Source organism: Eretmochelys imbricata, chromosome 4 (genome assembly GCF_965152235.1).
Source record: "Eretmochelys imbricata isolate rEreImb1 chromosome 4, rEreImb1.hap1, whole genome shotgun sequence".
NCBI lineage: Eukaryota > Metazoa > Chordata > Testudines > Cheloniidae > Eretmochelys > Eretmochelys imbricata.
In genome coordinates this window covers 115,147,810-115,291,988 of record NC_135575.1, presented here as the reverse complement: position 1 = coordinate 115,291,988, position 144,179 = coordinate 115,147,810, and the positions used below count along the sequence as shown (strand labels likewise).

The 144,179-nt window shown below is 41.5% G+C and overlaps 1 protein-coding gene across 2 annotated transcripts; it reads right to left on the bottom strand.

Annotated features, from left to right (window-relative positions):
• Positions 1-26,893: 26,893 nt before the first annotated feature.
• TAPT1 (transmembrane anterior posterior transformation 1) lies at positions 26,894-125,419 on the bottom strand. Of its 2 annotated transcripts, none has more exons than XM_077815823.1 (14): positions 125,149-125,419; positions 105,069-105,199; positions 91,136-91,254; positions 79,183-79,345; positions 73,229-73,364; positions 71,433-71,530; positions 71,073-71,142; positions 60,602-60,682; positions 59,522-59,631; positions 50,229-50,288; positions 48,034-48,102; positions 45,095-45,171; positions 38,168-38,328; positions 26,894-33,261 (listed from the first exon to the last, which is right to left on the bottom strand). In XM_077815823.1, exons 1-14 carry the CDS (start codon positions 125,387-125,389, stop codon positions 33,032-33,034), a joined length of 1,746 nt encoding a protein of 581 aa, XP_077671949.1. In that variant the 5' UTR covers positions 125,390-125,419; the 3' UTR covers positions 26,894-33,031. The 2 variants fall into 2 exon arrangements, with proteins under 2 accessions (XP_077671949.1, XP_077671950.1); XM_077815824.1 differs by lacking the exon at positions 125,149-125,419 and adding an exon at positions 106,476-106,578.
• Positions 125,420-144,179: the final 18,760 nt, after the last annotated feature.

The window sequence follows — 144,179 nt, the reverse complement described above, 5'->3', positions numbered from 1 at the left end:
TGTTGGAGTGTATGTGCTGTCATTGTATGCGAAAAGTTATGAAGTTTTGCTGTGTGTGTGTTACTGAAAGATGTTGTGAAGTTGGAAACACCCACAACTGGCCTTTCAAGTACAACAATGAAGGAGCCAGACAATGCTAATGGCTCATTAACTAAAACAATGGGCCATATAAAAAGCTTATCCCGACCTGATGGGTCTTCCTGTGAACGCTTCAGTCAGCCTATGGATAATGGCTGCCATGAAAGCGTGCAAGGGCAGGTGACCTGATCACATGATACTGAACTCCATTTTGGTACCTGTATTTTTCCACAAACTGGGCTGGGAACTTGGCTTGGAACAAAGGGTTCCCGCTATATGGAAGAAACTATAAAAGGTGGAAGTGACATCACCAATGGTCTCACTTTCCCCACAACTCAACACCTGGAAATACCTCTGGAAGAACAAAGACTTTGAACTGGGGAAGTGTTGGTCCCAGGTAGGAAAGGAAACCTTGCCTGTGTATGAAACAGCTACAGACTGCTTGTACTAGCTAACAGTGTGAGAGACTGATAAATCCTGCATAATATAGTAGGCTTAGATTGCATTTTTGTTTATTTCTTAGGTAACTATCTTTGATCTGTTTACTATCACTTATAATCACTTGAAATCTATCTTTCTATGGTTCATAAAATCTATTTTATCTTTTTTACCTAAAACAGTGTGGTTTGAGTGAAGCATTTGGGAAAAATCTCAGCTCAGTTAAAGGTTTTGTGCGTATTCCTCTCCACATCAAGGGAAGGGCAAACTGGGTAATTGTAATAATCTTTACTGGTTGGACTTTAGACCAGGGCAGGATGGTACAGCTTTGGGGTCCTAGGCTGGAGAGCTGGGGGATATTTTGGCTGAAGCTTCTCTATTGTTGGTTCATGCAGTGGCTGGCCACAGCATTCATGAACACAGCTGGCTGTGGTCCCTGCCTGTGGATGTTGGTGTGAGTGCAAGCTTGAAGTGCTTTGCAGCTTGTCACAATGTCACAGTGCAAGAAGGAACCCTGATTGTTAAGACAGTGGGCTCAGCTGTACCCCAGTTCTGGGTGGCACCCTGGGGGGACCCATCACACCAAGGAGCCTCCAGGTAGCTTACTCCTGCTTGGAGAAGCTGCATTCTTGGGGTAGAATCCCTCAGCTTCATTGATGGAGATCAAGGTGGAAGGCAGAGGAACCCTCTCGCTTCTCTGAAATGATTCACTCAGGGAATTTCTGTTCTCCTCATTTCCCTGTTCTGGTCATTCCCACATGTGGGGGCCTGAGTAAGGACTGCAGGATTTGACTCTGTGCTTTGTAAAGGCCAGATTCTTCCTCATGTTGGTAACTCCAGTTAGTAGCCTCCTACACTGGTAACCCCATGCAAATCAATGGAAGTACTCAGAGTAGAAGGGCAGCAGAATTTGACCCTACGGGATTGATTTGTGCAGAGAAAAAAATAATTCAATTTGTTTTTCCACTTGCATTCGACATATTTTCCCCCAAAATACAAATATTTTGATCTATTGCAAAGTAACATTTACAAATACTGAAAGAAAAGAACTGATCAGTATAAATTTGTGGTGTTTTCTAGGGGGGACTTCATCAGCATACTATCTATGCTACTCTTGCTGTGAATATTTTTCTTCCTCTTTCTAGTCCTGGGGTTAATTAGAATAGGAGATATTGCCTTAAAAAAAGTTAATTAGCACTTCCAATGTACAGGATCTTATTTTAGCCAGCTGTTTTAGATTCATCCACAGGAGATGCCTGTTTTTCTGAGATTTTATACACAAATTAGAATGTGTACACACTTATTTTCATTTGTACACAAAAAATGGTACACACTCTACTTTATGTATCTATCCTTTGGCAATTGAGGTTCAATACATAAAAAATTCATGCATCAAAAGCTCCCATCCAGGCAGCCACCTAAAAATTCATGAAGGTTGAGGGGAAAAAATCATTGTCTTTCAAAATAAAAATCCCAGTTTGTCTGTCTTTCTTTTTAATGAATGCCAAGAAGTAGCGACATACGTGCAGCTTGGAGACTTATTTTGAAATGGTAATGCTAGACTCTTCTTGCTGTCATGCTCTCCTGTGTTTCAGAAGCAATGGGTAAGAGTCATTAAATGTGTTTGTGCAGTGTTTACACATACATTCTGTTTAATTTCCAAAGTCAGCTTGTAGAAAACACCCAAATTTTGGGTACTCTCTAATAAACTAGTCTCCTACTTACTATGCAGATCTTCCTAAGAATCAAATCCACACTTTGGGCAGAGGGTTCCAACACAGAAATTCTTGTTTCCAATTAGTAATTCACATCTAGCTCACCCTGCAAATATATATAATTCATTTTGCATATTTTATACATAATACAATTTTAATAGGACTCAGTTTCAAATGGATATAATTCATAATGTGAAACAACTGAAGGGGAAAAGAGGACAGCAACCTCTACAAAGAAAGAATAGGGCTAGATCATGCAATTCAGGTACTTTCCTGAGTAAGGGACAACATGCAGCCTTCCCCATAACAGGGGAGCTCAGAAAATGAGGCTTAATCCCTCTTTAAGCTCCCTACTGGGCTGGCACACTGCACAAGCTAGATCATGCTTTAGCGTAGTGCTGTCATCTCTACTTAGTGCACCAAGCCCACTCTGTGGACCAGTTCAGAAGGGGGCAGGGCCTTTGTCATCCCTCCCTCCCTCCTCATCCCTCTGGGCCTCCTCTGGCACAAGATGTACCTTTGAGGCATGCAGAAGGAACAGGCTCTCTCTGGTAAAGTATATCACCAGCAGAGAACACCATGACCATCACTTTGCTTTAATTGCAGGGTGTCAGGTCCTTCTCTCATTGAGTGTTGTACTTTAGTAACAAGATAGGTATATTGCCTGAAGTTTGTTGAAGTCTGATCCAAGTGACAGACAGGAAATGTAAGGGAGAGGCCCTCCCATACCTGTTAAACAGCTTGCCAAAACGCCACTTCTGTCCATTCTTAAGGGCTTGATCTGTGGAGGTTGACAAGCCAGCATGAGGAATCTCCAGAAAATTCAAGGTGCCAAGTTTTCTGCAGTTAGATAAATAGCCTGGGGACTAACCAGCAGTGTGTGTTTCCATTTCCACAGAGCTCTAAGATGGCCTCTGTCTCTTTGGGAAGGACTCTCCCCAGATTTATGTACATACCTGGTGCCCTGGATCAAGGATTTGGACCACTGTGCATCACATTAACTCTCTCTCTCTCTGCTCTGAAGATAGGCTGCATGACTATTGGAAATGCAGTTTACCTAAAAGATGAAAGAACATTGCCTGAGACACAAAGACATTTGCACCCTGCCAGCTTCCTGCATCATGCCACGCAGGATGTTCTGTGTCAGCCAGATAAATGTTTGTCAAATCATAATGTGAGGGACTCTTAACAGTGGGATGGTCTGCTGACCAAATTCACTAAGTTAAAGCTGATCACACTTTGTCTAGAAGCCATTCCTCAAATGGAGTATTCCCTTGAGAACAAAGTCTTTAAAAGATATAGCAGATCCTAAGGAATACTTACAGCTAAGACACTGATAATCAACAAATACTTAATCTAAAGAAGATTAAGCACTTCTCCAGGGTCCAGGTCATTGTTTTACAGCCCTATTACACAGAGGGAGTAGTTCAGGTCTTCACCATTCAATGTATCATCAGACATTCAGGAAGGAATTCTCCTGACCATCTGGCAGTAGTGTGCTAGACCAGTGTTTTTAAAAGTTCGGGTTGCGGCACGTGAGGCATTGGGTCGCCTTGCTCAATACCCAGGGACCCTAGCGGCTCTGGTCAGAACCGACAACTGGGACGTTAAAAGTCCCGTCGGTGGTGCTGCCCAGCTAAGGCAGGCTAGTGGCTACTTGTTCTGACACTGTGCTGCACCCCAGAAGCGGCCAGCAGCGAGTCCGACTTCTAGGTAGGGGGGCCACAGGCCTCTGCGCATTGCCCCCGCCCTGAGCACCAGCTCCATGCTTGCATTGCCTGCGGGATCAGAGCTGCACGCCTCCACCTACGAGTCAGAGCTGCTACTGGCTACTTCTGGGATGCAGCGTGGTCCTCAGTGCCAGGACAAGTGGGAAGCTTGCCTCTGCACCCCGGCTGCACCGCTGACCGGGAGCCGCGGGAGGTAAGTCCATGGCCCAATCCCCTGCCCCAGCCCTGAGCGCCCCCAACCCAGACTTTCTGCACACAAAACCCCTCATCCCTGCCCCCCCAGAGCCTGCACCCCCAGCCCAGAGCTCTGACCCCCTCCTGCACCCCAAACCCCTGCCTCAGTTCAGAGCCCCCCCCCACATCCTGAACCCCTCATTCCTGGCCCCATCCCAGCCCTTACCCCCACCCTCTGCCCCAGCCCTGAGCCCCTCCCACATCCCAAACCCCTCTTCCCCAGCTCCACTGGGTCACAGGCATCAACAATTTTGTTCAACTACGTCCCCAGAAAAAAGATTGAAAACCACTGTACTAGAGACCAAGGCTACAGAATGTGATTTAAACATGTTCTAGCAGGGACTTAGCCCTGTCCACATTGTCTGGCCAAACGGAGTCAGAATTGCTCAGGACAGTGGATTCACTAAGGCCTTACATTTGTGAGGGGTAACCTGGAGCCTTGCACGCTTTGAGTCACTACACGTTTAAATGTTTCCTGGGCTGTTTGCATTTGCCTAACTATTGTTAGCACAAACCTTGGAGAAAATAACATTCCTGCCAGAAACAACTTTCAGAAAATCTCAGAAAGGGCTTGTGATGACAAGAGCTATTCTTCCTTATTACTGGGGAGGGAACTGAACAATAGCTGGATAGAGCAGCACATGCAGACTGAAGATTTGTCTCAGGAAGTCCACATGGGTAGTCAGCCCCCATCTCTCTCTCAGTTCTTGATGGTCTGTGGGGACCATGTGACCCTGTCTTGTCTGTGTGCTCAAATCACTGCCATGTGTCGCAGATACTTATCAGCTTAAAGGTTGGTCTAGGAAACAAATGCAGGCAAACACACAGGATTGGATCCAAAGCTGTTTCTCTGGCAGAAATCCAGCAGCCTGCATCACACTGCAACAGCTTGTACACTACTGACTTGTCCTCTCAGCAGAGCTCAGGTTTCTGACATATGGTGGCCATAAAAGGACACGCACCATTAGTGTTAACTATGTGCAGGGGAAATTAGTCATAAAACCCAGAAAGACGGAAAAGGGAGGGATTATTTGTATCAACACGACCAGGTGTTCTGGGAAAAGGGTTCTACATGATGGGAGATTGGGGACATTCAATGATCCTGCCTGGGTATTGATTCATGTCTGCATCTGGCTCTGGCTCAGCTTCCCTCTTCACCATTATCAGTGATATCGGAGTTTTCTTTGGAAACGTAGTCACTGCTTAGAGTGCCCAGGCCCCAAATCCTTCTCCGTGTCAGCCCCCTGTAGCAGTTCCCGCTGTTATACATGTGCACTAGCCATGATATTGAGAGTCTCAGAGCACCCACAGAGTGAGCCATTGGGTAAGTGAAACACATAATTCACCTTCACATCAGTCAGGATGGTCTTACTACAAGGGGATACAATGTTGAAATTAAACGCTGGAAGTGTGAATGGGGGGATTGTAGATTAGGGGGAAGTGGCTCATCTGAGGGCTAGTGTGTGAAGCTTCACAGCAAGCTTTTTAAAGCTTAATTTAAAAAAAACATTTCCCTACAAATCATTTCTGGGCTAAGACTGAACATGAGAAATTTAAGCTCAGATAAGTTGAGATGATTATAACAGTGAAAATAAGGATTACAGACCTGGTTTTGCCATGCTTATTCACATGAGCACTACTGCTGGTCTTCCACTGACATCAATGAGACTCCTGACATACGTGGGCAGATGCACAGGTATGCTCCGCCAATGCACAGCAGCCATAAACATGACATGATTGAAGATTAAACCAGGTTTATGGGTGCTTTGGACCACTGAGAGGTGCAAAGCAGCCAAAACGTACCACTGAATCTGGTACAAGAGAAGCAGAAGTGGGACCTTGCAGTAGAAATATCATCTCACGTCTCACTGTAACATAACAAATACCATAAAGATAGTGAGTCTGGAAAAGAATAAGACAATTTTACTCAACATCAAAAAGAATAAGATTTGAGAGTTCTTGGCATACATTTTAAAGAAAGAAAGATGTATTATAAGGAAAATGTAAAGCATCATAAGATGTTCTATTCAGAAAGCACTGATGTATCAGGAATACCAGTGTCTGAATCTTATTCTTCACCTTTAGAAAATACTTTGATTTTTTAATCCAAAACACAAAAATCTTCATTTCAAAAACCAGCTAACACTGGTATGTGACAATACTGTGCTTACCTATCACATTGTTGCTCCTTTTTGACCCCAGCGGCTAGTCAAATTTCAAGGCCCTGGGGATGTTCCAGAAATTGGAAGCAGAAATTGACACAATCTTGTTATTTACGAAGACTGTACAAAGTCCTCCTTCGTCAAATGCAAAAGGAACCATGAACAAACCAGCAGTTTCTTAGCTTACAGCCTCAAGCCTTTTCAGCCAACGTACCCAAAAGTGCTCTCGCTGGCTTTTTATAGGGCCACACTGTGTTCACAGGTTACTGCTTAACTTTCTGTTTTTTGCCTCTGTCTCTCTCTCTGTTCTTGTCTGTTCTGTTTCTGAGTTCTCTCTTCCCCACCCCTCCAAAAAACACATACTCAGACAAAAGCTCCTGGGCACTAGGATCTCACACACACACACCTTTTGTTTTAGGTGGGAGCTTATGCATACAGATATGTTAACGGATGGGTGAGTTCACACCTATCAATCTCAATGGGATTTTAACTCAACCTATAACAAGGCTTCACTCAGCTCATATCATCATCATTAGAAAACCCAAGCAAATAGGGGCATAGAAATGGATAGTAAAGGGGGAGGGATAGCTCAGTGGTTTGAGCATTGGTCTGCTAAACCCAGGGTTGTGAGTTCAATCCTTGAGGGGGCCATTTAGGGATCTGGGGCAAAAACTGGGGATTGGTCCTGCTTCGAGCAGGGGGTTGGAGTAGATGACCTCCTGAGGTCCCTTCCAACCCTGATATTCTATGATTCTATGATCAAAATTTGTACTGCCCACAAACCCCAATATTATAATCAGTTAAAATGAAATATATATTTCACCACAACCTTAACTCTGACTCCCAACAAAATACTATTTTTCACTGAATGTATCTGATGAAGTGAGCTGTAGCTCACGAAAGCTTATGCTCAAATAAGTTTGTTAGTCTCTAAGGTGCCACAAGTACTCCTTTATTTTTCACCAGTTATGATAAAAGCCCAACACAAAACACTCGTGAAAAAGAAACATAAAAAGTATATTGATTGAGCTCAAATGTAAGTCCAGATACAAAGTTATTATATCATTAATCAACGTCATAGAATCATAGGACTGGAAGGGACCTCGAGAGGCTAGCTAGTCCAGTCCCCTGCACTCGTGGCAGGACTAAGTATTCATAGAATCATAGAAGATTAGGGTTGGAAGAGACCTCAGGAGGTCATCTAGTCCAACCCCCTGCTAAAATCAGGACCAACCCCACCTAAATCATCCCAGCCAGGGCTTTGTCAAGCTGGGCCTTAAAAACCTGAGGATGGAGATTCTACCACCTCCCGAGGCAGAGCTGGTGCAAGGATATTTTGCGCCCTAGGTGAAACTTCCACCTTGCGCCCCCATCCCCCGGACTCACACACAATCGACACAAAGTATTAGCGAAATGATGCAGCAGCAGTTGCCAGAGCCTTAGATCTGAAACAACTCAACAAAAATAGTTAGCCTCAGCTGACAACCTCTGAAAACTAGTAAACTTAGCACTATAAACAGCCTGTCAGAACAGGCAACGGCTGCATGCGACGAGAAAAATGATGTCATTGCCACTTTGTACTGTAGTGAAGCAGTACGCTTGTCCCACCCACCCCCCGACACTCTCCCCGGAACACAGCCCTCCCCAGAGCCCCACGGCACACAACTCCACTGCCTCCTGCCCGGAGCCTGGCAAGGCACACAGCGTCTCCCCCACTTCCCCCCAAAACCCGGATCAGCGCACTCCACCTCGCTCCACAGCCCCCTCCCCGGCTGGCTGGTCCCCCGACCAAAGCCTAGCCCAGCACACAAAGAGCCCCCCCAGCCAGGCACACAGCACCCAACCAGACACGCACCCCCCCTCCTCCTTTTCCCCCCCATCACACAGCATCCCCCCCGCCCAGCTCTGCCCGTAACACGGCTGAGTCCTGCTCCTGTCTCCAGAGCGTGGCATACAGCCCACTCCAGCCCAGGTTGCCCGCGCCTCAGCCTGACCGGCCCATGTGACCCTTCCCCCTGCTCCAGAGCTTGGCATACAGCCTCCCCCCATCACTTCTCCCCCACCCAGCCCAGCCAGCCATGCCCCGCCACGCCTCCCCCCAGAGCCTGGCACACAGCGTGCCCCTCCCCGAGGGCCCAGCACCAGGCAGAGCCCCCGGGCAGCACATGGAGTCCTTTCCCCAGCAGCCCGAGCCTTCTCCTTCGCCCCGCCCCCACAGCCTGGGTGCCCAGCGCTCCCTCCCCACTGCCAGCCTCACCTCCTCAGGTCCGGGGGAGCTGGGGCTGGGCATAGGGCTGGCACCTGCAGGGGGAGAGGCAGGGGGCGGGAGAGAACGATTAGCATGCGGAGGGGTAGACCCCAAGTCCCCCCCCCTCCACGCCCAGCTGCCTCCCACCTGCGAGCTCATCGACACTCATCCTGCCAGAGTCCTTTTCGGTGCCCCCAAATCTTGGCGCCCTAGGTGGCTGCCTAGTTGGCCTAGTGGTTACACCGGCCCTGTCCCTAGGTAACCCATTCCAGTGCTTCACCACCCTCCTAGTGAAACAGTGTTTCCTAATATCCAACCAAAGCCTCCCCCGCCGCAACTTGAGACCATTACTCCTTGTCCTGTCATCTGCCACCCTTGAGAACAGCCGCGCTCCATCCTCTTTGGAACACCCCCTTTTAGGTAGTTGAAGGCTGCTATCAAATGCCCCCTCACTCTTCTCTTCTGCAGACTAAACAAGCCCAGTTCCCTCAGCCTCTCCTCATAAGTCATGTGCCCCAGCTCCCTAATCATTTTCTTTGCCCTCTGCTGGACTATCTCCAATTTGTCCACATCCTTTCTATAGTTGGGTGTCCAAAACTGGACGCAGTACTCCAGATGTGGCCTCACCAGTGCTGAATAGAAGGGAATAATCACTTCCCTTGATCTGCTGGCAGTAGTCCTACTAATGCAGCCCAAAATGCCATTGGCCTTCTTGGCAACAAGGGCACACTATTGACTCATATCCAGCTTCTCGTCCACTGTAATCCCCAGGTCCTTTTCTGCAGAACTGCCGCTTAGCCAGTCAATCCCCAGCCTGTAGCAGTGCATGGGATTCTTCCGTCTTAAGTGCAGGACTCTGCACTTGTCCTTGTTGAATCTCATCAGATTTCTTTTGGCCCAATCTAGATCATCCCTGTTAGTCTATCCTGCTCTTAAAAATCTCCAATGATGGAGATTCCATAACCTCCCTGGGCAATTTATTCCAGTGCTAAACTACCCTGACAATTAGGAAGTTTTTTTGAACGTCCAACCTAAACTGCCCTGGGTGCAATTTAAGGCCTTTTTATCTTGTCCTCAGAGGTTAAGACAACAATTTTCACTCCCTCCTCCTTGTAACAATCTTTGATGAAAATTATTGTGTCCCCTTTTAGTCTTCTTATCTCCAGACTAAACAAACCCATTTTCTTCAATCTTCCCTCATAGCTCATGTTTTCAAGATCTTTAATATACCTTTTTTTTTTTTTTTTGCTCTTCTCTGGATTTTCTCCAATTTGTCCACATCTTTCCTGATGTGGCACCCAGAATTGGACACAATGTTCCAGTTGAGGCTTAATCAGCACAGAGTCGAGTGGAAGAATTACTTCTTGTGTCTTGCTTACAACACTCCTGCTAATGCATCCCAGAATGATGTTTGCTTTTTTTGCAAGTGTTACTTTGTTGGCTCATCTTTAACTTATGATGCACTATGACCCACAGAAACCTTTCTGCAGTACTCCTTCCTAGGCAATCATTTCCCATTTTGTGTGTGTGCAACTGATTACTCCTTGCTAAGTGGAGTACTTTGCATTTGTCCTTATTGAATTTCATCCTATTTGCTTCCACCATTTCTCTAGTTTGTCCAGATCATTTTGAATTTTAATTCTATCCTCCAAAGCACTTGCAATCCCTCCCACAGTAGTATCGTCTGCAAACTTTATAAGTGTACTCTTTATGCCATTATTTAAACCATCAATTAAGATATTGAACAGAACCGGACCCAGAACTGATCCCTGTTGGACCCCACTTGTTATGCCCTTCCAGGTTGGCTGTGAATCAGGATAACTACCCTCTGGGAACAATTTTCCAACAAATTATGCACCCACCTTGTAGTAGCTCCATCGAGGTTGCATTTCCCTAGTTTGTTTATGAGAAGGTCATACGAGACAGTATCAAAAGCATTACTGAAGTCAAGATATATCACGTCTACCACCTCCTCCCATCCACAAGGCTTGTTGCCCTGTCAAAGAAAGCTATGTGGTTGGTTTGACATGATTTGTTCTTGACAAATCCATGCTGACTGTTATGTATCACCTTATTTAGGTATTTGCAAATTGATTGCTTAATTATTTGCTCCATTATCGTTCTGGGTACAGAAGTTAAGCTGACTGGTCTGTAATTCCCTGGGTTGTCCTTATTTACCTTTTTATAGTTGGGCACTATATTTGCTCTTTTCTAGTCCTCTGGACTCTCTCCCATCTTCCATGACTTTTCAAAGATAATTGCTAATGGCTCAGACATCTCCTCAGTCAGCTCCTTGAGTACTCTAGGATGCATTTCATCAGGCCCTGGTGACTTCAAACATCTAACTTGTCTAAGTAATTTTTAACTTGTTCTTTCACTACTTTAGCCTCTGATCCTACCTCATTTTCACTGGCATTTGCTATGTTTGACATCCAACCACCACCAACCTTCTTGGTGAAAACTGCAACAAAAAAGTCATTTAGCACTTCTGCCACTTCCACATTTTCTGTTATTGTTTTTGCCCCTGATTGAGTAATGGGCCTACCCTGTCCTTGGTCTTCCTTTTGCTTCTAGTTAGGGCTGTCAGTTAATCTCAATTAACTCAAAACAAATTAACTTGATTAAAACAATTGCAGTTAATCACAGTTTTAATTACACTGTTAAACAACAACAAATACATTGAAATTTATTATAAATATTTTTGGATATTTTTCTACATTTTCAAATATATTGATTTCAATTACAGCACAGAATACAAAGTGTACAGTGCTCACTTTATATTATTTTTATTACAAATATTTGCACTCTAAAAAGAAAAAGGAAATGTATGAGGTGAATTGAAAAATACTAAGTATTGTAGTGCAATCCCTTCATCATGAAAGTGCAACTTAAAAATATAGATTTTTTTTACATAACTGTACTCTAAAACAAAACAATGTAAAACTTTAGAGCCTGTAAGTCCACTCAGTCCTATTTCTTTTTCAGCCAATTGCTAAGACAAACAAGTTTGTTTACATTTATGGAAGATAATACTGACAACTTCTTATTTACAACGTAATCTGAATATGAGAATAGGCATTCACATGGCACTTTTGTAGCCGGTGTTGCAAGGTATTTACGTGACAGATATGCTAAACATTTGCAGGCCCCTTCATGCTTCGGCCACCATTCCAAAGGACATGCTTCCATGCTGATGACACTTATTAAAAAAGTGCACTAATTTGTGACTGAACTCCTTGGGGGAGAATTGCATATCTCCTGCTCTGTGGTTTTACCCTCATTCTGCTATATATTCCATGTTATGGCAGTCTCAGATGATGATCCAGCACACATTGTTTGATTTAAGACTTGAAAAGGGCCTACTAGTGACAATATCAAGGAGGGTCTCAGAGAATGGCATAAAACTCTTGAGTTCATAGGGATGGGTAGAATAATTGAAAATGCCAGAGGACAGAAGAAGCTGATGTGATGCTTGCACTGTTTGGTTGCTCTCTGCCATTTTGCATTCAAATTGCTGCGTTGCTCATAGCTTTTGTAGTGACATCTGGTGTTTGTGAATGGAATGTCACATTTTGTTTTTTTCTGAATTCCTTGCCAGTGCTGTGACCAGAGGCTTTCTGAGCTTAGCACCAATTTAGAAAAAACGGGGAAAAAATGGATTTTTTTTAAATAAAAAGGAAAAAAGATCAGGTCACTTGGGTACATGTAAAATTATTTCATTATAATACAACTGGGCAAAAGAGTTGCCAGATTTTTGAAGAAAGCCCAGTACTGCAGCATTTTGGGAATATTTTTCACATGTGAAAAGTTTAGACAAATTTTAATGCAAAAAATCTATTCCACAATCCACATTCTTTCTAAAATGGAAAAAACGCACTTGCTCAAACATTTGCACTATTAAATTGTGAACCCGAAATGAAAGCACGTCTGTCCTAGAAGCAACATGCACTAGTATATTGGCCACTGGCTGGGAACCAGGAGCTCTTCAGTTATAGTATCATGACTAGTCTTAATTAACTTTTGCAATTATATAGTATTTTATATGGATAAACTCTTACCTGGGCCCTCTGTGCTATAGTGAATTTCACCCCATGAGAAGACAGTACCTGGGGGGCAAATTGACTTTTTTGGTCACACAGTTTTACCAGTGCTCACACTGTTGTTTTTTTAAGGACCCAGCTCCTGGAGTCCTTTGATTACTTGAGAATCTTTTTTCAGAGTAGCAGCCGTGTTAGTCTGTATTTGCAAAAATAAAAGGAGTACTTGTGGCACCTTAGAGACTAACAAATGTATTTGAGCATAATCTTTCGTGAGCTACAGCTCACTTCATCGAATGCATTCAGTGGAAAATACAGTGGGGAGATTTATATACATAGAGAACATGAAACAATGGTGTTACCATACACACTGTAATGAGAGTGATCGCTTAAGGTGAGCTATTACCAGCAGGAGAGCGGGGGGAGGGGGGAAGAAAACCTTTTGTAGTGATAATCAAGGTGGGCCATTTCCAGCAGTTGACAAGAATGTCTGAGGAATGGTGGGGGTGGGGGGGAATAAACATGGGGAAATAGTTTTACTTTGTGTAATGACCCATCTACTCCCAGTCTCTATTCAAGCTTAAGTTAATTGTATCCAGTTTGCAAATTAATTCCAATTCAGCAGTCTCTCATTGGAGTCTGTTTCTGAAGGTTTTTTGTTGAAGAATTACAACTTTTAGGTCTGTAATCGAGTGACCAGAGAGATTGAAGTTTTCTCCAACTGGTTTTTGAATGTTGTTATTCTTGACGTCTGATCTGTGTCCATTGATTCTTTTATGTAGAGACTGTCCAGTTTGACCAATGTACATGGCAAAGGGGCATTGCTGGCACATGATGGCATATATCACATTGGTAGATGTGCAGGTGAACGAGCCTCTGATAGTGTGGCTGATGTGATTAGGCCCTATGATGGTGTCCCCTGAATAGATATGTGGACACAGTTGGCAATGGGCTTTGTTGCAAGGATAGGTTCCTGGGTTAGCGGTTCTGTTGTGTGGTTGCTGGTGAGTATTTGCTTCAGGTTGGGGGGCTGTCTGTAAGCAAGGACTGGCCTGTCTCCCAAGATCTGTGAGAGTGATGAGTCGTCCTTCAGGATAGGTTGTAGATCCTTGATCATGCGTTGGAGAGGTTTTAGTTGGGGGCTGAAGGTGATGGCTAGTGGCATTCTGTTATTATCTTTGTTGGGCCTGTCCTGTAGTAGGTGACTTCTGGGTACTCTTCTGGCTCTGTCAATCTGTTTCTTCACTTCAGCAGGTGGGTATTGTGGTTGTAAGAATGCTTGATAGAGATCTTGTAGGTGTTTGTCTCTGTCTGAGGGGTTGGAGCAAATGCGGTTGTATCGTAGAGCTTGGCTGTAGACAATGGATCATGTGGTGTGGTCTGGATGAAAGCTGGAGGCATGTGGGTAGGAATAGCGGTCAGTAGGTTTCCGGTATAGGGTGGTGGTTATGTGACCATCTCTTATAAGCACCGTAGTGTCCAAGAAGTGGATCTCTTGTGTGGACTGGTCCAGGCTGAGGTTGATGTTGGCATGGAAATTGTTGAAATCATGGTGGAATTCCTCAAGGGCTTCTTTTCCATGGGTCCACGTGATGAAGATGTCATCAATGTAGTGCAAGTAGAGTAGGGGCATTAGGGGACGAGAGCTGAGGAAGCATCGTTCTAAGTCAACCATAAAAATGTTGGCATACTGTGGGGCCATGCGGGTACCCATAGCAGTGCCGCTGATTTGAAGGTATACATTGTCCCCAAATGTGAAATAGTTATGGGTGAGGACAAAGTCACAAAGTTCAGTCACCAGGTTTGCTGTGACATTATCGGGGATACTGTTCCTGACAGCTTGTAGTCCATCTTTGTGTGGAATGTTGGTGTAGAGGGCTTCTACATCCATAGTGGCCAGGATGGTGTTTTGAGGAAGATCACCAATGGATTGTAGTTTCCTCAGGAAGTCAGTAGTGTCTCAAAGATATCTGGGAGTGCTGGTAGCGTAGGGCCCGAGGAGGGAGTCTACATAGCCAGAAAATCCTGCTGTCAGGGTGCCAATGCATGAGATGATGGGGCATCCAGGATTCCCAGGTTTATGGATCTTGGGTAGCAGATAGAATGTTGGGGTTCCAGGGCTGTGTCTGTGCGGATTTGTTCTTTTGCTTTTTTAGGGAGTTTCTTGAGCAAATGGTGTAGTTTCTTTTGGTAACCCTCAGTGGGATCAGAGGGTAATGGCTTGTAGAAAGTGATGTTGGAGAGCTGCCTAGCAGCCTCTTGTTCATATTCCGACCTATTCATGATGACGACAGCACCTCCTTTGTCAGCCTTTTTGATTATGATGTCAGAGTTGTTTCCGAGGCTGTGGATGGCATTGTGTTCTGCACGGCTGAGGTTATGGGGCAAGTGATGCTGCTTTTCCACTATTTCAGCCTGTGCACATTGGCGGAAGCACTCTATGTAGAAGTCCAGTCTGTTGTTTCCACCTTCAGGAGGAGTGCACCCAGAATCCTTCTTTTTGTAGTGTTGGTAGGAAGGTCTCTGTGGCCTAGTATTTTATTCAGAGGTGTGTTGGAAATATTCCTTGAGTCGGAGACGTCAAAAATAGGATTCTAGGTCACCACAGAACTGTATCATGTTCGTGGGGGTGGAGGGGCAGAAGGAGATAGGACAGATTCTTCTGCTGGGCTGAGAGTATAGTTGGATAGATTAACAATATTGCTGGGTGGGTTAAGGGAACCACTGTTGTGGCCCCTTGTGGCATGTCGTAGTTTAGATAGTTTAGTGTCCTTTTTCTTTTGTAGAGAAGCAAAGTGTGTATTGTAAATGGCTTGTCTAGTTTTTGTAAAGTCCAGTCACGAGGAAGTTTGTGTGGAAGGTTGGTTTTTTTATGAGAGTATCCAGTTTTGAGAGCTCATTCTTAATCTTTCCCTGTTTGCTGTAGAGGATGTTGATCAGGTGGTTCCACAGTTTCTTTGAGAGCGTGTGGCACAAGCTGTCAGCATAGTCTGTGTGGTATGTAGATTGTGATGGATTTTTTACCTTCAGTCCTTTTGGTATGATGTCCATCTGTTTGCATTTGGAAAGGAAGATGATGTCTGTATCTGTATGAGTTTTTTCATGAAGTTGATAGATTTCCACTCCATACGGCTAAATTCAGTGCCTTGCATAACGAGAGGTGTCAGAGTAGCAGCCGTGTTAGTCTGTATTCACAAAAAGAAAAGGAGGACTTGTGGCACCTTAGAAACTAACAAATTTATTTGAGCATAAGCTTTCGTGAGCTACAGCTCACTTCATCGGATGCATTCAGTGGAAAATACAGTGAGGAGATTTACATACACAGAACATGAAACTATGGGTGTTACCATACACACTGCCCTCTGCCATGTACATTGGTCAAACTGGACAGTCTCTACATAAAAGAATAAATGGACACAAATCAGATGTCAAGAATTATAACATTCAAAAACCAGTTGGAGAACACTTCAATCTCTCTGGTCACTCGATTACAGACCTAAAAGTTGTAATTCTTCAACAAAAAACCTTCAGAAACAGACTCTAACGAGAGACTGCTGAATTGGAATTAATTTGCAAACTGGATACAATTAACTTAGGCTTGAATAGAGACTGGGAGTAGATGGGTCATTACACAAAGTAAAACTATTTCCCCATGTTTATTCCCCCCCACCCCCACCATTCCTCAGACATTCTTGTCAACTGCTGGAAATGGCCCACCTCGATTATCACTACAAAAGGTCCCCACCCTCCCACCCCGCTCTCCTGCTGGTAATAGCTCACCTCAAGGGATCACTCTCATTACAGTGTGTATGGTAACACCCATTGTTTCATGTTCTCTATGTATATAATCTCCCCACTGTATTTTCCACTGAATGCATTCGATGAAGTGAGCTGTAGCTCACGAAAGATTATGCTCAAATAAATTTGTTAGTCTCTAAGGTGCCACAAGTACTCCTTTTCTTTATGAGAATCTTTGTTTTCATTTAAAAATAAAAGTAAGTTTCTAGCTTTCATAGTTGCGGAAGAAGAAGATTATATTTCATGTATCAAAGTGCAGAAATGATTGTGACTTAAGTGATAGCAATTATAGATTTTGATGCACACATGTTATTGCATACTATGAATATCAGTTATGAAGAGACACACGGGCTTTTAATTAGTTCCAATGGTTTGCTTAGGGAATTGCCTGGAGGGAAATATGGTATATTGCCTAATTAATTAGTTCAGATTAAAGGGATCTTTACTGTATTGAAGTGCAAACGATATTGGTGCTTTCAACTTACATCCCAAACACTGTGGCATCGCACTGTTGTTGTAGTTGTGGCTTTTGAGCTTAGGGCAGGTCTACACTTAAAACACTGCATCAGCACACCACCGTAGCGCTTAAGTGAAGACACTCCTACACTAACAGGAGAGCCTCTTCTGTCAGTGTAGTTAATCACATCAATGAGAAGCAGTAGCTATGCTGATGGGAGAAGCCCTCCCATCCACACAGCACTGTCTACACCAGGGGTACGTTGGTATAAATGCATTGCTCAGATGTGTGGATTTTTCACACCGCTAAGTGACGTAGTTATACCACTAAAAGTCTGTAGTGCAGACCCGGCCTTACACAGAGCTCTTGAAAAATATCTGAAGATGAGCTCTGTGTAGCTCAAAAGCTGGTCTCTCACCAATGGGAGCTGGTCCAATAAAAGATTTCACCTCACCCACCTTATCACAGCATGGGTAATTGAATTGGTTTTACTTAGGAGGAATCAGCTAGTCTTGAAGAATTGTCTTAAGCCATTTAAAAGTAAAACGTTCTTGTGAAATGTTTTACTCTGGAAATCCGTATTGTTTTTACTTTAAAAGAAGACACAGGGAGAGGAGGGTAAAAAAGCAGTTAGCCTTATGGCTCTCTTACTACGCCATATTAACAGGGTGTGGTCTTGCTTTTCGTAATGAGACTTATTAAGCAGAGGGACAGGAACCCAAAGTAGAACAATTCATATCCACATTCTTCTGTGTCTCATTTTAACAGCTAAGTTCAGTAAGCCTGTTGGAGCGAAGGGATGATTCCATTTCCTGCCTGTCCGTGAATGATCCACCATGGTTTCATAGTTTTTGCCTTAAGTATCTCATTTCCGTTTCCAGTTAAGAAAACAACATCCATATATTTGACCCCTACCTGGAAACTGAAATGCGTAGAACAGCAAGGGAAAAAGTACATCAAGCAAAGTTTATAGCTTTCTTTTCTCCTTCATAGCATCACCGTCTAGGATTTCCCATCAAGATGGTAAGATTGTGAGTGCAGCCTGTATTGCATTTTAATTGCATGCTCCAGGTCCCGTAAGTGAAAGGTCTGACTTATCTACAGATAAGGCTTAAGGGTGCAGAACCATTAAGTTACATTTATGTCTGTTATGATTTTAAAGGGAAACTAAAAATCTGGCACTCTGTATTACAGAGGCTGTCAAAGAATTTTATGTGTCTACCTCCCACTGAAATAATTTTGAATTAGTCTCCTAAATATACTTAAAAATCTGGCCCAGACTACAAACTGTGTCGTCCCACTTAGGACATGCATCTAAATGGGAGATGTCAGACACTGACCCTACAGCTGAGAGAGAATCTATGAACTGGCACCGTTGCCCAAAATAGTTGGGAACCTTTAACGTAGCCTACCCCTGCTGCTTCCATTTCACATACCCCATGTACCTTTAAAGCCTCAGAACCCTTATCTTCCTATTACAGACAGTCATATCTTAATGGACACATTTGTCCATTTCCTAATCTTGATTTCCCAAAATCACCACGAGGGAATTATTTTTGTTTAAATACTGTTTTCGCTTACCTCCTTGCCTCACCCCAAAACTATGTATTTACCAACAGTGTGATATGACATGACTAACAGATCTCACCCACTGTTTGGCAGGGGTGGAATTAAACCATCCTATACCCTGACAGAAGAGCAAATTCCGGTGTCTTCCCTCACTGACTGGGCTGTAAAAGAATTCAGACAGGTAGGACTGTGGCTGAGCGAAGCTAAAACCAATTACCACATTGTTCAGCCAGCTGTTAGCACATGTAAATCCAGGCTAAGTGGGAAAGTGATTCATTTCTACATCAGTACATTTTAGAAGTGGATTTAATCTGATGTTTAAACAATACTCACACAAATATTTAAGAGCCAGATTTTCTTCAATCAATGTTTCTTTGGACACAAGCATAGAGCTGGCCCGTCTGCGACAATGCGTTCCTCAAGTTGCGTTTCAGTCAGCAGCCAAGAAACAAAGATAAGGTGTTTTCATTCCCATTGACCTCAGCCATCATGCTTTTGCACAATCAGAGAAGCAAACTGAGGCAAGCCTGTTAACGCAACACAAGTCATGGGAGCTGGAAAGAATTCCACACTAGCAAATGGACAAGGATGATGTAGCTTAGGTACAAAGGGCCAAATTCTGCTGTCACACTAGTGCAAGCCTACTGATGTAAACAGGATTGCACCAGGGTAATTGAGATCTGACCTTGACCCTCTGTGCCATACCAGTGCAGACCAGTCCTGCATCTTTAGAAGCTTCATTGTGGTTGTCACAAAATGAGAGTCAACAATGACCCAAGATTTGACGATACTTACCCAAAGAGAAAGGCTGCTGTTGTCTACCAGACTACTCTATCTAAACTCTTTGGAAGCTGGGGATGTTACCTATGTGCTGTACGTTCTATATAATCATTAGCCAGGTAGTCTAGAATGCTCCAGTGGTGCAAGGGTTAAAGGTTTGCTTACATGTAGGAAAATCTTGAAAACCCCGAGATGTTTGATTTTACAATGGGATTTGGAGCAGAACAGTTCTTCAGTAGTTCATATTTTTGTATACAAATTTCCCACACTCCAGGTCACAAATCTATCCCATTCAAAAGGGAATCAGTGGAATATCTGAGACTAGCTTCTTTCTTTGTCTGTCATCAAACAGCATCATTATCACAGGAAACAAGCTGGGCTCTCAGTCATTGGCATGAGACATGATAGAATATTCTCTAAAATGAATTGCTGGATGTAACTGGACCGTTTATTTATTACAACATGAGGGCAAGTTAATAGGAAACTTTTGTGCTGGGACACAAAGGTTCATTATTTACAGTTAGAAAAAGAATTTTGAATGAGGCCATTTTCTGTTCGCCACTGTATGTTCAATCTACATTTAGTTAGTCCCAGTTTATTTGGGGCCATGTCTCACCTTGATGTCCATAAGCTGAGGGAAACCAAACCTGGCGAAAATCAGCTAGGAGGTAGAACAGGGCCTGGAGGTGAGTGAGGATCCTCAGCTGCTCAGTATGCACCCAATCACAAGAAAGCCTCCTCACAGGTACACACCATCTCAGGGGTCTGCATGGATCCAGGGATGGGAGAAGCCACCTGGTTGACACCTGGCTTCAGGGTGAGGGAGTCTTGCCAGTGGGAACTAGGTGTTAGGTCCCCAACACAACAACCAGCCTCACAGTCACTCAAGCACTATTCTCTGGGCTATACACCCTGCCAATAGACAATAGATGTATCACCCCCCGAGCCCATTCACAGAATCATAGAATATCAGGATTGGAAGAGACCTCAAGAGGTCATCTAGTCCAACCCCCTGCTCAAAGCAGGACCAATCCCCAATTTTTGCCCCAGATCCCAAATGGCTCCCTCAAGGATTGAACTCACAACCCTGGATTTAGCAGGCCAATGCTCAAACCACTGGGCTATCCCTCCCCCCTACTAGGCTATTCAAAGTACCCCCCTGTGGTATTCAGCCCCTGATTAATGGATACCCTCAGAAATCCCAGCTCTTCCATTCCCAAAGGAAGCGTGAGTTTACCAGTTTTACCTTAGCCCACTGCTCTTGTATCACACACAGCACTTGGGGGTCAACTGTAGTAAACAAAAGGACATTTATTTAAGACAGACTAGAGATTCAAAGAGAAACAAGGGTGAGCGATGAAAACAAATGGTCACATACAAAACAAAATCATAAAACACAAACTAGGGCCTACACTTGTTACCTTTTCTATCCAGTAAAGATGAGTCTCACCCCAAAGTTCAGTCTTTTGCTGCATGCACTGGCCCCCAAGGAGCTATGATCCTGTCTTTCAGGAAGCTCCACCACACTCATTAAGGTTCCTTAGTTAATGGATCTAGAGTGTCTTTCCCCACCCTGTGATACACTGAATCAGTCTTCATTCCCAGCCAGGGTGTTCCACTTCCTGTCATAGCGTTCCTTTTCCTTTCAAGGGGTTTTGATGTTTATAGTTTGTCTTTGCTGGTTTTCCATGGACTTTTCTGGGTTGGTGCAAAGGTGGACAATTGAGCAATACGTTACATAATCCCCTAGCCAGGGAAGGGTGACAGTTCCCTCCCACTTGAATGGGCCATCACCAAGACCTATTTTTCCCCAGTGACTTGCTTTCCCTCCAAGACCATAAGGGCACAATTTTCAATGTAGTCACTTTATTCCTTATATATTACCAATACACGTGATTAGGAGTATCAATAAGTTACAAGCGGTCAGTAGAGACCTCACATGTTACCCATTATGGAATAAATACCATGAAAGCAGTGTATTAGGTGTTCTGAGTTTGTCAGGTCTCAGACAGAAGTTGCTTGTGAAGAACCAAGGGGCCTCAGAGTCACAGGAAATTGCAACACTAACTTCCATTCGATCTGGTGTGTAGGTGCTGTTATTCAGCTGTGGGGTGAGGCAGCCCATTGCATCATGGTTCCTGAAGGAGCAGCACTTCCATAGTGGGGTGTGATGGGTCACCTGTGTAGAGGCAGTTGGCTGTCTGCAGATCTTGGGATATCCCCTAGCTAATGGGACCTAACACCCTACCCACTCCACCAGGGAAAGGGAGTAAAACCCACCTCCTCACTGAACAGTGATGAGAAAACTCCTTTACTAAAACTGCATGGAGTTCCCTGTGTATTTTATGGCCCTAATTTCAGATCTTCTTTTGGGATGAGGGGAAAAAGGCAAACAAAGAGATGCTGACTAGTCCAGAGGACATGACTATATTAGGACCAGTTTCTACTTAGCAGATTATGTATTGCACACACTCTTGCTATCCTTCGCTCTTCAAATGAGAATCAGGGGGTATCTTTCCTAAAGCAATGTTGGTAAAGAATCAGTGACACGCACTGCAATACTGCTGTCTGATACTCTTATGGGGGTATTTAGTAACAGATATTGGGCTGTTTGCCGCTGGCATAACTCCATTGACTTCAGTGGACAGACAATATAGCCCATTGTTTAAAAGGAGACAAGTGACACAATATCTAGTCCATATGTGTGCGCCCAGAATGAAAAAACAAAACAGGTTTCCTATTACATAGTGCTTCCACCAGATTAAACAATACAGTGTCTCTGTGTCTTTCTCTCTCTTGAAAAGCCTGTCTTTATTCAGATGATACATATACATCTGATGAAGTGAGCTGTAGCTCACGAAAGCTCATGCTCAAATAAATTGGTTAGTCTCTAAGGTGCCACAAGTACTCCTTTTCTTTTTGCGAATACAGACTAACACGGCTGTTACTCTGAAACCTGTCTTTATTCAGGCTACACATATTGCCATGTTCTGCGTACAAAGTTGTACATTTGCATGGACTCATTTTCCAATCAGTCATATTTTCTTTTCTGGAGCTATCAAGTTTACTTTTGTCTACAAATCAAACTTTTTTGGGGAGCTAATTATATTAGTATTACTGTCCTGGGCATAATTAAATCATTATTGTCTCCTAAGAGCCAGATAAATGGCCCAGTTTTTGCAGGCTCCAGACTGCTTATAGAAACACTCTATTCTCTGAAATTTACTTGTGGTTTTATACATGATGAAATTATCCTATACAATATTTGAGAGATTGGAGAAGACATTAAAATACTGTACTTAGAGCCTAAATACAAGATAACATTTTCCACATGCCTTTCAGGCCTCCTCTTAGCTGATTCAGCAATGAAACCATACTGGTGACTATTCGACAGCCCAAAAAATATTCAAGGCAACAGGTTACCAGAAACAGAGTATATGTCTTTATGACAAAACCAAGCTAGAACACACAAACCAGTATTAGGTTTCAGAGTAGAAGCTGTGTTAGTCTGTATCCGCAAAAAGAAAAGGAGTACTTGTGGTACCTTAGAGACTAACACATTTATTTGAGCATAAGCTTTCGTGAGCTACAGCTCACTTCATCGGTTGCATCCGATGAAGTGAGCTGTAGCTCACGAAAGCTTATGCTTAAATAAATGTTCGTCTCTAAGGTGCCACAAGTAAACCAGTATTAGTAACTTAGCCGGCAATTTTCTGGATTGCCTAAGAACAATTTTGTGCTCCTTTCTTTTCCTCATGCAGTTTTGTTCCTGTGTGAAAATCCTCCTTTACAAACAAGACGTGTAAAGGAATGCTCATTTTCATATCATTGGAAGACCCAGAGAATACGGCCTGAATGAGGAGGATATTAGTCATGGAAAAACTCACATATCCAATGACAGCAAGAAGGAGGCAGACTTGAAACCTGGCTCCCTTTCTTAGAGTATTTGAATGAGTCAACTCCAATACCTAGAGTTAAAAAGATGGCATAGTGGCTGCTCCTACAAATGGTACACAAGCCATCCAAGAACTGTACTGTTCAAAACGAGAACACAGAGCGCATAATGTCAATTAAAGTGACCAGTCAGTATTTCCCTCCATTGGAAGTATAGCATTTTTTCTCCTTCATGCTGGGAGTTGTGGTTTGGTTGATTTGGTTTGAATACTAAAGGTTCAATTCATCTGCTGTGTTTAAAAATGTTGGAAGGAAGAAACAAAACACTCATTGATTACAGGAAAAGGGCATTGGAATTGTAATAGGTGCTTATGACCATTAGATGGTTTGTCAGATCAATGAAGCAAATGGCAATAAATAGGGACAGAACAAAAGGTCAAACTCATATTGCACACTTAACTATTTTCAACAGCAGACCCGCAACCCCCCCAAGCAATCAGTTGCATGTAGCGGGAACAGGAATGGGACCACTCATGGACTCAGTTATGCACATGCTTAAATGCTTTGCTGGACCAGGGCCAGACACGGGCAGGTGGAGCTGGACATAGATACCTACTGTACAAAATTGCCTACTAGAAATACTCTATGGTTTCAGTCTTTGCTTTAGGGCTTCAGCTATTTAAGAAATCCAAGGTTTCATCTATTTAAGAATTTCCTGTCACCTCCCATGTGCAGCCTAGGCAGCAGATCCAAATGCAACCCTGGTGTAGGCAGGCACAACAGATTTGCAGTATCAGACACATGCCAGAAAAGCACAGAATGTCTGTATTGAGGTGGCCCATCATGCTAGTTCTGCCATTTCCAAGCATCTTAAGCTGTGTTGTCAACACAAATTCTTCCTCATGAAACATTCTGTTGAATCTGAGCTCAGAAGATAGTTGTTGGATCAGCCTAGTTGTGTCTATCAGGTCCTTTGCTTTCATAATATGTTTTCAGATAAGCTACTAATACAAGATTAAGACCCAGTGCAAGGCTCATTGTCTCATTACAGCTGCTGGTTTTGGGTGTTCAGAAGGGTGGAAGATGTTAACTAATCTGGACATGAGGTCCCATTGCTTAGAGGTGAAAAAATCTGAGAGTGATATTCAAAGAGCAGTTTTCAGTAGAAACAAGTTAGCTCAGGTCCTGCTGCTCAGGCCAGAGGGAAGTTCCCTGTTGGCTATGTCACAAGAGTTGCTGACTTCAGACGATAAGGGTCCCTGGTGAAGTCTCAGCTTCAGTGAGATGTGGGACAACCAGTCCTGCAACCAGCTGCAGGATTCCTATTTGTACTGGTTAGCCCTATGCCTGGAAACCAGCTATAACAAACTGCCTGGTCTGATTTTTGCATATGAATCTACAGATATAGTAAGCAGTTTGGGAGAGAAGAGTAGTATAAAGTCCCTAATATTTCCCTCTCCTCACTGAGCTGAAGGTCCCACTTCTGGGGATGAGCAAACAGTTCAGTAACACGACCTAGCTGCAGCTATGATAGAGTTCTGTGTTGTGCTGAGCCACCTCGATTCCTGTTGAAGGTCCGTGGGCATTGGCGGCACTCAACATCTCATAGGATTCAGTTATTACACTCACAGCCTGCTTCAGTGGGGCCAAGTGTAATCTGAGTGCAGGAACTTCATCATCACCGTGGTTGGATGTAATAAACTTTGAGCACTTGCAGGGAGGACACTTTTCAAACTGGAACTTTAGCTCCTACCACAGGAGAGCCAATGGCTGTAGAAGAGCAGAACTGGGGCAGGATTAGGGCTTGAGTTGTATGAAGTTGCGTAGTCTGTCTTCCCCGAGCAACAAAATAGCTCCATTTTAAAAAGAAACTTTGTTTAGTACCTTCCTTTGATCCAAGATACACATTCCCATCCCAGGTCCTGCCATAAGATCCCAGCACAGCTGGTCTGAGGTATTTGTACAATAACTTATTTGTTGTACAAAAATGTGCTGATCATAACATATGCAGATTTAAGGCTTGTGATTAATACTGAATAAGCTACTACTACGAAGCATGTTTGCCTGTACAAACATATGAGGATTAATTTTCTATTTCACAATGTTTGCTTGGTGCTTTACATCATCATCCCTAACAGAATCCACCATCTAAGGAATCAGTCCTGCAGATTAAATCTCTGTGTCTGCATGGAATCCTGCCTATGCAAAATAGCTTGCAGGACTGGGGCCTAAGATGTGTCTTCAACTTCCTTTGGTGCTCAGTATCTCATGGGCTTAGGTGAACAGACCACCACAGATAAAACTGCCCTTGGTGATCAGGTTAGCAGAGTATTGCAAATTATTTAACAGTGCTTTTCCTTGTACGGAGATGAATACAATGAACTAGCAGTGGAATCCTGGCCTTATTAGGTATGTCTACTCCCCACAACAGCTGATCTCAGAGCCCAAGTCTACAGACTCTGGCTCATGCTACAGCACTTAAAACAGTTGCATTGACATTTGGCTCTTAAGGCAGGGGAGAGAGGTGGGCTTTAGAGCCCAAGCTCCAGCCCGAGGCACAACGTTTACACTGCTATTTTTAGGGCCTTAGTACAAGCCCTGAGAGCTTGAATCTGTATACTCCGGCTCTGAAACTCGCTGTGGTAGGTTTTAAAATGCAGTGTAGACATACCTATCAAAGTCAGTAGCAACACTCCCACTATCAAAAGTATTACTGAATGACAGATTATCTAGTGGGCATCAGGTTGATGGATTGTTCTAGAGGTGTGAAACGGAAGACCAAATAACTTGGAAATTGATTTTTTTCACAGTTACAAAAATGAAAATGGGCCCACTAATGGGCTCCCCCCCGCCCTTCCGCTTGCTCTTACTATTTTTAATTTACCCAAAGCTCCATCACTAGATCAGGAACAAGTTTAATCACCTTCAGTTTCCTCTTACATATTCAAACAGCTCAATTTTAGATCCTCTCTGATTGCAGGTCCTGTTTGTGATGGGGAAAACACAACGTGCTACCCAGACACAAAGAATTAACAAGCTCAAATTTACAAGGTGGATAAATTTGTTGCTATGCTAGAGATGAGACAAATGGAAAAGAATTCTTTAGCTTCATAGAAATCTCCACACCATTCACCTGTGACAAACTGCTTAACTTCACACTCCCATGAATCATGTTCATGTGACGCCTTCTAATATGCAGAGGTACCTTTTAGGTTTCATAACTATGAGAGATGGTCTAGTTGCGTAACTTAGTAAGTCAGTTAAGGCCCTTCTAGTGAAAAATAAATTTCAGAAGTCATAGAAGGTCATTTGTTTCTTGAAGTCAATAGAATGAACACAGTCCAGCCCTCTAAAATGCAAACAGTAGCTATTTAAAAGGACATTATGAAGAGGAAAGATCCCTCCATTTAATATTGCCGAAGAAATCAATTCCAATACAAAGTTAGGATTTCATCAGCTGATTAAAAGTGTGCTTGAGACTAGTTTGCTCACTTAAATTACAGTGTGTCCTAGTTTGTAAGGCACAAATATGTCACTCTTTTGCACTCCATTTTAGTAACATTCATGTGGCAGAACAATTTCAGTTGTATAACTTTATATAGGACATGGACAGTTATGAATCAAGTCTATTTGTTTCACTTGTGTCCCGTCCCCTCCACCCCCAAAATAAATTCAAATTTCCTATTTATAAGACAGCACAGCTGTGAATTAGCATTTGAAGTTTGCCATAATAAAGTGAGCACTTTATTAAGATGCGATTTACTGGCATGACAAAAAACAAGTTGCTTTATTAAAACTGTAATTGAAAAAATAGATATTTACAGTAAAGGAAACTTCTTAACAAAATCATACCACTAAAAATGAGAAATTTACACAATACATAAACCCTAAATTATGATGGACTTAAGTTAACAGAATACTCATGATTATAAAACCTACTTTGGCTTGAGGGGAAATTCTGCTTGGCTGATGAACATTTGAAAGGCTGCAAACCTTTTGTAGCTTAATAAAATATTCCTATGGAAAAAGTTTGGTAGTTAAAGACCAACAAAATGCATCTCGTGTGCCCTATCAGTTTTCTATGTATGGTTTTAAAATTCATTTGGCAATTCATTTTAGCTTAAAGACAGCTGGGGCAATCTGGTTTCAATTCTTTTTGAGATACATGGATGCCACATGCCCATTTATTCATTATTTCTCAATGATCTGAAATAAAACAAGACAGGATGACTGAAATTTGCAAGCAAAGAGAATGAAATCCACAAAAATGTAAATAAATGGGATACACAATGCATAGCTGGGTCTGGCTGGTATTTGCCACTGTACTTTCCCTGACTTCAGCAAATCAGTTCTGGGGTTATAAAGAGGAAACATGGTAGAATGTAACCAGATTAAGTTTACAAAGGATGTAGTGCTCTTTCCTTCAAGGTGCAGGTCAGATTAAATGTTCAAAGAATCAATGTTAAGTGTTCAGCCTGGGAACTAACAATTTAAGAGAGCCTGGTGCAACAGCCACCAATGTACTTTACATCCCAATTTGGTGCCTATAATACCAGATATTCAAACAGTCCAACGAAAAGTTTGTGTGCTCACAATTGCCCTCTGATCAACAACCCTTTCTTAAAGGCACCTTTGTACTACTCTGATGCAGCAAAGCACTTAAGCATGTTTTAACTGAGTGAGTGAGTAGTCCCACTGAAGTCACTGACTTCTCACATGCTTAAATCATGCATGACTTACTGCTTTGCTGCACTGAAGCCCAGGTAAGCATCTTCTAATAGCTCCTTTTACTGTCATTGGTGCCAGGTAACTGTCATTCACACTGTAGCTTTTTGTAACAAAAAACAAACAAAAAAGTCAGATTTTACTATTGCTGAAGCCAAACTATTACCTTTTAATTTCTCTCTCAAAATCCACAGGTATTAGTTTGTAGAACATGAGCTAAAAAGTTAAACCTATAACATTTTACTTATTTCTAATAAAATACATAAAAGGGTGCTACCTTTTAAAATATCTTTCCTCTTTTTCCTAGGGCAGTTGATGAGACCCATTTAGCGGTACCAGCCTAATTAAAATTTAAATATGAATTCCCATCTAAAGATATCATTTAGCTAAATAAAAACTTGCTACCAGATCAGCCATGGATAAGGTATATTTATAATTTGAGTACTGGTATATTGTTTTCCAAGTTCTTGCTCATTTCTGAGCTTTATTTTTGCTATATATTCTCTCAGTTACTATTTTTACATGGTTATCTACTTCTTGGTTCATTTCCCTTTGTAATAAAGCTTCACAGGAACTAAGGAGTGCTTTTTAATACATCAGATTTGCACATACTGACAGATTATGTTAAGTATCTGACAAACGTGCTCCTGCATGAATAAAGAAATGGCCATAACATGACATCCATTTTTGGTAGTCACATTTAGGCACTTAAGTTTTATACATCTGCTGAAACTGTTGAACTGTATGCAAGTTAGGAAGGAGATACAGGAGTCTCATTTTATAAACGTACCCTTGGCTCTACAGAGTTTCCTGCCCATCACTTGAGTTATTATATGAAGTTCCATGAGTGGCAAGTGAGTACATCTTAGAAATGCACAAACAGCACTTTGATCTCCACCCGCACAAATCTAGGTAGGGGAGATATTTAAATATATTATAAGGCACTTGTGAGTGCTTTGTAATAATTTTGTAAATATTTTATAAATATTATTCTATTTAAATAATGTCTCATTTATTCCTTCTCACAAGTCATACAATGGCAGATGCTGCACTGCGCCAGGTAAGAAGTCTACCTCCAGCAGACTGCTTGGTACAGTACAAATTACAAGAACACAACTTCTGGCAAAATGGAGCAGTCAGTGGTGTCCATTTAAACACCTGATTGGCTGATCGTTCAGTAGTAACATAAGCCCAGTGATTCAGCACTCTATTAAAGACCACTCAGGGAAAATATTTTCTACTTAGCTATAAGTTAGTTATAAAAACTCTTAACTTCTCCCTCCCCAACTGCATATCTACCCTGTAAAACAGGTTGGCCAAACTACAACTGATCGTACATTTGACTTTCCCCTGCTTGTCTCAGTCCGTCCATCAGAAACATGCTCCTCCTCACCAAGTCTAGGAAAATCACCAAGAGCAGACACACTAGGAAGAGAAAGGATGAAGAGGGTACAATGCAGAGGGGAAAAACAGAGAACAAGAAACTGTAGGAGGAGCCTACAGTGTCAGGTGGTCTTGCAGAGCCCGAGCTACACATCCACACTGCTATTTTTAGCATGCAACTCGAGCCCGTGGGGGTTTGTCTACCCAGGCTGAGAGGCCTGCTCCATCTGCAAAGCAGACAAGCTTATATAACTGGAGACACTCAGGAAAATTAACGTGAATGAACGAAAACTGTGAATTTCAATCAAGTTAGTTGAACTGCATTAAACCCCAGTGTGGACACATACATTCAAAATGAAAGTGACCTTAAAACCAAGTGAGGGCCACAGACCACATATTGCAAATTTAACTGCCCCCTTTTCATCCTTCTGTACATGCTACTTTACCAGATTATATACTGCACCAAACTTTATTAGTGTTGGGGAATAGTCTATCATGTTTGGAGAGGGTAATCTAATAAAGGATTGTGAGTAGAAGGGCAGTTAGAGGGGTGATGGAAGGCTGGCAGTTCTAGGGGGCTGTGAAATTTGCAGGACATGGTCTGTAGTGTACAGTAGTAGCGATATGTGCTTGCAGGTGGAGGAATAGAGGGTCTCTACAGATAGGCATTAATATTTACTTCTAATTTCTTTGCTTTTGTGGAGAGATTTGTCAAGTATATTATGTGTAGCAACCTTAAGTGCTTTGCAATGAAATCTTCTGTTTATTAGTTCCCTAGGTTTTTTTAATGGTTGAAAGGGAGTGGGAAAGACAAACCTGTGGGGGAGTAGAAATGCAGCAACCCTGTTGTAAGATAAAAACTGACATAAATGGGTAGTTACTGAGAGCGAGTTGGTGACCTACCCCAGTCAGTCAGGTTTGGATTGTCTAGTTCCCATCAATCAGATTTGCATTTGCACCAGTTCTAGTTAGCACACCTCTCTAAAAAGTTTTAAGTGGATAGACAGTGTTCAGTACAAACTAGGATGACAAGGAAAAATTTCAGCTAGAGCCCTATTTTGAAGACTTCTATTAAAACATTCTGAAAAGAAAGCAAGTATGTATGGTTTGTATGAAGTACATAAATAATCCAGACATCATAAAAACTAACCCTGCATGATATTTTAGAGGAAAAAAAAGATGTATATCCCATTTTAAGCCCCTGTTAGAACACAATCCTATCTATGGAGTTGCTACCAGTCAGCTGCAAAGTGTGTGCACAGAATAAATGGAAATACAATATATTTAATAAGCTACATTTTAAATGGTCACATATTTACAAATCACATTTCTATAGGAAGGTTTTTTAAAAAATCTGCTATTACTGCAACTAACTTTTCTATCACTAAGAGTTGGGATTTTTTTTTTTTTTTTTTTAACTTTTGCGTTTGACAACACTTTGTATAGTCAGTTCTGTTTGTTTGTGCAGGTCTTTCTTACAGTAAGGGAGGAAAGACACTAGGAACAGAAACATGGAATGTAAAACCACAAAAATTAACAGGATGATATAAGGGCAATTGAAACAAAAAACCTTACTTTTAAAAAAAATGGAATGGATTTCAATTTGATTCTGTCTCTAAACAATTAGCATTCAGATTAACAGTAGGCTGAAATTAGTACATCCTGTGGGTTTGACATGGTGATGAATACAGAAGAACAAAACCAGTATTAAAACCAGGTCTAAAGTAGGCCGCTTGTCCTGTGCTTGCAAAAAATAAGTTCTTCATAGTGAAACCAGAATATGCAGAAGTTACATTGCAGTATTCAAAATTGACAACTGTTGCAAAGAAATCCAGTCTATTCCTCTCCTTTTTTTTAAACAAAGATTACGAAATTGAATTTTATTGAGTTTCACACAAGAAGCACTTATAAAATTGGTACAGAATGTCATTTAACAGATGAAAATCATTCCAAGCTTCCTTTAGCAACTGCTAAATAACTGAAAAATTCACAGATCTGAATTTAATTTTAATGTGTAAATTTCTCAATGAGCATAAAATACACCCAAAATAAAAGCATTTTAGACTCTCCTCTTCCCCTCGCCCCCAACCATTTCAATTGATTCTGGACACTACTGCAGCTGCTGTTGGTGGGAGAGGAGAAGGGGCAACAAGAGGCTCCCTTTAGAGCAGGTGATGTTGACTTGTATGGTAAAGCCATTTTTCATGACAACTTCACATTCTGATCAGTTTCATAACATTATTTGTGTACATTTCTCTCTTCTGTCATATTAATACAACTCTGCAGATTTTAGGAATTAGCATGTATTCTTCCACATTTCGTACTCATAAATCAAATATTAAATTTTGGCTTTTCCACTCTAATAGATTACAAATTAGTTAATAAAAAAATCCTGTGGTCTGTTCATCACTGAAATATCTGTATCACATCAAAAATCCAAAATAAAATTCGAAGGGAAATAATTTAGCAGACATCAACTTAAATCTTTTGAAAGGTTTTTGAAAATAGAGGTTAATGTTATATTTTAACAACAAATGTAGGATTCATCACTGGATGAAAGATTGTCTTTTGATTCAGTTCTCTAGCCTAGTTATTGAGCTGAAATGCAATTCATTCTTGAGGGATTCAAAGTGCCTTTCATCAATTCCCCCAACCTTGCCACACACACCAGAAATTAAGATGCATTATACTTCATAAAACCAAGCGTTTCATAACAAAGCTATTCACATCTACTTAAGTTTGCTTAAAATCCACCAATTAAAATGGACACTTCTGATTTTCTGTTTAAATTTCTATGGGCAATTTTTCCAGCTAAGTTAATATACAGATGCCATTTTTATCAACTTGTTTAAACCAAAATGTAGTGAGTAATTATTTCTTCCATTGCATTGGAATTATCTGGAATTAATGCAACACTGGTGTTGCTGGCTGCAGTTCACACTACCTTTTCTCAATATAAAGAAGAGTCACTTTGTAACAAAATGTTTCCCATTGCAAAAAACAAGCCTCAGCTTTTTTTTAAAAAAGCCTTTCATATAGCATTTATAAATGTATATAGTTTGCCTTGCAGAACACATTGTTATTGAACAGAAAAATGATGAAGCTGTGTTTGCCCAGTTATGTGGAACCTTTATTGTATTTCTCTGTATTTGTGATCCATTTCCCTTGCTGGTTTAGATTTTAGATAAAATACTATGCAGTAGGTCTTTCATTTAAGATACTGTAGTATTTTATTCTAATTCTGATACATCTTCAAAGATTTTTCTGGTGACAAGAATAATTATCTTGACTTACTGTTTAATCTACCAGTGCTTTTTTATGTACTCGTTGATAAGTACAAGTTTTGAAATCTGCAGCTGTTTATGAAAACAACATGAGACTGGAAAGATGAGCTTCCTATTAAAGTTGTCACATATTCCCAGGTATATCCTTATATTGGAGAGACCTTGATGAAAAATGATATATTCTGGAAGCATGGTTTCAAAAAAATCAAAACAGGAGTTTGATTTTTTCAGTCTATTTCCACAACAGCGATACTGTAGCTCTGCCAAATAGACAAGAGGCTCACAATCCATTATATTTTCCAAAGAGCCAAGTTAAAGATTTCTGTTACTTGATCTGACCAGCTACCAAGCCTACTTACTTGTAAAAATTAATATTCATTTGCCATTAATAATTTAAGTTTTTAAATAAATATTTAAGTGCCTTTTTTGGCAACTGTCCATTCTGGTAGCATTTGCTGTCCCAATAGCTCAGTATCCTAAGCACATCTATTCAGAAAACTTAGTCAATTCTATTTCCACAAATAGTAAACCTGTCTATCTCCAACAAATCTTTCTTTGAAGATCTGTGTTTTAATTCTGAATTGTCTTGGCTTATATCTTTATCTTCTCCATCAGGAGTCGTCAGGAATTGATCAGAGTTGCTTGTCACAAGTAAAGATGTATTATTTTCCTTCTGATGTACGGGCTGATTGGTAACTGATGCAGAGAAACTTTCGTCTGTGGAAATACCTGTTGGAAGAGCAGAAAATCAGAATTAAAAAAAGTGTGTTAATTGTATAAGCACATCAATGAATTTGAAATTGACAGATCTGTCCATCATCAAAGCTGCACTGAGGGCTGAGAAAGTTAGCCATGAGAACAATAAAAGTAGTACAAAACAATATGAACCAGTTTTGGAAACCAGATCATAGAATCATAGAATATCAGGGTTGGAAGGGACCTCAGGAGGTCATCTAGTCCAACCCCCTGCTCAAAGCAGGACCATTCCCCAACTAAATCATCCCAGCCAGGGCTTTGTCAAGCCTGACCTTGAAAACCTCTAAGGAAGGAGATTCCACCATCTCCTTAGGTAACCCATTCCAGTGCTTCACCACCCTCCTAGTGAAAAAGTTTTTCCCAACATCCAACCTAAACCTCCCCCACTGCAACTTGAATCCATTACTCCTTGTTCTGTCATGTGGTACCACTGAGAACAGTCTAGATCCATCCTCTTTGGAACCCCCCTTCAGGTAGTTGAAAGCAGCTATCAAAACCCCCCTCATTCTTCTCTTCTGCAGACTAAACAATCCCAGTTCACTCAAAGAAAAGGAGTACTTGTGGCACCTTAGAGACTAACCAATTTATTTGAGCATGAGCTTTCATGAGCTACAGCTCACTTCATCGGATGCATACCGTGGAAACTGCCACTTCAGTTCACTCAGCCTCTCCTCATAAGTTATGTGTTCCAGCCCCCTAATTATTTTTGTTGCCCTCTGCTGGACTCTTTCCAATTTTTTCACATCCTTCTTGTAGTGTGGGGCCCAAAACTGGACACAATACTCCAGATGAGGCCTCACCAATGTAGAATAGAGAGGAATGATCACGTCCCTCCATCTGCTGGCAATGCCCCTACTTATACAGCCCAAAATGCCTTTAGCCTTCTTGGCAACAAGGGCACACTGTTGACTCATATTCAGCTTCTCGTCCACTGTAACCCCTAGGTCCTTTTCTGCAGAACTGCTGCCTAGCCATTCAGTCTCTAGTTTGTAGCAGTGTATGTGATTCTTCCATCCTAAGTGCAGGACTCTGCCCTTGTCCTTGTTGAACCTCATCAGATTTCTTTTGGCCCAATCCTCCAATTTGTCTACTTCAGTGGTTCCCAAACTTGTTCCGCCGCTTGTGCAGGGAAAGCCCCTGCCGGGCTGGGCCAGTTTGTTTACCTGCCGCGTCTGCAGGTTCGGGTGATCGCAGCTCCCACTGGCCGCGGTTCGCTGCTCCAGGCCACTGGGGGCTGCTGGAAGCGGCGGCCAGTATGTCCCTCAGCCCGCGCCGCTTCCAGCAGCCCCCAGTGGCCTGGAGCAGCGAACCACATAGATCCCTCTATATCCACCATATAGGTCCCTCTATATTCTATCCCTACCCTCCAGCGCATCTACCTCTCCTCCCAGTTTAGTGTCATCTGAAAACTTGCTGAGGGTGCAGTCCACACCATCCTCCAGATCATTAATGAAGATATTGAACAAAACCGGTCCCAGGACTGACCCTTGGGGCACTCCGCTAGACACTGGCTGCCAACTAGACATGGAGCCATTGATCACTATCCGTTGAGCCCGACGATCTAGCCAGCTTTCTATCCACCTTACAGTCCATTCATACAGCCCATACTTCTTTAACTTGCTGGCAAGAATACTGTGGGAGACCGTATCAAAAGCTTTGCTCAAGTCAAGGAATAACACGTCCACTGCTTTCCCCTCATCCACAGGGCCAGTTATCTCATCATAGAAGGCAATTAGATTAGTCAGGCATGATTTGCCCTTGGTGAATCCATGCTGACTGTTCCTGATCACTTTCCTCTCCTCTAAGTGCCTCAGAATTGATTCCTTGAGGACCTACTCCATGATTTTTCCAGGGACTGAGGTGAGGCTGACTGGCCTGTAGTTCCCCGGATCCTCCTCCTTCCCTTTTGATACTTCTGAATATCCTGTCCAAACCACTTCACTTTTTGTTACCACTGCCATTAGGATCCTAGAATGCTTATTAATGCAATAAAATATTGTGTATGAATTTCCATTAACGTTGTGATACAAATTCAGCAAAATGAAGTCCAGGAAAGCCAGGAGTATACCACATGTCATCCAATATTGAGGAACAATGGGATGCAATAAAACAAGATGATAAAAGGTCATGATCATTGTGGCATGTTACTGAAAGCCATATGGTAGGCTTCTGGTTTACTTTCCTGTTTTTGATGGTTTGTGTAATAAGACTGTTTACTCCACCCATCCCATCTGAAGCCAGTTGAAATGATCCCAATCAACAGTAGTAACAGATCTGATTTCTGTGAAAGAATCTACTTATGTTACCAGTGACAGGATTGTATCCCAAAGTATCTGCACAGGAAAGCTGGATGCCCTAAGTTTTATCCCACAGAGAAAGCTCAGATATGGTAAAATAATTAATGTATGTATTTGTATGGCATCTAATCCCAAAATATCTTCATGAACCCCCTGATTTGTTAGGATTCCTTCTTTTTGTTTCCATAGAACTGAACACTGGGTTTATTAATACAATTTTTAAAAAGTGTATGAACACTTAATACATTTCTGTGCTGCATTAAAATATAATGTTTGAAACAGCTGAAACTGCATGATTTGCCCCACCCTAAAAGGAACTTGGCAGGAAGAGCAACAAAGGTATTTTTTGCTCCTCTTAGAAACAAGGTAACTGATAACTGACATATTTTAAGGGAGTTTTTGAAAAACATCTGCCTTGGTTTGAGAAGCTGTTTTAAGACCCAGCCAAGAGAACATTATCTGACAAAAGTAATAAACATCAAAATAGGGGTTTGCAACAGAAATATTGCAGCAATGTGTAAAACAATATCATTACTTGTTCCAGACAACTACTTTATAAAGCAGCTTCTTTATCATATCACCTCTTCCAGTCATTTGTATATTTTTTAGGAAAATAACCAATCTTTGGAGTAATTTAATAAAGTCCTGTATAACTAAAACATAATGCACACACCAGGGAAAAACAGTCATAAAAGGTTCACTGCAGAGCTTCAATATGTAGGTAGGTATCTTCCCATTGAACAGTTTCCAGAGGAAGCCACTGTTCAATTTAAAAAATGATTACCAGTCTAATTAGTGAGCTCATTCTTCAAGAGTAGTTTCAAACTTTACCAATGATAATTGCAACTGTGTACATTCCTATGAGAAAGGTGCAAACTCTCAGGAAAATAAACTATCCTTATACTGTAGGCTGAAGGAAAGTAGGTTAGATAAATTCCTTGAAACCGGTGATTATATTGCTAGCAATATAGGCTGTACTGTTCAAGCCTATAATTGGGGCACAGAGATTAATCAATAATGCAGAATTCTGCAATAATAATGAATAGACAGGAGAGAAGGCAAGCTAGAAAAATTCTTACATATGATCTGGCTTTATAGGGAAACAACTGTTGTTAAGAGTCACTGTATTTATAAAATGAAGTAATGGCACTGAAGAATTAAGCTTCTTCCACCTTTGAGGATTTTATAGAAGCTGAGAATATTTTTTTAAATGACATTCACAGAAATATATAGGTCTCTGCTTCTTATAAAATTGTGTCATTTGAGGCATAAGCTCTCTGGACTGACCTGGTAAGCTTACTGCTGCTTCAGCTAAAAATAGTCTTCAGAATGTATTTACTGGGAACTGTTGGTAAGTTTTAATGGTCAACCCTTAAAACATGAATTATTAAGTCCCACATCCAAATAAATTATAAAATATTTTATAATTTAAGAAAAAATTAGCACTGTAATACTGTAACATTTTCTAGTGAAAGCTTGGAAAAAGCATCCAGATCTACTGTACATAAGTTTTTTCACCATATAACCAAAAACCCCAATATTATGGATGTAAGCCATTTTAAAATAAATATATGCACTAAATTTAGTCCAATGTGATTTGACACAGTTGAGATATAGGGTTTTATAACTGAAATGCTGATTCTTAACTCTAGTATTGCTGGCAAGACACTATGATGTCTAACAAACACCTTAAATTTCATGCTGTTCAAGTTTTTGGCAAACCTTAGAGCAGAACACAATAAAGCCTCACTGTTAAATTCTCAGGGGCTCCCACTGGATTCTTCCCAGAGACAATATACAATCCAACTTTGTTGATCAGAACAGTGAAAGTTTCTGTTTCCCCCCCATATTATGTCAAAGAGGGATATTAAAAAAACCCAACTAATACACCATTACAATTATTTATTAACAACAGAGGTTTTTTTTAACACCCGATGTTAAAGGTGCTATATATAAACTGCAGAAGACTAAGAAAACCACCTTATATACTACAAAACAAAAAACAAGGAGGCAAATCTCAGATCAGGAGAATTAACATTAATCCCACTTAGAGAATGAAAAGCTGCCTGAAATCTTCCTATCTTCATTACAATTTTAAGTAATTGTACCTGCTGCATATCATATTTTGCCCACTTTTCTATAAGAATTCAATGGAATATTCCGTATGAAACGTCAGTATTGTCAGAGCTCAAGCCAAACGTGAAATATCAGCATTTACAAGAAGGTGTTCCTCTAAATGCGCACGTTCATGCACACAAAGTCAGTACTAGCTCTCATTTTTGCTTCCCTACCTCCTTTCCCATACCCTGGTGGAATTTTATTGTAGTGGAGAATATTTAGGTCTGTGAAGGATGAAGCACTGAATAATGGAAAATGAATTCTTCTGTTTACAGAATCGTGCTCCAGCAGCTAGGTGTATGCTCACAGTCCTAACATGTGAACCAAAGCATAGTTATTATGTGGTACAGTTTGGGGTAAAGGTACTGTTGAACAGCAGAGAGGGGAACAGCAGACTGAATATTAAGTTTAATCTGGAAACAGTTTCCTTTTCACTGATCATCTGAACAAGCACTTAAACTTACCTTGAGTAGATTTAAATTTGCTTTGGGGTTTGCTAGGTGGTTTGCCTGGGGTGCTAGTAGGGGGAGGACTGAACAACTTCTCTTCCATTTTTGCCTCCTTTACATATTGGCACGACTTGCCCAACAACACAATGCTGTTAAGGACTTTTAGTGAAATTAACCTGAAAGATAAAAGGGTATATTTACATATTTGCATTAGTGGATGTTCATATAAGAACAGTTTCATGTATGGTTTCTGCTATTTGGAAGGTATTTAATTTGTTAGCTAATCCTTCCAACTGTAAGGCTTTTTCTTATGTCTTATAGAGAAACACCGCCCCCCCCCCCAAAAAAAAAAAAAAAAGGCAGCACAATCATTTGGTTTTAGGCTCAATGTTTTAATGTAAAGGGTTTCATAGGGTAGAAATTTCAAATGTTTCTAGAAGTCATTTGGATCCTAATATCAGTATTTTAGTTACTTAATATCAGTGTTTACTTCATAGAGCAGCTATGGGAATTTCAGTAAATTTTCAATACACTCAGTATCTAAACATCTACTTTGAAGAGCGTATCAAAAATAACAGCAAGTCTGTGATGGCTTTGAAGCATCTCTAATAACAACAACTACTATGTGGAGCTCTCAAACTTTGAACCACCATGGGCCACATAAGGAGTTAAAAGACTAAATCTAATTTCCATAAAATGTCCAAATTGCAGTAGCCCTCAGGTGTGTGGTCCACAGAGTCTACAAGTCCCATCATGCAATATTCCATTTCTATCTGAGTAGCCAGGCTGGGAGTAACATGACCCAGTAGACAGTGGAAACCTAGATTCTTTCTTGCCTCTGCCACAGATCTGCTGTGTGAACTTTGGCACATCACTTAGTTCTCTCTACCTCAGTTTTCCCATCTGTAAAATGGGAAAGAGGCTTTTCTACCATTGTGGAGTGCTTTGAGATTTACAGATGAAAAGCACTTTATGAAAGCTAATTACTACTACTATTGACACAACATCACATGCTAGGACCTTTAATATTTTTAGATTACGCCTCCATATTGAAGATGAAGGCAGCTGTGATTTAGAGATTTGATTTACAGGCTAGTTTGATGGTTCCATGCTATTCTGGGCTCAGAATTTGAGTCTCCGGAACTTGTTTCTCACTCAAGGAGCTGCAAGAGTACCTTTTATTTCTCTCATTAGACAGCTCTACAGCAGTTGTGATAGGGTTTGGATGGAGCCCTATATCCCTACTCAACATTAGGATAATAAATAGGTAGAGAAGAATGTGGGAACCCACTGATTATGGAAATCTTAATAGACATTGTGATAATCTAAGTTCAGAAAATTTGCTGGAAAAAGTGAACGTTTTCAAATTAAAGGCCTTAGAGCAGGTCTAACTTGTGCATTATAAAGAGACCAAAATATACTTCAGTAGCAATGCAACTATCACACAATGCATTAACACAAATCATGTCAAAAAGAGAAAAATGTAGCATACAACATTTCTCTCTCAAAGGTATTTTTATGTAATACATTTTCCTGTAAAAGTAAGTCTGTTTGAGGGATAGGAGGATATGCAGAGCAGACAATCTTCAGTATTTAAAAAGGAACCTCTCACTTTCGTACCCAAGCAACCACAAACTAGATGAAATTAGATTCCCCCAGGTCTGTAACTGTGGTTCTATAAGGTCCCTTCTATTAGGGTAAGAGAATAGGGTGATGTTGTAGTGGGCATCTGCTAGAAACCACCAGACCAGGAGGATGAGGTAGACAAGGCTTTTTTTGGACAACTAATAGAAGTTTGCAGATCAAAGGCCCTGGTTCTCAAGGGGGACTTCAATCACCCTGACATCTGCAGGGAGAGCAATACAGCAGTGCACAGACAATCCAGGAAGTTTTTGGAGAGTATTGGGGACAACTTCCTGGTGCAAGTGTTGGAGGAACCAACTAGAGGCCGTGCTCCTCTCGACCTACTGCTCACAAACAGGGAAGAATTGGTAGGGGAAGTAGAAGTGGGTGGCAACCTGGGAAGCAGTGACCATGAGATGGTTGAGTTCAGGATCCTGCCAAAAGGAAGGAAGGAGAGCAGCAGAATATGGACCCTGGACTTCAGAAAAGCAGACTGATGCCCTCAGGGCACTGATAGGCATGGATCCCCTAGGAGGCTAATATGAGAGGGAAAGGAGTCCAGGAGAGCTGGCTGTATTTTAAAGAAGCCTTATTGAGGGCACAGGAACAAACCATCTCGAAGTGCAGAAAGAATAGCAAATATTATTTAGTTGGGGTCGGCCTGCTTTGAGCAGGGGGTTGGACTAGAAGACCTCCTGAGGTCTCTTCCAACCCTAATCTTCTATGATAGTTTTTCTTTCTACAAAAACATGTCCCTTGCTTTCTCTCCCCATACCGCCTTTCCAAAAACAAGATACTTTCACAGATATGTACTATTATGTTGAAAAATGAAGGGTTCAGGGCCTAATCCAATTCAATGAGAGTTGGATCAGGATGTTGGTGGGTTACAACCCACCCAACTGATGTATTAATACCAGATTTTCATCATGAATTACATAGCAGCTTCCAAGTTTTCTTCTGTCACAGGGCTTTGGGTTTTTAACTACTGGGAGGGCAGAAGTGGGTCAGATTAGTTTACTGTGAATAGCTGAAAAATCATATAAAATTAAATCAAAACGCAAATTACAAATACTGGGTAAAACTTAATATTTTTTATTACATTTAACTATGTAACTAAATAAAGAATTATTGTTTCACCCCATCAGAACAATTTACTCCTTATTTTAGTCTAAATCCTTTGTGATAAAATCTTAAAGCATTATCTAGGCAGTGTTTCTCACATGTCTGTATTATACCTAAATTCTGTCTCTCATATTGCAAATAATTCCACTTATGTAGATTATAATTACAGACACTGAAAGCAGTGTGCAGAACTTGGAATTACTCAGAGGATTTAGGAGATGTACTAATTCTAAACCTGAGATCACAGCAAAAGAATAAAGTCCATTCTCACTTTGAAATTCATATCGTATGACAAAATCTAATCTAATAAACTAAATCCAAAAAAGAAACAGGTCACAGCTGTCTTTATTCATGTTTACTTAACACATCACTATAGACTCTGTCTCATGCCATTTTGAAGGTCAGTGTCCCATTTGGAGCAGAACTGGCAAGTTGAAGTCAGGTGTTTTATTGGTGCAATTTGTTTATTTACAAAGTGTGCACAGGTCCTGTTTCCTTGAATTGGGGTGGTAACAAAACACAGACATAACTTCCTTCCTGCAGAAACCACAGACCAGGCACTTCTGCCCTGTACCCAGGATTCCTGCACTTTGTCTCTCTCTAAGGCCGTACCCAAGTTTTACTGCTGAACACAGAGGGTATGTCTTTTGAGTATGTCTACGCAGCAAAGAATCATAGAATATCAGGGTTGGAAGGGACCTCAGGAGGTCATCTAGTCCAACCCCTTGCTCAAAGCAGGACCAATCCCCAATTTTTGCCCCAGATCCCTAAATGGCCCCACTCACAACCCTGGGTTTAGCAGGCCAATGCTCAAACCACTGAGCTATCCCGCGTCTGGCCTGTGCCAGCTGACTTGGGCTCTTGGGCTGTGGGGCTGTTTCATTGCTGTGTAGACTTCCGGACTTGGGCTGAAGCCTGAGCTCTGGGACCCTCCCACCTCTCAGGCTCCAACCCGAGCCTAGATGTCTACACAGCAGTGAAACAGCTCCACAGCCTGAGCCCTGATGGCCCTAATTGGCTGGTACAGGCCAGCTATGGGTTTCTCTTTACTGTGTAGAAATACCCTTTGTGACCCTGGGAGCCCTTCAAAGCCAGCTGGCTGAGGGGTTTCACCCCAAACTGTAACTCACATCAGGCCTGACACACACTGCCTCAACAAACTGGTGTCATAATATATATATATATCTAAAAAGTGTCACAAATTATATATGAACTGGTGACATGCAGGTCCTGGAAATCATTGTATGATGTATGTATGGGTTGGGTACAAAGTTATAGATGTGTGTTGGAAATGTGTTCTTAAAATATGTGTTGGAAGACAGAGCGTAAAACTCAATCTGCCCTAGACAAAGGAATGTGTATTCACCAGTCTGACTGGCTTGGTTACCAGCAGAAGACAATGGAAGTACATTTACATATAAGGTAAACAAAGCCATCAAGCTAAATGAGCAGGAGAAAAGAGCGTTTAACAATCATGCTGAGGGACAGAATCTGCACCCCAAGAAGCCTTCCTGTCTCTTGAGGTAGACTCTGAAACCAGACAATGGAGTGTGAGTCATATAAGGGGACAAAAAAGATTTTTTAGTTATCCATCATTGAGGGGACAACAGGGTACAGCACCTGGGAAAGCTGGATCCTCTTGGCCTGAAAGGCAAGAGCTGCTGGAAACTTTACATAATGAGAAACTGCTTAGTCAAAATTGTAACTTGCTAAAATTAAGTTTTACTCACTAGAAAGCGCGTTTTGTTTTGTTTGTAACCAGTCCAATCTCTCTTATTCTTGCCTAGTATCACTTAAATCTCTGTATTCAAACTTTTTCTTGTTTTGTTACAAAACTATCACAGTGCTGGTATATTAAATTGGGAGTCTTCAGCTAAACCAACTGGCAGAATCCTGAAGAGTTTGCTGACCTGATACACAGTTGAGCAACAGCAAAACTCTCATTTGCTGAGGCAGAAGGATAACACAGTGGCTCACAATTCTGGGTGTCCTGAGCAGGATGTCAGTCTTCTCTGCAGTATTAACTTGGCTTTGCCTAGCCTGGGTGTGAACAGACACACTGCAAAGACACACTCAAGTTACAATGTCCTCATGGTGCTGCGCTTACCAGTGAGAGTTGCTAGGACTTCTGTGGGCATATCTCAGTTTTATGCTGCAGTAAGATGAGATGCTAACTGTTGGAGAATTTTTAGAAGGCACTGAAGGACTATCAGCATTCAAAGGGTTTATCTTGCATCCTCACTGCAAAGTGGGCTGGTAACCAGCCCATATGAAAGCAGCGCCCAGGCTTTAGTCTATACCACCAGACAGGCCAACTAGCTGGGCCTGAAAGCACCACTCAGCTTGGGTCAGAGGATTTTATATGTGGATGTAAGAATCTGAGTAAGAATCTGGGTTAATGTTACAGTGAAAACATGCCCAGATATTCTTCTAAACCTGCCCCAGCCCCTGAGTTTTATATATGGGAAACCGCTAGCCCAAGCACAGACGCCAACTTTCCAACGTGCCAGGGTTGAGGGGGGGCTCTGAGTCAACCCCTGGCTCTGCCCCAGACCCCACCCCAACCCTTCCCCCAAGGCCCCAACCCCACCACGCCTCTTCCCGCCCCCACTCCACACTGCCCCTGTCTTTTCCCACACAGGTCCGCCCCCTCCCCTGAGTGCGCTGCATCCTCCCTCTCCCCTGCCCCAGACCCTCCTGACTGTATGAAACAGCTGATGGCAGGTGGGAGATGCTGATGCACATGGTCCGCCAGTGGGTGGAAAGTGCTGGGGGTGGGGTGGGGAGCTGATAGAGGAGCAGCCAGTGGGTGCTCATTACCTACCATTTTCCCCCATGGGTGCTCCACCGCGGAGCACCCACAGAGTTAGCACCTATGAGCCCAAGGCTACTTACTGAGACCACATGGGCTAGAAAGGAGAGTCTGGGAATCTACCCTCCTCCTGTGCAGTAGCTCTGCAATAGGTAGGAACCTTAAGGCTTCACCCATACAATACCCTTAATGACTCTCTGGGTGTGGTTACTGCTTGACATCTTTAGCTCTTTCCAGAGTGAGTTTATCAATATGGTTCAATAATCCCCAATGTGCAAGGCAGCACTGTTTGTCATATGATCTTTCAATTTAAAATCTTTTTTTCCCCAAGTTCTTCAGTTTAGCAGTTGAGTGGTATAGGTATTCAGTCACTGAATACAATCATGGTCATTAGCAGTTACATGTCTACTTTGCACACTATAAAAATTTATTTCAATTTTAGTTTTTAAATGCACAAGCATTTTGTATTTACTTGCAGCTTTATTTATTAGTTAGTTAAAAATTGTTTCAGGTGGGAAATGACCAAAATGTCCCCTTAAACTCAAATGAGGCACGCAACTACCTTATCGCGAATGCAGAAGTGCAGCATAGAGAAACTACAAGTATCACAGCAACTTCCACTTGGATTTAGATTAAATATATGTGAGGACCTATGTTTTCTAAGGGCGGCCTGTGTGTGCTCAAGATCAGGGTGACTACCATCTGCTTCATTCTATCCAAATTTGATGTAGTCCTCGAGCTCCTGGCCAACTGCCAAAGTTACCCCCAGCTGAGAAAAGTTTCTATGCCTCTGGTTTAAGCAAACACATCATTATTAATTATTGTACAAGATTCTGTGATGTCTTATGATAAGCTAATCACTGTATTAAATAGCTATTATTATGAATAACTTCTGAAAATGTAAAATAACCCAAGTTTAATTCAAAAAAGAAATATATAAAACACTCCTTATACCCTATTTGACCCAGACATGAAGGATAATACAAGTATTATCCTTTGCAGTCTCACCCAATTTAAAAAAAAAACAAAACAAAACCCTACAATCACTCTTTGCACCCTTCTCCTCCCTTTTAAACTCTGGTCTCATTTTGTTGACCATAATCATAACAACTTCTCACTAACTGAAAAGGAAGGCTCTGAAACCGATGCAAACGTTTATCTGCAAATTGCTCAGTAGTGGATGCTCAGAGTGCATGGCTGTTATTTTTAGATCCAACTATGACTGTTCTGCAATGCATTTTATATAAATTTCACACCTATTGGGCTCCATGGAGAAGTGACTGTATTATGTTTATACCTTAAAACATCAACAGAGCAAATTATTTCTTACAATCATTTAAACAGTAAATACTGTTCAATATTTGCTTCTTTTGTGTTCCACTTACCCACAATAGAAGAGCACAACACAGGCATAAGCCAAGACTCCTTGTACTTTTATTGAGCTTGTTACGACTCTGATGAGCTGTTTTAAAAATAAAAGTTAAACAGTTCAGGCACATAGATTAATAATTAATACAATATTTAAAGAGGGCATTTACATCAAGTCAAGTTTGTGACAAAAAGAGAACATTTATACTAAGAAGAATTAACTTTGTAATGGTCTGTATTCCTCTTGATATTGTTAATTATTCAAGAATTGTCTGAATAAATATTACATGAGTATCTGCTATTGCTTGACTATGCAATAGAGTTGTAATTCTAGTACGGCTGTCGATTAATCATAGATAACTTATGCAATTAACTAAAAAAAATTAATTGTGATTAATCGCAGTTTTAATAGCACTGAAACAAGAGAATACCAATTAAATATTGCTGGATGTCTTTCTACATTTTCATATATATTGTATTCTATGTTGTAACTGAAATCAAAGTGTATATTATTTTTGATTACAAATATTTGCAATGTAAAAATGAAACAAAAGAACTAGTATTTTTCAATTCACCTCGTACAAGTACTTTAGTGCAATCTTTGTCACGAAAGTGCAACTTAGAAATGTCGATTTTTTGTTATATAACTGCACTCAAAAACAAAACAGTGCGATTAATCATGTAATTAATCGCCTGACAGCCCAAAATTCTAGTAATAACTCTACAGTCTGTTGCTATATAAACAATTGATATCAAGTTCAGCATTATGACTTTATTGCAGAATCAAGAAAGAAATGATGGGCTGGAAGAGGATACTAGTTATTAATACAAACATCTGAGGAAACTACCCAATATGTATGTGTGGAAATCACATTAAAGATATTGATGTAGTGAACCAGAATTGTAATGCATCACTCTGCACTAAAGAAAACTTGAGACTGAGCTGTTTTGTGGACTCAGCATGTTATGGAATCTGTCTGCTTGCAAAGTTTGAACATTAAGAAATCACAAGTTTGTTTTCAGTGTAGCACTTAAGGCCCCAATTCAGGAAAACACTTAAGCCTGTGCTTAAGACCATCCTTGTTAAGGATAGCATTTCAGCACATGCTGAACTTTAGACATGTACTTAAGTCCCAGCTTGAATAGGGATGCAATCCATAATGGAAGTCTAAGTAGATAACTGTAGTTATGACCATCATAAATGTTGGTCCCTGCTGAACTTAGCTGGACAAAGTTATCAATAACATTTTTGCTTGATCCCTGCAGGACAGTATTGCAACAAAAAACCCAACAATTTTACATCACTAATCACTCTACCAGTAACATTATGGGACTTTGCTGGTAGAGTTGGTGCTTCTGTCCAATGCCATTATGACTAAGGGCTCATCTACACAGAGAAATTGACCATAACAATGATTGCAGAATATGGTATTCCAGAATAGCTCCCTTTGTAGACACTAGTTCAGAATAAAAGTCACTTTATTTCAGAAGAATTTATGTGCTCAGAAACAACAAAATGCACTAATTATTCCAAAATAAAGTGACTAACTCTGGAACAGCATGCCGACATGGGGGGGACACAGGGAGCTAATCCAGAACAGTTTATACCACAATAGTTATTCTGGTCACCTCCCCTGTGCAGACAAGCCCTAAGCCACTGAACATACCAGTGCAGGGAAGGGCATGATAAGAAAACACTGAAGGTGTTTTATAAAAATTTTCCTACCAAGAGCCTTAAAAACCTGCACTACCGTCAGCTTCCTGGCAGCCAGCTGCTTTTGCTATTCTGACTGAACAATCAGGATACTTGCCAAAAGGAATAAATGTTCAATCACTATGGCGGTAGCCTGTTCCACTATAGCAGCCCAAGTCATTATAAATTCCATAGTAGTAATCTGCATTTAACCCTCTATGCTGGGAGGATAAACACTAACACATATATCAAGTGGTATAGATTTCCTTATGTTGAGTGTTAAGTCAGACGTGTAGCATCATTTAGAGGTGTTAAAATATAAAGAAGTGCTCATTTCACATTCACATAATTTTTACAACAGAATGAGCTGTGCAGCCTAACAACTATACATACATTAGACCTCTCCACAGAAGTAACAATCAAGCCCTCTAACCCTTAGCTCACTTCCTTCCCACATGACTGGGGGTGGGGTGGCGAGGAAGGGAGTTCCAGAATGTCCAAAAGATAAAGAAACTAAGCCCTTTTTGGACCAAGGAGGGGAGTGAATTCTGAAGCTGAGGGACCCTCATGCAGAACAATCTTGTAGTTAAGGCACTGAACTTGAATTTAAGAGATGTAGGTTCAACTCCTGGCTCTGCCACAGACTTCCTATGTGACTTTAGGCAAGTCACTTAATCTCCATGCCTCATTCTCATATATAAAAAGAAGATTATGTTTCCCTACCTCACATACGGTTGTGAGGATCAATTAATTGTTTGTGACCCACTCAGATATTAGGGTGATTGTGGCCATATAACCAAAATAGACAGCTCCCTCTCAGTTATATGAAGAAAACTCCATCAAAAATGTGTAAGTTGATCTCAACTGTGGCAGCAATGGAGAGAGAAACAGAGAGCATTTCTTAGGTAATCAGGTTCCTAACCCATTTACAGGTTAAAACCCAACACCATGAACGCTACCAGGAAACTTAGCAGCAGCCTGTATAAATCCTGGGGCATTTATGCTCCTGACGTGAAGTTACATCTAATAATTATTCACTTTATTCTGCTCCAGCATCAGATTCTATGTGGCCTTAAAATAGAGCACCAAAAATAATACAGTCTCCTGGTGGCAAAGACATGGGTCCTCATCTATTTCACACTGAGTTTCTTCAGAGAAATAAAGCATTTTTCTATGACCTTGAATTAAGCTTTTATCCCTAAGCAGAATTCTTACTAACCACTGAGAGATTTTTGGTCTGAAAAATGAAAATACATGACTTACTAAAACAGCCAATGGGAGAGGAATAAAACCCATTCTCCTGGAAACAGAATCACTGTAATCTGTGTATGCCTGAAATAAATAAATAAATAAATAAATAAATTGGAATTTGTGGCATCTCTCCCCTATTTTACTTGGTGCACATTCTAGGAAGGTAGCAATCACTACTAGCATATATATTACATTGATAAAGAAGCAACTATTTAAATCTGGTAAACGACTGCTTTCACAGAGATCTACATAGATATGCAAATGTAGTTATCTGTTTATGTGTGAATACAATTAACACTAACATGACTGTTAAAATTAGCCACAGAGCTCTAAATCAAGAGCATTTAGGAAATTATACCTCAAATCATGCCAAAGCATTTCAAAAGTGCACTACTGCCACTTCACTTAGAGATATTTTTGTTATCAATTCAGTTTTGATCCCTAAATATAATATGCAAAAATCCACACTGCAAAAAAAGAAGTGATTATCCAAAGCACCATAGTAGCAATTTAAATGGTCATTCCAACTTCCTCTGTAATTAGGCTCAAGATAACACCTCCCCTTACCCTTTTTAAAAAAACAATTAAAGGCTTTGTTCTCATTGGTACTATAAAAGTGGTCTACTTTGCTTGAGAATTCTCATGTGGTACTGAAAATTCTCTGATGCTGAAGAACAGTTATATCATATAAGCACTCATATTCCTCAAGCAATCATCACAAAAAGAAATATAAAATACATGACTTTTCAGAATCATCTGGTTTATTCCTAAAATTAGTAATATGAAGATTCCATTAGTATTCCAGGTAATTTAGCCCCTCTTGTCCATGGCAAGGTACGAAAGATTTTAGCTTATGTTTCTTCAATCATAAGCTTGATAAAGGAAGATTGCTTACCAGTAATCTCAGTTCTCCGAATGTACTGCCTCTGCAGATCCATGACGTAGGAGTAACAAGCATGGCATGAGGGATTTGCATAGACAATTCATATGGTAGTAGGAAAATTACCAATGAATGTTGTACAGAACTATAGTAGATCACCAAACTATGCTAAGATTAAATGGGAAGGAAGAGTAGATCTATTTTATGAAAGGCTGCAGATAGTTCAAAATTACTTCAGGAAAACCCTGTTAAGCTTGTTTAGCCAGTTTACTTCAAAACATATCACACACCGTATATACTCATTCATAAGCGAAATTTTTTTAGTAAAAACGGGAAGCATCAGAGAAGGGGGTCGGCTTATGAACGGGTATAGAGAAGGAGAGGTGTGACACAGCCCCTCCCCCCAAAAGAGGGGGCGAGGAGAGGCAGCACAGTCAGCAGAGCCAGAAGGGAAGAGGCAGGGCCAGAGTCACTCCGCTTCTGGCCACGCCTCCAAAGCAGCTGCAGCTCCAGAGCTGGCAGGCTGCGGCCACGCCTCCTGGCCCTGCCTGCCAGATCACGCTGCGGCCGTGCCATCGGAGCAGGCTGCGGCCATGGCAAGACATCTTCCCTTGGCCCACACCAGCTAAGGTGGAAAGGGATGGGATGGGATGGGGAGATTGGGGGGCTCCCAGGCTAGGGGTGGGGTCATGTCGGGGTGGTCACAGGGGTTACTCCCCTGACCCCCAGCTTCTCCCCTCCCCAAAATTTCCCCAACAGTTGCTGTCCCGGTCTGTCAGGGTAAGCAGCTGGCGGGCAGGGACACTTAGTTTACTTAGATTTACCTCGGACGCTCGAGGTAAACAAACTGTCTCGGCCTGCCAGCAGCTTATCCTGACGGCCTGGGAGCCAAAGTTTGCTGACCCCTGAATTGTAGCATCGGCTTATGAATGGGTCATATAAATTTTCCATTTTTACTTATCCATCTTGGGGGGTTCGGCTTATAAACGAACCGGCTTATGATCGAGTATATATAGTCATTAAAATTGCAATTAGGGTAACTATAATAAGGCTTTTGTTGTGACTTTATCAATGAACCTGTGCTAGCATAGTTTGCTCTTAAAAATCAAAGGCAATTTACTGCAAGAAACTTGAAGAACTGAACAGAAGTTGTGTGACTAGATCATGGTGCAATATTAATTTCATTTTGTACATGCACAATAGCAGGATATAATTTCAGTATTATAGAAGAGAACATTTTCTGAATATCTGTTGGCACTGACATTTGCTGTACTGAAAACAATGACATCAGTTAATAAAAACATGCCCTTTTTATTTTCACACTTACATTTTTCTGTCGACTGCTAACAAGGTCAAATGCCAGGCTGGCTCTGTACTCACTGTAGACCTGGAAAAAAAAATCCAGCACATTGGATGTGTGATTAATTTACATGAGATCACAATTTACAGCAGCAACAGGATTTCATTGATAAAATATTTATCAGAAAAAAAAGAGTTTTATAAGGCTTGTGCAGGAACTGAAGCACTCAATCTTGCTCTTTCATGGAGGTACATACTGCTGTATAATTAAGGACAACTATCGTATATACATGAGCAAACAGAAGCCAATTTTCTAAAATATACAACTTTTCATGATACAATCAGATTACAGAATTAAAATGCACACTTACAGTATATACATTTACTTTTGGATTTTAGATTCACCAGTACAGTATTAACTGTGTTAAGCCAACTGGCCACATATATTTTGCGAGGATGATTAATGTGGCTACTAAAACCTAAGTGGGATATCTGGAAGAGGATTTAGGAATGAGGAACTGCATGTTCTCGCCAAATTCCAAATAGGAAGTTATATTGGCTTGGATGCAAAAAGGGAGCTAAGTTCAGCAGGACAGAGATCTGTTGCATTCTGGATAAATAATTAGTGTCTCTTTTGGGCCACAGAGAAACAGACAGGGAAAACAAGGACTCTATAGGTTGGGGCTTAGAGCACTCACTCAGGATGTGGAAGATCTGGAATCTAGCCCCCTGAACTGATGCATTTTTAAAATATATATATATTCATAGTGGAACAGCTTCAACAAGAGAGACTGAGGGAGCCCCCCCACATCAGAATATTCTATAATCCAATGGTAGAGTACTCCCCTGAGAGGTGGCAGATCTCTGTTTAAATCCCTTCCCTCCCCAGGTGGAGGGGGGGGTACTTACACCAGGGATCCCCCACATGCCAGGTGACTACCCTAACCACTGGGTCAAAAGTTATGAGGGAGGTTTTCCTCTTCTCCTATTCCCCATCCTGGTCTATTTTGTGTTAACTCACCTCAGAGGCTAGTCCAGCAGGCGAGATAAGAAGGCACCCACTAGATTGGGCCCCAAATGCCTATCTTCTCCTGGCTTGTGAATCACTCTGGGGCTTAGGTGAGAGAAAAATGTCCAGACACCCAGACTGGGGCTGCAGTGTCCAAGTTCAGAGGCAGAAACATAGGTATATAGTGAACTTTTACAGCAAAAATTTAGGTGCCAGTTAACTTAAGGCACCTACAGGGTTCAGTGGGAGTTTTGTACATTGCAGAGGTCCTGAAACTGGGACTTATGCATCTAACTCCTTTTGTGCATCCAGCCATTCTGCCTATCCAAACGTCCTCAACAATGTCAATTAGATATACTTCATTTTCTTGCGTTAGGTGTTGTGATGCATTGCTGCATCCTGCTTAACGATCGTGCCTTGCACCTTGTGGTGACTGCATTTCAGTGATGGAATTATTTTTGTGCATCTATATTGTGACAAAGTTCCTGCTCTACCTTGGTGGGTCTTGCACTTATTGGCGGATTTGCTCGCCTTGGAGCTTCATGGCAGCCCTCAGCTTGGCCGTTTTTCTGAATTCACAGTCCAGGTCGACGACTCCTGTGTCTGACCAGGAGTTGGGAGGATTTGTGGGGAACCCGGGACCGCCCTCTACTCCGGGTTCCAGCCCAAGGCCCTGTGGAATGCAGCTGTCTAGAGTGCCTCCTGGAACAGCTGTGCGACAGCTACAACTCCCTGAGCTACTTCCCCATGGCCTCCTCCCAACACCTTCTTTATCCTCATCATAGGACCTTCCTTCTGGTGTCTGATAATGCTTGTACACCTCAGTCCTCCAACAGTCCGTGTTCTCACTCTCAGCTCCTAGTGCCTCTTGCTCACAGCTCCTCACATGCACACCACAAACTGAAGTGAGCTCCTTTTTTAAAACCCAGGTGCCCTGATTAGCCTGCCTTAATTGATTCTAGCAGCTTAATGGTCTTAATGGTCTTAATGGTCTCCAGAAGGTTCCTGATTGTTCTGGAACCTTCCCTGTTACCTTACCCAGGGAAAAGAGATCTACTTAGCCTGGGGCTAATATATCTGCCTTCTATTACTCTCCTATATCCATCTGGCCCGACCCTGTCACAATATGCACACAGTTTTGGGGGTCTCTTTATGAAAGACACTATGTAAAATGTCAGGTATTGGTTACCTAATAAATTCTTGTAAATGATTAGCAGCATCACAAAGTAATATAAGACAATCTCTATGGTCTTAATATTGTTCGTTTAAATTGCAGATCTTTTTGAGTTAAGACCAATAGCACAAAGTAAAAAGGATGTACTGTAGTTTGAAGGTACTATGATTTTTACATTTAGTTAATAGTTTAAATTAGAAGCTGCATGAAAGCATTAGACTCAAGTGAAACAAATAACTGACTTGTAATCATATGGTGACTTAGTGATCCCATAAAATGTTATATTAGGCAGCTGGGAAGGAAAACAGAAAAGCTACTTAGACAATATTTTCAGATACTAAGGAAAATGTAGCTATTTTAAGGATAAAGGGGCTGACCGCCTGCTTCTCCAGTAAACTTCAATTAGCACTGCATGTGCTCAGCACTTCTGAAAATTAGGCGCAATGGCTATAAATCTTTAGAATCTACATGTAATATGGTAAAGGAGTGTATTAAATAATAAACCTTGCAGGACAGTCTATAACTGATTCAGCATACTGAAACATGTATTTCTGGCTAGCATTTCATTATTCCTGTTTTCTGTACTCTTTATGTGAAAGTAGGGCATGCATAAATGCCTCTGGCATAAGGGAGCTTATTAAGTGCATCTATTAAACTTGTTTCTACACTACTACTGTAGTTACTTGAGGAAGATGCTGAAAGTAATAGCACTTCCAAGTTTTGACCTCGTTTCCTGAAAAGGGGATTTAGACAGTGAGAAGAAAATGCTAATACATCTTCTCTCAAATTTACAAAGAGCATTTGAGTCCACATGTCAGTTTTTAAGTGCTTGTCTACACTTTAAATGATACAGCAACCAACTCCACTGCTGCAGCGGTGCTGCTGTAGTGCTTCAGTGTAGACACTACCTACACTGACGGGAAGAGTTCTCTCGGGAGAATAGGGAATCCACCTCCCCAAGAGGCAGTAGGCTAGGTGGACAGAAGAGAAGGTTACTCACCTTGTGCAGTAACAGAGGTACTTCAAGATGGTTGTCCCTGTGGGTGCTCCACTTTAGGTGTCTTAACACCTTGCACTTGTAATCAGAGATTTGAGGTAACAGTGCCTGGTTGAGCCGCACACTTGCCGTAGCCGACTCACGCTGGTCTGAGCGGTTACATAGTGGTGTGCAGCCAACCATCCCCCTGTTCCTTCTCTACCTCAGAGAATCAGCCTAAAATGCCGAAGCAGAGGGGAGGAGAAAGGGTAGTGGAGCACCCACAGGAACAACCATCTCGAAGAACATCAGTTATTGCACAAGGTGAGTAACCTCTTCCACTTCGAGGAGCGTTCCTGTGGGTGCTCCCCTTTAGTGGTCCTAGGATTACTTTATATTAAAAGAATGTTGTATAAGGTGGGTGTACCATTAAGGCACCTAATTCTCCTTCCCGTCTTGTGTATGTGATGGCAATGAGGAAAGCCACCTTCATGGATAAGTGCAATAAAGAGCAAGTTGGAAGGGGTTCAAACGGTTTTCCCATGAGTCCACGTAGAACAAGTTGAGGTCCCACATGGGTTTGGGTTTCTTAGTGTGCGGTAAGTGTTTTCAATGCCTTTAAGGAAGCGTTTAATCATCAGGTGAGCAAATATAGTGACCGCATCCATCTTATTATGGAAGGAGGTACTAACAGCTAAGTGTACTCTGACAGAGCTTATGAATAGCCCTGACTTTTTAAGACCTAGTATATAGTTGAGAATCCTCGGTAGGGGGGACAACTGTGGTAAGAGCTGTTTGTCTTGGCACCATGTGCAGAATCGTTTCCACTTATGGATATATGTTTTTCTTGTATTGAAGCCTCTGACTGTTCAGTAATATATGTTTTACTTCCTCAGAACAGGCTTTCTCGAACCCAGTCAGCCATGGAGTAACCAGCACTTGGGGTGGAGTACTGCGAGGTTGGGGTGACAGATGTGTCCCGCATCTTGTGATTGGTGGTGAGGTACTAAGGGAAAGGTTTGAGGTGGTTTCACTGTCATCTGATGCAGCTATGGCAACCATGTTTGTCTGGGCCATGTGGGTGCAATGAGAATGACCCTGGACTCGCCCTGCCTGATCGTGTGAATGACTCGGCTTAGAAGTACAGTTGGAGGAAATGCATATATCCGTGGCACCTCCCATTTTATGAGGAGAGCGTTGTCTAGGCAGTAGAGTCCCAATCCTACTCTGGAACAATATTTTGGGAATTTGGCATTCTAAGCTGTTGCAAATCAAGATATGGTGGGGAACACCCATAGTTTGAATATGGATTTGAGAATTCGGGGATCCATCTCCCACTCGTGGGTTTGTGAAAAATCCCTGCTTAGTAGATCCACTGTTGTATTCTGACATCCTGGCAGATAGGATGCCAATATCTCTATGTTGTTGGTGATGTACCAGTTCCAAAGGTGTATTGCTTCTGTACACGGAGTATGACTGTGCTCCCCCTTGGCAGTTTACATCAAACATGCATGCTATATTATCCATGAGGATCTTGATGGCATTGTTCTTGATTAGAGGGAGAAAGAAAGCATGCATTTCAGACTGCCCTTAGCTCCAGTAAGTTTATATGCAGGTTGGACGCCGCTGGAGACCAGCTGCCTTGGATTGTATTGTTGAGTAGATGTGCCCACAACCTATTAGGAAAGCATCTGTCATGACTGAAATGGTTGGAGTTCTTTGTTGGAAAGGGACTCCCTGAGCAGACGTTCTTTGGTTATGTCCGCCATGTTAATGAGTCTTTTACTCTGCGTGGCATTGTGAGGCATCTATTGAGAGCGTATCTGTGTGGTATATATACTGTTCGAAGCCAGGCCTGGAAACATCTCATGTGGAGTCTGGCATGTTTTACAACAACACTGTTGCTGACATATGCCCCAAATTATAAGCATGTTCTGGCAGATGTTTGTGGGCTGTCCATCAATCATTGAAATTAGGTTGACTAGAGTGAGGAAGCATTGTTGGGGTAACATTGCTGTGAGACAATCAAGGTAGGCTCCTATGAATTCTTACTTTTGGATAGGAACCAGCGTGGACTTTTGTACATTTATTTGCAACCCTAGGTCTATGAACAGGGTTATCATGCTCTGTGTGGCGTTCATTGCTTCTTGCTGCTTTGGTGCCCTTATAAGGCAATCGTCTAAGTATGGAAATATCATCACTCCTTGTCTGCGGAGGTGAACTGCAATGACAGCAAGAACATTGGGAAAAAACCCTTGGGGCAGTGGAAAGGCCAAAGGGTAGTACTCTGTATTGGAAATGCTGTTTCCCTTGGGTGAATCTCAGGAATCTTCTGTGTGACAGGCGGATTGAAATATGAAAATAAGTGTTGTGAAGGTTGACGGCCAAGAGCCAATCTCCCTTTTCTAATGCCGGAATTATTGTGGTTAGAGCCACCATTTTGAAACGTCTGTTCTCACAAATTTGTTGAGTTTTCGTAAATCCAGGATGGGTCTCCACCCACCAGTCTTTTTCTGAGTTTGAAAATAATGTGTATAAAAACCTCTTCCTTTGTGTTGCACTGGTATGGGTTCCATGACATCTAATTGTATGAGGTGGTCATTTCCTGTTGTAACAGGTGCTCGTAAGAGGGGTCCCTGAAGAGGGACAGGGAAGGGGGGTGGGTAGGTGGGATAGAAGTAAAGGGGATGGAGTAGCCCTTCTGGATAATCTCTAAAACCCATTTGTTTGTTGTGATGGTGTTCCAGACTGGGTAGTATGGTGACAGGAGGTCTCTGAATGGATGGGGGACTGTTTCTGATTCTGGAGTCCGAAGATCTCAAGCCCTCAATCACACCTTCAAAATGATTGTCTAGAGGTGGATGGTTGAGACGCCGAAGGCTGATCTTGGTTCTGCCAACGTCTATGCTGTCTTTGTGGCTGAGTGTATGGGGTAGCCCGGAATCTCTGGTTGTAAAACCTGCCTTATTTTTGTTTGCAGGTATGTAGGTGCCCAGGGTTTTTAAGGTTGCCCTGGAGTCCTTTAAGGTCTGTAAGGACACATCAGTTTTGTCAGCTAATAGTTTTTGACCCTCGAAGGGTAAGTCTTCAACTTAAGGTGCCTGGACCTTCCTTGGGAATCCAGAAAGATGGAGCCAGGATACACGGTGCATGATCACGGATGTGGCGATGGATCATGCTGCCGTGTCTGTAGGGTTAAGGGAGTCCTGTAGGGCTATCCTGGTGATGAGACACCCCTTGGAAATGTTTACCTTATATTTTTATTTTTTTGTCATCTGGCAAATTTTCAATTGAATTCTGACATTTTGGAGAACAGATTGTGTGTATATTTAGCCAGCAGGGCCACACAGTTAGCTATGCAGAACCGAAGTGTAGCTGATGAATAGGCTTTCCACCCAAAAAGGTCTAGTCTTTTCCATTCCTGATTGTATTGGGTCGTTCGGGACTGTTGTTGTTTCCCCTTTTGACTGACCGCCTTCACTACTAAGGAGTTTGGAGTGGGGTGTGTAAATAAAAATTCAGCTCCTTTTGTTGGCACATATTTTTTGTCAGATCTCTTACATGAGGTGGTGCAGTAGCGGGAGTCTGCCAGATGATTTTCACAGGCTCCATAATAGCATCATTTATCGGCAAGGCTCTCTTTGCCAATGGGGATGCCTGGAGTATGTCCATGAGCTTATGTTGGGCTTCTGGTAGCTGTGCCAACAGAATGTGTAGGGATTAAGCAACTCTTTTGAAGAGGTCCTGAAAAGATTTGAAATCATCCCCCATAGTAGGGGGTGGTGGTATTTGGTTTCATCTGGTGACTATGATGAGAGGTAAGCAGGCGGTGAAGTGTCACGTGCGGCTATGTCCTCAGGTTCCTCGGGTCTTCCTCCTGTGTTTCTGAGGGTGCCGGGACAGTTGGTGAAGGGGACCGGGCTATTCTGGACCTACGCGGGCTAGGGGGCCTACAGTTTTGGTTGCCCATGGATTCCAGTATGACCAGTTAGGTGGGAATGGTATGGGGGGCGGTGCCCATGGGTGACTATCATCCTCATATATCCACAGGTAGTGGGGGATGAGATGGTCCTGGTTTGGGTGAGGAGTGGCGAGGAGTGTATAATACTGCATCATCCTCTTCTTCCTCATCAGTGGAGATAGGAAGGCCTGATCTGCAGGGAGTAGTCAGCTGGGTTGATACTGATCTGGATGGTATAAGATATTCAGGCATTGAGGCCACTATCAGGTCCGCATGCCTCAGGAATTGCTGTGGTACCGTGAGGTTCGGTGCCGTAGATGGCATGGTGAACGGCCCAGGAGCATGATTTGAAACTGCCAGTGCCGAGGATTTACAGCTGTGCAGCACAGGTACAGCAGCTGGCGCCACTGTACCGCTTGGGCAGAGATCTCTGTGGATGCCGAGTTGGAAGGTTTCACTTTAGTGTGTGAACCTCCATTAGAGCTTGCCCACGTAGTGTCTTTAGCTTGTGGGGAACTCTCGATGCCAGATATTCCCAGTGCTGCGTGGTCCGGCGCTCTCAGTGCTGTCGGTACTGGGGCAGATTTTTCAGTTGGAGATCGTTTTCTTTTGGGCAACTCTTGGTCTGCGACCACTTTTTTGTAGCCTTTCTAGGAGCAGGCTCCTTGGCAGCTGCTGTTGGAGCAGAGCTCCTGTCAGAGGCTGCCGCTGGCGACTGTTGGCCAGGGGGTGACCTGGATTCAGGGTTGGAGGCTGGCCTGAGGAATTTCTCCATCATGAGGAGCTTCAGCTGGAGATCTCTGGCTTTTCTTGTCTTGGCTACCAGCTTTCTGCAGTGTGGGCACTTTTGAGCAATGTGTGTCTTGCTGAGGCAGCGGACACACAGAGCATGGAGAGTCTGCAAGTCAAGCAGCGTTTCAAACCAGCTGAGCCTGGCATGCCTGAGAGAGTCAGTCTCAGAGAAAAACAGGGGTAAACTCTGTTTGAGGCTAAGGCTGTAGAGGCCTGCTGGAGAGATAGGCAGATAGGGAGGGTAGAGGGGAAAAAAAAATTTGTTGATAAAATTAAAGAAATTAGAGTAGGGCAAGGGGATAGGGAAGCTAACTACAACTAAGCTAACACTGCCACAATGAATTATCTACTATAAATTTTTTCTTAAGTAAGAGATGGTGCTGCTGATCACTCTGACGCAAGCCAAAGGCAGTAGGGAAGAAACTGGGGCACGGTTGCCTGCGCACTGCTACGTAACTTCTGGGAGCGGCATGAGACGGCTACGGCGCATGTCTGGCCCAACTGGGTACTGCTACCACAGATCTCCGATTACAAGAGCAGGGCGTCAAGACACCTAAAGTGGAGCACCCACAGGGTCACTCCTCGAAAAAGAATAATTCTTTTGTCAACCAAGCACTGTCTACACTACAGGTTAGATTGGCTTAAATACACCACGCAGAGGTGTGGATTTTTCACAAAGCTGAGCAACATATTTAAGCAGACAATTTTCTAGTGCAGACCAGGCCGAAGACAAATATAGCATGTGTAGTGTCTATATGTCATGTTAGCATACAACATAAAACAATTTAATCTAGTACATTAAAGAAGGCCTACATACTATATATGCCCCAAGAAATTACAGGAATGGGAAACCAACACTAACCTACTTTATATTCAGTGCTGCAGGGACAGAAGAGAAAACAAAAATATTTTTGATCTCAGTTTCCATCTTTAAAAATACACTGAAACAGAATAATTCAATCGTCTCACAGAGAAACGGATTTTTCTAAAACATGAATTGTATTTCACAATCCATTTTGTTTAGAAAAACGTACATGTTCTGGGTGACTAAAGTAAAATATAAACATTACTTTTATGTTTTCTTGACCTAGCAACTGCCTCAAAAATGATCTGCAAATTATGTGAATTGTGGCTGTTACACAATAGTCTCAAGTTTAATTTATGGATCTGAAACTACGAATTTAGAAGCAGAGGTGTTTCAGGCACATTAAATTCATCCTCAGAAGTGCACTGTTAATAAGAAAATAATTACTGGAGCTTTATGAAATGGCTTTTCTAACTCTTTAATAGAAAAAAAATCCACAACATTTTCTGCATTAGACTCAATCTTATTCTACATCTTATAGCTGTCTTAAAAAACACAGTAAATCACAACTAGAACATGCTTAGAAGTCCAATAGTATACCTACATCTGCTGTAATGTCATTGAATTTTGTTATAAATGCATGTTTCACAATATCCACTGCAATTTCTGACGCAATGACCATGCAAACATCTGGAAACAACACCCAAAGGTGATCTGAAGGTTAGGAAAAAATTAAAAATCAATTATACCGTACAAGTTGATCCCATAAGTAAAGAAAACTTGCAATTATTGCTTAACACAGCAGTCAAACTTTCAAAGGTACAAAGCATTATATCTATATCTATATTTATGTCTCAGAAATGAATGGGTGCCTTGCAGAGATGAATTCCCACCACAGTATCTACTCTGGAGAATTGTTCGTATTAGCATAGCATCCAACGGCCCTAAGGAGGATCAGACTCTGTTGTGCTAGACCCTGCACTGTAAGGCCTTATCTTCACGAGGACAAAAGGTATGTTTTTTAACACGCGCTAGCTATCATGTGTTAAAATCTTAGTGTAGACAAAGCAATCACAGTTTAACATGTTATCTGGTTAAGGTAAATCCATTGGCCAAAGTGTGTAAAAAACACCTTTTGTCTTACAGAAAAAGGCACAGAATCAGGCCCTATAACACTAAATACATTTCCAACCTGCTACATTAGAACAAACACCAATGTTTATATGAATTAAGTGTTTAAAAAAATAACACAGTTTAACTAATATTAAAATCAAGATGGAAACTTGTTTTCAGATCTATACTCGGTTCCTTTCTTGCCAGCATAAGAAAATAACTACACTAATAGGACTACTTACTAGTAGATTCAAAAATATAAAAAATATAACTCAAAACTTAGCAAAACACATCAATGTTTATTTACAGTGCAAGGGAATATGCTTCCATTGAAATCAATGGAATCACAATCCACAGAAAACTAGAAATAGTTTACAGATTATTCAGGTCTTGTGATCTGAGGTCATAGGAGTCTTTGATTTTAAGAGTACTGCTTGCTTTTTGACTTTCAGATTGCTGTGTTGAGCAAAGGGGTATGTATGATGGTCTTACATGTGTACCTGTAATATTGTAATTACATACTAACAAGTGTATAATTTAAAAATTACATGTTTTTCAAAAGCGTAATTACCTGGATTCCATGAGAACTGTTCCATATTTCTTAGACATACTATCAACAACAGTACATAGTTGGTGAATCTCTCCTTTATATCTGGGGGAAAAAAAAATCAATTGTCAGCTCCAAATAAAATAGTTATTTATATGTATTATGGTAGTGCCATTGTACTAGGCATTGAACACACAGTAAGAGACAATATTTGCCCGAAATTGCTCAATCATATTCAGAAGGACAAAACACAGTTTGTCACTTCAAGTAATTTGCAACTCAAACTCCTGCTTCCTCTAGTAGGCTGAGATCAGACATATCAAAGGGGTGATATGGACTCGGTGCTCCAGTGCAACTGAATGGCCTTAAGTGAATTGATTGCACCATATTTAGAAGATCTCTAGAAGTCTATCCTGAAGCAGCATTAAAAGCAAGTTGGAGGAAGCTGTCAGTTCTGGTCTCATTAAGGTAAAAGATAGTGCCACAAAGGCAGTCAAAGCTTGATATAGAATCATCTGCCATGCCGGATCAGATCCTGTGTCCTTCACTTTGATAACCTGCCTACGGCAACAGCTAATAGTCAGTATACAGTCATTATATGCAGCATCTATAAACATAGTATGATAAGGCCAAGTTTATGAGGTTTTCTACTCAGCTTTGGATGTAACACAATAACTTTGGAACAATGCATCCAATCAATTCCAACACTTCAGTGAAATTTTCTAAGCATCACTGGGTAGAACCCTACTGATTTTGGTGGGAAAAAAATTGGAAAAATAGAAGGGGGAAATGAATGACATGGAGACCCTGGCACACATCTGGTTAGCAGAGAGCAGCTTTAACTGCCTCTGACATGGTCCGCAGATCGAACACCTGGTTGATGGCAGCCATTATCACATTCCAGCTGAATACCCCTCATTTCAGCTCTCCCTATCCTGCCAATAACATTTCAAAATACTCACGCCCTGAAGGAGAGAGAGAAATCAGGAAGGTGAGGTAGAAGGGGGGAAATGGAGAGGTGTGGTGGAAGGGAATGCACACAGAACTCCTGGCATGGGGGACATGGGGACACACACAGAGCCTCTGCTATGGGGGAAGAATTGGGGACAGAGGGAAGTGGAGCTACACAGAGCCCCTGGCATGGGGCTACTGGAGGACACAGATTCCCTTTCACAGGAGAGAGTTGGAAGGGGTTGTAGCGAGTCCCTGAAATAGAGAGGGAAGGGAGGGGGCTTGTGGGGAAATGGGAGCAATGCTGTTGGTGTGTACAATGAGCTTGACCCACAGAAGTAATGAAGGGTGCAAACGCCTAATTTCAAAATTGCTTGACTGAAGATACCATTCCAGGTAAGACCAGGTAAAAAGCATACTTTTTACGTACAGTTCAATATACCAGGTATTATAGCAGGACCAGAATCTAAATGGTGTAAGTTTTTCCAAGGATAATTCTACAAGAAAGCTTAGGGATAACCAGGCACCATTAGATTTCATGTGCATTCTGATGTACTTTGGCTTACATTTGATATGACAATTATCAGCACTACAAAAATGATCATGCAGTTTTCAAGCGACCATTAAATAAATACTCTCTCTTCTACTGAACAAAAAAATTATGAAATCCTTCACTCTCTGTCTCGTATGTTGCGTAGGAACAATAGATCAATATGTAATGTTTCATAAAAATGCAACATTGCAAAAAACTGCACCCAAGACTCCACCATTGATATTACAAAAATATATGAAAACTGTGAAGGGAAAAATTCCAAAATTTGAGGAAGCATTCTAAAGTATGGATCCTCAATGAAACCTGAAGTGGCCATGCCCCCCCCTGCCCCATCCCAAACTCTGTTCAATATGTGATGGCTCCCCATACCCAGTATTAGGGGACACAGGAGAAGAGGTAGGGGGTGATCCTATAGATCTGCTATTTTTGTTGTTCTTGCAGGTGGAAACTGTCCCACTTTCTCCCTCTCTGCCTGGGTTCTTCCTCTGTTCAAGGTGCCTTCTCTTATTATCTTTCCCTCTTAACTGCCACAACTGTTGAAAGGACAAGATGGGTAAGGTAATATCTTTTATTGGACCAGCTTCTGCTGGTGAGAGAGAAACAAGCATTCGAGCTTACACAGAGCTCTTCTTCAGGTCTGGGAAACGAAGGCCATGCCTACACTATAAAATTAAGCTGACTTATGTCGGCATACAGCCGCCACAGTAATCACATCACTTGCGTGTGTCTACACTTGACTCCTTGTGTCTTCAGTGTGCATCCTCACCAGGAGTGCTTTTATTGATTGTACTGTTGGTGTGGGACATTGTGGGATGGCTCCTGAAGGCCAGAAACAAACATGAGCAATGAGGTATCTACACTGACACTGCATTGACCTTGACACTACGCTGCTCATGGAAGCAGAGTTATTAAATCGGGATAGTGGGGCAGTTATGTTGGTCAAGTGAAATTTTAACTGTAGATGCTTCCTTAGTTGGGTCAACGTAAGCTGCCTTGCATCAAGCTAACTCTGGAGTGCAGACCAGACCTCAATCAAATAGGTCTACTTTGGGAGTTCCCCAGAGCAGGAAGATGGACTTGGCAATATCTAGAAATGGAGACCACCCATGGTGATTGGAGAAGGTCCTGCTCTGTCAACCCACCAATGTGTTCTGCTTCCCTGGAAGGTAAGCAACTCTGAGATGATGAACTGAATTGGTTATGCAAAAGATCCTCCTGTCAGAGCTGTCTTGAGCGTGCCCCTCCCTGTGTGTTTACGTAAAACATGGCTGCAAAGTTGTCTGTTAGAATCAGCAAGCTCTTTCTTGCTTTATGTTGGAGGAAGGCTGAATAGATCTTCACACACAGATATTTCTGAGAGTCATTAGATCCTGAGGTGCCCAGAGACCTTGAGTCTGCATGGACCCTCCCAACTCAGGTCTGATGCATCTGTAACTAAAATGAGGGCTGGCAGGGAGGGGAGGGGTAAAGTTACCTGACACAAGACTTGAAGGGGTTAAGGTGGCTAGGTAGGCCAATTAAATGCCCAGGCTTCACCTGGAGGAGAAGCCGGGGGCAGCAATTAATCAGATGAGGCTCAGCTAGATGGGAACAGGAGAGGCCTGTAGAAAGCCCAGGAACTGAGAGCAGCTGGGGTGCTGCAGGGAAGGAGTCTGCAGTCACTCCCTGGGAAAAGGGAGGTGTGTTTGGGTCTATAGAAGCAATTACCCTACAGTTACTCCCTGATAAGAGGGAGTTTGGGCTGGCAAATGCAGAAAGGTAGGAATGGCTCTGGGAAAAGCAGCAAGGGACAGGATAGGGCAGACCTTGGCTGCTAATGAGAAGGCCTGAGTTGGAACCCAGAGTAGAGGGTGCGTCCTGGTTCACCTACCAGCCACTGGGGAAGTGGCACAGACCAGGTAGTTGAGAGTGGACTGCTTGGGACAGTTTGCCCCGAAATACTTTGATACCCCAGAAGGGGGAAACATGCAGTGACCCAGCCTGAGGGCCAAGTCATGAAGGAGCACCTGGAGTTGCAGAGATGGGTGGAAAGACCCCCACAGGGGACGCAGAACCTGGAAGGAGCTGATCACAAGAGCGGCCAGAAGGCGGCGCCCTAAAGATGAGTGGATCCCCATGACAAGGGGAACCCCCCCCCACACACACACAGAGTCCACCAATCCAGGAATGATAAAACGGACGTTGGCACGCAAATCACCTTGTCCAGATGATTTCAACTTGAGGTGTATACAGATGCTAGCCATGCAAGAAGCTTTCTGAGGTGCAGCCTGGTGTGTTGAACCACATAATAAATGTTGTCATGTCACTCAGGATGCAGAGGAAGACCTATTGGGTCGGGGAATGACCCACAGTGTCCAGAATGGCCACTGATACTGGGCTGCGACCCAACCTTGGTTGGGCCACTGCCCCTTAGGAGGAGGAGGGGCAAGCCAGTGTTGAGACTGCTGCACTGCCCATGGTTCCCTAGTCTCTAATGGAGGGTATGTCCTCTGTCCTGGATGAGAGACAGACAAATGTACCTCTGAATCTGAAGATGAAGCATCTGAACTGTCGGACATTGGGGTTGGGGGGCGGAACCAGTCAATATCAGGGACAGGTACCCTAAGCCCTGGGGAAGGAGGTATTGGGGTAACCAGCAGAGGCTTGTCCTTAGACTGCACCAGCCTTTACAGAGGCTTGGTAGTTAACGGCACCGTGAATTAAGAGCCACAGGCATTGGTACCAACTCTGAACCTTCTTGCACCACCAGAGATACCGGCACCGAGAAGCTAAGTCTCTTGTGGCTGCATACACCTCCAGGGTAGATAGGAGTGGCAGTGGCTCTGACTCAGACCTTTTAGGGAACACCCTCGACGGACGTGGCACAGGCGTGGGAGGTAGCAATCCCTTCTTTTTACGTGAAAATTGCTCCAGCAAGAGAGACTCTCCCCAGCATGTTTCCTAGCCTCTGCCTCTACTAGGCTTAGGCACAGACATGACCAAGCCCAGTACCAAGCCTGAGGAAGGTCTAAGCCTTTTCTTCAGTACCAGTGAGTGGGACCAGAGGCATCTCTGATGCTCTCTGCATCGAGAACGATGTACTCAAGGTGCTCTATGTGTGCACTGAGTCCGATAGGGGCCAAAATGCTTCCTCCATGAGTAGACACTTGAGCCTTCTGCTCTGTTCTTCAAGCAGAGCTCAGAACCCTTGCAGATTTGACATATCACTGATATGGGACTCTCCCTAACACTTTAAACAGGCTGGGTGTAGGTCACAGACCAGCATGTGTTAGTGCAACTTCAGCAAGACTTAAACCCTGGTGAGCATAGCATTGCTCTGGTATGGAAAAATGAAACACAGTCCAAAAGACCTATGACTAAAACTATCAGTAAAAACGAGCTAACAACTAATTCCTAACAATAAGGAATATATATATACATATATATATATACACACAAAGGAGGGAAGCATTTACAATAACTAGTCTCACATCCTTCTGACAACTGTCACTGGGGGAAGAAGGAACTGAGGAAGGTGAGGGGCAACTCCACCCTCTTATACCAGCACACAACAGCGTATGGCAACAGAGAGCTCAAGCCACCCTGATTGGTACTGCTGAGTGAAAAAGTTCTCCAATAACTGTGCCCAAGACGAGCACACACTCACAGCCGAATGGACATGTGAAAGCACCCACAGAAGAAAGAAAAGAGAATCTTTGAACCAGACGTCAGTACGAAAATGGGACTGAAACCTCCAGCCACAACAACGCACTCTGGCCCAGCTGAAACTGTTCTAAGGAAAGAAAGGGACATGAAGCCCAGATGGCGTGGACAATGCTGGAGGCTCCAAAATCCACTGGCAGTCAGTGCCTCGGAGGAAGTCACCTTACAACTTTTTTTTTTTTTTTTTAAGTTATATTTTAAAGAAAACACAGATACTATAAAAAAGGATATGGTGGGGGATAAGAGGATGATGGTGAGATGGCCTTGCATCAAGCTGGGACTAATGCCGATGATCAATTGGTTGAGGTTTCATGGCAATTAATTTGCTCAGTGTGGTTAGAAATTAACTGAACTTTGGAAAACTAGAGTATATTTTGAGGGGTAGTTTGAACTATGGGAGTTCCCATCAGGCTTGAGCACAGATCCACAGATCCAGGAGTGGCATTCTAGTCAGATAAGTATCTTTAGAGAATACTCTCCCAAGATGTATCAAGCAAGCAGGAGGCAAATCATTGGAATCCTACATCAGAAAAACAAAATAAAACATGCATGTTGAAGTGAAGGCACAGAAAGTGGTATTCACAGCATCAAAAGCAGCTAAGTCAAGAGGGATAAGAATAGATGCAAGACCTTTGGAGTTTGCGCTAGGCAAGTGATTAAAAACTAGTGAAGGCTGTCTCATTAGAATGAGAACAAAAACTCAGCTGAGAGGAGATCAAGAACAGAATGTAGAGTGAGGTAAGGAAGCATGTGACAATTAGCAGCTATTCCAAGGTATTTTAAAAGAATGAAAGAAATGGGGTGCTAACTGGAACAGACGGTAGGGTCAGAAGAAAGGTATTTTAAAAATAAAAACCCAAAGGGGAGAATTAGCTTTTGGAAATGGAAATTCAAAAGTCCAAGATATACTCCTGAGGGCATTCTGCACCAAAAAAATAGAAATATTGCGCACAGTATTGCAAAATTCTGCAAATTTTATTTGTCAAATAAATGTGGAGGTTCCAGCATGGCAGTGGGAGCACAGGCCACTGACTGCGCAGAAGTGGGAGATCACCATGCAGCTCCTCCAACGCGACAAATTCAGCGGGGAGGCTGCACCCAACTCTGACACAGCACAAGGCGTGAGCCTCGCCCAGAAACACCCTAGGCCCTGCCCCTCTGTGTGGGCCGGATCCAAACAAGGCAGGATCCAAGCGTGGGGCAATCTGGCTGCAGGCAGCTCAGTGGGGGATCCGGGTGCGATCTGGATTCACAGAAGCTTGTTGGGGGCTTCTGGGTGTAATGGTAATGGGACTCTGCAGGTGAAGGTTGCTGGGGCTCAACAGGGGGGCTGAGTATGCGGGGATATAGAGCTTGGCACTGGGGTGTGGGGGGCTCAGATGATGTGGGAGTGGGACAGAGATCCAGGTGTAGCTGGTTGGGGCTCGATGGGGTGGGGATCTGGGTGCAGGACTAGTGCTCATCAAGGTGGGGTTCTGATAGTGGGGGGATGAGACTTGGCGGAAGGGTCTGGGTGTGAGGGGGTCTGGATGCCTGGGGATTGGGCAAATGGGGGGTGCAGCTCCCTGTACAGGGATCCCTCCCCATGCAGCTGAGGAGCGACGGGTGCAGGAAGTGGAGGGGGGGGGAAAGGGGGAAGTTTGCAGAGCTAAACTATGGGCAAATCAGAGAAAAGAGATTTAACAATACGGAAAAAAAAGGAAAATCAACAGACTGAAGGAAAGAATTTTATGGTTCACACAAGCTCTTCACCACAAGAGATGTAATTGGTTTCTTGGTGAAAAAAATAGTTTAGCTGCATAGAGCACAGCTTGAAATAAAGATAAGGCAGATTTAAAAGTATAAAGGAAGCCAGCATGGTGGGCTTTCACCAAGATTGAAGCATTTTTTTTTAAATAGATATACTTTCCTCTCATTTACTACCCCCTGAATTCCATAAATACATGGATTTGACCCATTTGCAAAGTCACTGCATGCAATTGAAGCTATCAAATCACAAGTGGAAAGGGGCTAATACCAAATATACGAACAATCTTACAAATTGATTTGCCAGACAGTAATTGCAAATTGCAGTGCTTAATTTAGTGCTGTCTATACTGTTAGAAAAGTATTACTCTACATCTGAAATTCTAAACACACATGGAAAGCTTAAAAAACTTATTTTCTCTTTTTAGGCATACAATATGTGGTGATTCATGAGTGTTCTGTGAATCATTTGAGGAAAAGTTATCTATTCATTTGAAGAGAATAAACTCACTTGTTTTGTGCACTCTTGCATGCACTCATCTGTTTCTATACCCATCTGGCATAATGCATGGCCTCACTTCGTCCCATGGCTAGGAGCAAAACTTGACATTGCCATTACAGATCATTGCTAACAGTGCCCAACAATAAAATAGAAGAAATAAATGAGAAACGGTTGATAAACACAACCTCTACCTATTTTAAGTAGAAATCAACTAACTTAAGAACCATGATTGGTCTTATGATTTTCAGGGTCCCAAACAAAAGCTGAGCTGGGTGAATATTGCAAATATTTTCTAAGTATTCACTCAAGCTTAAGAGACAATTTGTTTTGGCCTTGCTCAGACCCGTTTTTATGTTCACTTTGCGAACATTCCCCAGCAATCCAATTTTATTGGCACAAAGACTCGCACTAAGCAGATTTTAATTACACATTTCATTCTTTAAAGTTGATATTTAAACTTGGCCACCAGAAATTATCATGACTAGTACTGGATAAGAGTTCTTTCTGACATGGGTGAAGAGTATCAATTTTTTGGCTTTCACAGACTTCCAATAAAAAAAGACAAGATTAATGTAATAGGAGAATTATTTAAATTTATTGTTTTATTATTCTACTACATTTACTCATCTATCACCTCTTATCCAAGAAGTTAAAGGCACCATGAAAACAATAATTCTCTCAACATTCACTGAAGTAGTATCACACTGATTTTCCATAGGGATAAACTCACTGAAGCAGACACAAATCTTCTTGTTCAGAGTCAAAAAGCAAGTAATTGGCAGACCTAAGAGCCCAATCAACTGCACTAGATATATTCCCCTCCAGAAGTGAAGACTGTGACAGAGCTGTGATCTTAGTGTCTCACATACACAAGTCAGATATTCAAATGATGAAGCAGTTTGCTAAAATCTAACTCTCGGAACACTTCAAATGATCCATTTTAGGTAGAGTTTTACAGTTAATCATTGGTTTCATTTCTTTACTAAAGCCTTATTTAAAGGAAAGTATCTTCTTCATTTAAAAGTTGAGAGAGTATCAAAGAAAATTAAAGCTTTTTATTTCATGCGTGATTGTGTGCATTCATATGTAATTTTTAATTTTAACTCTTGCCTATCACATATGCATGTAATGAAGAACTGATAAACAAAAGATTCTTTTTTCTAAGGTTAATGCACTGCACCTGTATGAGGAGATACCAGGAATAAATAGCCCCTTAACACCACTTCACTTCAACATCATACTATGTCTCAAAGCACCAAAAAAATATTTTTCCTAACTAGGTACTGAAATTAATACGAAAATTTCTACTGGCCACCTGAAATATTATGACAAAAGTACTTAAGTCAAAGGATAGTTGAGACTTCTCTTCCTGGGACAATCTTTCTAATCTAGAGAGTTTCCAAATTTCAATAAATTCAGCAACGTAATCATAAGCACCAGATGCACAGTTTGTGTTCTCTAAAGGCTTGTCTATACAGTGTGTTAGTTTGCACTAGCGGGGTGTAAATTAGTGTACACTAGCATGTCATGCACTAACTGTCCTGAGTTGACCTTATTGGCTTACACTAAAAATTCTCTAGTGAGCATTTGAAACAGGACTACATTAACAACCAGCAGGAAACTTTTAGTGTGTGTTAGCAGGGTTCACACAGGCCAATTGGTGAACAACATACTAGCGTGCACCACAATTTACATCCCTCAAGGATGGACTTATGTACCACAGACAAGACCTAAGCCTCTTGTGGTCTTGATTTTATCTAATGTGCAGATCTACTGACACGCTCTAAAAACTACCATGATTCTGTCATAATATACTCTCCAAGTACATTTATTTCACTACATTGTTTGCTTACCAGAATAAAACATGATAGTGATATGCGCACATAAGCCCCAATGATCGCTAACATAGCAAAGATGCCAGGATACTTGCTAACAAGGCATATATTAAGTGGTATTTAATAATGTTGTAGTGTACAACAGGTTTCTGAATTTGGCAATAATCTTAAATGGTGTTTGAGTAGGTTAAATGTGTGAATTTTGAGAGTGTATTTAAGTAGACATTAGACAATGCATAGACAGATTCCTGGCATACAGTAACTCCCCACTTAACGTCCTCTTGCTTAATGTTGTTTCGATCTTACGTCCCTGCTCCATTACACAACATACTTGTCTAAAGCTGTGCTTTGTCCATGGTTGGCAGCCCCCCTACCCACATCAGCTCTCCTACGCTCCCCTCCCCCAATGCCTCCCGCACGCTGGCAGACCCCACAGATGAGCGTCTTCCCCGCTCCCCCTGCCCCCAGCAATCAACTGGTTTGCGGCGTTCAGGAGGGAGGAGCAAGGATGCAGCGTGCGGAGTAAAGGGGGAGGAGTTGGGGGGGAGAAGAGCTGGGTTAAGGGTAGGGGGTTGCGGTAAGGGATGGAGTGGACAGGCTGAGGGTTGAGCCCCCCCGCCCCCAGCAAAGTCGGTGCCTGTACTTGCAAGAACAGCAAGAGGTGCAGGGGGACAATCCACCCTCTTCCACTCTCTGACTCCACCACCTCAACCAAGCTTCATACTAAGCAATGAAGACTGTAGTATTAAATTGTTTCTTTAAAACTTATACCTGTATTAAATTGCTTGTTTAAAATGTATATAATGCCTTTTGTCTGGCCAAAAAAATTTCCCTGGAACGTAATCCCCCACCTATTTACATTAATTCTTATGGGGAAACTGGATTCGCTTGAAGTCGCATTTTTCAGGAACAGAACTACAACGTTAAGTGAGGAGTTACTGTATTTAGGTACTAAAATGCAAACAGTTATTTGTGCAAATACAATGTTCCTAAAACTGAATTCTTGGTTTAGTCTTATTAAACAAAGCAGTAATGAGGAGATCTAGAACTCAGTTCTACGTCAACAGAAATACAGAGTGCTCAACGTCTACTTCAAGATAATACCTGTTATCATGTCAATACCATAAACATAATGGAAGACTGTACTTGAAATAAAAACACATTTTGAATTAGTAATATTTTTCTGACCCATGCAAATATACATACCACTGTTTGACATTTGAAAAAGATTGTTCTTCTCAAACTTCTTGAAAACACTTCCTTTTATTTCAACGAACTGTAATTTTAAACACAGTTAGCTTCATTACAGATTATCCATGTACTATGGAATGTTAATTTTTTTTAATTGAAAGCCAAAGATGATCAAACACTTAATTTTATATATACCCTCAGCTATCCTAAACATAGCATCTGAATAAATTATGAAGTTATACTACTCTCTAAGCATTAAAAATTTGTCCTGTGGAACAATGATGCTAAAATGCACTGTGTCACTTATTCATCTCTTTCATTTATGGGCATTTGCTTATTACTCAGAGGTAAAAATCAAATTTACTTCATACTTACATTATTAGACATCATGATGGTAAGCAGTGACTTGTTGTGGGAGTTGAAGGCTACATTAAGTGTTGTTGCTTGGACCATTATAAGAATAGCATGCAAGACTGAAAATAGCAGTGTTAAGGAAAATGACATTTGAAAAGCACATTTCTGTACTGTATTATATTAGCATCATCCAAAACTTTGAAAAAAATTCACACAAATCTTATTTTGTCCTCAAAATTAATAGAGAATACAAAAATATCTCATGCATCACTGAAAAATTAATTAGTGGAGTAGATTAGTAGGTATAGTGTACTTGTGGAGGTAAAATTCTCATTGACTTCAATGGGGCCAGGATTTCATCATTGTGTTGATACGCTTTTTTACATGAGCAGTGTAACAAGATTCTAAATTACTGCAGGTTTCAGAGTAGCAGCCGTGTTAGTCTGTATTCGCAAAAAGAAAAGGAGTACTAGTGGCACCTTGGAGACTAACCAATTTATTTGAGCATAAGCTTTCGTGAGCTACAGCTCACTTCATCATCAAATGAGCTGTAGCTCACGAAAGCTTATGCTCAAATAAATTGGTTAGTCTCTAAGGTGCCACTAGTACTCCTTTAAATTACTGCAATTTCTTACACTCAAACCTGTGAGTTTCAGAACTGCTTATATTTCCACAGCATGCTTGTAATGTACCACACTGTTTTACAACATTAACTACATAGTATTAAGTTAAGGCACTGAAGTCCTCTACTAGGCAGCTCATTCTACTCTGATAGAAACAGCATTTTTTTGCAGATCATGTTCCAGGCTGCATCAAGATTTCCTGTTTTGAAAGAGCTCAATGTCATCACGTAAGAGATGTCAGTATAGCCTGAAAGTACTTGAGAAGATGGAGACTGAGTGTGTAACGACTGCATTGCACACTAACTGGCATGTATTAATTCTGGACCTATCACTACTGCTGCTGGTTTCTGTACCTCTTGTTGATCTAGGTCAGGGACACCACATCTTGTCAGCCACAGAGAAAACAAGGTCACCAGAAGAGCTGTCACAAAAGCAGGCTGGTGAAATAGCCGAAGCAGTAAGAAATTTAAATCTAATAATACCATAAAGAAGATATGAATTTCAGCCATATGAAGTTTCTTGCTTCTGTAACCCAATTTGGAAGTCAAGAAGATTGACAGACAAGCTTCTCTCAAGGGCACCTCAAGCCAACCTCCCCAGTTAAAGAACAACACTGTGTTGCAAGGCTGCACAGAGCAATATCAGGAGAAATACAGTATGTGAGTGTATTTAATCTAGTGACAAACTAGAAAATAAAACCTACAGCTGTAGGAGGGAAGCAAAAATAATTGTTAAAGAGTTATATTTTTTTCAAATTAGGAGGGCAATTATGCTGTACCGAAGATAGTAAAATTGCTGTTTTAAAAACCTCTTGTGAGAAAATACTTAAGTCTAAGCACAATCAATATTCAGAGTCCCCACACAAAAATTCAGGGATTTGTTTCCATTTGCTCCACTTTTGGTGTCAGCAAGATCATCAATTGCTGCATGAGAAATACAACCCTTAACTCACATCTTGGCAGGTTAAAAGCGTTTCACTTTACTTTTAAAAAAAATGAAGTACTGTAAATCTTATTCTGAAAATGAACATGAATATGTAATTTCAGGCAAGCCCAGAAACATATTCAAATAATTTTACACAATTCTGTTTTAAAATCATTCTTATTTTAATTTATTGAGAAAATTTTTTAACCTAATGTATAACAAGCTAAAGAAAATTGTTGCAAATAATTGACAAAAAGCAAGGAAGGATACAGACATACAGCACTGCCATGAAGAAGTGAGGAATCACACCAATATGAGCTCTTTTTCTCTCCTTAGGTTCAGTAGCTGTCCAATAAAGGGCATCCAAAATATCTTGCCCAAAAGAGGAAAACAGGCGATCAGCCACCTAGAGACAGAGACCTTTTAATATTTTAAAACAGTGCTTCTCCTATTAAAATAAGTCATTTAAATACATTGCAATAGTTAAAGCTCAACCCACAAAAAAGGCCTTAGAGGCTCAATTTTTTTCATATGATTTCTCTTTTCCTTTTTTGGACACATCATTCCTCTGCAAAGCTTTCCCAATGCTATGTTATAGTTGCCTTGTTCATATTCCTAAATGATCTACTCTTCCTTAACCCCACCATACCTCTCTTTCAGCAGGACTTACTCAGGCATTGGACACCTACTTAATAAGTGCAAAGTAATGCACATTGGAAAAAATAATCCCAACTATATATACAAAATGATGGGGTCTAAATTAGCTGTTACTACTCAAGGAAGATCTTGGAGACATCACGGCAGTCAAAAAAGCTAACAGAACATTGGGAAACATAAAACAGAAAATATCATAATGCCACTATATAAATCCATGGTACACCCATGCCTTGAATACTGCATGCAGTTCCGATTGCCCCATCTCTAAAAAGATAGATCAGAATTGGAAAAGTTACAGAGAAAGGCAACAAAAATAATTAGGTGGTATGGAACAACTGCCATACAAGGAGAAATTAAAAAGATTGGGAACATTCAGCTTAGAAAAGACCTGAGTAAGGGGGGATATGATAGGGGTCTGTAAAATCATAAATGGTGTGGAGACAGAGAATAAGGAAGTGTTATTTACCCTTTCACATAAACAAAAGAATCAGTGGTTACCCAATGAAATTAATACACAGCAGGTTTAAAACAAAAGGAAGTACTTCTGCACAGACTGCACAGTCCACTTGTGAAACACGTTGCAATGGATGTTGTGAAGACCAAACATAAAACTGGAGCAAAAATAATTAGATAAGTTAATGGAGGATAGGTCCATCAATGGCTAGTAGCCAAGGTGGTCAGAGATGCAACCCCATGCTCTGAGTGTCCCTAAATCTCCAACTGCCAGAAGCTGAGACTGGATGACCAGGGACATTGACCAGGGACACTTTTCAGGCTTGACAAAGCCCTGGCTGGGATGATTTAATTGGGTATGGGTCCTGCTTTTGAGCAAGGGGTTGGACTAGATGACCTCCTGAGGTCCCTTCCAACCCTGATATTCTATGATTCTATGGCCCTGTTCTGTTCATCCCCTCTGAAGCATCTCACTCTAGCCACTGTTAGAAGATAAGATACTGGGCTAGATGGACCTGACCCAGTATGGCTGTTCTTATGTACTTATGACATGAAATCCTAGGCCTTGGCAACAACTTCAGCTATGGTAGTTAGTGACAGGTTGCAATTCAAACTTCTTTCACAAAGCAACATGTTCACTATCATGCCTCAAAGCCAGCCTGTCTCTCATTTTTTCCAAATATTTAAAAAGAATGAAGGAAAAGGTAATGATAAACAGAGAAGTATCAAGTTCGGGAAAGAGGGAGGAGGAGATGTCTAGTGGGGTACTGCAAAGATTGGCATTTGGTTTGTTCGTATAACATCTTTACTAATGCCCAGGAGCATAGAATAAATGGCACAAATTCAGATAATATTTAAAGGAATTACAAATACCCAAGAGAACAGAAAAATGATACAAAGGGATCTAGAGGGATTAGAAAAATGGGCTGAACGTAACATGGGAACTGATTTGGAAAACTGCAAACATCTGAGGAAACACAATCCAAAATATATACGCAACAGGGGAGGAAGAACCCAGAAAGCAATATTTCTGAAAGGAATGTAGGAATAATCGTGTATAGCAAATTACAAGAGTTTGCTATTCAATACAGCAGCAAGAAAGGTCAAGGTGATTAAATTTAGTTCTCAGCAACTGGAGATACTGCCAAACTGAAGGCAGTTCAGAGAAGAAGTGATGGAACCTCTTCCTCCAGTACATACATACAAGTCTGGGATATTTAAAATTAAAATGAACGAAGTACTAGAAGATGTACTTTAGAGAACAATTCTATATTCAGACAGCATGTCTGGCTGAATTAATAAGTATTTTCCATCTCTTATGAGTCTGACCAAGTAAACAGATAAATATGACAACACTAATATATTACCATTCCTTATTAAACTGTAGTAATAAGATCGTGATATAAAAACAAACTCTGTCATAAGATAGATTAATGCTTCATTCAGCTGTTCTTTTGTAAACTAAAAATGACAACTTGAGACAAGTAAAAGCTATCAGAGCAGAAAAGAAGATATACAAGCAAGTACTATACTGTTCCACATTAACTAAAAGGTTTTTCATAGAACAAAAGTAAAGTCAGCCAGGGCTCAGTGCTTTTTTCTTTTTCTTCTTTTTTTTTATATAAAGCTGTTACTCAAATTTTAAGAGGTTATTGAAGAGCAACTTCGACAGAAATTAGAAAAGTTCAACAAACTCAAGCCAACGTTCATTATTTAGTACCACTAAAAAACTTAAACGTGAAGATTTGACCAAAACAGCAAATGGTACACTAAATGCTGAATGTCCCAAATAAGACACTTAAGAGTAGCATTTAGTATTAACTGGCTACCCTCTCAGCATTATGACAATAGAATCTCCTGCTCTCAGTTATTTCAAATTTAGCAGCTTGAAATTTTAAATTAGGAAAAGAATTAGGTTAATTCAAAAGGATATTTACAATGGCATTGTTTTCGGCTTTTTACTTTTCTCAGTGAAGATGGTCAACAACTCCTAGCTCCAGCTCCGTGTGATGCCCCATCATGCACTTTGGTGAAGTGGCACCCACTATAGAATATTTAAGGAGTCAGGTAAGTTTGGTTTTACCCACAATATTGCGGGGGGTTTAAAAGGCTTTTTTTTCTTTTAACATTTTAATATTTTATATCCCATAGGGTATAAAACAAGGAACCACCACGCAATATTGTTGGGATTTTTTTAAAGTGGACTTACCTAAACCCTATATGCCGGCTCCAGGCTCCAGTAGAGTTCCATGGTGAAAGTTGTGTCACCAGCATAACACACGCTGGGGCTTCATAAGGAGCAGGAGCCGGTGGGTCTGAATCTAAAAAAAGAAAAGCGTCATTTTAAGCCAACTGGGCTGAATGCATCCCTTAAGCCTGGTTATTGGGGCAGCATTCAGTACATTATTTGGAAGTTTTTATTTCTATCAAATCCATTTGCAGGACAATTTTCTCTGACCCAGAGATAGCCGAAAACATCATTGTAAACATCTTTGTCAGCCTAATCATTTCTCCAAATTAAAATTTCAAAATCAGAAATCTGAGGTAAGTATATTTTGATACAAATGTAAATCTGGTTATTGCCTTTTTAAAAAAAATTAAAAAGTCTCTATTCCTATACGGGCAACCTGAAAGGTGTACTGCTAGTGGCAGATCTGTGTTTGGGTAAAATACAGATCTGTGTTTGGGTAAAATAGAAACATGTTCCCAGCAAGTATGTTGAGTGGGACCTAGGACCCTCTGTTTTCTGCTGTGATTTAGGCTTGTAAAAAGCCTGCAGAAATCACTTTTCCTGCTCTGCTAGGCATGAAGTTATTCATGGCAGATCAAGGAAATCCAATACACTTTCTAGTTGGATCCTTCTCCACTGAAATTAAAGGGAGTTTTCTTTGTTAACTACAGTAGAGTTTTCTTTGTTAACTACAGTAGCTATAAGCAGTATCAGAACACAGAATTCAGAGCAGCAGAAACTATTTCCTTACTCTCGAGCAGGGAGTGCACTATTGGTTCTGCTTGGATTCAGGTAAAGCCACTCTCAAACTCTTTCTCTGTTAACTCAGTGAGGGGGATGACACGCCTTCTGCTTTGCTGAGCAAAATACTGAAGTCTCCTTTTATAATTTGTAATAAGTAGCCATCACTGTATTTGTTCAGTGTTTTGAAACAGTTAAACTGAAATGAAATGATTTTGAGCATTAATAAATTGTACCATACTTAGATTTACTTACTAAGTCATGATCACTCATACTGTCAGAGATTAAGAAACGATATATGGATGAATGTCCCCTAGAATATCACAGTACACATGATCTCAGAGTGCTGAATTTTGCATTTTGATTTCAAGATTATTTAAAAGTAAATAATCACATACAAGACAAGAAAGCTTTAATAACTATACATCCAAGGTGGTTCACACACATTGCTTATTTCAGGAAGTGTATTAATAGTGTGGTTATGAAATGTCCCTCTTATTCATTATTTTCAAACAGCAGCAGTGAATAATTCATGTCGAGAACCAAAATCTCCAGATTTGGACAAACCATGGCCCAATCTCAATAATCCTCAAAGTTTTGTTAGACATCTGTATCATACTAATTATTCAAGGACTATTAGGAACACTATAGTATCCTGGCAGAACAACAGGGGCTGTAGTAGCTTCTTAAACACATTATGCCATTTACATGCTACAGATACGCAGATCTTAGGTCAGACTCAAGCCTTATCCAATTACATTTTCTTAAATGTTATTTACTGTTGTTACATTTTAGTGATAAGAAAAGCACAGTTGTAAAAGCACAGTTGTCCAAAAGCTTTATATTTATAATGAATAATACAAAAACAGATTGTGATGAGGCGCCTGCCCCACACTGGGCTCTAAGTGGTTAATAGAGCCCTAGGGAAGTTGTGCAGGAGGCAGCCAATCAGAGAAGGGCTGAAAGGCGCAACCAATCAGGGCCAAACAAGCCCATACAAAAAAGGAGCTGCAGGGCAGAGGAGAGCAGTTCTCTGCTGGGAGCCCAGGGAGGAAGGACTGTGCCTCTGGAAGGCTGACAGAACTTGCCAGTTCTGCAAGCACGGACCAAGGGAGCGCCCCTGGCTGACTGCTGGGGTTTGCAGGCAGAAGCCCTGAGGCAAGGGCAAAGAGGATGCTGGGGTCACGAGGAAGTGGCCAGACAATATGCTGCAGTAGCCACTATGGGAAGTGGCTGAACAGCGGACTGCAGGTCCCCTGGAAGTGGGGAGCAAGGTGTGTTGCACAGCCAGTGGGCTGTGTTGCTGAAGAGGATGCCATGGTCCTTGGACAGACATGGGTCCTAGAGCAGGAGTGACAGTGGCAAGACACCACCTGAAGCGGGCACAGAGCTAATTCCCAAGACAGCCAGCAGGAGGCACCACCATGGTGCTTGAATCCCGTTACACATATACTTTGAGTTTTTACAGGACTTCCCTTTATCCTACCTCACAGGCTATCTCTCTGCTTTCTTCCTTCCCTTCCCTGTTTCTCTAACACTCCTCTAAACTCATGGCAGAAACTCTATCCATGTACTCAGACTTTTGTCTGATGGTATGGACTGGGAGAGGTTGAAAGCCTAAGCATATTAAAAGGCACATTTCTAAAAAGAAAAATTTAACAGATAAATTTCATCTACCTTTTGCCTTTTCTTTGTTCTTCCATAGGATTTTGCCACTACTGGGCAAAACCTTTTCAGTAGCTCTTCCTATTTCAAATAATTTTTTTCAAACTATCAGTCTCTGACTCTTGCATTTCAAATTTCAGTCCAAAACTCTCTTCTCAGTTTCCTATTTCTCACTTTCTCTCCCTCTTTTTTTATTTAACTTAATTAACTCTGATGCATTACAAGAAACAGATTTATGAAAGAAGATGTATAACAAAGTTGTTGCACCCTTTTTTATGGAAGCATCTCTTTTAGATATTTTCATGTCCAGGTCTATTTTGCTATATGTTCAAGTCCACCTTGGGGTGTAACATCTTTTTACCTACTATATTAGAGAGATGTACCAAAGTCATAAAGTACAAAAGTCATAACAGTATTATATTAAATATCCTGAAAGAAAGCATACTTTGACATTTCCTTTTGATGCCAATGCCCTTACCTCCAGCATGTTATAGATGATGTAGAGTTTTATGACAGACTGTCCTCTTATCAGATGGTACATCATAGAGTAGTCAACGTAGTGCATCATGAAGTAGCAGATGACCAATATAACTCCCTTGAAAATGTCACATACCTGAGCAGGTTGTAGTAAACGTCTATCACTGAAATATAAAGCACAAAATAATTCTTTATGTTATACAGCCACAAAATACAAATGCCACTAGCTGATATGCACTGACAGAGGCTGTTGGCTAAGAATACATAGTATTTGAAACAGAGTTTACTGCTGAGCTAAAAAACCAAGAAGCAGTGCACTAGGAACAATTATACAAAATTACAGATCAGTCCTGAATAGGATTGCTTCTCTACTAGCTGTCAAGGCCCCAGAAATTCAAATAAAATCTCATTTGCCCCCAACCTTGACAAGAGCCTTGTGCACATAGGTATATTTGTTTTTAATGAACCTTTCACTCTGGGCCATTTTACATATCAATTTAATCTTCTCCCTTACAGAAGTAGCCATGCTTGCTTCACTCTTTGAGAAGGAAATGAAGCCTCCTTCTGAGATTGCAGTACAAAGAATGAGATCATAGAATCACAGAATATCAGGGTTGGAAGGGACCTCAGGAGGTCATCTAGTCCAACCCCCTGCTCAAAGCAGGACCAATCCCCAATTTTTGCCCCAGATCCCTAAATGGCTCCCTCAAGGATTGAATGAGATTCTGCGGGTTGGAGTACAAACCCCTAATATACTATTCAATATCTTTTTTTAGTACTAAGATTCTGCAACTTTCTCAAAAGCACACAACCTGAAATGCCCAAGTTAGCTCCCAAACACCTAGCCCATGTAAGAGTACACAGCATAACACTCTCCAGGCATATTCTTCTGCCTTAGTAGTATGGGCTACCAACCATTCAATGTACTTTAACAAAAACCATACAAAGTATGCCAACTTGCCCACTTCATATTTAGCACAATGAAATTCCAAGGAAGATACTCACCTGTCAATGCTTATAATCAACTACTGAGCACTAATCAGATGCCGGACGCTTAAAATTCTTACAGATTGGGTCACAGGGTTAAAGCACCATAGTCCAAATATCAAAAGCACATGGCAAACATTAGTGAAGTAAGCCTCATAACAATCTTGTGAGGTACTGTACATAAGCATGTCTACATCTGAATTAAAAATTGTTTTAACACGTTTACTAACAAATGAAAGCTCTAGTAGAAACAAGGACACTACAGTTAAGTTGGACCAGTTAAAATGATTATTATTATGATTGTGTTCTTGTCTACACTAGAACTTTCTGATGCACTCACAAGTGTTAAAACATGATCATTAATTCAGGAGTAGCTGAGCCCAGAATGATAAGGCAACTTTGCTCCAGCTGTAGTAGACGTGCAACTGTCTGGAAGCTGGGTACAGAGAATGTTTCTTTATCTTCAGGATTGTCTACATTTTAGGAATAGTTATTTTAGTCTAAGCCCGTGTGAATATTCATTCTGGAAAAAGTGAATTAAAAAGGCACTCATATACAAGAATTAGTGTGTAAATGGGGGCTTATACCAAAATAACTACTCTGGAATAATTACTCTGGAATAGCTATTTCAGTACATTTGCAAGAGTAAACAAGCCCTTATTTTCTACCAGCCTAAGGAAATTAAAAAATTATGGGCAAGAGAGAAAATGCCTGGACAGATACACATACATAATGAAATCACTCTATGTAGAAATTATAAAATATGGCAGAGATGCTATGAGTGATACATTAAAGGAAGAGCCATAATCAGATTTAACTGGTACCTTATCAGAATATAAAATGTTGACAAACCCCTCTACATTTTAGTACATTTCCAAAGCAAAAATTGTGGTATAAAAATACAACGAACATATCGGGCTAGGTGTACATAAATTACATAAGGTATACAGTTCCATTGCAGCAGATTACTTTACTTATTTGCAGTACTATTGTAAACCACATTGGTCCCAGGACATGTGAAACACAAGGTAGGTGAGGTAGCATCTTTCACAGTTGGTCCAGTGAAAGATAATACCCCTCACCTATCTTGTCTCTGATTACTTTACTTAACAGAAGTAGGCAAATTCTACATTCTCCTTGGACTGACAAAATCAGAAGCCCACCTACTCTCTGCAGTGTTTTACACACACTCCACACAATTGTTTATGGATTCCAACTGATTATTTACATATTTATTTAGAATCTTGAATTACAGACAGTCTAAAAAAAACCCATGATTCCTTTCAGTGAAGAAAAGAACAATTTGTTTTCTCCATAATCCACTGCACAGAAGTTTCAATTTACTTTACTATTGTTTATGAGGATAATCTTGGGGCATTCTCTAGCTCACTCTCCATAGAACATCCATAGATGTTGGTACAGACCAAAGAACTCAATCTCTCTCAGGGCTCTAGCCAGGCAGTGAAGCTGTAAGTGAGGCTACCCTCTTACGAGCACACAAGAGGCCAACCTTCAATTGGGTTTTTTGTCCTACCAAGCTATTTTGTTCATCACTGTGTTATGGTACTTAAAAGAATATAGTGGAGATGTACAGAGGCAATATATCAAAGGCTAGGAAGGGTTATTGTGATGTTAATGTCACATCAATTAAATAGATCTTTCCAGTTGTCAAGAATGTAAAAAAGGTTATTTTAACCTCAAATTTATTTTGCTTTAAATATGAGCTAATGGGGAAAAATTATCTACTTTTAAAAATTATTATATTTCTGACATAAGAAAAGCCAGTTTAAGACCTACATGAGTAGCGCTGCCAGCCCCTTAAACATCCCTGACTATTGCAATATAATGCAAAACTATAGAAAAAGAACAATGTTTGACCAATGAAAAGGAACAAATAGGGGAAAATTTCTTTGCTTCAGAAGACTTTTTTAAATTCCATTTTTGAAACAATCATAAATCAATGACTTAACCATGTGCAAGTTTTATACCCATGCTATTCTAAACAAATGTCTTACGTGCATCTCAAACAGTAGGAAGAAGTTCTGTCTCCATCTATTGTTTGGGAGAAACAAAGCCCAAGTGTCTAAACTTGTGCAAAAGATCAGAAACACACAAATATCATTATGAAGAAAAAAGTTACAAATGCTCACATTTCAGGAGTATTTCAACTGCAGAGAATATTTGTTTTTACAGTATTTGTATTGTACATTATTCTAGGAGAAGAAAAATAGTTTCAGGCTCATACTGCATTGCCATCTGTCCTTGCCAAACCCTTCTTTGTTCTAACAGCTGTACCATTGAAGTTATTTAACAATTGGTAGAGCATGAGTAAAATGAACCACAATAAAACCCTGGTTTACTGGTATCCAGAATAACTAAGTCAATTAAATGTATAAAGCTGATGAGAGTTTGGCATCCAAAACCTGTAATCTGGCTAGTGCATTTTTAGCAATCTTTATCCCACATATAAAGGATCCATAATATAATGATATAATAAACTTATTCACAATTTTACTCAGTGCTGCCAATATTTTGAAGAGAAGCCAGGCTACTGATTTTTACCAAATTTATCCCAAGGAGAAGCAGTGATGGCATTTCTTCTATGGGCCCACCACAAAAAACAAAAGCCAAACTAAAAACAAAAAGGCAACAAAGACACCTAAGAACAAACATGAGGGGTTTTTATTGTTGTGGTTTAAGCATCAGCTCACAAGAGACAGCAAATTTCTTATGTACGGTTTGTTTGTAAGTAAAGGGCCATCTGGATAAAATATTCTTGGCCTAGCTGCTCTTACACAGCAGAAGTGGCAATTGATTGCAAAACAAAAAGAACAGAAGCACAAAAATTATCCATCTTCTCTCTCTAATTCTAATATCACGTTATATTTACCTTGTATTGTGTTAAATTGCAACATCTAGGTACTTTTCTAAATTTTTTAGATTATAAATTCAAAATGTATGACTATACAAAAAGATAACACACACACAGGCAGCCACATTCCATCCAGTCAAACTGTCCATCTAGTCCAACATCTTGTTGTCTCAAATACTGATTAATGCTTCAGAGGATAAATCCTCATGATGGAAAAATATTCAGGAATATGCCCAAAAGAGACATTTCTTTCCAATACTAGGCAGTAAATGATTGGTTTTTATTCCAAAAAATTTATTACCTTTTTAAAATTCTTAACTAATTTAAGTGTAATAGATTCAAAAAAGATTACATTTATATAAGACTAAGTCTATCTTTTGGTTCAATATTCTTTGGCAGCGAGTTATGAACTATGCAACAACTGATTATCAATTTTAAAATTTGTTGCCTTTTAATGCCATTACTGTTTATAATTTTATCACGCTGTTGCATATGTGAAAGAGCGTAAAAACCTAGCACCCAATTTATTCTCTGTTCAGCCTACCAGCTGATCCCCTGCCAAATTCTGAATTACTGTTCCAAAGTTCTGAGGCACTAGAGCCATTCCAAAAGACTCAGACTCTTTTTAATAAATACTAGCAAAACTATTTATTTTTCACTAGCCCTGTTATTGAAAAACAGTTGAACCATTTTTGCTCAAACTTTCAGAAACAAAACAATCTGAGGCAGACACTAAGCATGGAATATTTCAACCTAAGCAGTTAAAAATTGACAAAGTTATAAGCAATTGAAGACAGGCTGTTATAATGGGAAGTGTTAGACAACCTTGTTATTGTTATTCCTGCTGTCCTCACATCACAGCTGCTGTAGGTAAGGCTGCTAGTATGCAGCAACCACAGTCTTTCATGCTAATCAATAAATGTCTTGTTGTTTACTTGTACTCCCTGTCTGTTGATATTCATCTGCTGTCTCTTGTTCTATACTTAGATGCTAAGCCCCTTGGGGCAGGGACTGACTTTTTGTTCTGCGTTTGTATAGCACCTAGCAAAACAGAGTTCATAGCGCTATTGTAATACAAATAAATACACAGTAATACACACTACAGATTATACAAAAATGTAAGATAGTTATGATTGAAATCCTTTAAAAACATATCAAGTTATTAATGAACACATTATTAATACTATCTTAGATTGAGCCAGATTTTGTTATAAAAATAAATTTACTTAATTATATAGAGTACTTATTGCATTTCACTGAACTTACATAATGCAACAGGCTAGTTAGTTGTACTGTCTGATTTATGCACTAAAAACACTTCAAGTTTCGGTCGCAAAACTAAGTGAATTTTTCAGTCCAAACAAAAATCTTTTCATTTGAATTTTAAAAAAATATTCGTTACAACTTTTCCATTAAATATTAAGCATTGTATGTTTAAAAATAAATCACTTTAAATTTTGAGCCTCACTGTATTGACCACATCTCTCTTTAAAGTAAAAGAACATTCGATTTAAACACAACTATTGCTAACAGATTTAAGTCGGTTTTCGTTTCTCCTTTTTTATAACTATTACTGATATTTACATGAAAACTGAATTGTTAAACTTTTAGCTATATATTTATATATTTATATTTATATTTTTCCTCAACTGAAGTCTTAATCCTTCACTTGCAGCATCATAATTATATTATTGAATTAGAGGATTATGACTTTAAATGAGGCATAAACAGGAACGAGCAGGCTACTGCTTAAAAAACAATGCTTTTATTTTTCATAAAAATATCTTTACTAATTAAAATGTCAGGGAAAACAAAACCAAAATGAGTTTGCTATAAGCATGCCTGCATATAGACTGAAATCAGTGTCAGTTTTTGCTTTGGAAAAGGTGTGTGTGTGTCTGTCTGTGCATGTGCAGTTCTCCTCAACTGGTTTCTAATATTAAGGTATTGCTCATACACCTCCATTTGAAATACAGGACAAAATGGGGCTAAGTTTGTCAATATTAAATGGCACTTCACTTTTCAAACACCACAAAAACTACATGCAAACAACACAGCACGAGACCATGCTAAGAACATAACATAAAACCAACCTGACTCTTAGGCCCTGATGAGAGCTGTCACAGAATAAATGCAAAATAAGACTTCATGTGAGAACAATAAAAAAAATTCACTTAATTTCCTTTTAAAATAACAAGCAGCAATAATATTAAAAGTCAGCAAATGAAGAACTTAGCACAATTTTAAGTGTCTATTTTATTTTGCAAATAAGTCTAAAAATTTTCACAATATCTATAACTTTCTTTCTGAAAAACAAAACAATTAGCTCAGTTTTTTACACCTGGTGAAATGCAGATATATTTTCAGAAATCCAGAGACTGAAGTTGGTCTTGTGGTCACCCAGAGATACAAAGTAATTTCACTCAGTTAACTGGGTTACAGTTTTTACAAATCTCCTGTCGTTTTAATTTAAAAATTTGCTTAAAAAATGAAGTACAACCAAAAAACATAACTATGATGGTGCAGAGATGCATTTGGAATACAATGTATTACTATACAAAGTAAAAACAGACCATGTACTATGCTAGATAATTAATGAAAACAGAGCAGGGGCTATGATGTTAAGAATTTTTTATACGTTGGCTGAAGTGGTACACATACACTACCTACACAATTTTTAAAACCAACTGATTTTTAATATCAAACTATATTTCCATAGCCAAGAAAAGTCACATAAGACTATTATGTGAGTCTTATGTGACTTATACAAGTCTATTTCTAATAGCAAGGGTTAGCCTTTATGCTTTCCTATAAAGAGCCATACGTCCGTGAGCAACGTATAATAAGTGCCAGACTTTTTACCCAGGAAAGTTAATTAATAATCTACCTATGTTGTCCATTTATATATTGTGATCAGTCAGTCTACTGACTACAAGTAGATGTGAATTTTGCTGATAGCATAAAAGGAAAATCAGGATTTACTCACCATGGTGAAGTTCCCTGTGACACCACATTCCATCCTATAAAGGAAGTGAAAGTGCTCTTCCCTTCAGTCTGATTTACAAGAGAGAAAGAAAGAGAGAAGGTTGTAATGTCGCTACACTACGTAGTTATGGAAAGGAAAGATGGACGTCTGCCCTGACACTGATAAGCTTTTCTAACGTAGCATACACAGAATGCACATGGACAGGGTTTTGGATTTTTGTTTAGAAGGAATAAATTAGAATATATCCTGATGGAAGAAGACACACATTTGCCTTCTCAGTGATTTCATCAGACAGTGAAGAATCTATGCGAGTACAAGGGCTGGAACTAGTTCTTAGCACAAAAAACACCTTCCCAAAAACAAAACAAAAAGCTGGGGACTAAGTCGGTATGTAATGGAAACTCCAATTTACTTTTTTAAAAAGGTCTGACAATATGACAAAGAAACAAGATCCATAGAGGAAAAGTATGTTTGGTTTTTCTAGACTGTTCTCTCTGCTATAGTTCTTTCTTTGAAGTAAAGCAGTAACATTTGTTTATTTCCTACTGAAAGGACTGAAGCCCAAAATGGATAATGGGGAATTTTATAGTTATAGCCACTACAATTAGGCCTAGAAGGGAGCTAAATTAATTATAATTGGACCTAGTTCTACTTATTCCTTTTAGGAAGAAATGAGCAGAGCAATAACATACCCTGTATACCAAGTATATTTAAAAGATAGATCTGTTGAATTCCACATCACAGAACAAGTTTGAACATTTTAGGGAAACACTCCAAGGATTTAATACTTAGATACTGACATTTCTTCCCATATGAGAAAATTTATAATCTAGTTCAGTATTTTCTAGAATGCTGCTTTAAAAAAAAAAGTCTGAGATTATAGAAAAACCTCACTTTCAGGAAAGAACAAAGATGTAATTTAACCTAGTCTTTATTCATTCTATGGCTTAATTATAGAATTATAGGATCCTCTTTAGTCCTAATATCTAAGAAACTGTCTTGGATAATGTGCAATTTTAAGACTTCATCCTATGACTCTCTGTACCAATATTATTATGAACAAAGATCTTCCTATCATTTCTTCATGGGCCTTTAGCTATGCTAGGCTGAAAATAAATGATCAATATCCTTATAAAATTCTACAAGCAAAAGATTAAGATGCTTAGGAAATCTGTTGTCTGAACTAATCAGATCTGGCTCAATTGTCAAGGAAACATCTCATACTTTTCTCAGAAGTACAGTTTAAGAATCTACTCTTGAGAAGTATCTTAAGAGATTTATTCCAACAAATTTTTGGAAATCCTTTACATTAGAATTGGTGTTCCAGCACAGCATGATTGAGTGGCTGAAGAATATCTTAGTTAGTATCCAGAATTTAGTTAACAGTAAGAATAGCAAAAAAAGATTTACTGAATTTAGGAGAATTTTATCTTCCTTGGAGGAAGACATCAGTCACTGGAATTATCTGAGTTAAGAGTTTTGTAAGATTGCCTTACTAATTCTACTTAACTATCTGTCAAATCTTTAGAGACACCCACTCTATGTTTGGAATACAGACCTAAGGAAATTAGGCCTGCCAAACTACAAAAATACACACTATCACTCAGTCCCAAGGGAAACAGCAGCAAAGTCCTGCCAGTTTTGCTGAGCAAGAATGACAGGCAGTTTACACTTAGTGACAGACTCCTGAATTGCTCCAACTACGAATATACTGTAGATAAGCTGTAGCTTCAGTAATTTTGAGCATCTGTGAAGATATAGCTATCTATGTTAAAATTAATGTTGTTCTAACAAATATAATGAACCAGAATTTGCACAACAGATTTAAAGCTAGACCAAAGAAAGTGACCTAGAATAACTTAGTGGTCAAATTGTTGAAGAGCTTATATTCTCTAACCTGTAAAGTAGGTATGTCAAAACCTGACAATGCTCAAGTAGAATGGCGACAGGAAATTTATCCCAGATATGGGAATCTCCTTGTTCAACGTTTCAGCTAATTTGTTTCATGGGGATATTAAAATATACACATATGTTTCTTATGTACAGTTCCCTCTTTGCACTTAAGCACCATACATGTTACCACGAATACAGATTAGCCTGACATAAAAGGAAAAGCTTTAAGTTTTTCCAAGAAAAAAGGAAGGGAAATACAATCCCTATTTTATAAAGAACAGTAAAGTTACAAGGAAATAGAATAAATGAAGAGCAAAAGGAGAAGGGAGACTGAACACTGATCAACTTCCCTAATGAGATCTAGAGAAAAAAGTCCAAGTGAAGGGAGGAGCACTTTTATTTACTATACAGAATGGAATATGATGTTACAGGTTACAGCTATAAGGAAGAACTAGTCAAATCTTTCCAACCAAAGGGCAGAACACCTACTTGAACTGTGTGAGGAAGAGAAAGTTAATCAGCGATTTGCTTTGTCAATAACTTCAGTAATTATAGATATGCTTTACCTACTGACATGGTATTTAGCTATACATAAGTGTATACTGATAATTTTGGGAATCAAAGCCCAAATTTTATTTTTTGCTATACCAAATCAAATCAGTGGTTATTAAATAACAAAAGTAAAATTGAGAACTCAGAATGCCTAGGAACAGCATCATCATGTCATGCTAAACAAAATTACAGTGTATTGTAAACATGAATTAAGTGTGAACATTATATGAAGTCATCACATTTAAAACATCCATGAATTAGACAATGTATGATAATCTACTCTAATGAAGAGTCTACCTCGCTAAATGTATTTGCAAAGGTGTGTTTTGAGTGAAGTTGTTTTGAAAAGTGATTGAACAAAACTGAACGTACTCACTGAAAAGATCTGCTCCTTAGGTTTACTGAAAATCATAGCTGTTGATATTACCAATGAAAGGTTTTTACTACTACTTACTTCTTTTAGCCCTGTATAGCCAAAATAGTAGAATGAGTTGGATTTTGGCTCAAACATTAAAAAAAAGTTCAACTAGTGGACCAAATTGTTAAATTACTGGCTCTTGGCCAGACCTGTAAAACCTGACTGAAGACAATGGGGTTGCCAAGGTACATCTAAAAAATAATGTTTAGTCTATATATATTTATTACAGATTATTATGCACAGTAGAAGAGGCTTCTTTTCCTGATCCCAGACTAGCTCTGCAAGGCTGGCATCAAGGAAAAGAAAACATTTTACTTGTAAACTGTGTAAAAAGAAAGGAAGTAATCGAGAGAATAAATCCCCACAATGCCATTTTTAAATGACAGTTTTAGAGTTGAACTGTATTTTAATATTTTGGTGATTACGTCTCCTCTTGTAAGACTCTGTATGGATGTTGTTTAATTGGTGATGAAGAAACAAGTTAAAATTGATAAACTGTAGTACTGTGCTATACTACAGATGTACATGGTAAGAAAATCTTTGTTTTGCATTATGAAAAACTCCCAGATTAATCTCATGAAACAGCAAGATAAAATACACTGAAGGTTGCCATCTAGTGTCCATTTTTAATAGTTTTAAACACTAACCAAATTTGCGCACACAGATTTCACAACACAAAACAGGAAGACACTTTAAAAGCTATGGTGGTCTTTTTCATGTAATCACACTAGCTTTCCCTCTGTTAAAAAGATATATTCTAAAATAAAACATTTCAAACCCACAAAACATTGTCTATATAATACAAATGCAAGCTGACTTTTTATTATTAGGACAACGCAGTGCTTATGAAAGTGCAGACTGCAGCCACACAATATTCTATTAATTCAAATAAATATTACCGCATAGGCACCAGTACTGCAATCTCTCAAGTGTAATACACTCAAGGGTTTGCATAACGTCTAAATGGAGATACCCTCTTTTCAGGATTAAACTAAATTTAATCTATGCATCTATTCAGGGTTGGCGGGGGGAGCAGAATGGGTGACAACTGTACCAGGGCCCCGAGATCAGGGGGCACCCCAAAATGGCAATAACTTCTGTGTAAACAAAGTGAAAAAGGAGAGGGAGGGGCCCTAATAAGCATGATATATCAAGTCCTCACATTTCTCTGGACAGGCCTGCATCCATTCAATCTTTGTTCTCTCAGCCCTTGGGGGGGGGGGGGGATTCTATCAGCTGGTAATAACTTTTATGCATTAACAATCAGAACTATTGATCTAGGAGTGAAAGTCTCTATACTCATTACCAATCCCCCAAATCAGTCAGGTTCCTTAAATAATTTTAGTAAAGCAGTGGCTCTCAACCTTTCTAGACTACTGTACGACTTTCAGAAGTCTAATTTGCCTTGCATACCCCCAAGTTACACCTAACTTAAAAAAGACTTGCTTACAAAAATCAGACAAAAATACAAAAGTATCACAGCACAATATTACTGAAAAATTGTTTACTTTTTCATTTTTACCACATAATCAAAAAATAAATCAAATGGAATATAAATATTGTACTTATATTTCAGTGTAAAGTATATAGAGCAAGACAGAAACAAGCGTCTGGATGAAATTTTAGTTTGTAATGACTTGGCTAGTGCTTTTTATGTAGCCTGTTGTAAAACTATGCAAATCTCTAGATGAGTTGATGTACCCCCTGGAAGATCTCTACATAGCCCCAGGGGTATGCGTACCCTTGGTTGTTGAAGTAAGGTGCCCTCTCCACCCAGCATTTACTTCCTTATTGAAGCAAAATCATGCTTTTTATATAAGAAAAGGGTTACCTTTGATTTCACAGCAAAATAATTTTCTCCTAAGTGTTTATTTCAACACAAAGCCACAATGCGTCAAGGTGCCCATCAACAACCACTGAATTAAAAGTGCTATTTAATTCAACACTTAAAAAATATGTAGCTATTTAATTCAACCCTTTAAAAAAACATGTCTGCATGATGTTATGGGCAACATGTGGGCCAACCAAAGGGGTGAGTTAGTGATGAGTGTTAAGACTAATTTGACTTTTTTTCCTGTTTTGGTAGGTTTAAGTGAGACCTTCTATTCACAACACTGGAATCCATTATCAATATGAGTCTGAGCCCAAAGGGCCATAAAATTAAATAAGCTAATTACAAAAAGTTAACCATGTAGTTAAAATATTTAAAGATGGTAATATTTTTTTTAAACAAAACAAAAACTTACCGTAAGCCATAGCAAGGCAGAGTGATGAACTGGAACAATGCCAGAAAAACTCGCAAAGGAAGCAGGGTGAACACATAGAGAAAAGCATCCAGGCACAAAAAGATTCCAAAAAACATCAACTAGATTATAAAAACAAAGACAAACATGTCATTCCTTTTACACAACTGTCTATATTGTAATAATTTCACATATAAGACCTCAGTCAGTCAACAAAAATATAAAATAGTAAACCCCCAGTTATGCACAATACTTCCATTTATTAGCCAGTGAACTGTAGGACGCAACATGTGGTAAACTTGGAAATCTGTTCAGCAAATATTCTGCTCCATGAAGTCCAAATAGCAGAAGCTTTGCAGGCTTCCGCAGCTCACCGGTCTCAATTTTTATTCAACAGGTGAACTGCCCTTGGATGAAACTGCAGATCACTAGCTCTGACTTCTACTTAGGTTACACAGTTGAAGTTTCAGAGTAACAGCCGTGTTAGTCTGTATTCGCAAAAAGAAAAGGAAGACTTGTGGCACCTTAGAGACTAACCAATTTATTTGAGCATAAGCTTTCGTGAGCTACACCTCACTTCATCGGATGAATACTGTGGAAAGTGTAGAAGATCTTTTTATACACACAAAGCATGAAAAAAATACCTCCCCCCACCCCACTCTCCTGCTGGTAATAGCTTATCTGAAGCCATCACTCTCCTTACAATGTGTATGATTTGTAGGTTTTAAAATACAAAGGATGGCTACTTTACAGATGTTCTTTTTAATGTGTTTGTCTTTCACAAATATCTATTTCCCATCATGACTAGATAAAACTAGACAAAAGATCAGTGTTTAAAATATTGTTCTACCATATCAGGCCAGGGCTAATGTTAATTTTCTTTGAGGGGTATCACCCACTTTTCTTGTCCAATCTTATGGGAGAGAACTTATTTAGGAAGTTAATCTTTTAAATTAAAGGTAACAAAAACTTTAAACTGGGGGAAGTTAGCACGCAAGATACTTAAGGCTGGAAACAGTTTTTTTTTTCTTCTTCTTCTTACAGCCAAGTTCACAGGTACTCTGTGGTAACTAAGCAAATGTAGATTCTGTAAGTAAGGCAGCCTGGAAATTCTGTGACTAACTCAGGTAAACTTTAGTTTTTGTATGAAAAATATCAATATAATCCCATATCCAATGTAGAAACAACAATGACCACTGAAAGTAACAAGTATGCTCAATTTACTCTATTATTCCAGAGCCATGTGAACAGAGATTGAGAAGAATCACCTGGCTGCTGAATGGAGAAACTACAAGCAATAGCAGAGACAAGCAATGGAAAGAGGAGCCAAAAACTGTGGCTAACGAAAGCGGAGAATTGCAGATACACCCTTATCATTCAGCAGTCAAGAGGTTCTGGGGTGGTAAGGAGAGAGACAGACAACTCCTATGCCTTTCAGGAGCCAGTGGGGGCTAAGTAGTATCTTCAGACATCTATTAACCAGAGACCATATGAAATATGCAGTCCCAGAGAAAGGTCAAACAATAGCATACTGGTAGGAATCCCAAACATCTTTCTGTGTCTCAACAGATGAGGTTAGGGGTGGCTTCTCAGCCAGGGACTGTTCCTGGGCAGTGGCACACTACCCAATCCCCGAAAGTGTTTGTATTATTCTTGGAATGAGTCTAGTAAATTATATATATCCTCTGGATACTATCTCACTGGTAATTGCTCCAAAGCCCTATGTGAGAGCAGATGTGGGTGCTCGCATGTGTGCAGAGGCTGGGAAAATGTGTGTGGGAGAGATTGGGATAAAGTACAGTACTGCAAGAGACAAAGGAGGAAATAGTCACTGAAGACAATTTAGGAAAAAGATACACTGTATAATGTACAACAAGCAATACTTTTTTTCCTTTACATTTCAGGATGTGTAGCAGCACATGCATTTTCACATTGGCTAGTAAGCATCAGGCTATTTTTTTAAGCTCTGCTTAGAAAGAACTGCACCTTCCCAGGTAAGCTTTAACCCTTTACTAAATTAAATACACACCAACATGAAAATTAAAATTACACTTGAATGTTGCTAAGTAACAAAACCCCATAGTTGATTTTTTTAGTCATTGAAACTAAATACCTCTAACACAAATTATTTTCAGAAAGAGCAAGAGCATCACAAGCATTAAGCTTCAAAAAAATTATCCCGGATAGAATCTGTATACAATCAAATTCTGTTACACAGGTAAGACATAACACAAACTTCCAGAGAGGGATTGGGAGAACAGGGCCGTTGTGATTTCTCCCCCACCCCCACGGAAAATACCCACTGGAAAATTAAAAACAAACATATCAAGGTTTTATTAAATGAAACAAATTTATACTCTGCAACTCATTTTGTAAGCCCATTTATGCTTCAAATAGATACATAATCCAAAATGAAAAGTTTACAATTCTATACGTTACACAAGATAACATAACTGAGTCTCCAATCTCCCAGCTAGTTAGGCCCACAGCTTTTGTATCTGCTCTTAGATCTCAATATACTTACCAGCTTTATAAATTTATTTTCAAAAGCCAGCCTACTACAATTTTTTCAAATCAAACCACGAGTGTGCTAAGAACATGCTCACTAGATGCTGAACTGACTGGACAAAAGCATAAGGTCTTGGAGTGGGGAGTGGAGGAAAAAACAAAACAAACCCTGACAACATTCTGAATTCAATTGTCTTGATTTGACTTACACAATTTTCCAGCAGTTTAATGCTGACAATCTCCTTCACAAAGGTAGATTTGGAGTAGAAATCTGAATATTCAAATTAATTTGCTGGAAGAAGTAACTCAGGAATATAATCCAGCACCCTCCTTGTCCTATTCTAGGCACAATATATGTCCTTTGTATTCAGAACCACTTTTATTTACTACAGTATGGAACTGTGCCATAACTTCTGAGTAATTTTTCAATTTTAGCCATATGTGGTTCCAGTTCTTTGCTGCTAATCAGATCAAGCCAGATTTCCATCTTGGTTGAAAGAGTAGTTAGCCCGTGTGATCTCTTAAACCTGTCAATTGTTTTTGTATGTTCAGTGAACCTCTGTAGCATGTTGTATAAAAGACATTTTATGGTTTAAAAAGAGTACTGTCCCTGCTAGTGTAAATTCCAACCGTTGGATGCAAAGTAGAGACAATGTGCCTAAGGAGGTCCAAATGTCCCAAGGAAATTAGGACAGCAACTCTTTTTTCAACCAGCCACAATGATGATTACAGAAGAATTTCTCAATTTCCAGTGTGCTTTTGCTCTCAAATGGATTACTTCTTTCTCACAATAAAATTTAAATAAGGTGCTGAATACCAATAAGTTGATGATTGCCCTGAGTAGTTCTCATCCCTTTCCATTTTATTTCCCTTGCCTGAGCAAACAGCAGACTTTTTAGATCATGCTGATCTCTGTATTCTTTAAGGGCATCTTCAGTAACCTCAACATAACATTCTGCAGTTTTGTTTTCAGGCATAGAATCAACAGAATTATCTCGGAACACATTTTTCCCTGCATGGGTGCTTGTAGCCATGATTTCTATTTAGTGTGTTCCCCAATCTAATAATATAAGTGATTATTCTTTAAAATTTTCCTTCATTATCTTGTGTGGAACATGTAGCAGTGGACTTGCAATTTTAAGTCTGTCTGAAGAAATATATCCAGGGTTACGCGCGTCAGTCATTGCTGTAAATTGTTTATTTTGTGCTATATTTCTTAAAGTTTCTTAAAGTGCAAAGAAGGCAGTAGCTTTCTTATCAAGTTCTTATCAAAACCTTTCAATTGTTTTTATGGTATAATTAGGGCCCTACCAAATTCAGGGTTCATTTTGGTCAATTTCACGGTAATCGGATTTTAAAAATTGTAAATTTCACGATTTCAGCTATTACAACCTGAAATTTCATGGTATTGTAATTGTAGGGGTCCTGACCCAAAAAGGAGGTGTGTGGGGAAGAGGGGCGGGGGGGGAGAGACTATCCACCTTCAAGATCACCATCATTTTCTATAGTTTCGGAGTTATCTGCCAATGATAGCGTTTCAATCACATCATGTATGTCACATAGCCACAGTATATCACCTGTAGCAAAAAGAGAAAAAATCTCCATCATCCAGAAACAACCATAGATAAGTTTGTGATAAGAAGCAGACTAGAAAAAGAGGTAGTTGATGGAAAAACTGCCCAGTTTGTTTATGCAACAAACACTCCATTCCGTATGATTGAGAACCCACACTTCATTAACATGGTTCAGTCATTAACACCAGGATACAGTCCACCCAACAGAGCAGATGTTTCAGGCAAACTGCTGGATAAAGTGTATGAAAGAGAAATTGAGCAGTGTGCAAAAAGTCTAGAGGGTAAAATTGTTAACCTGATTCTTGATGGGTGGAGCAATGTCCACAACGATCCTGTTGTATATGCTTGTGTGACAACAGAAGAAGGGAATGTCTTCCTTACACAAACAATCAGGAAATGCACACACAGCAGAATACTTACGAAAAGTAGCAGTAAAAGCTATAACAAACTGTGAAAAAGAATTCAAATGTCTAGCACACAGCTTGGTCACAGACAATGCTGCAAACATATCCAAGATGAGAAGAAATTATTTAGAAGAGAGCCCCAAGCTAACATCCAGTTGCAGTGCTCATTTGATGCACCTCCTAGCCAAAGACTTCAGTGTTCCAGAAATAAAGGCTAATGTTGAAATTGCAAAATATTTCTGTAACAACCCCTTTGCAGCAGTTGCTCTGAAAAAAGTGGGAGGAACCAAGCTAACTCACCCACAAGACACGTGATGGAACTCCGTAGTGGACTGTTTTGAGCACTATGTCAAGAACTGGCCTGATCTCATGACAGTTTGTGAACAAAATTGTGAAAAAATAGATGGCACTGTCACAGCCAAAGTTCTCAACATTCAGCTAAGAGAAATGTTGAACGCATGCAGAGTACCCTGAAGCCTATTTCTGTAGCCTTGAACAAAATGCAGGGAAATAGCTGTTTTACTGCTGATGCTGTTGAAATTTGGAAGGAACTGAGTGAGATCTTAAAAAGAGAAATATGCAATGACAGTTAAATTACAAGCATTAAAAAAAACTAATGGGACAAGCACTTTCTCAATACTTGGTACCAGGATCAAACCTTAACTGCTGAAGAGGAGGAGTTGGCTAGGACATGGACATCCAGCAATCATCCCTCCATAATGCCAAATATAATAAACTTCAGAGCTAAGGGTGAACCATTCAAGAAATATATGTTTGCTGATGATGTTTTAAAGAAAGTCACACTAGTGAACTGGTGGAAGTCACTTAAGCACTTGGATTCAGAGACTGTTGAAGTGATAATCTCACTTTTAACAATAATAGCTTCTTCTGCCGGTGTAGAAAGAATATTTTCTTCCTTTGGACTAATTCATTCCAAATTGAGAAATCGTTTGGGACCTGAAAAAGCAAGAAAGCTTGTTTTTCTTTTCCAGATTATGAACAAACAGGAAAATGAAGTTGAAGACGACTGAGTTAGCTGCAGAAGCCAATATTTTAAGTTTCTCATGTTGACCTGGCTGACCTACTCTATTTAATTTTAGTTTGGTTTTTTTTTTAAATATTTCATTTAACTATTTTAACAAAAACAACCCTGATTTTAAAAAACTTGAATGTTTAACTAATTTCACGTGCTTTTTTTGTGAAAATATTATATGTTTGCTGTTGAAGAAAAAAATCCAGAATACATAATATTGGTGTTTTAGTTAAATAAAATAATTTAAACGGCTGTCTGGTGACGTTCTCCTTCTAATACATGGCAAGAAAATCCTCCAAATATTAATGATTAACCTGTTGAATTGGAGATAGTTCATCTCCCAATGACTTCATAAATATCTGCTTCAATTCCCTTTGGTAAATGAAATAACCAATCATTCATTTTCTGATGTAGCTGTAAAACTAATCTGAAAATTTAAAAAAAAAAAAAATCACTTTAAAAATGTATAGCGTGCACCTTCTAAAAACGAAACCTACATCTATCTCTGAGTTGTGAAGAATATGTATTACGGTTATAACAACCAACAAGAATGAACTTTTATGTAGAAATCCATGATTAAATCGAGTCTTCCCGACTAGTGATTTAAATCAAATCCATCTTGCTAAATTTCCACACACCCACCCCCGTCCATAAAGGTATGTATTTTTAAAATTAGTTTTAGTTGTTAGTGTACATTATGATTTTTTTCAAGACTTTCGAAAGTTAACTATTTGCTAAAATAAAATTTTAAAAGAAAATATAGGGGGAAATGGCAAGCATGAATGGTTTACAGCAAATTTTGAAGACATATTATTGGTCCGAGAACATTCCGATATTTAGTTTCCCTCTCAATGATAAAGAGGGGGAAGAGAACTGTCCCTTTCTCCTCACCCCTTTAAGAATAAGGGGGGGGGGGGAGAGATACGTTCAGGTAATTCATAAAAATCCACTCTCTGCCTTCCCCTAAATTTAAGTTGGTCATTTCTGTCTCTCAATTTTTGTGTCATCTACTTCCTGTGTTGGTATTGTCTTCTTTCCATCAGCCTCTCTCCCTATTTTCTGTCTGAATTCTTTCTAATGCTTTTTTTTTGGGGGGGGCACACAGGCATCTTTTGGGAATAGTCCTTCACTTCTCCCCATTTTCATATATAGTAAGTAGCTCCATTTAGAAGGGGCAATTCATTTTTTTGCAAATTGCTTGCTAGTTTCCTTGGTCAGTGGTATTTCAATAAAATTGAGAGGTGAATCCATATTTCTCCCCAAATGTATCTATTTTTAGCTTTCAAATGTTGGCAAGTATTTTCTTCCATCCCACAGACAACTGCATTGCAGCTACTCCCTTTCCAACTAAGCTCTGGAGACTGCTCCCTTCAGAACCAGTTTCTTCGGATGCTCAAAGTAATATACTTCCTCTTCTCTGCAGACTTCGTCATGGTCTACACTAGAAAATTAGGTCAACATAACTACATTGCTCCACATTCTTCTGTTGACCCAGCTACCTCTAGGGCAGGTGGATTATCTACATCACTGTAGTGTTTTAAGTGTAGACATGTGTTACTTCTATAGCCTCGCAAGCCCCACAGCCTGAGGAACAAAGGACAAAGTCTGGTCACAGCTGAGGTAACACTAATTTTAGCCAATCCACCCAGTCTTCACCCCCGCACCCTTCTCCAGTTCCCAACAATTTGGGTCATCTTAAAATGCTCCCTGGACTAGCACATGTTCATTCCTATGTTAATGAACAAGGTGTTCATGTAAAGATGCCAGTAGGAGCTGAAAAAACCCAGTCATGATTGTGTGATCCTTTGCAGATTCATTGCTGACTACTTCAGCACCATTGTGAAAGAGCAGAAACAGCTGGTAAGGCACAAGGAGAAGGGGGATTTCTCACCACTCCTTTGCTCATGGAACCAGGACTTTGGAGGCACATGACTGCACGGTCCACTCAAGGCATAACCCATTAATGAGAGAAAGGCTTATCCCAATACCTTCTAACTTCTTGTCCTGCCTCCCTCTCATTCCCTCTCTCTTACCGACGGACAAGTTAGAACTGTAGTCACTGTTAAACAGGTAAAGTTCTAGGTAATGATGAGTCATAAAGGAGTCCAGAAGAGCAGGCAGTTTCTCAAGAAGAATATTAAAGGCACAACTGCAAACTATTCTGATGTGAAGGAAAGATAAGAATAATAAGAGGCCAACATGGCTCCGTAAGTAGCTCTTTAATGACCTGAAAATCAAAAAGGACGCCTATAAATAGTGGAAAAATGGACAAATTGCTCAGGAGTATGAAAAATTAGCACAAGCACTTAAGGACAAAATCAGAAAAGCTACGGCACAGAATGAGTTACACCCACCAAGGGACATTAAAGGCAATAACAAAATGTTTAATACACTAAAAGCAAGAGAAAGACAAAGTAAAGTATAGGTCCTTTACTTGGCAGGGAAGATGATCTAACAACTGATTACATCAAGAAGGGTGAGATGTTTAGTGCCTGTTTTCCTTCAGTCTCCACTAAAAAGGTTATGGCGACCAGATACTCACCATAGTTAATATAAACAACAGGGAAGAAGGAACAAATGCCAAAATAGGGAAAGAACAGGTTAAAGAATATTTAGATAAGTTAGATGTATTCACGTTGGCAAGGCCTGATGAAATTCATCCCAGGGTACTTAAGGAACTAGCTGAAGCGATCTCAGAACTGTTAGCAATTATCTTCAAGAATTCCTGGAGGATGGGTGAAGTTCCAGAGGACGAGAGATGGGCAAACATAGTACCTATCTTTAAAAAGAGGAACAAGGGAATTATGGGCCAATCAGCCTAACATTGATATCTGGAAAGATACTGGAACAAATTATTAAACAATAAATTTGTAAGCACCTAGAGAATAATAGGGTTATACAGAATAGCCAGCATGGATTTGTCACGTCAAGAAAAAAATCGTGCCAAACCAACTGCTGGTTTCAGCTGGGTGTAGAGCATGTATAAGGGTTACCCCCACCCCAGGACGAGTATAAATAGCAGCGTATAGGACAAGACACGGCTTACGCGAGAAAAGACAAGAGACAGAAGGGTGTGGGTATATACCTGAGTGCATACCCTACATAGCTCTTTACTTGCCCAAGACGTGCCTTCCTGTCTATCCTGCTAGTTTTAGCAATGCAGTTGGTGGATGTGATTGCAGAGCCATTGGCCATTATCTTTGAAAACTCATGGCGATCGGGGGAAGTCCCGGACGACTGGAAAAAGGCTAATGTAGTGCCCATCTTTAAAAAAGGGAAGGAGGAGGATCCTGGGAACTACAGGCCATTCAGCCTCACCTCAGTCCCTGGAAAAATAATGGATCAGGTCCTCAAGGAATCAATTCTGAAGCACTTAGAGGAAAGTGATCAGGAACAGTCAGCATGGATTCACCAAGGGCAATTCATGCCTGACTACTCTAATTGCCCTCTGAGAGGAGATAATTGGCTCTGTGCATGAAGGGAAAGCAGTGGACGTGTTGTTCTTTGACTTTAGCAAAGCTTTTGACACGGTCTCCCACAGTATTCTTGCCAGCAAGTTAAAGAAGTATGGGCTGGATGAATGGACTATAAGGTGGATAGGAAGTTGGCTAGATTGTCGGGCTCAACGGGTAGTGATCAATGGCTCCATGTCTAGTTGGCAGCCGGTATCAAGTGGAGTGCCCCAAGGTCGGTTCTCAGGCCGGTTTTGTTCAATATCTTCATAAATGATCTGGAGGATGGTGTGGATTGCACCCTCAGCAAGTTTGCAGATGACACTAAACTGGGAGGAGAAGTAGATACGCTGGAGGGTAGGGATAGGATACAGAGGAACCTAGACAAATTAGAGGATTGGGCCAAAAGAAATCTGATGAGGTTCAACAAGGACAAGTGCAGAGTCCTGCACTTAGGACAGAAGAACCCCATGCACTACTACAGACTAGGGACCGAATGCCTAGGCAGCAGTTCTGCAGAAAAAGACCTAGGGGTTACAGTGGACGAGAAGCTGGATATGAGTCAACAGTGTGCCCCTGTTGCCAAGAAGGCCAATGGCATTTTGGGATGCATCGGTAGGGGCAGAGCGAACAGATTGAGGGACGTGATCGTTCCCCTCTATTCGACATTGGTGAGGCCTCATCTGGAGTACTGTGTCTAGTTTTGGGCCCCACACTACAAGAAGGATGTGGAAAAATTGGAAAACATCCAGCAGAGGGCAACAAAAATGATTAGGGGACTGGAACACATGACTTATGAGGAGAGGCTGAGGGAACTGGGATTGTTTAGTCTGCGGAAGAGAAGAATGAGGGGGGATTTGATAGCTGCTTTCAACTACCTGAAAGGGGGTTCCAAAGAGGATGGATCTAGACTGTTCTCAGTGGTAGCTGATGACAGAACAAGGAGTAATGGTCTCAAGTTGCAATGGGGGAGGTTTAGGTTGGGTATTAGGAAAAACTTTTTCACTAGGAGGGTGGTGAGACACTGGAATGCGTTACCTAGGGAGGTGGTGGAATCTCCTTCCTTAGATATATTTAAGGTCAGGCTTGACAAAGCCCTGGCTGGGATGATTTAGTTGGGGATTGGTCCTGCTTTGAGCAGGGGGTTGGACTAGATGACCTCCTGAGGTCCCTTCCAACCCTGATATTCTGTGATTCTATGAATGTTCTGCTGCCTCCGGGCTGCTGGAGCCTTTCCTGCCACTCCAGCAGCTCTCCACTGCTGGAGCTATTCCCCCACCTCAGGGAAGGACTTCAGCAGCAGAAAAAGCCTCCGTCAGCTCCCCATTACTGGAGCTTTTCCCCATAGCCAAAGACTCAGCTACCGGGGAAATGCTCAGGAAGCTCTTTCCCCTCTGTCTCGACCAGAGCCTTTCCTCATTGCAGTGCTCCAGTAGTGGGGGGTTGCTGAAGGCTTTCCCCACTGCCTCCCTAAATCAGAGCCCTTCACTGACGTGAGTAGCCACATAGCCACACCTGGCAATGTGGACGCAACTTGCTCTTCACTTCAGCATGTAGCTACACGTCCCCTACAGGACATCGCCAGTGATAGCGTAGACACAGCCTAAGAGATTGCAAAACCTACACAAAAGGAGTAGATGTGAAAAAACAACCAGCAGGGGGGTGTCCTACTTATCAATGACAATGGATTGTTTGATTATATCTTGGGGTGCAAACAGGCACCCACGGTCTTTCACTAAGGAGGCAAACTGACATCATGACTTGTCTCATGAATGGAAGATCACAGCCAAGCCTGGCTGTAAAATGTTGGATGGACTTTGGGTGACCATTGGTCTGTAAGAAATGAAAATATCTAATTAAGTAAATCTAGGTTCCAGAATGCATGTTATAATTTTATTTTATACATAGCCATTTGTTTCCAACACTTCTACTGGCTACCACTTGAATCTCTATATTTTGCTAAATAAGCTTTTACTTGTTTTTATTACAAATGTATCTAAGAAAAGTGTGTTAAATGGAAAAGTGATCTGAGGTGTAACTGGTAAGCTGGGGTGTATTGTTCTTTGCAAGCAGTGAATCTGTGAATACAAGTGTCCACTGGAACAGGGGCTGCACACTCCAGAGAGATTCTCAGAGAAGGCTCGGGGATTGAAGTGTGCCTACTGCAGTGATCCCCAAACTTTTCACATCATGCCCCCCCTTACCTCTGTTTATGCCCCCACCCAGAGAGCCACGGGTGGGAGCTGGGACACAGCTCTGGGGGTGCGGGGAGGAGAATACGCGGATAGAAATAAGGAGGTTGAGGCTGGGGCCTGGTCTGAGGCTGGGAGCGGGGCCTGGAACAGAGCCGAGGCTGGGGCCAGGGCCAGGAGTAGGCCACTTTTGAGGGCTGAGGCTCAGGCTGTAGCTGAGTATGGAACTGCGGCAGGCCGGGCGCCAGGGGCCGAAGCTGGAGCCACAGCTGCAGGCAGGAGCAGAGCCGTGGCTGGACCGGAGCAGGGCGGGGGGAAAAGCGGGGCTGGGTGGTGCTCCCTCCACAGCGGCTGACCCAGGCCCTGCCACACCCCCACAAATGTTCCTCCTACTGGCCTACTGCTAACAAGTAGATGGGCAGCAGGGCCTGTGCAGGCCTAGCATTGAGTGCTTGTGTTGTCCGTGGAGTTGGGGAGCTGACCACCAGCAAGCAAACCTCTCCCTAGGCTTCAAAGCTAAAGCTACAACTTCAAAACAACACCTACAAAGCTATTTTTAGAGGGCTAGCACAAGCCCTGTCAAAAGCAAGTCTGTCGTCACAGACAGTGTAGATATATGCAGTGCTTTCTCTTTTTTCCTGGTCAAACTTTAATCCCTCCTCACCCCCCTCTGGCTGTTGGAAGGGAACAGTATTCTCTCCCCCAGTCACTTTCCTGATGTGAGTTGTTTATGTCTTCACTGTTCCCTGTTGACTGTATGAATAATATCTGGCAATGTCTCTAAATGTAATTATGCTCATGTACAATTCAAGCTTATGACCTAAGTCAAAAGTGAAATGGAACTACACACTGTTCCAGCATCACAGGAATCCCAGGATAGACAAGCCAGCTGCTAAGAGACATCACAGTTTAACGTAGACTTGGAGAGAAATAGATAGCTTTCCTCTCCATATATGATATAGCTTTGCTTAAGGCAAATGATCACAGAAATACAGTGGGAAATGGGGAGATCAGCATTAAAAGGTGCTGAAGCCATTAGTTCAAAAACATCACTTTATTAAGTAGCTAAAAAAGGAAACAGTAAGGGAATAAGGGAGACTGGTATGGTTAAACAGTTAGGCAGTTTACACACTTATGGTCATACTTTTGCATGTTTGGGTTTCTTTTAAGTTTAACCTTAGCACTGTATTTCTTGGCTTTTTAAGGTTGTTGCTAACCAATATTCTAAGGACTTTTACCCTTAAGTTACTGATATGTAATCTGAATTTTAGTTTCATCTTCTAGGTGATCTGCAAAGAACTTTCGAAAAACTGGAATTCTGCCCTTTTTTTATGATATATAAAAGATTTTAAAAAATTATGTCAAGTCTGCTAATGCCCTGTTTTTTCTAGAGGATATCCAGGTGATCTCAGGAATATTTATTGTAAACTCCAACAAGTTAGATGAAGAGATTTGACTGCTGAATCTTTAACAAAAGTTCATCTATTTAAATATTTGTCAGTCACTGGTAGTAAATAGGGGTCAACAGAAATATGAAAACAGAATTTTGAACAGTTGGACAAAAAAAGTATTTCCCTTCAACTGCTCAATTTTCATTCTTGTGATGTCATTATTCCACTCTAGCAGATCTTGGGAGACGCACAAGAAGAAAAAGAATGTCCCTCAATCTCTTCTGCTTCTCCTTTCTACCTGTGAAAGGTGCCCAGGAGCGAACGGTCATAAGGAAGTGGAGAAAGCAGGAACCCAGCAAAGCAGGGAGACATACCCTCCTTTTTCCTACACTCTGGGCAGGAGATTTGGAGAGTAAACAACCTCTTCCCTTAGCTGTCACCTGCTTCCCAACTTGGTGTCTGGGGCTGCATGCAAGCCATTGTTACCTCAGCAGGTTCTGATCTTGCTATTTAAAAAACTATTTTTTTAAAATGTGGGTCTTATAAACTAAAATTTGATCCTATGCAGCAGATGCTAACTAGATGACTTCAGTGAATTAAATTTTTTACCTTACCCTTTGGGGGGGGGCAGGATGGGGGGGGGGGGAGGATGAGGGGGGTGGTTACAGAGTGACAAAACAATTTGAAGACTTTCTGAACACACCATTATGTCAGATCAGGAATCCTTTCTCCTAATTTATTTTAAATTTGGCCCAAAATTTTTTTTCCTAGGCCCCAGACTATCAATTGTGAAGATCATATTCTTTTCTATTTAGATTCTGGAAAAGGAATGGGGGGGGATGGGCGGACGACACCTCATGAAAATTCAACTGCATTGTTATTAAAGGAGTAACAGCCACACTGACACACTTTTAAAGAGCTGGTATCATTTTCACCCCAATATGCTTTTAGATTAGGAAGGGCTTTAAAAAACAAAAACAAAAAAACACTGGTGTTTTACTGTAAAAGCAGAAGTGAATTTTGAGATCAAATGCATTTTCTCCAATCCCTGCTTTTATTTTCTGACTGCAAGTAGCAGGTGAATTTTGTTTTATTTGTTGATGCTCAGGACTTGCAATTAGATTAGTTCAACTGCCTTCTATCTTCTGCTAATGATATCGGCATGTGACCACCACCCACACACTGCAAGTTGGAATCAGAGCGAGGAGGAGCAGCAAGTTTGATCTCAAAATAATAAATTAACTACAACCACAATTGGTGTTTGTAAACAAAGCTCTTAATTTAAAAATATGTTTTGAAGAATTAAATGATTCTAAATACCTTAACATGACAGCTATGGTTTGAATAGGTAAACCAAAATAAACATCTTAAGAATACTTCACCTTTTCCAATTCTCTTGGTATTCGCATACATGTGTATACTCTCTCTCGCCGTTCTGTGTATTTTGCTTCATTATGTTCAAGGAAGTAACCTCTTGTTAGTTCAGCACTGATGAACCTCAGCAATGAAAGGTCTGCACAGAGGAAAACAGATAAAAACAAGTAAAACCTGTACAGAGGACATATCATACATTAACTTAACTCTAAAAACGACAAGCCCAATTATGCGTCCTTTTTTCAAGCCCCCCGCAAATATTTCTTGACCTGTAAAGCCTCCTACAACCTTTAACTCAGGCTAGGTCTACACGGGGAGCTCTCTGTCAGTATACTCCAGCAAAGCACTCCTAGTGTGGATACAGTTTATTCAGGCAACTCTGTTTTTAGCTGTATGGCTTATTCCAGCCCCCAGAGTAAAATAAGCTATACTTGCAAAAGTGCAGTTTTGTTGGTATAACTGCATCTACACTACGTACTTTTACCAGCACAGCTAGGTCAGTGAGAGATCACACCTCATCACACCCTTGACAGGCACAGCTATGCTTGCAAACACTTGTAGTGTAGACCTGGCCTTAGTCTTTAAGAAATTTCTAAAATAAGTTTAGTGTTATTGAAAGCTTTCAAATATTTAATATTTTCCTTCTCAGAGACACTGACACTGTGTTCTTCATACTTTATTAAAATCTTGGCTGATACCCATATTAAAATGTTCATAAATACATGACCAACTAATTCAATGCACAAAAATCATCATCACAAATCAGACACACTTGTGACCATTTGAAGAAACCTAGACCTCTCAATGGCACATAGATCTGATATGGCAATGATAAGAGTTTTTTTTTTTTTAAATGTGTTACAAACATTCACAGTAACTTCCATTTTGATGGCATGGAGTAGTACTCAACACTTTTGGGAAGTGTTTCCTCTTCTGATGATGTGAATTCATAGATTCCAAGTCCAGATGGGACCATTATGATCATCAACCCAGACTTCCTGAATAACACAGGGCATAAAACTTCCCTAAAGACTTAGACTGGTCTACATTACAAAGTTAGGCTGAACTAAGATGCCTTGCATCAACCTATTTGTGCATGTCTACACTCCAATTTGTCTTTGGCCAACATAAGTGCTCTATTGCAGTGACACACTACAATCACTTCCCTGAATGGCACACAGACAACTGAAATTGACACAGTGCGAGCGTATACACTGCATGACCTGTGTCAACCCTAACAGTCCTCCAGCAGTCGTCCCACAATACCCCATTCCCTGCAGCAGTGACCACTCTAGTCACAATTTATACTCCACTGCCAGGGGTTACAGAGACCAGAAGCCACCACCCCCTTTAAAATTCCCTGCATGTTTTTGAAGTGACTTTTCCTAATTGCCCACATTGGCAAGCATACCTACCAGCTTGCCATTGTTGTGTGCAACTGCCCAAACAACCATGCCAGCTCCACGCGCTAGAAGTTCTCCTGCCTGGACTAGACAGGAAGTATTGGATCTCCTGGGCCTGTGGGGACAAGAGACTGTGCAACAACAGCTAAGGACCAGCCGTACAAACATAGACATCTAAGATCATATTGTATGAGGGATGCAGGCAAAAGGGTATGACAGGGATCAGCAGCACTGCCATATGAAAGTGAAGGGACTTTGCCAGGGAGCGCAAGGATAGATCTGGTGCTACACCGCAGACCTGCAGCTTCTACAAGGAACTGTATGTCATATTTGGCAGAGACCCTACCAGCACCCCAAAGACCATTATGGATACCTCGGAAGAGCTTGAGACTGAAACCACTTCCATGAACAATGAGGAGGAGGAAGAGGAAGATGCAGCAGAGGACTCCAGCCATGCCATGAGCCAGGACCTGTTTGAGACTCTGCCACAGTATACCCAGTCCCATCAGGTGAGCATGGATGAGCATGCATTTTCCTTACAAAGTTTAAATTTAAAGATGTTGCCAGTTATCAAGAGAAAGGTACAGACTTTTCATTGTTTTATTCATAAAAGAAGAGGCAGAGATTCAACAAGCAGAGGTAGAGTGGGCATCTGTTTTTCATTCCCCTGTTGGATTGTAGGGAGTGCGGGCTGGAGATGAGAAGGAAGCCTGTGCAGGATTCTGATTAAGTGTCCAGGTATGTCCTTTTTAGCCTCCTGAGAGATCTTGGGGAAAGTTTTATGGAGGTACTCTGCAATCCTCTCCTGAAATTTTCCAGGAACAGTTGCTTTATTTCCTCTATCACAGTAGGACACTTTCCCATGCTGCTCTGTGATAAGTTAGGCTGTCACCATTGCAGTAAATGGGCTAGTGGCATATGGGCCCAAGCGGTTTCAGGACACCAGTAGCAGCTGTGTTCTCTGTGCCATTGTGACCCTCAGGAGTGAGATATCAGCTAAAATCACCACTACCTACAGAAAACAGTGCTAATATTCAGTACCATTACCCTACGCTCATATGCATGGAATAGGGACTGAAATTTTATAGTTTCATGCAACAGAAAATTCTCCGATGGTGGGCCATACCCACCATGGCTGGGACTGGAGAGTGGTGCTGTACTGAGGTGGTCCAAAGCTGAAACATCAATAAGCATTTCCTAGCTGAAGTATTTATAGGAATATGGAAAGGGAGTTTTGAAACTAATCTCTCTCTTTTTTTTCTGACTCTAAATCCAATGGTACGTCTTCTTTATCAGCAACTTCTGGTGTGGCAGCCTTAAGGGTGCCCCTCCATGCCTGCAGAACACCTGACTCTGATGTGGAGAGAGAAGAGGATTAAAGAGGATATGGTCTGTGGGATCCTGCAAGCTAGTGCCACAAACAAAGGGCCTGGAGGCCCAATATGACCAACAGCATGGAGAAAGACCGAGAAGACTGGTGAAAGGCTCAGCATTCCAGAAGGAAATGCAACAGGAAATAATGTGTCTTCTCAAGCAACAAACTGTAGATCCTGGTTGACCTACAGGTCCAAAAATCCCAGACTTCCCACCCACTGCAAATCTTTGAGATCTCCATGCTTACTGCTCCCTATACCCTACAACATACTACATTGTATCACAGGTCGCATCCTTACCCTACCACTCCACTCCAGGGGACAGCAAGGAAAACCACAGCTTCACCTACCCTGACATGGAAAAAAAAAAAAAACAGTTTGTGTACTTGTAGCCAAAGACTAAATCCTAATTTTAAAGATTCACTCTGTTAATTTAAATAAAATAAAATTATATTTACAATAAATGGTATTATATTGCCTTTTTTTTTGCATAGTTTTTCCAACTCAATAAAGTTCTGTTTTTGGAGAATGAAGTTATCTTTATTAGTTCACAACTAATATTTCAGAATGCATAACAGTAACCAAAGCAAAGAGCATTTGTAAATGCACAACAAGCACCACATAATTCTTGGTTCAGGAAAACACCCAGTCAGTTATAAATGTAAAGCAAGCACTACACGATTTTTAGCAGCACTCGAACCTCCAGGACCAGAAAACACTACTGTGGATGACCATTAGAATGCTCTTTCAAAGTATCCCTCACCTGGATAGCTCCACACTGAGATCTTGTAATGGCTCTTGTGTCTGGCTGTTCAAATTCAACAGACAGCCGCTCTACCTCTGCCCTCAACTTGGCAACAGCTTTTCTCCCTTTGCCTCATAAATATTATGAGAGCACAACATATAGCTATAACCATGGAGTTATTTTTCTCACTGAGATCCAATCCAGTGAATAAATACCACAAGCATCCTTTCAACCTACAAAAAGCATGTTCAATAAGTTGTTCTGAACCTGCTGAGCTGATAGTTGAATCTTTCCTTGGTGCCATCAAGGTGGCAAGTACATAGATAAGAAAGATTTTGAGCTGCTCTATTCTGTTTCCTAAGCACAGCACTGAAACCACTGACTTGCCACCATTAATTGAAAAATAAGAGAAGAACTAAAATAAAATTAACTAGGTTGTTAAGAAATAGAGTGGCAACAGCAGACCTTAGCATTAGGATGCATAAATTAACAGTTGGATACAGATTAAAAGGGATGAGGTAATTGTTTATAGTTTAATAGTTTTGCTAAACTGGTGTGTGTAAAACGTTGGCACACAGCCAAGACGAGTGAAATAGCAGTTTTTGGGTTTGCCTATGGTTAGTATTGTTGTTGTTGTTTTGTTTTTTTGTTTTTAAACGGGGAGAGGCTCCAGACGTGGCTCTATTGCTCTACCATGATGAAAATGCCAAATTTACCAAATCACAGGGATTTCACTCCCACCACATTTCCTTTCATTCTCACTGGGCCACTCTGGCTAGCCCAGGAGTCAAGTCACTCTTCCCGAGCAGGGGGCAGTACTGAAGCACGTTGTCAGGGCTGCTGGAAGCCGGTTACATGTTGGCTCTCTCCCTCTGCAGCCGGAAGTTGTATGCTCGTGAGACTGTGTTCCAGGCGTTCATGTACTGGTCCATACACATGGCAATACACTTCTGCCTCCGAGTTATCCGGCGAGTTCCCCGGCTTCCCGAGGCAGACAAATGAGACTTGGGCCAAGTAAGTGTCACTCCAACACTGCAGGGTGAGGTCAGTCAGGCATACTGCCCCAAAACTAGGTGAGGGTCACCAGACCATAAAAGTAAACAGACTATAATACTAAGACTTGTTACGTAACAGCTTTGATTGAAGGTTAGATTTAGTAGCTGTGATTGGACTATAAGTACAGACCAATCAGAAAGGGTCTAAATTTGATTGGAAGATAAGGAAGGGGTGAAAAAATAACCAATCAGAACAGGCCAAAATATGTATATAAGGCAGACAGTCAGCAGCCAAAGCGTGTGGTTCTCAGTCAGTCGAAAGGTCAGGAGCAGCGAGTAGCAGCACCTGGGACAGAGCAGAAGGACCTTGACAGAGCAGAGGAAGAGACACCTACAGAGAATAAGCATGCTAGCTATAGTGTAAATGTAGAATAAAAATAGGATTAATAAGTATATGCGTGTATGTTTCGGTTAATAAAGATGCGTGTTTGTGTTATGAATGTTACACTGTTCTATATGTATAAAGTTTAAGGGCTTGTCTACACTACTGCTTAAGTTGATGTAACTTACGTTGCTCAGGGGTGTGAAAAACCCACTCCCCTGTGAGACATAAGTTACATCGACTTAAAGAGCTGTCCAGATGCATTCCTGTCGACAAAGCTTCTGTCCCTCATTGAGGTGGAGTAATTATGCTGACGAGAGAGCGCTCTCCCATCGGCACAGCGCATCTACACCAGGCACTACAGTGGCACAGCTGATGTAATGCGGTAGTGTAGACTTGCCTTAAATATAAGACTGCTGTCAGCGACTGCAGATGACTGATCACCACATGCATAATACAGTCACTTAGTATTGCTTTAACTATATGTTTATGGTTCAGGTACTTTTAACCTGTACCCAAGGATTGTGCTAATGGATTTTTGTTTTGATTTATGTTTAGATTAACTGGATCAGGGAAAATATGTTAAATAAAGAAAATACTTTGTTTTGGAAAGTGTACAGCCTGAATGTCAATTCTTTGAGTGGAGGGCTGTATCAGTGTCCTCCCACAGGTAAACAGATCTAGTCTGTTCTGAGGAGTTTCCTGAAGGATATAGGGAGATCCTTGGTAAATCTTGGCAATTTCACTAGGGCAGCCCCCTTCTTTCACCTTGCAGGAACAGATTAATAAGTCAGCATCTGGGGACCCTGAAAGTAACCAACAGAAGGGCTACTCTGGAATCCCTGAGTCTGTTCTTGAAGTAAATGCACAGCTTCATAAGCCAGCAGCAAGGGGTAGACTAGGTGCCCCCAGAATAGCTATTGGCGTTTCAATATCACCACTGGTAATCTGTTGGTCAGGAAAGAACATCCCTGCTTGCAGTTTTCTGAAGAATCCTATGCTCTTAAAGATGCAAGAGCCAGGCACCTTCCCTGACTAACCCACACGGATATCAGTGAAGTGTTCCCGGTGATCCAGCAATGCTTGCATAACCATAGAAAAGTAGCCCTTTCTGTTGATGTACTTGGTGGCAAGGTGGGCTGGGGCCAAAATACGGATATGCATTCCCCACTGCACTTTGGGAACCCCACTGCTAAAAATCCTCCACCAGAGTTAGTCCTGCATAGCAGGAGATGATTAATGGTGCTATACACTTGCATGACAACAGCCCCCCAATGTGGATTTTTCTACTCCAAAATGATTTCCAACTGATGCATAGCAATCCAGCACTGCAAGCTTCCAGAGTGTGATCACCAGTCGCTTCTCCACTATCAGTGCAGTTCTCATTCTGGTGTCCCTGCACTAGAGAACTGAGTTGAGCTTGGCACACAGAGCCAGGAATGTGGCTTTCATGTTCAAAAGTTCTGCAGCCACCGCTCATCATCCCAAACTTGCATTATGATGCAATCCCACCAGTCAATGCTCATTTCTCAGGCTCCATCATCTGCAGTTGCTCTGTAAACACCAACAACCCTGAATTCTTTTTCATATGTCCCTTAGAAAATTGTTGTCTAAGAAATCATCGTGTCCCCTATTGCTGCAGTTTTTCCAGAGGATCTGCAAATACAGGAAAATTGTGTCCTGCATTTGCAACATTTATGAGAATAGTGCATAGCCTTGCAGGCTTTATACATCTGTCAGAGACAGCAGACATCAAAAAGGTGAGAAAATTATGGGACATGGATGGAGACAGTCGCATGCTGGGAACTTGACTTGTGGCTCCCAGAAATACCTGGGTAAGTCATTTCTATTTCATAACACATTGTAAAAAATTCCCAAATTTTAAGCCTAACCAGATGGTGGCACGTAGCACACTGGGATACCTTCCTGTGGTGTACCACACTTTGCATAACACAAGCACTCCTGGGGAGCATGCACAGTGCTGGCCCATGCAGCCAAGTATGCATGCAATTGTGCAATATACAAACTTCACTGGCTGTGCACCACAGTAATTTGCATTGACCAAAATTTGTAGTGTAGATACAGGCCCAGCATTAAATGGAGCACTTCCTTTACAAGCATTATTCCAGTATTTCCCAAATTTTTCACACTGAGCATCAGCAAAAAGAAACCAATTGAAGCCCCATCCCTGCCCCTGCAACCCTGCCATGTGTGCATACAGCCTACACATCTTAATTTGTACACCTTCCACCTCATTGCTCTACTTTACTAAATAAAAGCGTAGATAATGATACTTCTCCTTTTGTATTTGGTCTGAAGAGAGGTGAAAGAGTTAACAATGCTGACATTTAAGGTATCACCACTGGCACCTGAGTTAGCACCCACTGAAATGAAAGGGGCAATTCACACCAAAGAGCTATTGTTTCTGGCTCTCTACAAACTCAGGGCAGGTCTACACTTAAAACGCTGCACCACTGCAGCGCTTCAGTGAAAATTCTACTATCTGATAGATTAACTACACCGACAGAAGAAACTCTCCTATCTCAGATAGAGGCAGTAGCTATGTTGATGGGAGAAGCCCTTCCATCTATCTATAACAGGGGGGTTAGGTCAGTATAACTGTGTCGCTCAGGGATGTGGATTTTTTACACCCGAGTGACATAGTTATAGAGAAATGGAGTACTTGTGGCACCTTAGAGACTAACCAATTTATTTGAGCATGAGCTTTCGTGAGCTACAGCTCACGAAAGCTCATGCTCAAATAAATTGGTTAGTCTCTAAGGTGCCACAAGTACTCCTTTTCTTTTTGCGAATACAGACTAACACGGCTGTTACTCTGAAATAGTTTTAGAGATGTAAGTTTATAATGTAAACGTGGCCTCGGGTACTGGTTATAAACTTCATACTCTGAAGGTTTTCTTTGCAACAATAACAGCTACACTTTTTTTTAAACGAAAGCTGACACTTTGGTGAAGAATAGAGAGGTCTGTCTATGCCCTCCAATGGCTTGTCCCTCACACTGGCCAAGTGAGGCCTGGTATATGCTTAAAATTTAGGTTGACCCAGCTAGTGTGTGAAAAATCCACACTCCTGAGAGCTGTAGTTATGCCGACCTATTCCCTGGTGTAGACGCAGCTAGGTCAATGGAAGGATATTTCCATTGACCCAGCTACTCTCGCTTCGAGAGATGGCATTCCTACACCGACAGAAAAACCCCTTCCATTGCTGTAGGCTGTGTCTACATTATGGGACTATGCCAGTAGCGCTATGGCACCATAGCTATACTGCTATAGTCATTATAGCATATACATGGCCTGAGACATGCCCCACAAGTTGGGAAACATTGCATGAATCAATCCTCATGTCTGAGGTAGGCAGGGTGTTTAAGAACTCCAGGTTCTGTGCTCTGACAACTAGGCCACACTGCTACGAACATCAAACTGTACTTGTTTCCACAGTTTGGGTAAGAGTTTTTAAACAAGTGTTTGATAGGAATTAAAACAACACAATTCAATCCACAAAATTAAATCTTAGGCTAATCAGATCATTTTCTATATTACTAATACCAATTCTCTATATTTCAACGGTGATAACCACTATCTTGCTATTTGTACCTACAAATCATGGCAGTGGTAACATCAATGTGACAACTACTCTCAGGATGGAATGTTCCTTTTAGCTTAAACCTGTAATGGAATGGAACACCATCTAAAAACAAAGAACAGCAAAAGCCATTGTTCCAAATGAACACTTTTTCAGTGGCTTCAATTTCATCTTTATTACAGGATGGAGAAAAAAGAAAATATGCCCCCATTCTTTCAATGCAGGGATTCAAATATTTAAGGTTTCCTGTTCTTTTGGGTTGTTTGTTTGGTGAGTTAACTGATCAGTGGAACATTAGACTAAAAAAAAATTTTTTTAAAAATCACATTTGTCTCTGGAAATATTGTACCTACTATTGCTACAAGCAACTCCTTAAATTCCTGAAGTTGAAAGATTAGAGAAAAAGATTTATCAGGGAAATTAAGGGGAAAGCGTAGCACATGAAATTAATCACATTTTTTCCTCAACTTGACTAACTTTCAAGCGGACATTCTCGCTTTCAGAAATTTGCTTTTAATTTTCTCTCTCCACAACTCTCACCATCCCTAAAATCTGCTTTTGGGTCCCCAAACCTGTGATTCTTTTGGGAACTGAGAAGGGGATCCACATCTTCTGGTGCTCTCATCCCAACCCCATATACAAAGTTTCTGAGCACAACACTGAAGGAAGATGGGCTTTTATAAGACCACACCTTCCTTTAGTCCTCCATTATGGAGCCTAATAAGAATATAGGACTGGAGTCAAGTCCTATATTGCCAGCAACCCCCATCATATAATCACACTGATAAATTTATCAAGCTCCATCTTAAAACTAGTTAGACTGTTTGTTCCCACTACTCCTGTTGGAAGGCTATTCCAGAGCCCCTGATGGTTAGACACTTTGTAACTTCCAGCCTAAAAATGTTCCACTTCATGGCCACCCCAGTTCTGCCCCACACATCTGCATCAATTGCAGTCTGGATCGGACAGCAGTATCTTCAGAGTTTGGCCTACTAAACTGGGGATTTAGCTCCATCCCCGATGAATTTATCTATCAATAAGGTCAGTAACTGATGATTCGAGATCAGGGAATAACTTGAGAAATGGTGCTCTCACTCAGGGCTTTATATAGCCACTGATCGGTCAAAGTACTGAGGACAGTCAGAGATGAAGTCCCAGCTCAGTAAATCCAATTGCACAGTGGGAATCTCACAACTGAAAAGAACATTTATGGAGGCATCATTAAAAATGTGCAATCCTGGCAAATAAGCAAATTTAAAGACCTGTTTTTAAATGTGACAGCCTACGTTTTCTGTGCTACCATCCAGAGAAGCTAATAAGCAAGGTCACTAGTAAAGAATATTTGATGCTATCAGTTGTTGACCTGGGTTGGAATGCTTGAACCTTGGCAAAGACGACATTGGAAAAGCTGCAGAGTTGACTTCCTCAGTCTCTAAAAGATGAAGTCAGGGATTCTTCAGACTAGGAGCTTCTCCTCCCATCTGCAGGAATATGTTATGTGTAAACTCAGCCAGCCCAAGAGAAGAAGAGAGACAACCCTGTCAAGGTTGAGGCACTTTGATAGGCCATCAAGAATTGATTTATCCTAATTCTATACCAGTTACTGTCAACAGATACTAAGGCTAGAAGAGAACTCTGTAATAATCTAGTCTGACCTTCTGCATAACTCAGGCCATAGAGGACTTCCCTTTCTTTGTCAGGTAAATATCGTACAGATGCTTTAGACACCCTAACAACATATATAGTTTGATCCACAGAAACATCAGACTATGCTATTCCTTCCTGAACTCCCGTAATGTAATCTCACCATGATTGGTAAAAATGAATTTGAGAACATTAAGATTCAGAATAAAAGCAACAATATATAACTATTATGGTCTAACTGAAATTCCAATAACACTGGAATCATTGCATAGGGACTCAAATAAGTTAAACTGAAAACTTTCTACTGCAAAAAAGGAACGTTACTTGCCCTTTCATTTTGTTTCGCTTAAAATACCATCAATAGGATTCTCATTCCTGGGTCTTAGCCTTTTTAAGATGAAAAGGCTATTACACTCAGCTTTCGTATTTTTTAACCCATGGAGGGGTGCAGTAAATGATGAGTTACATGAACTACTGGTTATCATTAAGACAAAGATTTTGTCACAGATATTTTTAGAAAACAACATGGACAGGTCACGGGCAATAAAGAAAAATTCACGGAAGCCTGTGACCTGAAAATATCTTTCTTTTTACTAAAAACATCACTGACAAAATGAGGAGCCGCTGGGCAGCTGCGGGCGCTGGCTGGGAGTTCCGAGGACCCCCCACCAGGTATTGGGTTCGGAGGTCCTGGGGCCCCCTCTGCCAGCTCAGAGCTGGGGGTACCCCTCCACCAAAGGCAGCTGGGAACTGCAGGGTACTCCCAGTGGCAGCCAGGAGCTGTGGGGTATCCCCTGTACCAGCGACTCAGGGCTTGCGGGGCCCACTGCCAGAAGTGGCGGGGGTGCCCCACAGCTCTCAGCCACCACAGATAGCGGCAGGACCCTACAGCTCCCGGCTGCTGAAGTCACTGAGGTCTTTGAAAGTCACAGCCCTGGTCTACACTAGGACTTTAGGTCGAATTTAGCAGCGTTAAATCGATGTAAACCTGCACCCGTCCACACAATGAAGCCCTTTATTTTGACTTAAAGGGCTCTTAAAATCGATTTCCTTACTCCACCCCTGACAAGTGGATTAGCGCTTAAATCGACCTTGCCGGCTCGAATTTGGGGTACTGTGGACACAATTCGATGGTACTGGCCTCCGGGAGCTATCCCAGAGTGCTCCATTGTGACCGCTCTGGACAGCACTCTCAACTCAGATGCACTGGCCAGGTAGACAGGAAAAGAACCGCGAACTTTTGAATCTCATTTCCTGTTTGGCCAGCGTGGCAAGCTGCAAGTGACCATGCAGAGCTCATCAGCACAGGTGACCATGACGGAGTCCCAGAATCGCAAAAGAGCTCCAGCATGGACCGAACGGGAGGTATGGGATCTGATCGCTCTTTGGGGAGAGGAATCCGTGCTATCAGAACTCCGTTCCAGTTTTCGAAATGCCAAAACCTTTGTCAAAATCTCCCAGGGCATGAAGGACAGAGGCCATAACAGGGACCCGAAGCAGTGCCATGTGAAACTTAAGGAGCTGAGGCAAGCCTACCAGAAAACCAGAGAGGCGAACGGCCGCTCCGGGTCAGAGCCCCAAACATGCCGCTTCTATGATGACCTGCATGCCATTTTAGGGGGTTCAGCCACCACTACCCCAGCTGTGTTGTTTAACTCCTTCAATGGAGATGGAGGCAATACGGAAGCAGGTTTTGGGGACGAAGATGATGATGATGAGGTTGTAGATAGCTCACAGCAAGCAAGCGGAGAAACCGGTTTTCCCGACAGCCAGGAACTGTTTCTCACACTGGACCTGGAGCCACTACCCCCCGAACCCACCCAAGGCTGCCTCCTGGACCCAGCAGGCGGAGAAGGGACCTCTGGTGAGTGTACCTTTTAAAATACTATACATGGTTTAAAAGCAAGCATGTGAAAGGATTACTTTGCCCTGGCATTCGCGGTTCTCCTAGATGTACTCCTAAAGCCTTTGCAAAAGGTTTCTGGGGAGGGCAGCCTTATTGTGTCCTTCATGGTAGGACACTTTACCACTCCAGGCCAGTAACACGTACTCGGGAATCATTGTAGAACAAAGCATTGCAGTGTATGTTTGCTGGCATTCAAACAACATCCATTCTTTATCTCTCTGTGTTATCCTCAGGAGAGTGAGATATAATTCATGGTCACCTGGTTGAAATAGAGTGCTTTTCTTCAGGGGACACTCAGAGGAGCCCATTCCCGCTGGGCTGTTTGCCTGTGGCTAAACAGAAATGTTCCCCGCTGTTAGCCACAGGGAGGGGGGAAGGTTGACGGGGTAGCCACGCGGTGGGGGGAGGCAAAATGCGACCTTGTAACGAAAGCACATGTGCTATGTATGTAATGTTAACAGCAAGGATTACCCTGAAAGAGTGTAGCCACTGTTTTATAAAATGAAAAGGAGTACTTGTGGCACCTTAGAGACTAACCAATTTATCTGAGCATGAGCTTTCGTGAGCTCACGAAAGCTCATGCTCAAATAAACTGGTTAGTCTCTATGGTGCCACAAGTACTCCTTTTCTTTTTGCGAATACAGACTAACACGGCTGCTACTCTGAAACCTGTTTTATAAAATGCGTCTTTTTAAATACCGCTGTCCCTTTTTTTTTCCTCCACCAGCTGCATGTGTTTCAATGATCACAGGATCTTCTCCCTCCCAGAGGCTAGTGAAGCTTAGAAAGAAAAAAAAAACGCATTCGCGATGAAATGTTCTCCGAGCTCATGCTGTCCTCCCACACTGACAGAGCACAGACGAATGCGTGGAGGTAAATAATGTCAGAGTGCAGGAAAGCACAAAATGACTGGGAGGAGAGGTGGCGGGCTGAAGAGAGTAAGTGGCGGGCTGAAGAGAGGGCTGAAGCTCAAATGTGGCAGCAGCGTGATGAGAGGAGGCAGGATTCAATGCTGAGGCTGCTGGAGGACCAAACCAGTATGCTCCAGTGTATGGTGGAGCAAAGGCAGTAAAGGCAGCTGGAGCACAGACTGCCACTGCAGTCCCTCTGTAACCAACCACCCTCCTCCCCAAGTTCCATAGCCTCCACACCCTGACGCCCAAGAACGCGGTGGGGGGGCCTCCGGCCAACCAGCCACTCCACCACAGAGGATTGCCCAAAAAAAAGAAGGCTGGCATTCAATAAATTTTAAAGTTGTAAACTTCTAAAGTGCTGTGTGGCATTTTCCTTCCCTCCTCCACCACCCCTCCTGGGCTACCTTGGTAGTCATCCCCCTATTTGTGTGATGAATGAATAAAGAATGCATGAATGTGAAGCAACAATGACTTTATTGCCTCTGCAAGCGGTGATTGAAGGGAGGAGGGACGGGTGGTTAGCTTACAGGGAAGTAGAGTGAACTAAGGGGCGGGGGGTTTCATCAAGGAGAAACAAACAGAACTTTCACACCGTAGCCTGGCCAGTCATGAAACTGGTTTTCAAAGCTTCTATGATGCGTACCGCGCCCTCCTGTGCTCTTCTAACCGCCCTGGTGTCTGGCTGCACGTAACCAGGAGCCAGGCGATTTGCCTCAACCTCCCACCCCGCCATAAACGTCTCCCCCTTACTCTCACAGATATTGTGGAGCACACAGCAAGCAGTAATAACAATGGGAATATTGGTTTCGCTGAGGTCTAAGCGAGTCAGTAAACTGCGCCAGCGCGCTTTTAAATGTCCAAATGCACATTCTACCACCATTCTGCACTTGCTCAGCCTGTAGTTGAACAGCTCCTGACTACTGTCCAGGCTGCCTGTGTATGGCTTCATGAGCCATGGCATTAAGGGGTAGGCTGGGTCCCCAAGGATAACTATAGGCATTTCAACATCCCCAACAGTTATTTTCTGGTCCGGGAATAAAGTCCCTTCCTGCAGCTTTTGAAACAGACCAGAGTTCCTGAAGATGCGAGCGTCATGCACCTTTCCCGGCCATCCCACGTTGATGTTGGTGAAACATCCCTTGTGATCCACCAGAGCTTGCAGCACTATCGAAAAGTACCCCTTGCGGTTTATGTACTCGCCGGCTTGGTGCTCCGGTGCCAAGATAGGGATATGGGTTCCATCTATGGCCCCACCACAGTTAGGGAATCCCATTGCAGCAAAGCCATCCACTATGACCTGCACATTTCCCAGGGTCACTACCCTTGATATCAGCAGATCTTTGATTGTGTGGGCTACTTGCATCACAGCAGCCCCCACAGTAGATTTGCCCACTCCAAATTGATTCCCAACTGACCGGTAACTGTCTGGCGTTGCAAGCTTCCACAGGGCTATCGCCACTCGCTTCTCAACTGTGAGGGCTGCTCTCATCTTGGTATTCATGCGCTTCAGGGCAGGGGAAAGCAAGTCAAAGTTCCATGAAAGTGCCCTTACGCATGCGAAAGTTTCGCAGCCACTGGGAATCGTCCCAGACCTGCAACACTATGCGGTCCCACCAGTCTGTGCTTGTTTCCCGGGCCCAGAATCGGCGTTCCACAGCATGAACCTGCCCCTTTAGCACCATGATGCATGCATTGGCAGGGCCCATGCTTTCAGAGAAATCTGTGTCCATGTCCTGATCACTCACGTGACCGCGCTGACGTCGCCTCCTCGCCCGGTATCGCTTTGCCAGGTTCCGGTGCTGCATATACTGCTGGATAATGCGTGTGGTGTTTAATGTGCTCCTAATTGCCAAAGTGAGCTGAGCGGCCTCCATGCTTGCCTTGGTATGGCGTCCGCACAGAAAAAAGGCGCGGAACGATTGTCTGCCATTGCTCTGATGGAGGGAGGGGCGACTGACGACACGGCTTACAGGGTTGGCTTCAGGGAGCTAAAATCAACAAAGGGGGTGTCTTTACATCAAGGAGTATTTCAGGCAGGACTTCACGGAGGGTTCCAATAAGAAATGGTGCACCTAAGTTATTGTTCTTATTGGAACAAGGAGGTTAGCCTGGCCTCTGATTGATACATGGCTAGATTTACCTCGCTGCACCTTCTCTGTGAGTGACTGCAGTGTGACCTAGAGGAATGAGTCCCCTACACAGGGGAGGGGGGGAAGCAAATGAGTACAAAACAAATCTGGTCTATTTCTTGTTTTGATCCACTCCATCTATCTTTTACATCTTTGGCTGGCAGCAGACGGTGCAGAAGGACTGCATGCCATCCACATCTCATGGCTGCTCGGCAGAAGATGGTACAGTACGACTGCTAGCCATCCTCATCTCTTGCCTGCCTGGCAGAAGATGGTACAATACGACTGCTAGCAATCCTCATCTCTTGCCTGCCTGGCAGAAGATGGTACAGTACGACTGCTAGCAATCCGTATCGCCTGCCTGCTCACCATAAGATGGTTCAATAGGACTGACTGCAGGACTAAAGAGAATGACCTGGTCAAGTCACTCTAAATTAAGTCCCTGTGCCCATCTCTGTCCAGGCGCTCCCAGCCGACGTGGCCAGGAGCACCTCGGACATGACGATGACGGCTACCAGTCGTACTGTACCGTCTGCTACCACAAGGCAAGGGGTTGCTGCTACTGTGTAGAAAAGCCGTACCGCGTCTGCCAGCACCCAGGAGACATAGGGTGACGGTTACCTGAGCGGGCTCCATGCTTGCCGTAGTATGGCGTCTGCACAGGTAACTCAGGAAAAAAGGCGCGAAACGATTGTCTGCCCTTGCTTTCACGGAGGGAGGGAGGGAACGGGGGCCTGACGATATGTACCCAGAACCACCCGCGACAATGTTTTAGCCCCATCAGGCATTGGGATCTCAACCCAGAATTCCAATGGGCAGCGGAGACTGCGGGAACTGTGGGATAGCTATCCACAGTGCAACGCTCCGGAAGTCAACTCTCGCCTCGGTACTGTGGAAGCACTCCGCCGAGTTAATGCACTTAATGCACTTAGAGCATTTTCTGTGGGGACACACACACTCGAATATATAAAACCGATTTCTAAAAAAACGACTTCTATAAATTCGACCTTATTCCGTAGTGTAGACATACCCACAGATTCCGTGACTTCCACGACAAAATCTTAGCCCTAGCTATCATGCATCACTCCTGCAAAGTATGAGTCTCCTCATAACACTCCTTGCAGGAGGCAAATCTCCCAAAACAATGTAAATATAAGATAAAAATGTGCCTCAAAAATAACTGCAAAGCATTTTGCAAGGCAAAAAACCCCACTTCAACAAATACCCTCCAAACTGAGGGAAGATGGGCAGGTGAGTGGGAATCCTGCAAGGGTTAGTTTGAGAGAAGCAAAAAATACAAGCAAGCAATTTTCCTTCTCCAAAAGGTATCTATGCAGAATTCTCCCTCTCAGAAAGAAAGAAGCCTCAGGGATAGCGGAAGAGAAAATGAGAACAAATAAGCAATGAGGGCAAGGTTCACAGTTAACAGGTAGGTTTATATATTTTAAAATATACATCACAAGGAGGACTAAGAGTCTTCTCAAAGCTCAGTATCAAGAACAGCATACAAGACTGCAGAATGAGTGGGGGGGGGGGGGCATGTAAAAATTTAGTCAACTGAAAATAATGGACATCCTAAAGCAAAACAAAACCTCTTTTGGTAAACGGGGAGAAAAACTTCTAACTGCTTTTCAGATGTCCATGATAATGGAAACATCACTAAGGCAGGCTGGTGCGATAACCCTGGGCTCAGGCAGAGTGACATAGCTGTCTAGTTCAGACCATATAGGTCAAAGCAACATGAAATGCAATCACATAGTCATGTAGACGTGGTCCTCTTTGTAACAGGTTTCAGAGTAACAGCCGTGTTAGTCTGTATTTGCAAAAAGTGAGCTGTAGCTCACGAAAGCTTATGCTCAAATAAATTGGTTAGTCTCTAAGGTGCCACAAGTATTCCTTTTCTCTTTGTAACAGTATTCCTCAATGAACTAGTGTGAACTGAAAAAAAGTACTTGGGTGGACTTTATGAGGGCTCTATTCTGCTCCAAATAGGACCCCAAGGATCTTTAACATTGAGCATTTCGAGAAGGGCCTCATCAAGATGGACAGGCATGTGGATGCAGGGAGTTGGCAGGATGATAGGCTTAAGGTGGAAATCTGACATCACCTTGGAAAGGAATCAAACTAGTCTACACCACCACTTTATCTTTGTTAAATCCGGTATACTGTGGATAAGAGACTGGGAGCCAAAGCTAACGTATTTTGAGAGCCAGAGGCATTGCCATCCAGAAAATAACCTTCTGTATAAAAAACCCAAAGTCACAGGAATGGAGAGGAGGTTCAAAAAGAACTTTCATCAGTGTTGTCAGGACCACATGTGCTTTTCTCATGATCCGAATGGTAACTACCAACCGTATGCCAGTTCTATCCTCATCCTGACTGCCCAAAATACATGTTACGTCCCTACTGCCATTTCCCAACCTGAGGCGAGAATTGAGAACCGGCAGCAGCAAAAGGGAAAACAAGGACTCAATGGACAAATCTAGACTGAAGAATTTGATATTCAAAGCATTAGCTCCCTCCAAATGTAAGAAGTTAAAACTGACTTTCTTTAAACGACAAAGATACTGATTTACCTAAAGTAAACTGCAACATGTAGATACTCACATGATAAATATAATATAAACACTAAGTATAAAAGGAGAAACCCATTTATAAAAATGTAAACATTACCTTATCTATGGCTCACTCTACACTCCCATTACATATAAATTGTTTTGTCATTTCCAAAATGTCAAGCTGCTACCTTCTCTTAACTTGAATCCATCTTAAACATACACTTATTTCACAATGCCCACAGAAGTGAAACAATATGACAATACAAGCTTCAGAAAAATCAGTTATTTCCTCTTGTGGCCTCCCCAGAACATCCTGTCTAGCTATCTTGCTTATAACGGAAGGAACTATTTTTAATTTTGGGAACTTGTACAACATTGAGCATACTGCTAGAGACAGATATAAGTGAAGTTCCCTTAGATATTATATCAAGATAAGTAAACATTAAGCAAAGACAGTTTATTGTATTTTTTCTAAATAAAGGTGTTTTTATTCTTAAAATCCATTATGAACTATTGGCTCTTATATACTTGAATTTAAATGTTAATCAAAACTAACGTTAAAAATATATGTTTTGTATTTTTTCTGCATAGGAAAATGTTTTATAAAGATACCTAAACATACTATTTACTCAACAACCTTTTGGGTACATCAGTATAAATCCTAAATATAACATTCCATTTCCATTTTACTATAAAAGAATTTGTAATATTGTAATCAAGCTAAATCAGTAGAGTTGTAGTGATTTAATGTTAATGCAATTTCATCAATACCACAAAGGCACAATGATGCTATAAATCTTATGACATAATACAGTTGTCAGGAATGCAGTAGAATTTGAGGCTGATATAACACTAGTCAAGCTTAATGGAAATAATTCAGCTTTTACTAAACAGTTTAGAAAACAGAGTAATGATTTCAATTATTCTAATGTTTATTGTTATGTAAAGTTATGCTTAAATCCATAAAGCGGGAGATGAACAGACTCAAAGTTTGATTTCTTCTTCAAGCCTGTTTTCAAAAGCCATTTTTAGCAAGGTATTAAGTTAACAGTTCATATATATATCAATATTTGGAATCTTAAAAATTAAATCTGAACCACCAACACAATAAACTACACTAAATTAATTTTTTTAATTTTTATGATAAAAGCTTTATCTGTTTCTTCTAAAGATGACACAATACAGGACTTGGAAACATCAGCAATTCCAGAGTAAGTCTTCATACAGTTGTAGCTTAATGGCAAAAATTGTTACATTTTCCTTACATTAAATGTAGCTAAACTGAAGAAGACAAATATTAATAATGCATAATCATATTTTTGGAGGCTTACACAATATACAATACTTATATTTTGTTCTACAGACTAAATACTGTGATTTCTCTATTTACAATATTCTGTATTAAGCAAATTCATTTATCAAAAACTCTATTCAGTAAGTGACAGAGAACACTGGACAAACACATCTGAACAGTAGAATAGACAAAACACAGTACCTGTCCAGATCTGAATCTCTGTAAGATTAGTTTGGAAAACAGTACACTATTTTGTGGAATAGTTTTCTTAGCTGAAGTTATAGCAATAAATTATCCCCTGACTTCTCCTAACATTGATTTATAATACTTATCAATTGCAGTTGATCTTTTTATCATTGTACCCATTACATTAAACTATATAGAAATGCCACTATTCCACTCTCCTTTATCGAACACTACTATAAATTTGAATGAAAGACTTAAACCACTTAGGTCTTTTTTTAAAGGTACGTCACTTACCAAACCAAAGTATAAAGAAAAAATAAGCAGATGTAATGACTAAGACGACATTGTTTACTAGTCCACAAAGTCATCTTACGTCACTTAAGCTACCACAGATGCTACATACCACCCATATTTGAACTATGTTGCACAGTTTTTAAAGTCTCTGGCCAAAATTTTCAACCACGGGTGCCTAAAATGCTCTTAAAGCGATATGCAGAATTTAGAAGCTGAGGATTGACCAGACCACCTTCATTTAGTAGCCTAAACCCAAACGTAAGAGGCTGACTTTAGGCACCCACGTTTGAACACTTTTGGCCGCAGACTTTACACAGAGTGTTTGCTGAGTGCACCAGTGAGACACTTACTAGCTCAGCGCTCACATGACCACCGTTCTGACAGCTCGGAACCAAACTCCCTCTCTGAAGGCTCCGCGTCAGAGCCTGCTGCTCTCGGGGTCCCGGGCTGCCGGGAAGGCTCCCCCAGTCCAGCCAGTTGGAAGGGACAGATGCACTCGCGGCCTCCCTGGGGACCCCCCTACTCAACACGCTCCTCACCCCCAGCCTCTCCCCTCGCTAACTTCAACCCCACCGGCCTCTCCCTCCGCCCTTCAGCCCCAGCCCCCCGCCCCAACTCCTCCCTTCCCGGCGCCGAGCCCCAGCCGGGCCCCTGCCCCTCACCTGAGACGCTTTTCTTCTTCTTCCGCTCCCGGTCGCTCTCGTAGAAGCCCAGGGTTTCGGTTCGCTGCGGCGGTGGCGGCTGCCCCGAGCCGCCGACAGGCGGCCGGGACTCGCCGCTCGAACAGCTGCTTTTCCGCTCCCCCCTTCCCGCGTCCTGCTGCTGCTGCAGCTGCTCCGGGGCGCCGCCTCGCCTCCCGTCCCCGCTGCTGCCGGGAGCGGCGGCATCAGCGACGCCCGCCATGTTCGCCTCCAGCAGCGCAACAAACTCCACTACTCCGCGCCCCCAATGTGCGTCATCGCCATGCGCCGCACACGCACGATCCCGGCCGCCCCTCACGTCCCAGGGAGGGAGGAGAGAACTCCGGTCGCCATCTTGCTATAGGCAAAGATATTGTTAACCATTTACTTTCCACGAGCCTCCTACTGAACTAGAGCTAAAGTTTCTGCTCTCTCAGGCCTCACACAAATCTGTCCAGGGGCACAGCCAGACGTGAGGGGATCTGGGGCTCAGTCTACTCTAGATCCAGCTGTTTAGATGCTGTTAAGTCTGGGGAGAGGATTTAATACAGAACAGACCTAATAGGCCATTCTAGCCTGGTATCTTCTGCCCCCGCATAATCATCATCATCCGACCTTAATTATAATAAAAGAAATAATGTCATTAAGTACCACTCTGCTCCTCACCACAAAGGCATTCAGGTTGCTGTACCATAATATAAAATCAATGTAAAATAATAAAGCCAATTTAAAATAATTTGAATGATTAAACAACAACAGGTTCAAACAAATACAATGAAACAAATGGTTCAAATATAAGACAGAAAGGGCAGGGTAAACTATTAACTATAAAGCCAACAGTGTTTCTACTAAAATGCAGTGTGTTTTGGACTAGCGTGTAAACTCTTCAGGACAGGTCCTGTGTCAGTGCCTAATACAATGGGGAGCCAATCTCAGCTGAGTCCTGTAGCAAGACCTTCTGCAGTGAGACCTAAATTTTCCCTATCTGTAGGGCCCCACCAAATTCACAGCCATGAAAAACGCGTCACAGACCATGAAATCTGGTCTTCCCCCATCAAATCTGGTCTTTTTTGTGCTTTTACCCTATACTATACAGATTTCATGGGGAAGACTAGCATTTCTCAAATTGGGGGTCCTGACCTAAAAGGGAGTTACAGGGGGGTCACAAGGTTATTTTAGGGGGTTGTGTTATTGCCACCCTTACTTGTGCACTGCCTTCAGAGCTCGGCGGCCTGAGAGCGGTGGCTGTTGACTGGGCGCTCAGCTCTGAAGGCAGCACCCTGCCTGCAGCAGTGCAGAACTAAGAGTGGCAATCCCATACCACACCACCCTTACTTCTGCGCTGCTGCCTTCAGAGATGGGCAACCGGAGAGTGGCGGCTGCTGACTGAGGCTCTGCCAGCTCTGAAGGCAGCAGCGCAGAAGTAAGGGTGGCAACACCATCCTTCCTTCTTTACTGCTGCTGACGGTGGCTCTGCCTTCAGAGCTGGGCTCCCGGCCAGCAGCCACCAGTCGCCAGCTGCCCAGCTCTGAAGGCAGTGCCACCACCAGCAGCAATGCAGAAGAGTAGCAGTACCACAACCTCCTCCCCCCACAATAATCTTGCGGATCCCTCCCCCGCCCCCAACTCCTTTGGGGTCAGGACCCCTACAATTACAACACCATGAAATTTCAGATTTAAATAGCTAAAATCATGAAATTTACTATTTTTAAAATCTATGACTGTAAAATTGACCAAAATGGACCATTAATATGGTAGGGCCCTACCTATCTGGTATACATTTGTGAAAGTTGGTAACACTGTCATTGTTGCATGTAAATATACTGGGGCATGGGAAGATCAAATCACAAGTCAGACCAAAGAATATGATTCAATTTTATTTAAAATCTCATAATTCTTAAAATGTTGGGGTTGGCAATACTGTTATTTATTTGTATCAAAGGAGCATCTGAGGGTCCCCCATCAGGGATCAGCACCCAGTTGTGTGAAGCACTGTACACACACATAATGAAGAAATGGTCCCTGCCCCAATGTGCTTATAATTTAAGTATAAGACAAGAAACAACAAGTAACTGCAACAAACAGTTGGAGAGAGCACAATGTAACAGCAAAACAATTACTTTGTGTGATAAGCAACCTAGCTGGTATAAAGGGATGACAGGGCAATGACGAATAGGAGTAAGAAGTAGCCAAGGAATCACTAAGCTCTTGTGGTTCAGAGATAGTAGTGATTGACAAATGTTCAGTAAATGAATGGGGAGCCGGTTGTGTATCCTGATCTCTATTTTAGATGTCTCCTTTTGTATGTTTTATTAATTGACTATGTTAGTCCATGCTGATTGGTTTGGGTTGATATGTTTCATTTGGATTTGACTATACAAAGTAAAATGGCCGCTGCATTCAGTGCATAGTACTCCCCCCCCCCACCCCCATTAAAAGGTACATAACCTTTTGTAACTCTGGCCTATATCAACGATTTTAGAAGGCTGTTACTGAGAGATTGTTAGGTTTGAATTTAATTCAATACACTGGATTTAGCACTTACAAACCGTGTCATGGTATCTTTACTGACGAGGAGCTTGGTTATCTATCTTATCTGAAAGAAAGCAACTCCAGCAGCAGAGTACGACCTGACACTCTGGTTTCCAATTCAGTACTGGCTCACATGCTACCTGGTGAATCACTAGCACCAGTATCTGCAGCACATGAATTTCCCAAGGACTGACCCAGTCTAGCCCTTCCTAATTGATGAGATGAAACACTCTTACTGCTTGGAATGTGGTATGGCTCCAGGCATGATAGCATTATAATACATACTAATAGCTCATTCACATTTTTGACTGCTGGACACATAGTGAGCAGATATCCTCATTTTGCCATCCATAATTATGTATCTTTTCCCTAGAGATTACAGCTAATGCAGAGCCCATCAGTTTATAATAGCTTAACTTGTCCATTCCACATGCAAAGATTTTTGTGTTTTAATTATTATATTGAGATTTTGAAGACTAGTGGTTGTTAGGGGGCTTATTCCTTCACCCATTCATTTCCCTGGTCCTTCTCGCATGAACAGAGAGCAACAATACCCGAAGTCCAAAGGTGCAAACAATTCGATGTTTATTGGGGTGAACTTCCAGCAAACATGATTCCAGTTTCCTTCCTTAGTATCCTCCTTCCCAGCTCTGACACCACAGAGCCTTACATCTGTGTCCCTGTTCCCATTCTTGCCCTTAGCAAAACATTATTCCAATTTCCTTACCCCCATTCCCTGTTCCCATTTCCCCTCTTTAACAAAACATGATTCCAATTTCCCCACCCCCATTCCCTGTTCCCATCTCCCCCTTTAGCAAAACATGATTCTAATTTCCTTACCCACATTCCCTGTTCCCATCTCCCCCACCAATACACCCACCCCCACACCCACACCCACTCACTTCCTGATTGACTGCAGACTATATAGTAAAACTTGAGTTCTGCTTTGCTATACCTTAACCAATCATTTTCCTGAAATTTAACTAACCAATCCTAACATATTGTAACATGATTATGTAACCAATTATATCCCACCACCTTAATTAGTTTACACCCAGCAAAATTAATTATACAGCAGACAGGAAGCAATCACAGAACCAGACAGAGGTTATACAGACAAACAATAGAAAAGTGGGAACTATAATGACAAAACAATACAGAAGTGAGGATTTCACATCCCAGCTATTGATAAGTGAGTTCTTGCCAGACAGGATGCTATCAAACTAAGTTTCCTTTTACATTTTCTAGGCACTTCCCTTTCTCTGGAGGTGATAGGCACTATCAGGACAGGATTGTATTCCTAACAGCCCAATAGTACCTTCTTTCAACGTGACTAGTTTGGAATATGACCGTTCACTTCCCAGCTTATGGCTGCCTCTGTTGCTTAGCCAAAGGCCTTAGCCTAAGAACAGGGCCTCAGACTGTCACAGTAAGAGAAGGTCCTTACACTGGCAGACAGTGATTTTGATTCTTTCTTTTGTACCTCTATAACTAGCCAAGTGATAAGAATACACCTAAATTCTTAGAGTATAGGCCTTTACAGACAGACCTGAATATCTATATCCTAACACTGGTCACTACCAGAATCTCATCCCAACCCTGGCAAACTACATTGAAGCCAACATTAGGGTATTCAGAGCCCTGGCATGAAAAAGTTTAGATTTTAGTATTTATCAAAGATGCCATAGGAAGTAGTTTTAAAATTGTAGTAATGCCTCATTACTATGGTCCCAGTCAGGAGTTAACTGAGGGTATCTGCTGTTTTCAGAACAGCAGCTGCTTCATGCTGCATCATGTAATTTATTTGGATTGAAATGTGCTGTTGAGTGCCACGGCCCAGAGAAAGAATCCAGTTTCAAGCAGTCATCCAGTGTCATGTCCATCTTCAGATATTTTTGTTGCAGTTATGGCATCAGGGCACATCACTGCCATGAATGCATTTCAACAATTGTGCTAAGAGCATGACAGCAGAACACCCTGTTGCATAACAGGGTACAGGTGGACCGAATCACCTTCCCTCCCCGCAGTGATATTCACAGCAACACACGGAGTGTTTTGAACGATGCCCCTTCAACAGGAGAAGGAGAGATGGAATGTTGGAATCAGAAGGTTCCGTGGCAATTTGGAGGGACAGTTGCCTCCTTGGAGTCGTGGTGGATGTGAAGAGTTGCTCTTCAGGGACCCTTTTGGAGGAAGGGAAAATGTGCGGTTACATTATAGGAGGAACTGGTTGTTTCCAATATTTTTAACTACTGGAGTTTCACTTTATTTCTTTTCAGTGAGACAGCTGGCAGCACTGGAAAGAGGGATGAGACAGGGATTATTTCAAAGTAGGCACTCTCCCATAAAGAAAGGTTTATTTGTATATTAGCGAGTGTAGTGTGAGCCCAGAACTGGAAATCTCCTGAATTTTAATATCTGCTCTCGCAGTGCATCTTTATGGTTTTACACAACTTGTTTCACCTCTCTGCCACAGTTTTCTCATCTGTATAATAGCAACAGTGATACCAGTTTACCTACCGCAGAGAGGATGCATTAGTTGATGTTTGTAAAGCGTCTTATAAATCATTACTGCCAGAAGGAATTCTGGTGATTGGATCCCAGGACAGTTTCCCTCAGCACTTTCATTATTTAGACTTTTACGATGGTATCCAGATGTCCATCCCATTCATATTTCAGTCTCCAAATGTCCAGTGCCGCAATAACTCCGTCTCCTGCCTAGGATGACTTGTTTGTAAACACCATCTCTAGCACCCAATGTTTTTTCCAATAGATACAAAGTGAAAGCATACAATGAAAGCATAAAATTTATCTCCAATCCCTCACAAAGGGCTACTAATTTCCTGTAAGAAAAAAGAGCTAGAAAAAGGGGCATAACCCTTTGCAATCCTTCTTATTAATGACAGATCCTCATGGTCCTTTTCAGGCCGCTGTTTATATTACTTACTCCTGTCAGATCAGCTACTTATTTTGAAGACAAGACTCTCATTATCCAAAAACATAATTACAAAAAGCAAGGAAATGCTTTGTCCTCAAAGAAGTATGATAGATGGTCTATCAAGGAAAGTGAGCTAACGGTAAGTTAAGTAACAGATTCTGTTCGGAGATCCAGAAAAATATATAGGAATGGGAAACTTATCAACGGAATGATAACTAAGCAATAAGAAAAACAGTTATGGACAGAGATGCTAAGACCATGGACATGTCTATACTACAAACTTTTGCCAGTGTGCTACGTTGACATAAAGCTGACACAGTCAGCTGAACAGCTCTGCACTATTGTCATGAGCATGGCAAGCACACAATGCACAGTCCTCCAGTATTTGTAGAGCTGCAAGAAGAGCCCTGGGGAACATGGTTTCCTGGAGAGCAGATCGCTGTGGGACATAGCAAGAACCAATTCCAGGTTGCTGGTGGCATTTATGGAGCAGCTGTAGACAGTGAAATGCTGCTTCTGGGCTTGAGAAATGAGCACTGACTGGTAGGATTGCATTGTAATGCAGGCTTGGGATGACGAGCGGTGGCTATGGCATTTTCAGATGCATAGTGCCACATTCCTGGATTTGTGTGCCAAGCTCACCCCAGTCCTCCAGCACAAGGACACCAAAATGAGGGCTGCACTGACAGTGGAGAAGCGAGTGGTGATCACACTATGGGAACTTCCACCACAGGATTGCTACTGGTGAGTAGAAAATCATTTTTTAGCTGGAAAATCCATTGTGGGGACCATTGTCATGCAAGTGTGCGGGGCCACTTATTCTTTCCTGCTATGCAGGATTGTGACTCTCAGCAAGGTGCAGGACATAATGGATGAATTTGCAGCAATGGGGTTTCCAAATCATGGTGGAGTGATAGACGGCACACAGCCCACTTTGCCACAGACTATATCAACAGAAAAGGCTATTTTTCTGTGATTATGCAAGCTCTGGTGGATCACTTGGGATGCTTTTCTGACATCAATATTGGCTGGTCAGGGAAGGTACATGACGCTTGCATCTTTAAGAACACAGAAAGTTACAAGCAGGGACACTTTCTTGACCAACAGACTGCCGTTGGTGATGTTGAAATGCCAGTAGTGACCCTGGCGGACCCAACCTACCCCTTACTCCCGTGGCTCATGAAGCTGTACACAGGACACCTCGATAGCACTAACCAACAATTCAACTACAGTTCAGCAGGTATAGAATGATGGTTCAATGTACTTCATAGATTGAAGGGGCGCTGGCATTGTCTACTCACAAGATTGGATCTCACTGAGGAAAATATCCCAATGGTGATAACTGCCTGTTGTGTCCTGCTATCTATGCAATAAAAGGGGAAAAGTTGCCACCATGGTGGATGACAGAGGTGGAGTGGCTGACTGCTGAGTTTAAACAGACAAATACATGGCTATTAGAAGAGCTCAACATGGAGCTATATGGCTCAAAGAGGCTGTGAAAGAGCATTCTGACAGCAAGCCACAGTAATAGTGTACTATGCTCTACCTGACCCTGCAGTTTGGAGATCTGTTAGGAACTGTGTGGTGCTTGGTGTACATGTAGGTATATAACACTGACAATGCATATATTAATTTTGTGGTGTTTGCTGTACATTTATGATTATTATACTGTGTTTGGAATTGTCACTGATCCTATAAGCTGTGTTACAGTATACAATAACAAGTAAGTGGGAGCTTTCACTACCGTCAGGCATTCTGCAGCATATGTTGGGCACTAATAAAGATGAATTCTTTTCCAAACAATACAGTTGTGTTGAGTAATGAAAACATTTCAAAAAATTCTGTGCAAGTTAAAAGCAAATATGTTAAAATCTTAATACATTTATGGAACAGAGCTTAAAGAAAGGGAAGGAACATTCATGCCCATTTTAGCTACACATATATCCACTGTAGCTCTCACATGTCAGTGTATGTGAAGCTGTGGTTGTCCATGAGTGTGGAGCGATAGGGGTAGGGATGCAGTCCTGACACCATGTGGAATGTTGGCAGAGGTGTGTAGGGAGCTCCTATACTGAAGTTCTCTATGGACTGCAAAAGGAGGCAAACCCATGATTGTTGAACCTCTGCATCCACAAGAATCTGCAGCATCTGTGTTTGCTGCTGGAGAAGTCCCTTTACATCCTGGTGCACCTCCCTCTCCTTTTCCTGCTGGGATTCCTGAGCCTCTGTGCTGTTGGCTCTTTTTTACTCCATGCAGTATTCATTCTCCAGGCCTCTGTTCATGGTATGATGCCGCATCGGTTTGCAGGATCTCACTTAACATGTCATCCCATGTCCTCTTGTTTCTCCTCCTTATTTGGCTCAGGCATTCTGTGGCAGCAGCTACAGATAAAACACACAAAGGTACCATTGTCAGTGTAGTCACAACAGAAAGCAAAAGTTAAGATTCCTCTCCCTTGCTCCCCTAAAGTTTTAAAGGCATGCTTATTGACACTTCTGCTTCAGAGTGCTTATGCATAGCGCCCACACAGCACCAGCCATGGTGAGTATGCCACGCCTGGGGTGAGGGAAATGAGGAGGGAATTGCTTGGCTGCACAAAACTATGAGTATAGGGCAATGACACTGAATAGTGGCTCCATTTTCCACAGACAATGGTGATTTTAGTTAATATATCACTCTTGAGGGTAACAAAGGCAGAGAGAGCACAGCTGCTACTGGTATCCCAAAGCTACCTGGGCCCATATACTGCTAACTCATTTACTCCAATGCTGACTGGTGTGGGAAAGTGTCCTACCACGGAGGAAGAAATAAGACTGCCATCCCTTGAAACCTTTGGGAGAGCATTGCAGAATACCTCTGTGAAAGTTTAATCAAGATCTCTCAAGAAGATTCAAAGGACATCCCTGAATACATAAACAAATTGCTCTGAATGTTCCTGGCCCAAACGGCCTTACTCTACAGGGGAATGTAAAACAGATAACTACTCTACCCATCTTTGTTGTACCACTACCTCTTCTAGTAGGAGAAAATTAATGAAAAGTCAATAGCTGTGTCCTGCTAAGTTGGGGGCGCCCTCACTGTAATGGGAAATACATTTACACACTTACCCAAGAGCCTTCCCCTGCATTAGGCTCACCCATTCTTGACTGCCAGAACTGACTGGACTGCAATGAAGTCTCAAACAAGTCTGGGCACATGGCATAGTTGGACCCCCCTGGTCGCATATCCCTCATCCTTCTCTTCTTCTTCCTTCTCCACCTCGTTGTCGTCTTTGCTGTTCATGCCACAGGCCTGTGACTCAGGCTCCTTGAAGGTATCCAGGGTGATGTGTGTGTGTTTGGGGTGAAGGGGTTGCCACCAAGTGTGGCATGCAGCTCTTTGTAAAAGCAGCAGGTCTGTGGCTCAGCACTGGATCGACTGATGGCATCCCTGGTCTTCTGATATGCCTGCCACAGATGCTTCACTTTCATGTAGCATTGTTGCTAGCACATCTGGAGTGTATAGCCAGCATGATCAGCTGGGCAGTTGCACACAACAATGGAGAGCTCCTAGGTGTGCTCGTCAGCATGGCGAAGCAGGAAATGACATTTAAAAAATTTGCTGGGTTTAAAAGGGCGCGGGGTGGGGGTGGAGAAGCAGCGCTTCTGGTCTTTGTGACCCTGGGCAGTGGAGTTCACAACTGTGACCAGAGCAGTCAGTGTTGGGCATTGTGGGATAGCTGCTGGAGGACTGTTAGGGATGACATATGTAACTCCGTGCCTACATTCAGGCTGCATTGATCTCAGTAATTGACCCTGCCTCAATGCCACTCGGGGAGTGGTGTTACTATGGCAACATAATGGCGCGCTGACATCGGTGGAAGACAAATTTAAGTGTTGACACATGCACAACGAGGTTGACACAAAGTGGCCTACATTGACCTAAGTTTGTAGTGTAGACCAGGCATCTGAAACATGAGAGAGAGAGCAAAGTCTTTGAAGAAGAATGGAAACTCAGTGCACTAGATAGAACAAAAGCCAATGAGACTGGAGAAAGCATTAGTTTAACCACAATCAATGGACAAATGTTAAAAATTATGATAATGATGATGTGATGCTAGTTGAGTAAATAAAACCTCATAGCTGCACATGAAAAACATCTGGCACTATTTTTCATTACAAGCTTTTTTGCCTTTAAGGCTCCAATTTTTATGGTTACTTGCCTTTTCAAAAGCTTAGGCATTTAAAATATATGTAGTTAAATAGTTTAGTTTCTTGGGTCTTCTATAAGAATTTGTATCAAATATTAGAAGACAAAATTGGAGACTATCATCCTTCATTCGTTAAAAAAATTGCATTATAACCACATGCACTTCTGAAGGGTCAAAGACTGTAAAGTTAACAAACTCAGGATAAGTGAATGAGAGTAGTGCTGAATTTTTGCCACAGGTAAAATTGACTCAGGCTCTGTCGTAATACAAACAGTAAATTCTTTTACATTGGTAATGTAAGTTTTATCTCATCTATGCATTTAGTTCATGTAGGCTCATTCTCATTCTGCCACTGAAAAACAACACATCACTTAGCAACAACCAAAGTGATATTAACAAATTTAGTTTGAAATCTTTCCCAATCATAGCTGTCATATATTTTTCAAAATACAAAGGGCTTGTATGAAAGCAAAATCTAACACAGTTTCAGCCAATGCTGTTTCATAGTTGATTCTTAAAAATACTTCTATACACCCCTGGGACAAAATCTTATGTTTCTGACATTTGAGTGGTGTATCAATTTTTATATGTAATCTTTCCATGTGAAGAAGACTCTGTCCAAGAAATTACCTATGACACAAACTAACTAGCAAAGACAATCTGCTACTCTGGGGTTGTACATTGCCTAGAATGGTGAGGCCCATTCTTGGCTAGCCATGAGGCACCACCATAATAAATGTGATTAAAGCTGGGTGACATTTTTAGATGAATAGTTTCTTCAATGACAAGTGCAGCCGAACTGAAAGTTCTTGCTAATATGACAAAAATTCACCAAATAGTTTTCAGCAATTTTTTGGGGCAGTGGGGTGATAGAGTCATCAGAGGATTTAGGTGTCATTCACACTCTTGCAGGAGCAGGAAGTGGTACCCTCCTTGTAATTTTTAGCCCAGTGGTTAGGATGCTCACCTGGGATGTGGGATACCTGATTAAGTTCCCCCCTCTACCTGATATGGAGCACAGATGTAAACTTAGGTCTCCCTTCTCAAAGGAGAGTACCTTAACCACTGGGGTATGGCTCTCTCAATCTTGCTTGCTGAAGCTGTTCTACTTTGTAGAAATAATTAAATATTGCTTGGAGCAGGGATTTGGGGCTCTCATGTCCCAGGTGAATGCACCAACCACTGGGCTATAGAGTCATTCTCACTCTCTATTTGGCCCAATAACTATTCAAGTAGTTTATACAAAGTGGAACAGCTTCAACAGGAGAGATTTGATAAAGACCTGCCTCAGAATACCCCATAAACTAGGGTATCCATTGTGAAATAGAAAAGACAACTTCAACTCAAATCCCTGCTCCACATCAAACAGAGGAGGAAACTGAACCTGGGTTTTCCACATCCTTACTAAGTGCCCTAATAACTGGGCTAAGAGTTTGCTTTTGACAAACTCAAAACCACCACCCCCTTCCTCAGAGGTTCCTGTTAACTGCTGGAAATGGCCCACCTTGATTATCACTACAAAAGGTTTTCTTCCTGCCCCTCCCCCCCTGCTCTTCAGCTGGTAATAGCTCATCTTAAGTGATCACTCTCCTTACAGTGTGTATGATAACACCCATTTTTTCATGTTCTGTGTGTATATAGATCTCCTCACTGTATTTTCCACTGAACGCATCCGATGAAGTGAGCTGTAGCTCACGAAAGCTTATGCTCAAATAAATTGGTTAGTCTCTAAGGTGCCACTAGTACTCCTTTACCATCTGCTGGATGAGTCACTGTTGCTGCTCCTGCTTATGCACCACCATTTCTTTAATCAGCTGCTGTTCCTGCTGCTAATGTTGGGCTGCCTAGTGCTGCTGTTGGGCAGCAAGCTGCTGGACTAGTTGGTTCTGCTACTGCTGTTGCTGGTTCTCCAGTACTCACTTCAGCAGCTTCTCAAAATCCATCTCTACTCCCTCCTCCCCCCAATTATTCACTCTCTTTCCTCCCCCCTCCATTCTCTGGCCTACTTTCAGGCCTGGGATTCTATATCATCCACATTCTCCACCACATGTGATAGCTTGCTCAGAGGGCCAGGTGGCCTAATAGTTAGCACAACTGACCTTCACCCTCTGTATCTTTCTTGGGGAGTGATAGTGCTGCCTGGTTCCTGACCCCAGGCCAGGAGTGTTTGGGTCTCCCCTCAGCATCTGTGCCTTTGTCCTTAAGTGGGGCATGGTAGGGGTATCCAGGCCATGTGTCCCCACCAGGTCCGAGCCCAGGGCCCTGTTGGAAGTATCACAGGCAGATTCCTCCCTGTAGAGAGTCTAAGTCTACCACCTGGGGTTACTTCCTAACTATGTGCTCCTTCAGTTTGGGGTGTGGACCTTATAACCCACAGTCAATAGCTTCACATATATCCAAATGAGCAGGACTTGCTGATTCACAAAGTACATGGTGGTTAGAGAAGGCACTGCCTTGGGGCCTTACTTGCTCTGTGGCCCCTACTCAGGCTCCACTTTCAGTCTAGCTTCCTGGAAAAGGATTCTTCTCTTTGGCTGCCTATCCATCACACCTTGGATGGCCTTCTGAGCTCCTTTTAATCCACTCCTCCAGCTAGAGCGTGCTCAGCAGGCCCAGAAGGTGGCTCTACCTGGACCCAGTATTGCCTTTTAACCCCTTCTGGCCCAACCTGGGGTTTACATACCCCATCACACTTCTGTTTTTGAAAATCTTGGCCTAACTGTATAATTTTAAGAACATAAAAATGGCCATGCTGGGACAGACCAATGGTCCATCTAGCCCAGTATCCTGTCTTCTGACCAATGGCCAATGCCAGATGCTTCAGAGCAGATGAACAGAACAGGGCAATCATTGAGTGAACCATCCCGTCACCCACTCCCAGCTTCTAGCAATCAGATGGTAGGGAAATCTGAAGCATGGGGTTGCATTCCTGACCATCTTGGCTAACAGCTATTGATGGACCTATATTGGAACATGAATTTATCTAATTCTTTTTTGAACCCCATTATAGTTTTGGTATTCACAACAACCCATAGCAATGAGTTACACAGGTTGAGTGTGTATTGCGTGAAGAAGTACATCCTTTTGTTTGTTTCAAACCTGCTGCCATTAATTTTGTTAGGTGACTCCTGATTCTTGAGTTACATGAAGGAGTAAATAACACTTCCTTATTCACTTTCTCCACAGCATTCATGCTTTTATAGACCTCTATCATATCGCCCCTTTGCTGGCTCTTTTCCAAGCTGAAAAATCCCAGTGTTATTAATCTCTTCTCATACAGAAGCTGTTCCATATCCTTAATCATTTTAGTTGCCCTTTTCTGTACCTTTTCCAATTCTAATATATCTTTTTGAGATGGGATGACCAGAATTGCACACAGTATTCAAGGTGTGGGTGTACCATAGATTTATATAGTGGTGTTATATTTTCTGTTTTATTTGTCCTTTTCCTAATGTTTCCTAATTTCGGTTAGCTTTTTTGACTGCCACTGCACACTGAGTGGTTGTTTTGAGAGACCTATCCCCAATGACTCCAAGATCTTTTTCTGAAGTGGTAACAGCTAATTTAGATCCCACCATTTGTATCTATAGTTGGGATTATGTTTTCCAATGTGAATTCCTTTGTATTTATCAATGGTGAATTTCATTTGTCATTTTGTTGCCCAATCACCCAGTTTTGTGAGATCCCTTTGCAGTCTACTTTGGACTTAACTATCTTGAGTAATTTTTTTATCATCTTCAAATTTTACTACTTCACTGTTTACCTTTTTTTCAAGGTTGTTTATGAATATGTTGAACAGTACTGGTTCCAGTACAGATCCTTTGGGGACACCCCTATTTACCTCTTTCTATTCTGAAAACTGACTATTTATTCCTATCCTTTGTTTCCTGTCTCTTAACTAGTTACTGATCCATGAGAGGACTTTCCCTTTTGTTCCATGACTGTTTACTTTGGTTAAAAGCCTTTGGTGAGCCTGTCAAAGGCTTTGTGAAAGTCCAATTAAAATTATAATGACACACAAATTACATATACTAATACATACAGAATATGTAGCAAAAATGATGTTGATATGTATCCAGGAACCCTACAATTAACAGATGTTGGTTCAGGCCATTAGATGGTATAAATCAGTATAACTTTATTGACTATTTCCATCAGAGGAGGATCCAATGGTTTCAGAGTCATTCAAAGCTTAGTACAACAGAAGCTGTATTCTTTATTTGTATTTATATTCTGAATAATACTACAACTCAAGCAAATTATCTGAAAGCCTCAAACCCCCCCCCCCCCTTGCACTACAGGATTAAAATCAGAAGAGAAAGTAATGGGGGAAATTCTGTTTCATTATCACATAGTATATCTCTGCTCTGATATTCTGCTCTTCCTTCAAGCATGGAGCTAGAGATTCCACATACATAAGGAGAGCAGAATATTGGTGTTGGGATCAACTCCTAGCACTGTGTATTGCTTTAAGACTGGCTGACTTATAGTTAAGGCTATGATTTAGTCATGGGTCTTTTTAGTAAAAAGGGCATGGACAGGTCCCGGGCAATAAACAAAAAGTCACAGCCTGTGACCTGTCCATGATTTGTACTATATAAATACCCGTGACTAAAACTTAGATGTTCCCGCGGCTGCTGCTTGGGAAGGGGGGGAGGAGGGGCCTCTGGGGTACCACCACTGCTGTCCTGGTGTGTGGGGGGCCCTGCTGCCGCTGCTGGGCTGAGGTGGGACGGCTCAGGGCCCTGCCACCACTGCTGCGGGAGGGGGCATGCTGGGGCTCCGCCGCCGCTGCTGTGGGAGGGGGAGGAGGGGTCCCAGGGCCCCACCGCTGCCGCTGCTGGGGGAGGGGTGGCCCGGGGTCCCACCGCTGCTGCTCCCAGACCGCTGCTGTGGGGCAGCAGTCGCTGCAGCTGGCCCTGGGGCTACCTGAGCAGCAGCTGGTGCGGCTGGCTGCGGGGCCACCTCAGCTGCTCAGGTGGCCTGGTCAGCCACACCGGCCACTGCAGAAGTCCCAGAGATCCCAGAAAGGCACAGAATCCTGACTTCCGTGACCTCCATGAAAGACTCACCGCCTTAATTATAGTGAATTTCTATTTTTTTCCAGACAAGAATTCTAGGCTACTTTTGTGAACATGCATCTTTCCCAGAGGTCAGTGTTTCCTAGAGTTATTTCCTTTTGATTGGCATGTACAATCTAATTGTAAAATTCAGGTTACCCACAACAGGATTTGGGCCAAATTCAACCATGATTTTAACCCCACTGAGGTCAAAGTAGTCTACATTACGTTTTATATATTACTGCACAAACATAAAAAAGTGCTCCATGCCCAGTAGTTCCCATTGTTCTCAGCTCCAAGCATTTTTTGAAAATCTGGCCTCTTTTTGTAGGTCCCTAAATGGAACTTGCTGGATGCTGAGCTCTTTAAAAAAAAATCTGTCCCAAAGCATATCTGTTTACAAAAGCATTGCTACAGGAATCAGGGTAGTGATTTATGCTTTATTCTAACCCTCTGCAGTAGTGGGGTGAGGTAAGGATGGAATATCAACTTTAACTCACAAATTCTGGTCCTTTGTCTGTTCAAATCATACCCTTATTATTTTAATGCAGGCAATTTTACTTTGGCAGCCCCTGTATAATTCTAATTAGTATTTGGAACTCCAGGCGGATTTTTGTAGCTGATGAGACCCAAGATGCAGTGAAACATATCTGTGATTGCCCTTTCAGCTCTGGCCAACTATTAAGGAAGGCACTTAGGCTGAAATGTTTGATATTCCTGAGAAGTAACCCTTCCTGCCCTACTTTTGTATCAACTAGGATAGCATTACCTACATGCTTTCCATTTTGAAATTGTTACTGTTGTTAATCTCTGTATCCTACAACAAATTAAACAATACTAAAGTCACGTAATGGATTGACAGACCCATAGAGGTATGTAGTATTGTTGTAGCCATGTTGGTACCAGGATATTACAGAGACAAGGTGGGTGAGATAATATCTTTTATTGGACCAACTTCTGTGGGTGAGACAGATAAACTTTCAGATTTAATAATTTTATTAAGATGATGTTGAAGTAAAAAGAAAATGGTACAGAGTTTAAGCATAGAAGTTTCTGGTTATCAGGGAATAAGGTACAGATTATCAAGGGGTGCGAAATTCGATTTAGGAATGGGTGGCATAAGGAATACATAATCTGCAGTCTCCCCGATTGGGGGTAAAAGTTTAACGGGTCAAAGTACAGACATTGAGATATGGGGATATGTTGTTCATATAATGGCTATGTTCAGGTGTGGAGTATAATGAGTGGATATGATGATGAGGATGGATTTACCCTCATTTGGTGGGATTTAATGTTCAGTGAGTTTATGGTTCCAGTTCATATGGTCCAATGGAAAAAGTCTCTCACAGAGCTCTTCTTCAGGTCTGGCAAAGGTACTAAGAGGGTCACAGCTAAAGACAAAAATCAAACAAATAGAATATGTGCTAACTACTTATGCTAAAGTATCTGTTTGATTTTGTATTTAGTAGGGCTGTCAATTAATTGCAGTTAACTCAAGCGAGTAACGCAAAACAAATTAACTAAATTAAAAAAATTAGTTGTGATTAATCACAGTTAAACAATAATAGAATACCAATTTAAATTTATTTAGCTGTGACACCCTTAGTATCTTTCCCAGACCTGAAGAAGAGCTCCATTTAGCTCAAAAGCTTGTTTCTCTCACCGACGGAAGTTGGTCCAATAAAAGATATTACCTCACCCACCTTGTCTGTCTAATTCCATAGAGGCACATTCGGAGTGAAAGCTGAGACTCCCTCCTTCCTTAACTCATGTCCTTGAGCTTGGGTATCACAGCACATATGTTCTGAGGAACCACCAATTGTTTAAAGAGCTCTGCAATTTAGTTAAAAATTTTTTTAAGAAAGATATCCCAGTCCAACACATCTTATGACACCACATATTCAAACACTGGCAGCTGACTAAGGAAAAGCCTTATAAATGATGCCTGCTAATACTACTTTGCTTAAGGTTCTGTCAGCATTTCTATTATAGGGATTTATAGTAGAGAGCTGGATTAACCATTAATCCAGTCATAAAAATTGCTTCTGCTGAACCTGGTGGTGGGCTTACTCTTGTAAAACATATACACATCCACACTGACATTCATGTGTATATTTTGAGTGATTGCGTGTGCAAATGGTTATTTGCATGCATAACTACCTGTATGTGCCATAGAAATGCTGACAAAATAAATCTGCACAAGCAATTACCCTACTTGCATGGATAAATGTCAGTTCCCGTGTATGTGCACTTTTTTTGTGGACACTAAGCTGCAGGGTTATGAAAATTTGTCCCCAAGTGTCATTCTGAAACTAATTTTATGACTGAGTTATACATTATTTTAGTTCTCCATTATAAATTCCTATAATAGAATTGCTGAGAGAACCTTTAGCAAAATGGTACTAGCAGGACCATTTATAATAAGTTTCTGTTCATTCAACCCAGGATTAGATGCTAGATACATATTGTGACTATAAATTTCAAGGCGTTGCAGTCCTGAAGTCCTGCAGTCATGAAGACCCCTTTATTGATAGGTTATATGAGTCACCCCTCTTGTACATTTGCCATTTGTACACCCAGTCCCTTTTTAACTCTACCATTTTTCATGGTCTTAAGTAAAGATAGTTGAATGGAAGTTAAAAAAAAAAGCTACAAATTAACATAAAAGCAACTAAGTATCTAAACACTGCACTTTGGGATAAACACATTATGGACCCAGAATTGTCATAATAAACGTATACAGCATTGCTTACATAGCCCACCTCACTAAACCAAACCCCATATAACAAGTCAAACTTTTGCTGTCTTTCTGAGTCCTGGTCTACACTACAGAATTACTTCAGTATGACTACGTCACTCAGGGGTGTGTATAATCCACACCTCTGATAGACAAAGGGCATGGCTACAGTTGCAGATGTAGAGCGCTTTGAGTTAAACCCACCTTCAGAGAGCGCAGTAGGGAAAGTGCTGCAGTCTTTCCACACTGATAGGAACAAGTGCACTGGCGTGGCCACATTTGCGGCACTTGTAGCGGCATTGGGAGTGGTGCATTATGGGCAGCCATCCCACAGAGCACCTATTCCCATTCTGGTGCTGTGGCTTGTGGGAAGGGAGTGGGAGGGGCAGCACATTCTGGGTCCTGTCCCAATGCCCCATAATGCATCGGTTCGCATTCCAGCAATCCCTGTGCTTCTGTCCCCATTTGGCACTATCTTTCAACGTTTTTTATACTGCGTGCTCTGTCTTCCCTTTCGGTCTGCAGGATTGGAGCCCGAACTGCTGAGGAGTATGCTGATGAGTCTCGCCAGCCCATCACGTTTGGCAGTCAAGTTATTCCTTATGATCCAAAGTAACAGTGAGGGCTCCGACGATATTGACTCAAGTAATGCATATGACATGAGTTTGCTTGTGGCATTCACAGACATGCTCACCACTGTGGAATGCTACTTTTGGGCTTGGGAAACTAGCACTGAGTGGTGGGATCACATTGTCATGCAAGTCTGGGATGACGAGCAGTGGCTGCAGAACTTTCGGATGAGAAAAGCCACTTTCATGGGACTGTGTGAGGAGCTCGCCCCCACCCTGCAGTGCAAGGACACGAGATTGAGAGCTGCCCTGACGGTGGAGAAGTGGGTGGCTATTGCAATCTGGAAGCTGGCAACTCCAAACAGCTACTGATCGGTTGCTAACCAGTTTGGAGTGGGAAAGTTGACCGTTGGAATCGTGTTGATGCAAGTTTGCAGGGCCATTAATCGCATCCTGCTCAGAAGAACCGTGACTCTGGGTAACGTGCATGACATTGTGGATTGCTTTTTACAAATGGGTTTCCCTAACTGTGGAGGGGCGATAGATGGCACACATGTTCCAATTCTGGCATCAGCTCACCTAGCCTCCAAGTATGTTAATCGGAAGACGTATTTATCTCTGGTTCTCCAGGCGCTTGTGGATCACTGTGGGTGTTTCATTGACATTAACGCAGGCTGGCCCGGAAAGGTGCATGACGCATGCATCTTTTGGAATACTGGCCTGTCCAGGAAGCTGCAAGCCAGGATTTTTTCCCCAGACCAGAAGATCACTGTAGGGGAAGTCGAAATGCCCATTGTGATCCTTGGAGACCCTGCTTACCCTTTAATGCCATGGCTCATGAAACCCTACACAGGGAGCCTTGACAGCAGCAAGGAGCAGTTCAATAACAGGCTGAGCCAGTGCAGAATGACTGTGGAGTGTGCTTCTGGCCATTTAAAGGGCCGCTGGCGCTCTCTGTATGGGAAGCTGGCCAATGACAGCATCTCT

Coding starts and splice junctions, on each gene's coding strand:
- TAPT1 (XM_077815823.1), bottom strand. CDS start 125,389: ATGGCGGGCGTCGCTGATGCCGCCGCTCCCGGCAGCAGCGGGGACGGG. Junction 71,531..73,228: donor CATGGCAGTGCTGTATGTCT/GTATCCTTCCTT, acceptor TGCTATTTTCAG/TCTTGCATGCTATTCTTATA. Junction 38,329..45,094: donor GTTGTGCTCTTCTATTGTGG/GTAAGTGGAACA, acceptor TTTATCTTTCAG/GTTAATTTCACTAAAAGTCC.